Source organism: Bufo bufo, chromosome 1 (assembly GCF_905171765.1).
Source record: "Bufo bufo chromosome 1, aBufBuf1.1, whole genome shotgun sequence".
Taxonomy (NCBI): Eukaryota; Metazoa; Chordata; class Amphibia; order Anura; family Bufonidae; genus Bufo; species Bufo bufo.
The window spans coordinates 339,153,953-339,298,131 of NC_053389.1; the positions used below are offsets into that span (position 1 = coordinate 339,153,953).

General features: G+C 45.1%; 1 protein-coding gene across 4 annotated transcripts; it reads right to left on the reverse strand.

Annotated features, from left to right (window-relative positions):
• Positions 1-3,145: 3,145 nt before the first annotated feature.
• VDAC1 (voltage dependent anion channel 1) lies at positions 3,146-62,212 on the reverse strand. 4 transcript variants are annotated; one of them, XM_040442405.1, is made up of 10 exons: positions 62,091-62,156; positions 39,187-39,202; positions 37,413-37,498; positions 36,734-36,783; positions 35,048-35,200; positions 34,916-34,968; positions 30,886-31,113; positions 27,993-28,143; positions 11,147-11,204; positions 3,146-3,993 (listed from the first exon to the last, which is right to left on the reverse strand). In XM_040442405.1, the coding sequence occupies exons 3-10, from the start codon at positions 37,477-37,479 to the stop codon at positions 3,902-3,904; spliced, it is 852 nt and encodes a 283-aa protein (XP_040298339.1). In that variant the 5' UTR covers positions 37,480-37,498; positions 39,187-39,202; positions 62,091-62,156; the 3' UTR covers positions 3,146-3,901. The 4 variants fall into 4 exon arrangements, with proteins under 4 accessions (XP_040298339.1, XP_040298323.1, XP_040298331.1 ...); XM_040442389.1 differs by lacking the exon at positions 39,187-39,202 and having other exon boundaries at positions 37,413-37,482; positions 62,091-62,212; XM_040442397.1 differs by lacking the exon at positions 39,187-39,202 and having other exon boundaries at positions 37,413-37,485; positions 62,091-62,168.
• Between the last annotated feature and the right edge of the window lie 81,967 nt (positions 62,213-144,179).

Here is a 144,179-nt window from a genome sequence, read left to right on the forward strand (position 1 = left end):
TATTCTACAACCCCAGTTCCTAAAAAGTTTGGATGCTGTGAAAAATGGAAATAAATATAAATGTAAAATAAGTATTTGATCACCTACCAACCAGCAAGAATTCTGGCTCTCACAGACCTGTTAGTTTTTCTTTAAGAAGCCCTCCTACTCTGCACTCATTACCTGTATTAATTGCACCTGTTGGAACTTGTTACCTGTATAAAAGACACCTGTCTATACACTCAATAAATCACACTCCAACCTCTCCACCATGGCCAAGACCAAAGAGCTGTCTAAGGGACAAAACGGTAGACATGCACAAGGCTGGGATGGGCTACAGGACAGTAGGCAAGCAGCTTGGTGAGAAGGCAACAACTGTTGGCGCAATTATTAGAAAATGGAAGAAACACAAGAAGATTGTCAATCTTCCTCGGTCTGGGGCTCGATGCAAGATCTCGCCTCGCGGGATAAGGATGATTCTGAGAAAGGTCAGAAATCAGCCCAGAACTACACGGGAGGACCAGAAGAGAGCTTGGACCACAGTCTCAAAGATTACCGTTAGTAACACACTACACCATCATGGATTAAAATCCTGCAGGGCACACTAGGTCCCCCTGCTCACGCCAGCACATGTCCAGGCCAGTTAGGAGTTTGCCAGTGACCATCTGGATGATCCAGAGGAGGCTTGGGAGAAGGCCATGTGGTCAGATGAGACCAAAATATAACTTTTTGGTACCAACTAAACTTGCCGTGTTTGGAGGAAGAAGGATGAGTACAACCCCAAGAACACAGTCCCAACCGTGAAGTATGGGGGTGGAAACATCAAACTTTGGGGGTGCTTTTCTGCAAAGGGGACAGGGCAACTGCACCATATTGAAGGGAGGATGGATGGGGCCATGTATCGTGAGATTTTGGCTAACAACCTCTTTCCCTCAGTAAGAGCATTCCAGCATGACAAGGACCCAAAACACACAGCCAGGGCAACTAAGGTGTGGCTCCTTAAGAAGCATTTCAAGGTCCTGGGGTGGCCTAGACAGTCTCCAGACCTGAACCCAATCGAAAATCTTTGGAGGAAGCTAAAACTCAATGTAACCAACGACAGCGACAGTGGGCCAAAATCACTACTGCAGTTTGTGCAAACTTGGTCAAGAACTACAGGAAACATCTGACCTCTGTAATTGCAAACAAAGGATTCTGTACCAAGTATCAATTTCTGTTTTTCTATTGTATCAAATACTTATTTCATGCAATAAAATGCAAATGAATTATTTTAAAATCATACAATGTGATTCTCTGTATTTTTTTTTTAGATTCTGTCTGTTACAGTTGTAATGTACCTACAATACAAATTACAGACCTTTCCATTCTTTGTAGGTGGAAAAACTTGCAAAATCACCAGTGTATCAAATACTTATTTCCCCCACTGTATGTTGTGCATACATTACTGTTTCAAAATCTGAAGAAAAAAAATTGGTTTTGTGCCTCAGTTTGGCTTCAGATTTTGAAACATTAATTTACGCGCAGAACTGTAACATGATGTCACAGGCACGAGACTAAGCAAGTCTTGTGTTACTTGTGGCGAGAAGAACAAGCCATCAGCGGAGCCAATACATTTTATTGCAGTACGGAGCGCATATTCTAAACAAAGTTTTCAAATGAATCGGGTTCGAACACGATTCACTCAAGCCTACTGTTCAGCATTGAAAGTACCTTTCCAGATGTGTAAGCTGTCCACATCTTAGGCACTAATGGAACCACATACCATCAGAGATGTAGGCTTTTGAACTGTGCGCTGATAAGCTGGATGCTCCCTATCATCTTCTGCAGAATACGGCCTCTGTGGTTTCCAAAAAGAATTAAAAATTTTGATTCATCTGACCACAAAAGTTTTCCATTTTGCCTCAGTGCATATTAAATGAGCTTTGGCCTAGAGAAGACAGAAACTTCTCTGGATTCTGTTGACATATAGCTTTTTATTGGCGTGATACAGCTTTAACTTGCATTTGTGGATTGCACAGCAACCTGTGTTCATAATGATTTCTGGAAGTGTTCCTGAAACCATGCAATGATTACCAGTACAAAATTATGCTCGTTTTTAATGCATCCAATATTAACTGTTGGCCTTGTCCCTTCTACAGATTTTTCCAGATTCTGAATCTTTTGATATTACTGATATTACAATATAGTACTGATATTACTGTAGATGAAAAGATATTCAAAGTCATAGCAAATTTACATTGAGGAACATTTTTCTGAAATTATTCCATAATTTTTAGATGCAGATTTGGTGAACCTCTGCCCATCTTTGAAGAGAAATTACTGAAAATAATTGCACTCATATAATAGATACAAAAATCATACTAAAACCTCATTTTAAATATAATATAAGATTCTTGGCCAATATAGTTTGATAAAAACACATCTGTGCCAACCTACCACGGCAAGGTGATCTCAGTCAGGCAGGAACCTACTCTATTTGATACCTGTCTCTATGCCATTGGGCATCTACTACACAAGTGTGGTATTGGTGTAATCATACTTTCCTGGAGAATGAAGGTAACAGGTCACTTTTACTACATAGTGAAACGGCGTAAAAAAAACAAGAAAAAAAAGAAAAAAAAAACTCGTCTGAATTGCGTTTTTTCCCAATTCCGCCCCATTTGCTAATGTATTCCTGCTTCCAACTACATAGTATGCAACTGCAAATGGTGTCATTAGAAAGTACAACTTGTCCTGCAAAAAATAAGCCCTCATAAAATTGTGGGAACAAAAAAATAAAAAAAGTTAAGACTAGTTAAGTTAAGGAAAGCAGGGAGTGAAAAACTAAAACGCAAAAATTTTATAAAAATTATTATTTTTTTTTTTAATTGCAAGGTCCTCTAAGAGTTAATTTACTAAATGTTATGGTAGTTGCATATGCTAAAAAAGATAATACAGAGATAATTCATCTGTTTAGTTGTCACCTACCACAGTTTATCTCGAAACAGAAAGTTATAGGTAGAATGCCAAAACCATTAATTTACAAGATATTACTGGAGGCTAAATACATTTTTCTGTCAGTAACCCCAGTAATACACACTATTGTCAGCCTCTAGCCTAAAAGGGCTAATGCCAGAGGACTGAACAGACTGCATTTATCTGCACTATAAAAAAAAAATACACATCACAGAGTCATATTTGGGATTTATTGGAGTGGATGTTGCATACAGCATATAAGGGGCAGTCTAGTTTCACAAAATGGAAGACACCATGGATTGGCTGCTAAAAAACAAAAATGTAAAAATGGTGCAGGAAATAAAATCAGTCTTTTAGTGGTAACACATGACATCACTGTTAGAACTTGAGGAACAATGTCTCTTCCCTTGCATATGGCTCTATCAAGCTTTCCTGTAGTGTGTCAGGGAAGGGAATTACAAGGTGCAAAATTTTAAGACACAAAAATACCTTAAGATGGTCTATGGACAACATTTATAATGTCAGACAACTGTCATATAAGACTAGAACAGTTCATGAAATACGTGTTCCTCATTGTGTACTTAATATCCCTTTTTTCAGTGTAGGATCCTCACAATGCTATGCTGAATAATGTAAAATATAGAATTGTATTTCTCATTAGAATTTTAGAACTACTCTGGTAAAAAAGGCAAATAACACCTTCCAGTCTAACAAGCATGGTAGAAATAAGCAGCTGTGAAGTATTTCAAACTTATCCTGGAGTAGCAAAATCCCTAAACTGTATTTCTTTATCTGGCATTCCTCAGCAATAACACTTGAAAGCATAATGATTCTCGTTTTCCCATCGAAACACTTGTCATTGACATAGAAGGTTGTTTGCATCCAGGACACAGGACATTACAAAGGTACACTAGATTCTTAGGATATCTATGCTGCAGAACATCAGACAATTTGGTGCGGAGATCCATTATGCTTCAAATTCTAGTCCCATGCCTAGTTTGTGGCCTCCTGCATTGATGTTCTTGCCATCGAGTAATGTGGATAGTGTTAATTTGATACCTATAAAAAAAACAAAAAACAAACAATAAATGTGTTATTTCTTAGCTCCAAGATCTTTCTTGGGGTCCTTTTAAAAGGGCTGATATTCTACCTGGTAAAGAGTGCTAATCCAGGCTAAGAGCATGTTGACTGGCAGTTAAATTTGGAATCAGAATGTATGATTGGTAACACAATAGTTTGATCCCAATCAGTTTTTATTTGGTAGATGCACATCCCGTTTATAAAGGATGTTGTGTTGCGGACATGATTATTTTTGGTGCCGCATAGAAGATGTGAACACCCGACAAACCAGTGTTTGTTGGTTTGTCATGTAATCAACAAGTGTGTTTTATTCCCAATCATTCACCCATGTGGCCCCCTTGCTTTCTTTTCTTTCTTACTTCTCATTCTATTAAATACCCTGACATTACATTCAGGCCCAACAAAGTCATGAGAAAATAGGAATTAGACTTACCGGTAATTCGGTTTCCAGAGATTCCCTCATGACAGCACAACAGGAGGTTGTTCCCCTTTGACCTTCTTGGGACAGGAAACAGAGGTTGAAAGGTCCCCCTCCCACTTCTACCCACCAGTGTTTTTCCAGATTAATACACCAGGATGGATGCAGCCAATTTATTAAAAGCATCAGAATATCTTATATGCAATATTTACATAGTAGTTAGTAAGGGAGGGAATGTACGGGTGCTGTCATGAGGGAATCTCTGGAAACCGAATTACCGGTAAGTCTAATTCCTATTTTCCAGCTCATCGCTCATGATAGCACAATAGGAGACGTACCAAATTATAATTTAGGGGGGACCAAGTCTAAGGACAACTTATCTCAGATATTTGTCATTAGATAAAAATACCAATTCATAAAATCAGGAATAAACCTAAGACAGAAACTTTTTGACTCTGCCAGAAAACTAAATCTTGATGACAGAATTCATGAATCCAGTCGTAAATCTGAAATGTCACTTTATCTGCATCCTTGATCAACAGACCTACCTTTGTTTATATAGACTAAAATACTTAGAGGAAGAATGAATTGTCTTATTAGAGTCTATATGGTAAGTATCATTGCGTAAAAGCGACTCGCTCTAAAACCAGATAAAATATTGTAAAATCATATATAACCACTACACCGAGTAAAGGTTTACTGTAGACCCCCATTGCAGTTCATTTTCAAGAGCCTAATTGTTATAATCTGATAAACAACTAACTCCGCAATGTCTACAAGGTATATGTAAGAAACTGAGCCAAGCTAACAGCACTGGCACACGGCAGGCATGGACATCAACGATGAGGTAACCAAACTGTACCATTTACTTCATACCGGTCCAGGACAAGCTTGGGATCCCGTACAAGGATGTGTTGGCATGAACTCAAGGGAGAAGAAAGAAGAAAGAATCCTCCCGACGATACCAGGCCAACCGAGAACCCACCTGCCCGCATAGCTTCTAGGTCAGAGACAGCCTTAAGGGTTTCACAAGAGCTTTACATGGCCATAGTCAGGAGACACAGGGACTAAGGAGTGGCAAAAGGTTACAGGACCTGTGCAGCGTACATAGCTGCAGCTTATATGTGTGAGCATGGCTGTAAGCGTGAATGTGGACAGAGGAATGCATAGTCTCTATTGCCTTTTTGTAGCTCCCTGGGTTGGCGTGCAGTGAGGAGAGTCTCCTTCCCGGAGGCGACAGAGGTGCCCTTGAGGTGCAATGAAGGCAGGGTCCCTAATGTTTGTGAAATCAGCACCCTTAGGTGCAAATAGATAGAATAACAGAGAAGAGTTTAGTTGAGCATAAGTTGACATTTACTGAAAATCACTTGAGGTAGATATACCAATTTATTGCCATAGAAGGGATAGCTATAATCCATACAAGACAAATTCCCAGCCAGCATGGGGCTGCCTCCCATTATAACAGGTCTAGGTAGGATCTTTACTAAATTTCAGTGCTCTGGTCACACTAATGTTCCTTTAACTTCAGGCTGGCCCATACTATCTCCAGGTCTTGAGTATACTATACCCTATAAATCACATGGTCGGTACACATATATGTCTTGCACTCCTTGAATTACATACAATTAATACTGTCCACATTGTTCATGGAGGAATGTGGCTCCAAATACAGCTTTGCACTAAACTGTAGATCGTGACTAGGCACTGCCACTGCCCCGAGGTCAGCAGGCCATGCACAGACACAGAAGCAACAAGCCGGCCACAGAGGCCACGAGGCGCGCACGCCAGGCACAGAGGCCACGAGGCGCGCACGCCAGGCACAGAGGCCACGAGGCGCGCACGCCAGGCACAGAGGCCACGAGGCGCGCACGCCAGGCACAGAGGCCACGAGGCGCGCACGCCAGGCACAGAGGCCACGAGGCGCGCACGCCAGGCACAGAGGCCACGAGGCGCGCACGCCAGGCACAGAGGCCACGAGGCGCGCACGCAAGGCACAGAGGCCACGAGGCGCGCACGCAAGGCACAGAGGCCACGAGACGCGCACGCAAGGCACAGAGGCCATGAGGCAGCACGCCAGGCACAGTATAAATTTTTCCTAGATAAAGGAATCAAGTTAGACATAACTAAGCCAGGATTGTAGACCTGAAAGATTTAAGTCTGCGACCTTGTCAATTGAATGCAGCCTCAAATTTTTTAATCCACATTCAGTCCTCATTAAAGAAACAGGTGATGCTACTATCACCTGAGTTCCCATTTAGATCCACACACAGATTCTCAATTAAAGTAATTAGAACTGTTGAGGCAATCCAGCTGGCTAAACACATGCATGTTTTACTTACCTGACAAATAGTTTGCATGGTTTACTTACCAATCTTGGAGTATGTGCTGCCAAAGCAAGCACCAATAATGTCATGCAGCTTCTGCCAACACTTGCATACAAAGCGTTGGTAAGGAGAAAAGAAAAGGCCCTATTCCAGCTGCTGACTGTTTCCGGCGCACTGAGGTGCGATCCTGCTGAACTCAATTAAGGAACAGCGGATCTAAGCTCCATGAACCCATAGCCGTCCATAGTGAGGTAACCACCAGTTGCATTTCCCACTTCATCAGGGTTAGGAGCAAGCCAGGGGACCTCCACATAAGAGGTACTGGCACGGCCACTTGTAGGGTAGGAAGGATGAGAATGAACCCAACGATCGAACCCAGGCCATCAGAGAACCTACCTATAGGCTCGGACTCCGCCAGGTGGGTTCTGGGCTGCTAAGGGACCTCTAGCCAGAGAGGTGTTAGCAAAGCTATTCAAGACCTGGAAGAAGAGGCCGGACACCCCCCGATCCTAGTCCCAGGCTTAGGCCCTAAAGGTTCTTGTAGAATCTCTTCAACCCTAGAGCAGGGAACCTCTCTGCGTCTATCCTCTGTAGGGTTAGGAAGAACACTGGTGGGTGGAGGTGGGAGGGACCTTTTAACCTCTCTGTTTCCTGTCGCAAGAAGGTCAAAGGGGAACAACCTCCTGTTGTGCTGTCATGAGGGATGAGCTGGAAAAATACAATTTGACAACTAATCTAAAGTTTTTAACAACTAGCTGGATCTCTACCTAAAACATTAAAATGGCCATACACCAGTAAGGCTACTTTCACACTTGCGCTTTCCCTTTCCGCAATTGAGATTCCTTTATAGGATCTCAGTAGCGGGGGGAAAACGCTTCTGTTTTGTCCCTATTCATTGTCAATGGTGACAAAACTGAACTGAACGAAATGGAGTGCACCAAAATGCATTCAGTTCCATTTGGTTGCGTCCCCATCGCTGATAGAATAAAGCTGCAAGCAGAGTTTTTCTGTCCGCGATGTGGTGCGGAGCAAGACGGATCAGTCATGACTCACAATGTAAGTAAATGGGGACGGATCAGTTTTCGCTGACACAATAGAAAACGGATCCGTCCGCCATTGACTTTCAATGGTGTTCATGACTGATTCATCTTGGCAATGTTAAAGATAATACAACTGGATCCGTTCATAAGGGATGCAGGCGGGTGTATTATCAGAACAGAAGCGTTTTTCTGATCTATGATGGATACAGCAAACACACTGGTGTGAAAGTAGCCTAAGGCCTCATGCACACGGCTGTTGTTTTGGTCTGCATCCAAGCCGCCGTTTTGGTGGCTTGGTTGTGGACCCATTCACTTCAATGAAGCCGCAAAAGATGCCGACAGCACTCCGTGTGCTGTCCGCATCCGTTGCTCCGTTCCGTGGCCCCGCAAAAAAAAAATAACATGTCCTATTCTTGTCCACGCTTTGCAGACAAGAATAGGCAGTTATATGTAAATGCTGTCCGTGCCGTTCCGCAAATTGCGGAACGAGCACGGACGCCATCCGTGTTTTGCGGATCCGCGATTTGCAGACCACAAAACACACCACGGTCGTGTGCATGCGGCCTAAGCCAGAGGTTGGAGCACAATCCAAAGTTCAGTAATTATATTTTTTTGTTGCAGTGGTTACTACTTTTATGAAATTGACAACAGGAAGTAAAGACTCACCTTTCAATTTTATTCATCCATTATAGGATTATTTAAATATACTTTTATATGTATATAAAAATAAAACAAAGCCTACAGAAAAGTTAAAGGGGTTTTCCAGACTCCTGATATCGATGACCTTTTCTCAGGATAGTCTTCTAAAAGTGCCTGTGGAGGGCTTGCACAGCCAATATCTATAGGATAAAGGACCACAGCACTCAGTTGCTCAAACATGTTTAATGACGACATGAATATCCAGTGTGGTCCAGCGATCATATCTACAGTGATATAGTGATATCTACAGCCCCAGATCCACCGAGCTAAAAAAGGTCTATATATGACCGAAATGTCCAATTATAAGTGGCTGTTAATTTGCATGCATTATATAGCTGAACCACACTGGATATTCATCTTATAATTAGGCTCCATTCAGACGTCCGCACTTTGGGTCCGGATCCGTTTCGCAATTATGCGGAACAGGTGCAGACCCATTCATTTTCAATAGAGACAGAAAAGATGTGGACAGCTGTCCGCATACGCATTTCCAGTCCGCGTCTCCGCAAAAAAAATAGAACATGTCCTATTCTTGTCCGCAGCTGCGGACAAGAATAAACATTTCTATTGGGGTGCCGGCCTGGTGTTTTGCGTGAATGGACCCTAAAACACATTTGAATGAGCAAGAATTATATGAGTGCTGTGGTACTTTAGCCTATCCTCACAAAAGGTCATTAATATCTAGTCCGTGAGGGTCTGACATCCTGTAGCCCATTGATCAACTGTTCCCTGCAGTCTACGGCTCTGGAACTAGGGCTTAGAATGTAACACAGCGCCATTCAAACTATAGAGGTTGTGCTGGGTTACTGCAGCTCAGTTATCATTGAAGTGAATGAGAGCTGAGCTGCAGTAACCCAGCACAGCCACAACACTTTTAATGGAGCTGTGCTTCCTGTTCCATTCAAAGTGCTAGTTCCACTGCTGGAGGGGATACAGGGTGTCGGACAGTCACCGACAGGATATTAATTACCTACCCTGATAGGTCATCAATATCAGATGCCTGGAATACCGAAGTGAAATACCCATTTAGATAGAACACGTTATCCCCTATCCACTGGACAGGAGATAACTGTTAGACCGGTGGGAGTCAGACTGCTACAACCTCCACTGATCACGAGATAAGTATCCCCCTTTTAAATGGAGTGCTCACCTATTTCCAGCAATCTCAAAGACTCTAAATGGAGCACTGTGATCTGAATGAGTAGTGCATATGCTTCAACACTGATCCATTCAAACAGAGGACATGTTTACCCTGTTCTCATGGGCACCTTAAGCTTGTGATCAGAGGGAGTCCCAGCGGTCAGACCCCACTGATCTAATAGTTACCCCCTACCCTGTGTATAACAAACTCCCAATCGTAATCATATTTCCTACCTGTCCTCCCTAGTACCCAACTCCAAACAGTTACCCATACACAATTTTCTATAGTTCTAAGTCTATCTATTCCTGTGCAACTTGAGCCCCTTTACACTGCCCAATATTTGGGCAGATGATCGCTAATGAGTCCGTGCAGTCACCTAAATCTTAGTTTGCCGACAGCAGATTGTGCTGTCTAAGGCTCCATTCACACGTCCGCAACGTGTTTTGAGGATCCACGGAGCCGCAAAACACGGAAAGCGGCAATGTGCGTTCCACATTTTGCGGACCGCACATTGTCGGCACTAATATAATATGCCTGTTCTTGTCCGCAATTGCGGACAAGAATAGGACATGTTCTATTTTTTTGCGACACGGAAGTGCAGACCCGGAAGTGCGGACCCGCAATTCCGTGTCCGGGCAGCACATCGTGCTGCCCCATAGGAATGAATGGGTCCTCAATTCTGTTCCGCAAAATGCGGAACGAAATTACGGACGTGTGAATGGAAACTAAGGGCTGTTTCACACGAGCGGATGCCATGCGGGTAATCCGCTGTGTGAGAGCGGCAAGCCCAGCTCTAGACAGCAGAGACACGGAGCATTAACATAATTGATAATACTCCGTGCCTCTCTGTGATCTTTTTACTACAAAATCACGGTGACAACTTTATCTCACTGTGATTTTGTAGTAAAAAGATCAGAGATGCACGGAGCTTTATTAATCATGTTAATGCTGCGCGTCTCTGCTGTCCGGATTACCCGGACGGCATCTGCTCGTGTGAAAGAGCCCTAAAAAGCACGCTGCTGCAGACAAATAATGATTCTGTAGGGGCACGAGCAATGGTATTAGTGATCACTCCTCCCCTTACTGTGGAGGAGATCGCTGCATTTAATAGCAGTGGTCTCCTCCACTTATCGAGTAGGCGATTGTCAGGAAGGAATGCTTTCTTTTCGATAATCGCATGCTCAGGCTATGTAAAAGGGTCTTTACCGCATACCCCTATAGACCTATCCCAGATCTGTTACAAACTTTTTTCTAGAATCAATCTCCCTATGTTGTTGTCACTAATGGACTTGCTATTGTTTGTATTACCTTTTAGTTTACCATTGAGCTACAAACAGGCATTATAACCTCCATTGATCTCCTTACTCACTTTTGCTACCCTGTGGCCCTTTGAACATTGACTTTGCCTACTCAATATATATGCTGTTATACTGTTATAAAACTAATTTAAAAAAAAATGTAATAAAAAATTACAGGATAGTAAATGATACAGTAGTAGTGGAATCGTTACCTGGCTTAAGAGTCTGAGTATATCCTAATCCAATCAGACTTGAGTTATTCACTTTAGCCTGTAAGAAATCATTACTTAATTATTAATACTATCAATTCAAATGAAACACTTAGATTTCATGCAATAATGAGACAGATGTATAATGTACATATTAGATTCACACCGATAAAGGGACACTGTATTAGCATAGTGAGATATGAGCAACTATCTCCACTACTGATTTATACTGATGGTAAATCATAACCCTGGTACTGAAAAAGGAGATTTTTTGTGAAACTCACCTGTAAAATATTTTTCTCGTCTTTTCCATTGGGGGACACAGACCATGGGTATAGCCTAGGTCATTACTAGGAGGAGACACTATGCAAATAGAAAAAGAAAGCTCCTCCTCCCTGGGCTATACCCCCATGTTCCACCGGAAGGACCCCAGTGCGTGCAAAAGCAGTAAGAGAAGGAGACCAAAGCCATAGAGACCAGAACAACGGAATACCGCCATCGGACCGAAAACCTTCAGGACCCGAAGAACTAAACCAACCCTTCCTACAACAGGTAAGAATGGGAGGGAGCTGTGTCCCCCAATGGAAAAGACGAGAAAAAGATTTTACAGGTGAGTTTTACAAAAAAATCTCCTTTTCTCGCACATTCCATTGGGGGACACAGACCATGGGACGTCCTAGAGCAGTCCATGGGGTGGTAAAAACTGGCACCTCCAGGAGAAAACGCTCAGCGGTCAAACAGGAACTACCGCCTGCAATATCTTGCGCCCAAGGACAGCATCAGCCGATGCCAAAGAGTGCAACTGGTAAAACTTTGTAAAGGTATGCAAGGAAGACCAAGTGGCCGCCTTACAAAGTTGAGATGCCGAGGCACGATTACGCCTAGCCCAGGAGGCCCCCACCGCCCTGGTGGAGTGCGCGGTAACCCCGGCTGGGGGAACCCTGCCACGGGCACGATAAGCCGTGGCAATAGCCGACCGAATCCATCGGGCTACCGAGACCTTGGAAGCCGCCAGACCTTTACGAGGCCCTTCCGGAATCACGAAAAGGGAATCCGTATGGTGGAAAGAGGCAGTCACCGATAGGTACACACGCAGGGCCCGGACAACGTCCAGGGAATGGAGAGCGCGCTCCTTGCGGTTCGCCGGAGATGGACAAAAAGAGGGCAGGACTATATCTTCATTAAGGTGGAAGGCGGAGACCACCTTGGGCAAAAATGAAGGGATCGGGCGCAGCACCGCCTTATCCTGATGGAAGACCAAAAAGGGCTCCCTACAAGAAAGCGTGGCCAGCTCCGATACCCTCCTGATCGAAGTGATCGCCACCAAAAAGACCACCTTCCAGGTGAGAAGATTCAAAAAAACCTCCCTCAAAGGTTCAAAGGGAGCTGCCTGGAGGGAAGACAGAACCAAGTTCAAGTCCCAGGTGTGCAGGGGAGGAACATACGGAGGGACCGAATGCGCCACCCCTTGTAGGAAGGTCCTCACTGGACCGAGCAGAGCCAGGGATCGCTGAAAGAAAATGGCTAGAGCAGAGACCTGACCCTTCAGAGAGCTCAAGGACATTCCCATCTCAAGACCCGACTGGAGAAAGGAGAGGACCACCGGAACCGAGAAACGAAGGGGAAAAACACCCAGTTTCTCACAAAAGGCAAGAAAGGCCTTCCAGGTACGATAGTATATCCGGGATGAAACTGGTTTTCTGGCCTTGATCATGGTCTTCACCACAGAGTTCGAGAAGCCCCTCTTCTTCAGGATGGCGGTCTCAACAGCCACGCCGTTAAACGCAGTGACCGTAAATTCTGGTGGAAGAGCGGTCCTTGAGACAGTAGGTCCTCCCTGAGAGGAAGAGGCCACGGCATGTCTGCCAGCATCCGAGTGACGTCCGAGAACCAGGCGTGGCCAATCGGGGGCGATGAGAATGGTCGGAATCCCTTCCAACGTGATCTTGCGCAGGACCTTCGGTAGTAGAGGCAGAGGTGGAAAGACATAAAGGAGAGGGAAGCCTCGCCACGGAGACACCAGTGCGTCCACCCTGTACGCCTCCGGGTCGCGAGCACGGGCCAGAAACGTGGGAACCTTGTTGTTGAGCCTGGACGCCATCAGGTCAACATCCGGGCGGCCCCACCGGCGACAGATGTCCTTGAAAACTTCCGGATTAAAGGACCACTCTCCTGGATCCACCGTGTTGCGGCTGAGAAAGTCCGCCTTCCAATTGTCGATCCCCGGGATGTACACTGCCGACACTGAAACATGAGTCTCCGCCCACTGGAGGATCCTCTCCGCCTCCTGCATCACCGTCCGGCTGCGGGTCCCGCCCTGGTGGTTGACGTAAGCAACGGCAGTGGCATTGTCTGACTGGACCCTTACCGGGAGACCTGCCAGTAGATGAGTTCAGTGAGAAAGGGAGAGGAAAATTGCTCTGAGCTCCAGCACGTTGATCGGAAGGCGGGCCTCCGCCACCGACCAAAGCCCCTGCACCGTCCGAGTCTGTAGAACACCACCCCAACCTAGGAGGCTGGCGTCGGTGGTGACGACTGTCCAGGAGATCGGAAGAAAGGACCTCCCTGAAATCAAGTTTTGGGGGGAAAGCCACCACAAGAGGTCCGCCCAAACCCGAGGAGGCAGACGGACTCGAGAGGCCAGACCGTGCAACGTCCTGTCCCAAAAGGACAGAATCGCCCGCTGTAGAGGCAGAGTGTGAAACTGGGCATAGGGGACGGCCTCGAAGGAGGCCACCATCAGCTCCAGAACCCTCATGCACTCCCGGATGGAGAGTCGTCGAGAGCGCAGTAGAAGAGATACAGACTCCTGAATTCGAGAGGACCTGGAACTTGGCAGGAATATCCGAGCTGCCGTGGTGTCCAGAACCATCCCTAGGAAGGTCAACCTCTGTGAGGGGAGAAGAGATGACTTCTGGACATTCATCAGCCACCCGAACTGCTCCAGAGTCTGAACAGTGATCCGGACGCTGTCCATGGCCAGGGGAAGGGATGAAGCCTTTATCAGTATGTCGTCCAGGTAGGGCAACAGAGATATGCCCCTGGTACGGAGGAGCGCCAAGAGCGGCGCCAAGATCTTCGTGAATACCCGTGGGGCCGTAGCCAGCCCAAAGGGCAGGGCGACAAACTGGTAATGCTGCCCGCCGACAGCGAAGCGCAGAAACCTATGGTGAGATTCTGCTATAGGGACATGCAAATAGGCGTCTTGTATGTCCACCGACGCGAGGAATTCCCCTGGGAGAGGAGAAGCAATAACGGATCGGAGGGACTCTATCCGGAACCTCCGGACCCGCAGAGACCTGTTTAACAGCTTCAGATCTAGAACAGGCGGCACCGATCCCTCCTTCTTTGGCACCACGAATAGGTTGGAGTAGAAACCTGCGCCTTGCTCCTCCAAGGGGACTGGGATAATCACTCCCCTGTCCAAAAGGGAAGAGACCGCCTGCAAAAGAGCCGAAGCCCGGACCGGATCCCCCGGAACCCGAGAAGAGAAGAAATGCTCCGGAGGCCTGGAAGCTAATTCTATTTTGTAACCAGATGTTACAATTTCCAGGGCCCAGGCATCTGATCTCTCCAAACCGGTTGAAAGGAGAGCAATCGGCCCACCACCATAAGAGGTGGGGGCGCCCCTTCAGGCGGAAGACTGCCTCGGAGCAGCCGGGCGGGCTGACTGTGGCCGCGGGCGCCAGGAAGGCTGGGGCTTAAAAGGCAGATTTATTACGGGAGTCCTGAGAGCCACCCGGGAAGGGGGCCGCCGCAGATCTGGAAGAGGAGAAGCGACGAAAGGACTGGTTCCTATAACCGGAGGACCGACCTCCAAAAGGTGCGCTTAGATCTAGATTGGGGCAGGTTGGTACTCTTGCCCCCAGTCGCGTCCGAGATGATCTCGTCCAGCTTAGCACCAAAAAGCCTGGAACCCGAAAAGGGGATGTTAGTGAGGGAACGCTTAGAGGAAGCGTCAGCGTCCCAAACCTTCAACCAGACTTCTCCACGCTGTGTGACCGAAAGGGCCGAGATACGCGCAAAGAGAATGCTAACATCAAAGGAAGCTTCGCAGAGAAACTTCGTCGCCTGCGACATCTGGAGGACAAAATTCAAGGTGTCTGCAGAGGCATCCTGCTCCGCCAGGTCCTGATGGTGGCGCTGCAACCATACGGAAAGCGCTCTGGATACCCAGGCCGAGGCGAAAGCGGGCCGCAGGCCAGTGCCTGCCAGAGTGAAGATGGCTTTGGACAGAGAATCCAAATGCCTGTCCACTGCATCCCGTAGAGACGAATCGTCCAAGACAGGAATGGCCGTATTCTTAGCTAATCTGGCCACCGGCGGGTCAACCTTAGGAGGAGAAGACCACTGCTGCACATTTTCTGCAGTAAATGGATAAAGAGTATCCATACGTTTCGTAGCAGAAAAATGATGAATCGGGCGGTCCCAGGCCTTAGAGAGGACCTTGTCGAACTCGCCATGTATGGGGAATACAACCGTTTGAGGTTTCCTCGAGTGGAAAAGAGGGAATTCCTGGCTACCAGCGGAAGGAGATTCCCCCTGGATATCGAAAGTATCCTGGACCGCCGCCACCAAGTCTGCCACCATAGTGGACAGCTTGGGCGAGGGCTCCAGCTCTGTGTCCTCGTCAGAACTGGATCTCTCCCCTTCCGATCTATGATCTCTGCGAGGAGGGGAAGTGTCTGAACGGGCCTCTAGGCGAGGAGGAGAAGCAGAATCATCCGAGGAAGGATGCTGCTGTGTAAGCTGCCTCTTAGTGGTTGAGCGTCCTCTGTGGGAACCACTTGGAAGCGGTATGGTTGTAGCCGCAGGATCCGTAGACGCCATGCGTTCCATGAAGGCCATGGCGGCCCGAGAGACTTGGGCTAAGTCAGCGGCCGCCCTAGAAATGGCAGAGGCCCAAGCGGGTTCCGCGGGCTCTGACAGGGCGGAGGGAGGACTGGGCTGAGTGAGAGGGGGAGGAGAGGATGATCCTGTCCAGAGAGGCAAGGCAAGAGTCACAGGACTCAGAGACCGAAAGTGGCAAGCCGCAAACTTTACATAACCCCAGTGGGGTCGACTTGGATTTTTGTGAGGCCCCAGGTTTTGGCATGATGGCGGTAATCCTGCAATGGAAGGGGCGAGGGTCCCCTACCGTTCCTGCAGCACGCAACCGGGACAGAGTGGAGCCGGAAGCAGCCTAGAGCGCTGAGCCGGAAGTAGCAGAAGACAGAGCGCGAAGACAGGAGGCGCGAAACCCGCACGCGCGCAGGAAATATGAAAATAAGAAGATGCGGCTGCCGGAAGGGTAGGAGGGTCCGCCCCCTAGACACCACCGAGGGAAGCCGGGAAGTTGCCGCTTATGTAGCGATGCCCCAGACAGGTATCCTCTCCCCCTTCGAACCCCCCACCAAGCGGCCCTAGCGTCACACCGGGAGACAGGGGAGGCAGTGTACTTATCTGCATCCTGTAGTCTTCGCCCTCAAATCCACACCAGCGGAGGTCACCTCTCAGTCAGCTGGCACAAGGAGTGGCAGTGATCTGGAGGAGGGCAGGAAGGTGACCCCGAATCTGGTAGGCCGCCGGAGCTGCAGATCGAGCCCGGTTCCATTTAACTTCTGGGGGAGGCTGGGAGTTAGCTGGGGACGTCAATTCGACCTCAGCGCTTGCTCCACCAAGAGACCAGGGAAGCAGAATTGCGACCCTGCGTCCACTGCAGAAAAAAAAATAAACGGGAGTAGAGAGAATGCCATCCTCCTTATCCGACACTAAGCAAGAACTGGGGTCCTTCCGGTGGAACATGGGGGTATAGCCCAGGGAGGAGGAGCTTTATTTTTCGATTTGCATAGTGTCTCCTCCTAGTAATGACCTAGGCTATACCCATGGTCTGTGTCCCCCAATGGAATGTGCGAGAAAAATATTAATTAATTACTTTACTGGTCTTGGTACTGATCTTGGTCACCTCATATTGAATAGGATTTTGTCAAAGCCCATCCACACTTTCCAATAACAGTGAGTTTTTATCATAGCCCCTCATAAACCTTTAATCATATGGAACGCTATCAAACTCCTACGACACATCATTTTCACTCTGATACATACTGGCCACCAAGGCGAATGCTAACACCGCTTTGTAATTGTTACATATGTAAGTAAATGTTTTGGGCTACCAAATACACACTGTGCATCAGACAGTCTGAGAAGCATTGTGGCCATCTCATATGGCAGATGCAGAGCCGAGGAACGGACAGATCTGCAGCTAATAAAATGAAAATCACCATGTAAGTGTTCTGTTCGTTTCCCAGGCACAGTGTATATGGTACATATATGAAAGTATATATGATATGTGAATGTGCCATGTATACAAGAGTTTATATAGTATGTATGTTTCCTAAGTATCCATCTTGGAAACACATGGGGTTTCTACCATGTAACAGTGTATATGAGCGTATATATGATATACAATACATTTAGAAAGGCATCAGACCTTTTCACTTTTTTGACATGTTGTTATGTTGTGGCCTTGTGCTAAAAAAACAGAAGAAAAATCAAGTTTTTCCCATGGATCCGCAAAACACGGACACCTGCAATGTGCGATCCGCAATTTGCGGATCCGCACATCACAGACACTATAATAGAAAATGCCCTTTCTGGTCCGCAATTGCGGACAAGAATAGGACATGTTCTATTTTTTCCAGGAAATAAATTGTGGATCCCGAAAAAATGGATGCGGATCCCGAAAAAACGGATGCCGATCCAGGAAATGTGGATTTGCATCCGTTCCAGCCCCATTGAAAGTGAATGAGTCTGCAAATTGCGGAAAGAATGCGGACCCAAATTACGGACGTGTGAATGGACCCTTAGAAGTGTTTGCAAATGTATTAAAAAGGGAAAAACTAAAATTGTGTGTGGACATAAGAATTCAGATCCTTTGCTATGACACTTGAAATTCAGCCTCCCTTTTCTTTTGACCATATTTGAGATGTTTCTGCACCTTGGTTGAAGTCCACCTGTGGTAAATTCAGTTAACTGGACATGATTAGGAAAGACACCCCCGTATATATAAAGGTCTCACAGCTGACAATGCATATCAGAGCAAAAACCAAGCCATGAGGAGAAAGAACTACCTGTGGAGGTACATCTCTAGAAAAAGGTACAGAAACATTTTGCGCTGAAAGTTCCCAAGTGCACAGTAGGCTCCATAAATCTTAAATGGAAGAAGTTTGGAATAACCAGAACTCTTCCTAGAGCTGGCAGCTTCATTAAACTAAGTATTGGGATAGAAGAGCCTTGGTAAGAGAGGTGATCAAGAATGCAGTGGTCACTCCGGCTGAGCTCCAGCAATCCTATGTGCAGATGGGAGAAACTTCCAGAAAGTCATCCATCACTACAGAACTCCACCAATGGCAGGGTGGCCAGAAAGAAGCCTCTCCTCAGACACATGAGCAGACACATGACAGGACAGGATTCTCTGGTCTGTTAAAAGAAAGACTGAACCTTTTAGCTGCAATTCTAAGCATCATGTCTGCTCATTGCCTGCCCAATACCATCCCTACCGTGAGGTATGGTGGTGGCACAATCATGTTGTGGGGCGGTTTTTCAGTGGCTGGGACAGAGAAAGTGGTCAGGGTTGAGAGAAAGCTGACTGGTGCAAATGACAGATGAATGAAAACCTGATCCAGAGTGCTCTGGACTGCAGACTGGGCCAAAAGTTCACCTTCCAACAAGGCAATTACCCTAAGCACACAGCTAAGGCTACTTTCACACTAGCGTTCGGGGCTCCGCTTGTGAGTTCCGTTTGAAGGGGCTCACAAGCGGCCCCGAACGCATCCGTCCAGCCCTAATGCATTCTGAGTGGATGCGGATCCGCTGAGAATGCATCAGTCTGGCAGCGTTCAGCCTCCGCTCCGCTCAGCGAGCGGACACCTGAACGCTGCTTGCAGCATTCGGGTGTCCGCCTGGCCGTGCGGAGGCGAGCGGATCCGTCCAGACTTACAATGTAAGTCAATGGGGACGGATCCGCTTGAAGATGACACAATATGGCTCAATTTTCAAACGGATCCGTCCCCCATTGACTTTCAAATGTAAAGTCTGAACGGATCCGCTCAGGCTACTTTCACACTTAGAAATTTTTCTAAGTTATAATGCAGACGGATCCGTTCTGAACGGATACAAACGTCTGCATTATAGGAGCGGATCCGTCTGATAAAACATCAGACGGACCCGCTCTGAACGCTAGTGTGAAAGTAGCCTAAGACAACACAGGAGCGGCTTAGGGACAACTCTGTGAATGTCCTTGAGTGGCCCAGACAGAGCTCTCACTTGAACCCAATCACACATCTTTGGAGAGACCTGAAAATGGCTGTCCACTGACAGTAACCATCCAACTTGACATAGCTTGAGCGGACTTGCAGAAAATGATAGAAAATCCCCAAATCGGGTATGCAAACCTTGTGGCATCATACCCAAGAAGACTGGAGGATGTAACTGCTGCCAAAGGTGCTTCAACTAAGTCCTGAGTAAAGGGTCTGAATGCAAGTTATTAGTTTAAACTTTTCTGTAAATTAGTAAAGATTTCTAAAATTCTGTTTTCACTCTGTTATTTTGGGGTACTGAGTGCAGAAGGATGGGGAAAAACTTGAATTTCATTTTAGCACAAGGCTGTAACATAACAAAATGTGAGAAAAGTGAAAGGATCTGAAGGCTCTGTGTGTGTGTGTGTGTGTGTGTGCGCTGTGTATCTTAGGCCACTTTCACACTGGTGTTTTGGTTTCCATTTGTGAGATCCGTTCAGGGCTCTCACAAGCGGTCCAAAACGGATCAGTTTTCCCCTAATGCATTCTGAATGGAAAAGGATCCCCTCAGAATGCATCAGTTTGCCTCCGTTCCGTCTCCATTCTGCTTTGGAGGCGGACACTAGAACGCTGCTTGCATCGTTTTGGTGTCCATCTGACGAAACTGAGCAAAACGGATGCGTTCTGACACACAATGTAAGTCAATGGGGACGGATCCGTTTTCTATGACACAACCTGGCACAATAGAAAACGGATCCGTCCTCCATTGACTTTCAATGGTGATAAAGACGTTTCCATCTTGGCTATGTTACAGATAATACAAATGGATCCGTTCTGAACGGATGCAGACGGTTGTATTATCTGAACGGATCCGTCTGTGCAGATCCATGACGGATCCGCACCAAACGCGAGTGTGAAAGTAGCCTAACTGTAAATATTTTATGTGTCGCAACTGCATTTATAGTGGGGATTAGAGTGCAGAGAGGTGTCAGACTTCATTTTTGTTATGGCATATACTGTTTATAGTGGTCCCTCAAGTTACAATATTAATTGGTGCCAAAACCCCAAAATGTAAACTGAAGATAACAGAAATGAGAGATTAAAGAAAATACCCGTATATGCCGGCGTATAAGACGACCCCCAACTTTTCCAGTTAAAATATAGGGTTTGGGGTATACTCGCAGTATAAGACTACCCCTCCAACGCTATTTACTTTGGCATTAAGATCTGCAGGTAATTGTTGTGCAATTTTAGTCTTTTGCCTCAGTACCATATTATGCCTTTCCAAGAATCCAGTACACCAGGATCCAGTGGCCTTAAATTTGTTGCTGTGATCTGGGTTAGATTTGGCCACTGAAGTGCAAACAAACATTTTATTTCATGTCACTACATAACCGTTTTGACGATGCTCATTCAACATGTCTGCTACATGTTTTTCGAGTTCTGGCCAATGTGGGGTGCCTCTTCTTAATGCACACTTACCCCTTGGCATACTCTTTAATGCTTTTTCATTTGCTTTCCAGTCCCGAACCATCTTTTCTGTTACTCCATATTGTCTTGCAGCAGCGCAGTTATTATGTTCCCTGGTATAGTTTACAACTTTAAGTTTGAAACTGGCTTCATATTTCTTTCTTCTTGCTGGTAGAGCCATGATGGGGTCTTGACTGTTAGCCATTTGTATACTGTACTGTGTATACTGGTGCTGTACTGTATGAACCAGTAGAGATACGGGTGCTGTACTGTATGCACAGATACGGGTGCTGTACTGTATGCACAGATACGGGTGCTGTACTGTATGCACAGATACGGGTGCTGTACTGTATGCACAGATACGGGTGCTGTACTGTATGCACAGATACGGGTGCTGTACTGTATGCACAGATACGGGTGCTGTACTGTATGCACAGATACGGGTGCTGTACTGTATGCACAGATACGGGTGCTGTACTGTATGCACAGATACGGGTGCTGTACTGTATGCACAGATACGGGTGCTGTACTGTATGCACAGATACGGGTGCTGTACTGTATGCACAGATACGGGTGCTGTACTGTATGCACAGATACGGGTGCTGTACTGTATGCACAGATACGGGTGCTGTACTGTATGCACAGATACGGGTGCTGTACTGTATGCACAGATACGGGTGCTGTACTGTATGCACAGATACGGGTGCTGTACTGTATGCACAGATACGGGTGCTGTACTGTATGCACAGATACGGGTGCTGTACTGTATGCACAGATACGGGTGCTGTACTGTATGCACAGATACGGGTGCTGTACTGTATGCACAGATACGGGTGCTGTACTGTATGCACAGATACGGGTGCTGTACTGTATGCACAGATACGGGTGCTGTACTGTATGCACAGATACGGGTGCTGTACTGTATGCACAGATACGGGTGCTGTACTGTATGCACAGATACGGGTGCTGTACTGTATGCACAGATACTGGTGCTGTACTGTATGCACAGATACGGGTGCTGTACTGTATGCACAGATACGGGTGCTGTACTGTATGCACAGATACGGGTGCTGTACTGTATGCACAGATACGGGTGCTGTACTGTATGCACAGATACGGGTGCTGTACTGTATGCACAGATACGGGTGCTGTACTGTATGCACAGATACGGGTGCTGTACTGTATGCACAGATACGGGTGCTGTACTGTATGCACAGATACGGGTGCTGTACTGTATGCACAGATACTGGTGCTGTACTGTATGTACAGATACGGGTGCTGTACTGCCCAGCCCTCCCTGTCTTCAAGACGATCTGAGCGGTAGTGCGCAATGTGATACTGCTGGCACGAGAAAACCACTGAGAGCAGGGAGAGGGGGCTGCTTCAGGAGCGGCTGGCCGGGATGCAGCGCACGGTGGCTCAGCTAGAGGGTGCCTGTCCCTGAAGCTGGAGAAGGACAGCTTCTCCAGTCCGGCTAAGAAGTAAGTTTCAGCATGCCGTATACCGACATATAAGACAACACCCGGCGTATAAGACGACCCCCGACTTTTAAAGAGATTTTCATGTGTTAAAAAGTAGTCTTATACGCAGGAATATACAGTAAGAAGATTGCTAAAATAGATAACGCAAGTCCTTACATATAAGGAATGTCAGCTATAGATACATGTCAGGAATAGATGGTGGAAGCTGTAAATCCAGAGAAAAATAGAAAAGTGCAACAGCACAACAGTGGGATTATGTAGTGGTGGTGCCCGCGGAGTCAGGTAACTGTCCGTAAGTACCCCGTCACAGCAAATGAAGCTGTAAATCCCTTTTTATGATGAGGACAGGAGCCTCTTCAGGGCCTTGTATAGTTCATACATGTACCAGGAAAATAAAATGAAGCCACCGCTGACCTGGTGTCCAAAGGAGCAACTGATCCTGGCACAGACAGGGGGCAGTACAGAACATGTGGTACCGCACGGTCCTAGACAGACAGCCATTACAGGTGTATAGAATAGAAATGCCCATGTTGATTGGTTGGGTCCGAAGCACTGTATGTTGAGTACATATAGTTTCAACTTGGGCTGGGTGATCATTATTCTAAATCATTTACTACCGGGGGCGTGGCCTGACCGGGGATGTGAGAGGACGTGCAGAGCTGAGCTCCCGGCTGAACAGGGGGGCGTGGCCTGACCGGGGATGTGAGGACGTGCAGAGCTGAGCTCCCGGCTGAACAGGGGGGCGTGGCCTGACCGGGGATGTGAGGACGTGCAGAGCTGAGCTCCCGGCTGAACAGGGGGGCGTGGCCTGACCGGGGATGTGAGAGGACGTGCAGAGCTGAGCTCCCGGGTGAACATCCTGTAATCCATTCTTCTCCCCGTCCATCTGGGGCTGTAACGGCTCACCGATACAACAAAGTGCTTCCCCAGGGGTCCTGCTACCGTACCGCTCCGCCATGCGCCGTCAAAAAGCCAAAGAGAAGGAGGGAAAGGACGGTGAAAGAGCCACCCCAGCAAGGCAAGATGGCACCGGACAGTCAGTGAAGCTGCTGGATGTGGCAGCGCGACTGGAAAAGTTTGCTCACACCACTGAATCTGTTCATCATGCGCCGGTCCTGAACGCATACGCTGCCGCTGTTAAGAGGAATCCTCCAGTGCCTCCAACGCAAGATGACAACATTTCAGAAGACTCTGAGGTCAGTGATTGGCAGGATGGCCGCCTCAGCGCTTGAGCCTACTATCAAGGATGTCTTTTCAGCGGTGCTACAATGCAATAATGCAATCACTGCGCTTACTACCAATGTGGGTGGCCTGAAAGAGGATATAGGGCTACTAAGGCAAGACATGAGGCAAGTCAACCAAATGCCGCCAGTTAAAAGGGACATGCAGCGGGTGATTCACAATGTCACCATGCTCATCTCCAAAACTGACGACCTGGAAAACAGGCTGCAGCGAAATAATGTGCGCATGATTGGTGTGTCAGAACGTACCGAAGGAACAGATGCTGTTACATTTGTGGAAAAGTGGCTAACAGAAAAAATAGGAAAGGAAAAGCTGTCTCCTCTGTTTGCTGTGGAACGGGCACACAGGGTGCCGTTTCGCCCCCCACCACCAGGTGCACCACCGCGCCCTATATTGCTTAGAGTCCTCCATTTTCGTGACCGGGATGCCATTTTGAGAGGAGCAAGAGACTGCACTGATTTGTCTATTGATGGGAACCGGATCTCTTTGTTTCCTGACTTCTCACCTGACGTCCAAAAGAGGCGTGCACGTTTTATTGATGTTAAACGCAGACTGCGACTATTACAGCTTCCATATTTTATGCTATATCCTGCGAAACTGCGAGTCGTGGCGAAAGATAAAACGCACTTATTTGAGGATCCGGGTGCGGCATGTCAGTGGTTGGACTCCACTGAAAAGGATTTAAGGGAGGGCACTTAATCTGCTGATTGCCACAAGTTATTCTGCCATCACCTTCTACCTTTTGTCTATATGGACAGTTGATAAATGCGGGGTCATGTTGTTGGTTAGATGCCTGCACATAATGGTGTGGGGGGCAGACTGAGTGCTTGAGTCAATGACTTGCCCAGTACTGGAGACGGCCTTTATTAATGTTTGCACTATGTCCTTTTCATCATTATACTATAAGGGGGAGATCTGATATATGCTAGCATAGCCGGGAATGTATGCCACTTGCTAGTTTTTATTTAACGTTCCCCTTGTTTGCTATTGCATATTTGTTTGTATTCCCCAAGTTCAGGAAATTATTTTCCCCAGGGCTTCACGTGTATGTGAAATGTCTTTATTTGTTCTGTATGGGTTGGGAGGGGCTGTGAGACCTTATTGACTAGACACCAGTGGTTCTACGTGTATGACCGAGGTGAGGCTGCTTACGGTCCTGTACTGCGATGGTTTAAAAACATAAATGGGTACCCTTAGAATAGAAATCGACCAATATTGATTTTTTAGGGCCGATACCGATACTTTGTGAACTTTCAGGCCGATAGCCGATAATTTATGATAGTGTTGAATGGGAATACTTCTGGGCGGTTATGGCAAAACTAGGATTCGGCCCTGGATACATTAATTGGGTAAAATTGCTCTATAGTCAACCGAGAGCTAGGCTGCGAATAAATGGTAAGCTATCCCCAATGATGACACTGGAGAGAGGCACCAGGCAGGGGTGCCCTTTGTCACCTATCCTGTTTGCCATTGCTATTGAGCCCCTGGCTTGTATTTTGCGTTCTACGCCACTGATTCGAGGTCTGGAGAGGGGGACGGTGGAGGAAAGAGTCTCGCTATGTGCGGATGATATGTGGGTGATCTTACATCATCAATAGATCCCATTATATCGTTAATCTCAGACTTTGGCAAACGGTCTGGTTTATTAATCAATTGGAATAAGTCAGTTATTCTTCCGCTGTCCCCTCTTCCGGAATCTCTTTGCTTAGATCATGTTAACCTGAAAGTGGTCTCCTTTAAATATCTTGGAGTCACTATTTCAGTACAGCCCCGAGCTTATGTAGCGAATAACCTAGTACCACTAATGGACAGATTTAAACAGAAAGCGGCCACCTGGCATAAGCTTCCATTGTCAATGATAGGTAGAGGTAATCTTCTTAAGATGATATGGATGCAGCAATTGCTCTACATACTGCATAACTCACCAGTATGGATTCCCATGCATTATTATTATAAGTTACAGAGAATATTTAGATCCTTGTTATGGAAAAATAAAAATAGTAGAATCCGATATGAAACATTACAGCGTGGTAAAGAAGCGGGGGGACTGGCGTTACCTAACCCCTTTATATATTTCTTAGCAGCTCAGAATTGTCCAAACTGCAGGGATTTTCTGATTGGGAACGTAAAGGACTATGGAATTTAGGTCAACTATATTCACAAGGTATCCTAAAACAATTTGCACAACTTTGCACTGAATATGGCCTAGTGTCTACCCATTTCTATAAATACCTTCAGTTAAGGCACGCCATCAGTTCGCAGGATGAAGTGCGCCCCCTACAATTTGTATCACATCTCGTATAGAACCAGGTCCTGTAAAAGGAGCTATTTCGGATGCTTATAATACTTTGCTATATGAACAGCTGAAAAAATATCCGCTCAAAGTTAAGTTGAAGTGGGAGAGGGATGTGGGCCCCATCTCAGACAGCCAATGGGAAGAAGTCCTTGCACAGATTCCTACTCTAACCCCTAGCGAAGCGGCTAGACTGTCTCAACTCTATATGATACACAGGGTATATAGAACTCCAATCTTCTTATGGAAGGTGGGATATAGATCTGACTCCAAGTGTCCGAATGTGGGGAAGAAGGGGCCGGATTGCTCCATATGCTGTGGAATTGCAGTGCGCTACAGGGCTATAGGACGGATATAATCAATTTATTAAACAAAATTTATAGCGCTAATTATAAACTGGATCCTAGGTTTTGCTTGCTTGGTATGTTAGATTCGGATAACTTGCCACCAAATGTTCCAATTGGAATCAACAGAATCTTATATCAGGCACGCAAAACCCTAGCTGCTAAATGGATACAGCCTCTTCCCCCAAGCATATCGGAATTCATTACCAGAATGAATACAGTCATAAGATTGGAAAGAGGAGTATACATGAAGCGTAATAGCATGTCGAAATTTGATACCGTTTGGGGCCCCTGGATTGACAGATCTGGAGTTTGTAGTACATGGCTATCTAGTCTGAGGATCTTCTCGGGCTAGCCCGGGAGGGGAGAGATGGGGCTGATTGTGTTTGTTTAAGCCTAGTGTGCTGAAGCTTTATAGTGCATAGGTGACGTCATGGTCTGTTACTAAAACAAATAGGCATAAACATGTGTAAGACCTATCTACTCACAACAAGGTCTCACAGTGGGTGCGGGAGGGGAGTTTGGTTGTTGGATCTTTATGTTAAGGATCCTGTTTATTGACTATCCTGTTTTGTACAATGAGTATTTTTGCACTGTGTTGAACATAATATATGACACAAGAATTGTAAAATTATATTGTTTATTTTTACAAAATAATAAAAATTTATCTGATTTAAAAAAAAATCATTTACTACCGGCTGGTGTAGATTTCAGTCTGGCACACGTACTGCAGGCGGCACCATAAATTAACTGCCTCCTCCAGCGGTGCAGGGCCCCACTCCTGTCTTGATAAATCAAGGCTACTGTGCCTCTTGGGTAATTGAATGGAGGGATGAAAGAATACAGCCAAGTCCATGAGCAGAGCCCTCCCAGCCTCACTACACCACTGTATATACAGAAGCCCGGCAATCAAAGCTGTGCTACTTTTGTGCCATTCTGGCCGGTAGATGTATGTTTCTGTATCTGTAATATGTAGATGGGGGCCAACCAGCCAGTGTCAAGGACTGACTGAGATTTGTCAAATCACGCTTTTCCACCTATTTTTATATAAGGTTTAGAGTTTATTTTAACTAAATATCACCCTGTCCATTTTAAAGACATTATTTGAACAGTATATGAAAGCACACAGAAAGGCTTTGTGTAACCTAGGCTTAATTGACAACCGGGTGCTACCATTCCCTACACTGTCCCTACACAGCGTGATGCAGCCAGCTAGTATATAAGGACCCATGTAAGCCCAATATGTAAGGAAACACCGCTGTGAGAAGGGGAATGGTGACAGACAGTTGTCAATTTGTTCATACATTTCTAAGAGGAATACCAGAGGAACAGCACAATAATGAGTTCTAAGAAAATATGCTCCAGTGTTATTTCATGGGGAATGCATGCATTTACTAAAACAGACTTGCCAGGAGAGCGGACATGGTGTTAAGGTGTCCAAATACAGACGTGAGATATGTAAGCAATTCTGGCAAAAATTTTAGTAATATAGCTTAAAATGTGGTGGATGGCCCCAAGTTAGGAGAGGGGCCGAATAAATGAACTGCTCCATATCCTAGAAGCCCCCAATCTGGCAGTGCCTGCACGTCAAGTATTTTCGGACAGGCTGAAGCTCCTGCATCTGTTCTAATGAGACCTCAATCACAATGGCTGGGACTGCCACCAATCTTGGCAGTACGATGAGGCAGCTATACAGTGCACACATCAGCACTGCCCTCTATACACACTGCAATGCATACTTACAGAGAATGAAGCATCAGAGTCTATTTGATATTTGGCTGCTATTCCAAAGCGCGTGTTGCTGTTTCCTGCTGTCCATGCCAAGTTTATGGCAGTTTCCAATTTATCATTCACTTTCTGATATACCGAGCCTCCAAATTCAGTACCGTCGTTCCTGTTGGCAACATCTTCTATTAATCAATAGACATACATAGCTTGTGAGCAGCGAGGGGATCAGAACTACAACTTCAGTAAATTCCTATATATACAAAAGGTCCAATCTATAATGTGTGTGTCTGTACTTTGGCCATCCTCTTTTGTGAAAGATGTAATCTGGTTTTATCTTTCAATATAATCCCGCCTGAGATAAGTGTGCTCCACCATCAGCTGCTAATGCTGCAGCCTCGAGCAAGCTACAGTGCTGCGGGCCTCCTGAGATACGCAACCTGTCCGAGTTACATTCTAGGAGGAATTTCTAAGGCTACTTTCACACTAGCGGTTTTACTGGATCCGGCAGGGTTCAGAAAGAACACTTCTGTTACTGATAATACAAGCATCTGCATCTTTAACCTATCCAAGACGGATCAGTCATGAACTCCATTGAAAGTCAATGGGGGACAGATCCCCATTGACTTGCATTGTGGGTCATGACGGATCCATTTTGCTCCGCATCCCATGATGCAGTTTGCTCTCCGGTATGAGAACGGAACTAAATGCATTTTGAAGCATTCCGTTCTGTTCAGTTACGTTTTGTTCCCATTGTCAATAAATGGGGACAAAACGGAACTCAATACCGGAAAATATTAACGCTAGTGTGAAAGTAGCCTTACAGTGACCATAGACAGCATCATTAACCTAAAAAAAAAAAAAGCATATGGAGCTAATCAAAGATATTAGTGAATATATTTATATTGACATGGTTTTTATGTTTAGTTTTTTTTTTTTAGTTTTTTTTATGCAAGAGGCCCATTTCTCATTACAAAATGCTGTATGTCCAAAAATATAAATAACAAAATTACACATAATTGGTAACTTCACTATAAAACAAATGTATTATTTATCCAGTATAATGAACACCATAAAAAGAAAAAAACAATACCATAGTTACATTTTTCCCTGCTCATTCCATCAAAAAATAGAATAAATGATCGAAAATGTTATATGTGCCTCAAAATGGTACTCATCACCCCTACAGATCATAAAGTAAAAAAGGTTATGGCTCTTAGGGCTCATACACACAGCCGTTGCCAGGGCCATTCCCTGCATTGGGGACTGCAATTTACGGTCCCCAATGCACAGGAAACATCTGTATGGCTTCCGCAGACTGATCCAGGCCCATTCAATTTGAAAAGATCAGTGATCCATCTGCAAAAAATAAAATAAAATATAGAGCATGGACTTTATAGTGCTTCCGTTCTGAACCTTCCGGATTGTGTACCCAATGCCATGCAAAAACACCCGGGGCCCGTTCGTGTGCATGAGCCCTTGGAATATAGTAACATACAATGTTTTTTATTTTTTTTGTGTGCAAAAGTAATAAAGCATAAAAACTATATAAATTTGGCATTGCTGTAATTGTACCGCAAGAGGAACACCGTAAAAACAAAACCCAAAAAACAACAGCAGTTTTGTTTTTATTTTTTTTTAACCAATAGCAATATAAAAATAATGTTCTGACTGGATGTGAGGGGCAACAAGGACACTTTCTATCAGACAATTTTGATAAATGAGGTCCATACTGTAGGGATTGATGACATTTACGTCAAGTAGAGGTTTAGGGGCAGATTTATCAAAACTGTTAGGCCTCTTTCACACAGGCGAGGTGAACGCATTGCACCTGCACTGAATACTGACCCATTCATTTCTATGGGGCTGTGCACATGAGCGGTGATTTTCACGCATCACTTGTGTGTTGCGTGAAAATCGCAGCATGCTCTATATTGTGCGTTTTCCAAGCAACGCAGGCCCCATAGAAGTGAATGGGACTGCGTGAATATCGCAAGCATGTGCGGATGTGGTGCGATTTTCACGCGCGGTTGCTAGGAGACGATCGGGATGGAGACCCAATCATTATTATTTTCCCTTATAACATGGTTATAAGGGAAAATAATAGCATTCTTAATACAGAATGCATAGGGCTGGAGGGGTTAAAAAAAAAAAAAAAAAATTATTTAACTCACCTTAATCCACTTGTTTGCGCAGCCCGGATTCTCTTCTGTCTTCATCTTTGCTGTGCACAGGAAAAGGACCTGTGGTGACGTCACTACACTCATCACATGGTCCGTCACATGATCCATCACCATGGTAAAAGAATCATGTGATGGACCATGTGATGAGCGCAGTGATGTCATCAAAAGGTACTATTCCTCAAAGAAGAAGACAGAAGAGAAGCCAGGTTGCGCGAACAAGTGGATTAAGGTGAGTTAAAATTATTTTTTATTTATTTTTAACCCCTCCAGCCCTATTGTACTATGTATTCTGTATTAAGAATGCTATTATTTTCCCTTATAACCATGTTAGAAGGTAAAATAATCCAATCTACACAATACCTAACCAAAACCCAAACTTCTGTGGAGAAGTTTGGGTTTGGGTACCAAACATGCCGATTTTTCTCACGCGCATGCAAAACGCATTACAATGTTTTGCACTTGCGCAGAAAAATCCCGCATGTTCCCGCAACACACCCGCATCTTTTTCCGCAACGCCCGTGTGAAACCAGCCTTAGAGAAATCAACAGCAACCAATCCTGGGACAGCTTTCATTTCACTAGTGCAGTTAAAGAATTGAAAGCTGAGCTCTTGTTGGTTGTTTTAGTTGTCTTTTTAGACAGTTTTGATAAATGAGGCCCCTACAGTAGGGAATGCTGTTTCAATTAATTCACCTGAAGCTTTCCATAATAAACCTTAGAGCTACTTACACATTGGTGTGCAACTGGAATTCATCAGTTTTATATCCAACAGCAAAGTTGCTTTGTGAGACTCTAGACTTTGCAGATTCAAAAGTCATCTGGTAGCCAGCTAGCCAGCCCTCATAGCCAAACACCACAGCACCGCGTACAGATGGACCGGCGATATCAAAGTCCATATCACAGCCCGCGTTAATGTGCTCTCGCTTGTAGGCACTCTTAATCTTTGCATTCTTCTTTCTAAATAGTGATAGAAAACAAGACAGTCAAGTTGTTCTTTAGGAAGGCACGGGGAAAGCATAAGGTACAGTAAAATCACACATGCTGCCAACACACCTAGAAGAAATGGCCGAACTGGACCTTTTCCACCAACCATCGATTGAGAATAATATGCAAACAATTGTTCGTGATGGCAGACTATGGCAGACTATGGCAGGAGTCAGCGGCCTCCAACACTCCAGCTGCTGTTAAACTCCTAACATGCTACATTCACTTTTTGGGGAGTTTTGAGGACAGTCGAGCAAGTGTGCATTCTGGGAAACCCTGCCAGGTTGGGCGTTTCCATTCCATGTCCTGGCCGGTCAAGATATAATGTGCGCGGCCAAGTTTAGAATAGAATTTTCCATACCATACACATGATACTGATAATGGTGCAGGGAGCAGTCCGAAGAATACATGCTATATAGGAGTAGCGGATAATGTCTGAATAGATCATGGGACGGGCAGTCACAGTGTGCAGACCAGTGTGGCAAAGTCATCACTTGTGCTTCCATCACTCTCCGATTACCTGAACAGATTTTGGAATTAGTGCCCCTTTCCTTATATTTCAGGTATATCAATATACTGTATTATCTAATATCTAATATATAAATTATTAGAGAGAGGGAGAGAGAGATAATAGAGATATAATCGATAGAGAACAGACTAGAAAAAATATAATTGAGGATAGACTACACGTACCAAGATTAATTTTAGAAAAAAAGTAGAATTTAACGTGCTTACTAAAAACGATACCTAATAGAGATATAATAGATAGATAGATATACACACACCCCTCCCTAAGTGTTGTCCTGTTTCTAACAGAAATACTGCCACCATGTGGTTGGATGACTATGTGACACTCTAAGGGCATTGACTGCTTCTTAAAGATCAGGCAGAGCGCTCATGCAGAGCTCTGCTAGATCAATGAAAGAGTTGCCTCTGCACACTTCTTTCTCCCTGCCTGATCTGCGTGAAACACAGCTATATCCATGCTGAAAGATCCTAAGGTACAGTGAAAGGGGATAAGTATCATTTTGTGTTAAAAACGATGAGATGGGGAAGCCCCTAGAAGTTGAATAGTGTGTACTGGGCATAATTATAATGGAGCAATTTCCACACCTATTTACCAAGTAAGAAATCAATTGTTAGGACAAATTCAAAACACAAATATAGCAAGCTCAAGAAGCCATGATAACAGAACAAGCATGTAGCATTCAAAATCAATACATGCAATTTTATCACAGATTAAACGTGTAGACGGAAACAAACTGATGAAAGGTATGGTAATATAGGTATATAGGTTAGGGTCCTAGAGGTGAACCTGGGTATGGTGAGCCTGCTCTTCAATTTGCAAGTGCCAAACAGTTCATAGAATTCAACAGATGGCCATAAGTACGTGTGCCCCTCTTTACTAAAGTCTACGAGGGTTAGGTAAGGAGCGGAGCAAACAGTGCCACTCCCCATAAGAGGCGTAAGAGCCAATAATCACTGCTATTATGGGTAAAAAGACAAAAGAAATCTACTGGAAAAGTCACTGACCATACTGGATAAAGCCCAGACAAAACTACAGCTATAACACCATTAGAAGCTTGTGAAGGGACAAACTGCCATAGTTTCAATACAGACTAGCAGAAAATGTAGAGCTGACAATACATGTAAGACACCTAGCTGCCTTGTGATTGCTATTCTATTCTGCCCACTATTTCCATGGACGGGAAATTATGAGAGAGAAAGAAAGAGAGAGAGAGAGAGAGAGAGAGAGAGAGAGAGAGAGAGAGAAAGAGAGAGAGAGAGAGAGAAAAAGAAAAAGAGAAAGAGAGAGAGAGAGAGAGAGAAAAAAAAAAAGAAAAAGAAAAAAAAAAAAAAAAAAAAAAAAAAAAAAAAAAAAAAAAAAAAAAAAAAAGAGAGAGAGAGAGAGAGAGAGAGAGAGAGAGAGAGAGAGAGAGAGAGAAAGAGAAAAAGAGAAAGAGAAAAAGAGAAAGAGAAAAAGAGAAAGAGAAAAAGAGAAAGAGAAAAAGAGAAAGAGAAAGAGAAAAAGAGAAAAAGAGAAAGAGAAAGAGAAAAAGAGAAAGAGAAAAAGAGAAAAAGAGAAAGAGAAAAAGAGAAAGAGAAAAAGAGAAAGAGAAAGAGAAAAAGAGAAAGAGAAAGAGAAAAAGAGAAAGAGAGAGAAAAAGAGAAAGAGAAAGAGAAAAAGAGAAAGAGAAAAAGAGAAAAAGAGAAAGAGAAAAAGAGAAAGAGAAAAAGAGAAAGAGAAAGAGAAAAAGAGAAAGAGAAAAAGAGAAAGAGAAAAAGAGAAAGAGAAAAAGAGAAAGAGAAAAAGAGAAAGAGAAAGAGAAAGAGAAAAAGAGAAAGAGAAAAAGAGAAAGAGAAAAAGAGAAAGAGAAAAAGAGAAAGAGAAAGAGAAAGAGAAAAAGAGAAAGAGAAAGAGAAAGAGAAAAAGAGAAAGAGAAAAAGAGAAAGAGAAAAAGAGAAAGAGAAAGAGAAAAAGAGAAAGAGAAAAAGAGAAAGAGAAAAAGAGAAAGAGAAAGAGAAAGAGAGAGAGAGAAAGATTTATTGTAGTGAAAGGTCCTCTTTAAAACGCTTCAGTTTTGTCCCCATTCACTGTCAAAACTGAACTGGACGAAACAAGAAATACACATGCTGATTGGTAGAGAACAAAAGGCACCCAAAATGTGTGAATAAGAGCAAGGGGTCATAAAATGCTAAAATAACTGGTTGACCAAGATTCAGTTTCTGGGCAGGCCCACCGACTCTCATAACCGATATGGGGCGTTGGCAAGGATGGGGGTTGAGAGCTTTCAAGGAATAAAAGATCCATGCTTTGGGATATATGGGGGAAGGTGGAGAAAGAGAGGACTGGAGAGGGCAGAGGAGAGACAAGGATTGGAGGCACATGTGTGCTAACTATAAACTGTAAGGAATTTTAATGTTGAGTTAAAGTAGCATTATATTGTATCCTGGAAATTGCTAGTAATTATAATTGATGTTATGTGTGTATAAGTCTATGTAATATTTATTTCTTTTTGTTCCACTGTAACTCCATATATACTCATCAATAACTATAGTATCAATTTTCTACACTATACAATATATTTTTTTTTCTACGTTCACTCTTGTGTCTCATTTATTGCATCCAACTTTCGAATCAGACCCAGTAAGAGGGTGTAATATATATAGTATATATTTATATATAATAATTTCTTACACATTCATTGTCAATGGGGCCAAAACTGAACTGAACGGAGTGCACCAGAATGTATTCCGTTCCGTTTGGTTGCGTCCCCATCGCGGACAGAATAATGCTGCAAGCAGCGTTTTTCTATCCGTGATGTGGTGCGGAGCAAGACAGATCCGTCCTGACACACAATGTAAGTCAATGGGGACGGATCCGTTTTCTCTAAAACAATAATACAACCGGATCTGTTCATGACGGATGCATCCGTTTGTCATATTGTAATGGAAGCGTTTTTGTAGATCCATGACGGTTCTGCAAAAACCGCTAATGTGAAAGTTGCCTTAGAAAGAGATTGGTATGTCCTATATGATGTCTTCTTTTCATTTATTACATTAGTCATCAAGAAAACCCCTTTAAGGGGCAGATCGGCTGTTTGAAAATAATAAAGACTGCTGCAGGCACATCAAATGACAGCGTCACCAATATTGACCTTAGTATTCCGATTATGAAATATAGATACATTGCTCACCAGGATATCACGCACTACATCGATCAATAAAGATATTAGCAAGCAAGGAGCCTGGTGTAGACACAGTCACTTCTTACCCAGTATTAGGCGAGAACGATGAGTCAAAGGTCAACTTCAGTCCTTTAGTAAGCTGAACAGAAAAGAAATTAGCCAGTTGCATTTCTATTTGTCAGATACAGTAATGTGCACCTACTGTCAGGTCTCCTTACCTGATCTTCTACAGTGATCTCGGTGCCCAGCGTGTTATCAGTGTTCCACTTCTCTGTGAATGTCAGTCCATACTCTGACCACTTGTATTTGGTTTCCAGGCTGCCACTGACTTTGCTGGTTTCTGCATTTGCTGAACCCGAGCTTGTAAATTCCTGGATAAGCAAGAAATATGTTTACAGCAATCTAGGTATGCATCTCATAAATGTATTAACCTTGTCAGTACCTGTCTCACCTTGAGCGCTCAAATTCATTCAATTCTACAGCTCTTAAAGCTGGATTATACAGGACAATTACAGTCCTCACCAGTGCCAACAATGTATTACCTGGAGTCATTTTGCTTGGATGGGATCCGTATTTGTAGAAAGCTATTCCTGCTACCAAAATAAAAAAACTTAAAGGGGCTTTCCAAGACTTTATAACTGATGACCGATCCTATCCTGATTACTCCACCCATAGAGGACGATTGACAGTCTTCTGGATACATATGCAGGGAGAGCTGTCAATCATCCTGTGTGGGCAGGGTAATCGGGACTCTCACCATCTCTCCTAGGAGTCCTGGAAGGAGTTCTATTGCTTTCTACTACAAACTAAATAAACCTATATATCACAGAGTTCAGCCTCTCCTCCTCTACCACATCACATGACAGGTTCACTTTAAAACACCATGGTTTTAAGTAGATGCCCTGTTACACGACTAGATAATTGTAAAATCAAGTGAAGCAATTCATTATGTAGTATAAAAGCACTGAATGATCGAACAAGTGATAATTGTATAGTCTGTCATTCTTGTGGTAACCAGGTTCCTTTACAGCACAGGCTATTTCACAACTGATCTATTACCCGATGCTCTGCATATCTAAAGGGTTGCCGTTTGAACGTTAAAGGGCATCTGTCAGCAGATTTGTACTAATCAAACTGGCTGACCTGTTCCATGTGCGCTTGGCAGCTGAAGGCATCTGTGTTGGTCCCATCTTCATATGTGTCTGCATTTCTGGGAAAAATGAGCCTCTAGGAGCAATGGGGAAGAGAGCTGAGCCTCTAGGTGTAATGGCAACGCCCCCATTGCTCCTAGAGGACCATTTGCATGAATTAAAACATAATGTTTCTCAGGAATGCGGGCACATATGAACATGGGACCAACACAGATGCCTTCAGCTGCCAAGCGCCCATGTAATAGGTCAGCCAGTTTCATAGGTACAAATCTGCTGGCGGATGCCTTTTAACTAGTGATGAGTGAACCTGTGTTTCAAGTTCGGATGATCTAAACATTCAGTTATGGATTCCGCTACCACAGATCATAACATATGGTCCGTTGGTAGCAGAATCCCTAACTGAATTCTTAGATAATCCGAACCTTGTACGCCAAACTTGAAACACAAGTCCGCTCATCCCTACCTTTAACTACTTGAATAAGGACTCATTTGTTGCTTGATCAAATGAGTTATCTACTTGTGTAAAGAGGCCTTAAGAAATCATATATAGCGTTCCCTCGCGTTACAACTGTCAGGATACAATCTTTTCCACATACAAGGGTCTTTCCTGAGTCATCATGACTTGAAACCAGACTGAACATATAGGGGGTCATTTATCAAACTGGTGTGAAGTAGAACTGGCTTAGTTGCCCAGAGCAACCAATCAGCTATTTCTTTGACCAATTCCACATTAAGATGGTTATTTCAACTCACCAATCCATTTTCAGATTTTGTTTTCAAGTCAAGCCTTATGAAGCCAAACCCTAAAAGAGAATATATTAGGAAACAATTATATGACTTATGGATTAGAAAATCAATGTCAAGAAAGTAACGGCAACATTTTATATGGTAAGCCTTTTCTAAAGGACAGCACCCACTGCAGTCAGAAAAGAAAGGCCCTCATCCATGGCACCTCCCAAATACCTACAAAATGATTCCTTTACTCAGGCATTAATGGGTCGTGAGAGTTTTTTGTAAATGTTTTTCTAATTTTGCCCAATAAAAAAACATATTAACATCTTCATTTCTCCATTTATGAAGGTATATGAGGGCTTTTTTTTTTTTTTTCTTTTTAAGGACAACTTGTAGTTTTCATTTGATCACTTTTAACAAGACCGCCGCTTTCTGCAACCATTTTTAAAAAAATCACAAATACACGTGTTCCGGAATTTTTGGGTCAAACTGAATGATAAATCTCCGCTTGTTTGCACTCTTTGTGACGCACAATGAATAAAAAACAGCAATTTTGGCACTTCTTAGATTTTTTTGTCTCCTTTTTCTCAACCTTATGGCAGCTTTTTTTGGTTCCAGTAAGGGACTTCAACATGCAATATACTAGATAAGATAAGATGCCTTTATTGTCACTGTACAATACAATACTGTAACAACTTACCATATCCTTTGGTGAATATATCTCGGGCAGATTTACCCAAATCAGCATAGGACGGAGGTATGGCCATTTTCTACTGAAAAAAAAAAACAGGGAAAATATGAATATATTAATAGATAAGCCCGCCCAGGGAGCCGCCCAAGCTCCCCTGATGGCAGTAGGCCGGGTACATAACCATCTGATGCTCTCAGGAGCATCAGGTACTTCCACACAGGCCGCATGGTGGCACATATGTAATGATAGCGGATGCACACGCCACACGGTAGCAGAGCGCTGTAATGCGGAGCTTATTCACATTCATTCCACATCGGTTGGCATGCCATGTAAAGTATACAGTGTGTATATATTCTCCCATAGACACATTTAAGAAGTCACGTATAGCACTGCTGCAAATCAGCACAAACACTGAAAAAAATGGAGGAAATTAAGATGAAGCAAAGCTAAAGCTCCTCTGTCCAAGCAGAATGTCAGGAATGATTCATCACACATGCATGGCTTGCTCCTCCTAATGCCTTCTGGGTAATCTGCCCTTTTACAGTCTAGCAGGAAATCGAGCCAGATGTGCGTGGTACACCTGTCACACAGCCCTGTGCTCATGTGAATCTTCTGTATAATCCATACCAATTATACCGTTCTGACCACCTGGTGGACGTGCATGTCTGCATGGTTTTCAATCCATTATTAACCGATTGTTGACCGATGATGCTGGTTTGTCAATATACAGCAACAATGGATGTATCAACAGTCAACCTGACACCATGCATGTCCACACCCGCCTGAACTGCATCTCAGCCAACACCCTAAGGGTGCCGACACACGCTCAGGCTTTTTGATGCAGTTTTTGAAGCTACAATCAGGTGTGGATCATAACAGAAGAGAAAGTATTAGGGCAAATACTGCTTCTCCCCTTTTTTTAATGCACTGCATAAAAAAAAAACTCTGTGAAAGTACCCTTAAAGATAAAGTACAGGGAAGCAGCGGTGCACCTAGCCTTTCTGCTGCTTGAGGTGAAAACTGAAACGACACCTCCCCTTCAGCCCGACTGTTAACCCCTAAGTACATGTACGGCGCAGATGTCTGTGACTTAAGGACCAGCGCTGTACATGTATGGCGCGGTGATCGGGCGGGTGCAGGAGCTGCGCCCGCCTGATCTGCGGCAGGGGTCCAGCAATCACTGATAGCCAGACCCCTGCCGGCGCATTAACCCTTGATGTGCCGCGGTCCGCGCTGACCGCGGCACGTGCGATGTATGGGGAGGGAGCTGCCATCGGGTCCCCGTGCTGCTGTGACGGGGACCTGATGGCAGGGAAGGCGGCCCCATATTACATTCAGTAATACACTTACAGCCAATGCTTTACAATACAGAAGTATTGTAAAGCATTGTAAAGTGGATCAGACCCCCACAAGTTGGAAGTCCCAGAGTGGGACAAAAAATAAAAGTGAAAAAATAAAAGTGAAAAAACAGAAAAATTAAAAGTTTCAAGTAAAAAAAAAAAAGCATCCTTTTCCCAAAATAAAATACAATTTTTTTTGTAAAAAATAGAGAAAAAAAGAAAAGTAGACATATTAGGTATCGCCGTGTCCGTATCGACCGGCTCTATAAAAATATCACATGACCTAACCCCTCAGATGAACACCGTCAAAAAAATAAAAACTGTGCTAAAAAAAACTTTTTTGTCACCTTACATCACTAAAAGTGGAACACCAAGCGATCAAAAAGGCGTATGCCCCCCAAAATAGTACCAATCTAAATGAGCCCCTACCTAAGACAATCGCCCAAAAAATAAAAAAAATAACTATGGCTCTCAGAATATGGAGACACTTTTTTTTGTTTCAAAAATGCTGTTATTGTGTAAAACTTAAGTAAATAAAAAAAGTATACATATTAGCTATTGCCGCGTTCGTAACAACCTGTTCTATAAAAAATACCACATGACCTAACCCCTCAGGTGAACACCGTAAAAAAAAAAAATATAAAAATGGTGTTAAAAAAGCCCTTTTTTGTCACCTTACATCACAAAAAATTTAATAGCAAGCAATCAAAATGTGATATGCACCCCAAAATAGTGCCAATCAAACCGTCAACTCATCCCGCAAAAATGATACCCTACCTAAGACAATCGCCCAAAAACTGAAAAAACTATGGCTCTCAGAATATGGAGACACTCAAACATGATTTTCTTTTGTTTCAAAAATGATATTATGTAAAACTGAAACAAACAACCAAAAAAAGTAGTCATATTTGGTATTGTCGCATCCGTAACAACCTGCTCTATAAAAATACCACATGATCTAACCTGTCAGATGAACGTTGTAAATAAAAAATAAAGACGGTGCCAAAACAACTATTTCCATCTGATCCACCATGATGGCCACAATGAGATTGACCCTTGACCTCTGTAGGGGCAGGAACACACAGTAAAGGCTAACATAGCAGCAACATCCGTAGCTAGGGCCATGTATATCTGGTTGGGAGAACTGGATGAGCATCTTAAAAACAAAATCTCAAGAGAAGAGATCAAAGATTCTATCCCTTTACTTAGATCCACTACGGCCTTCTTAGCCGACCGTAGGGCCTTATGGATGAAAGCCTGGTGTGGTGACAAGGCTTCAAAGGCTAAGTTATGTTCAATCCCCTTCTCAGGAGAGTTTGTTTTTGGCGCTACACTAGACAAAATATTGGAAAGGGCTGCGGATAAGAAGAAAGGTTTTCCGGAGGATAGGGATCAAAAGAAGAAACCCTTTCAGCAGTTTCAACCCCCTCAGAGATCATATAGAGGAAAAGGTAAAGGGGGCCTATGGAGCTACCCCAAAGGGGGAAGAGGAAAGGATTTCATCCTTAACTCTCAAAACAGACAGTCTAGTAAACAGTGACGCCAAGGTGGGTGACAGACTGTTAGGTTTTCTATCTTCATGTAAGCAGATCACAACAAATCCCTGGGCACTAAACATTGTTGCTCAGGGGTACAGGATAGAATTCTCTTCAGTTCCCCCCAAAAGATTCCTAACCTCATCTCAAAGCAGGTCAGAATTAACCAATTTATGGAAGGGGGTTCAAGAACTTTTAAGCTCAGGTGTAATCCAAAGAGTCCCAAATCCAGAAAAAGGGGATGGTTTCCACTCAAACATTTTCCTAGTAAAAAAAAAAAAAAAAGCCAGACCAGTCCTTTCGTACCATTATAAATCTAAAACCGCTAAACAAATCCATTCTGTACAGATAATTCAAGATGGAATCCATCAGATCCACAATCCCGCTGTCACGGAAGGTGTACAGCAAACAAGAAGACACAAAAGGAAGATCCGACTGACTGGATCCAAAACTAAGGAACAAAAGGGGGAGCCCTGCAACAGACCTGACTCTCTCCCTAACTGCTCAGCCTTTGCAAAATTCTCAATGGTAGAAGATCGCATATCCTCGTACCTCGACTGTATAACACCCGAACACCCTATAATAGTGAGGGGACACGACCACCGGCTCCCTACACTTGATACGGAGGGAGTCAGGGTCACCTGAGATCCAGCAAACAGGAAAATACAAATGAATGAACAAAACTTATCTGTAGAAGACTCAGTAGAAGCATCCAGCATGCATACACTCCAGGAAGTTGTATAAACCGCAAAGTGAAGCAATATGGGAAGGGATTTAAAGGGATGCAATCAGTGCAACTACATGACAGCTGAGAGAGGCTAACGAGAGGAGAAAATGAAAGCAAAACAAAAGGCACCTCAAGGAGGAGGTTCTGAAGGACGTCTGTCAGAGCTTCTCAGATGTCTGGTGGTGACAGTACCCCTCCTTCTACGAGTGGACTCCGGACACTCAGAGCCCACCTGCTCAGGATGGGACCTATGGAAAGCCCTGATGAGACGAGTGGCCTTAATGTCAGTCACTGGGACCCACATCCTCTCCTCAGGACCATAACCCTCCCAATGAACGAGGTACTGGAGAGAACCGCGGACAACACGAGAATCCACAATCCTAGAGACCTGAAATTCAAGATTACCCTCAACCACAATCGGAGGAGGAGGCAAAGACGAGGGTACAATGGGTTGGACATAAGGTTTTAATAAGGACTTATGAAAAACATTATGGATCTTCCAAGTCTGAGGAAGATCAAGACGGTAGGCAACAGGATTGATGACGGACAAGATTTTGTAAGGCCCAATAAACTTAGGACCCAACTTCCAGGAGGGAACCTTCAATTTGATATTCTTAGTAGACAACCACACCAGATCACCAACATTCAGGTCCGGACCAGGCACACGTCTCTTATCCGCCACACGCTTATATCTCTCACTCATGCTCTTTAGATTATGCTGAATCTTTTGCCAAATCGATGACAAAGATGAGGAGAATCTGTCCTCATCAGGCAAACCAGAAGACCCCTCTCCAGAGAATGTCCCAAACTGCGGATGAAACCCATATGCACCAAAAAATGGTGACTTATCAGAGGACTCTTGACGACGGTTATTTAAAGCAAACTCAGCAAGGGACAAAAAAGAACACCAATCCTCCTGATTGTCCGCCACAAAAAAGCGCAGATATGTCTCCAGATTCTGATTGACGCGCTCTGTCTGACCATTCGAATGCGGGTGGAAAGCAGAAGAGAATGACGACCGAACCCCCAAGCGAGAACAGATAGCCTTCCAGAATCTGGAAACAAACTGTGTGCCCCTATCAGAGACTATGTCTGAAGGAATACCATGCAATTTGACAATGTGATCAATAAATGCCTGCGCCAGCGTCTTAGCATTGGGCAAGCCAGGAAAAGGAATGAAATGCACCATTTTCCTAAAACGGTCCACCACCACCAGAATCAGTCTTCCCCGAGGAACGAGGCAGGTCCGTAATGAAGTCCATGGACAGATGTGTCCAAGGACGGGAAGGAATGGGTAACGGAAGGAGAGGACCTGATGGCCGTGAATGAGGGACTCTGGCACGAGCGCAGGTCTCGCAGGCTGCCACAAAACCCTCAACCGACTTACGAAGCGCCGGCCACCAGAATCTCCGAGCGATGAGATCCACTGTGGCTCTTGCCCCCGGGTGCCCAGCAAGGACAGTATCGTGGTGCTCCTTAAAAATCTTGTGTCTTAAAGTGAGAGGCACAAACAACCCCCCAGGAGGACAAGGATCAGGAGCCTCTGACTGGGCTACCTGAACCTCTGCCTCCAATTCAGGATATAGAGCAGAGACCACCACACCTTCAGCCAAAATGGGACCCGGGTCTTCAAAATTCCCACCTCCCGGAAAACAACGTGACAGGGCATCCGCCTTCACATTCTTAACCCCAGGGAGGAAGGTGACAACAAAATTAAACCTTGAAAAGAACAAAGACCATCTGGCCTGTCTCGGGTTCAGACGCTTGGCTGACTCCAAGTAGGCCAGATTCTTATGGTCAGTAAACACGGTAATAGGGTGTCTGGCTCCCTCTAGCCAATGGCGCCATTCCTCAAAAGCTAACTTGATGGCCAACAACTCCCTATCTCCCACATCGTAATTTCTTGCTGCGGAGGAGAGTTTCTTCGAGAAAAAGGCACACGGTCGCCATTTGGCAGGAGAGGAACCCTGAGACAAGACCGCACCCACACCCACCTCAGAAGCATCAACCTCAACTATGAAGGGTAGAGAAATATCAGGTTGTACCAAGATGGGAGCGGAAGCAAAACTCTCCTTGATATTAGAAAAGGCCTTACGCGCCTCTACCGACCAGGAGGAAAAATCTACCCCCTTTCTAGTCATATCAGTGAGTGGTTTAACAACAGAGGAATATTTCAAAATAAACTTCCTGTAATAATTGGCAAAACCCAGAAAACGCATCAGCGCCTTCTGATTCTCAGGAAGCTCCCACTCAAGCACAGCGCGGACCTTCTCAGGGTCCATGCGAAAACCAGAAGCAGAGAGAAGAAACCCCAGAAATTGAATTTCTGGAACCGCAAACACACATTTTTCCAGTTTAGCGTATAATTTATTCTCCCGCAGGATGAGCAAGACCTGACGTAAATGTTCCTTATGAGTTTTGAAATCAGGAGAAAAAAAAATCAAAATGTCATCCAGATACACTAATACAAATTTCCCCATTAAATGATAAAAAAAATGCTGTTCACAAAATGCTGAAAGACGGCTGGAGCATTCATCAAACCAAAAGGCATAACCAAATTCTCAAAATGGGCCTCAGGGGTATTGAAGGCCGTCTTCCATTCGTCTCCTTCTCTGACCCTGACCAGGTTGTATGCCCCTCTTAGATCCAATTTGGAAAAAACTTTAGCCCCAACAATCTGGTTAAACAGGTCCGGGATCAGAGGAAGCGGATAAGGGTCACGAATTGTGATACTGTTCAGCTCCCTGAAATCCAGACATGGTCTTAAAGAACCATCTTTTTTCTTAACAAAGAAAAAACCAGCGGCAACAGGTGACTTCGAGGGTCGTATGTGTCCCTTTCTCAGACTCTCAGAGATATAAGCACGCATAGCGACCCTTTCAGGTTGGGAGAGATTGTATAAACAAGATTTAGGCAGCTTGGCACCTGGGGTGAGATTAATAGGGCAATCGTACTCCCTGTGAGGGGGCAATTCCTGAAAACCACTCTCAGAAAACACATCCGAAAATTCAGAGAGAAAAGATGGTACAGTCTTAGTAGAAACCTCTGAAACAGATGTCGTGAGGCAATTCTCTCTGCAAAAGTCACTCCAACCATTTATTTGCCTCGCTTGCCAATCAATGGTGGGGTTATGTTTAGTGAGCCAGGGTAGCCCCAACACTAGAGGAGTAGGCAACCCGTTTAGGACGAAACATGACACATCCTCAACATGAGTATCACTCACAATCAAACGGATATTGTGAACTATGCCCTTTAACGATTTCTGAGAAAGTGGAACGGAATCAATAGAAAAAACAGGTATATCCTTTCCCAAAGTGCATACCTGGAAACCATGAGTTATAGCAAATTGATTATCAATGAGATTGACAGCTGCTCCACTATCTACAAAAATCTCACAAAAAATATTCTTGCTCTCTAGCGCCACCCTGGCAGGTAGGACAAAACGGGAACTACAAGCAAACAGAAAACCTTCAATTTCCGCATCAACCTTGCCAATAGTAACAGATGGAACGTTTTTAGAGGACTTTTTTATTTTTGTTTCTTTATTACTCTCAAAAAACTGCCTGAATCTCCTAGAGGGACAAACATTTGCCAAATGATTTATACCTCCACAACAGAAACAAACCTTCCCATGAGAGCTGAATCCTCTATTGTCAGAGGCAAGCAAACCCAGCTGCATGGGCCCCTGCTCAGAAGGGATTGAGAGCGACTGAGACCCCTGTGCACAGAATGAGACCGCCGCACTGTCCTTGGACTGAGTATGACACGAAGGAGTGATCTCTCCTCTCTCTCTCTAAGACGCCTGTCAATACGAACGGCCTGAGACATGGCCGAGTCCAAGGAGGTAGGTCTCTCATGAAAGGCAAATGCATCTTTCAATCCCTCTGAAAGACCATGGCAAAATTGACTTCGGAGTGCAGCATCGTTCCAACCAGTATCAGCTGCCCATCTCCGAAATTCTGAGCAGTATATCTCTGCGGATTGTTTACCCTGGCATAAAAGACGTAGTCTAGACTCAGCCAGAGCAATACGATCCGGATCATCATATATCTGACCCAGGGCTAAAAAAAATTCATCCACTGATCGGAGGGGCCGTGCCCCCACCGGCAGCGAAAAAGCCCAAGACTGAGCGTTATCCCTGAGCAGCGAGATGATAATCCCCACCCTCCGCTCCTCATCACCAGAGGAATAGGGAAGTAAGCGAAAATGGAGTTTGCAAGCCTCTCTAAAACTAACAAAATTCTCACTACCCCCGGAGAATGTATCCGGAAGCGAGATCTTAGGCTCAGAACAAACTCCATGAACGCAAGCAGAAACGGTCACCTCAAACTGAGAGACAGTTTTCCGGAGATCTTCTACCTCCAGTGAAAGACCCTGCATGCGGTCAATCAAGGTTGAAACTGGATTCATGCTTAAGACGGTTTTGGCGGTTTATAATGTCACGGAAGGTGTACAGCAAACAAGAAGACACAAAAGGAAGATCCGACTGACTGGATCCAAAACAAAAGGAACCTCAAGGAGGAGGTTCTGAAGGACGTCTGTCAGAGCTTCTCAGATGTCTGGTGGTGACACCCGCTCATACCGAAAGAGGCATTCATGTCCTCAATAGACCTCAAAGACGCCTATTATCACATTCCCATTCACCAACTCTCACAGGAATTTCTTACAGAATGGACTAGAGCTAGGACTAAGACCCAGTACGCTTAAGGTGCAGATATCTGCTCTGAGCACCATCTTTGACACTAGCCTAACTGATCATAGGTGGGTAAGAAGATTCATTAAGGCAGCGGTTAGATTAAGGCCTACTCTAAGGTCCAGAGTTCCCATGTGGGATATGAACACGGTACTTGAGGGATTAACAATGCCCCCCTTTTTTTCTTCTATCCAACATATCGATAAAACATCTATCCCTAAAGACGGCCTTCTTAATAGCTATTACTTCGGCTAGACGTATTGGGGAGTTACAGGACCTCTCTTGCAGAGAGCCATATCTTCAGATTCTAGAGGACCATATTCATCTGAGATTAGATCCAGGTTTCTTGCCAAAAGTGTTCTCTTCCTTCCACAGAGACCAGGAGATTTTCTTGCCTTCCATTCCCAATCACCAGGATGGGGAGGTGGAAGACAAAATTAGACTCCTAGACGTTAGAGAGGCTGTTATTAAGTATCTGGAGGTCAGCAGAGAATTCAGGAGGGATGATAACTTGTTGGTCCAATTCTCAGGTAAGAATAAAGGGAAGAAACTTACTAGATCCTCCTTAGCCAGGTGGATTAGATCCACTATTGAATGCTGTTATTCCATCCAAAATAAGTCCTGCCCGGGGGTAGTTAGGGCTCATTCGACTAGAGCCACCGCCTCCTCTTGGGCAAAAAAAGGTGGAGTACCCCTAGATCAAATCTGTTGGGCCCAACTTGGTCAAGCATAAATACCTTCATTAGACACTATCGCCTTAGTCTGCCTGACTCTACGGAAATTCAGTTTGGCCGGACGGTTCTACAGGCGATATCCCACCCAGGTTAGTTATTTGTTAGTTCTCATTGTGGCCGTCATGGTTAATGAGGTGGAAAAACCGTAATTAGTCTTACCGGTAATTCCGTTTCCCTGAATCCACCATGATGGCCCATACTAACCCCATCACAAAAAAAATATATAATAATTTCCCCCCCCAAAAAAAATAAATTATATATATATATATATATATATATATATATATATATATATATATATATATATATGTGTAAAAAAAAAAAAAAGAAGAAGAAGAGGGAAGAAAGGAATGGAAGAACCCTTTCTTCAGGGGTATGAAGTAATATCCTATTTTTTCTGTTCACCTACCTTGGTAATTTGTTAAACACTGAGGGGGTGGAGGGGTGGGGGTAATTTAAACTCTCCGTGTGTGTTCCTGCCCCTACAGAGGTCAAGGGTCAATCTCATTGTGGTGGATTCAAGGAAGCAGAATTACCGGTAAGACTAAATTACGTTTTTTTGTTACCTTGCCTCATAAAAAGTGTAATATAGAGCAACCAAAAATCATATGTACCCTAAAATAGCAGCAACAAAACTGCCACCTTATCCCGTAGTTTCCAAAATGGGGTCACTTTTTTGGAGTTTCTACTCTAGGGGTTCATCAGGGGGCTTCAAATGGGACATTGTGTCAAAAAACCAGTCCGGCAAAATCTGCCTCTCAAAAACGTTCCTTTCCTTCTGCGCAATGCCGTGTGCCTGTACAGCAGTTTACAACCACATATGGGGTGTATTTGTAAACTACAGAATCAGGGCAATAAATATTGAGTTTTGTTTGGCTGTTAACCCTTGCTTTGTTAGTGGGGAAAAATGGATTCAAATGGAAAATCTGCCAAAAAAGTGAAATTCTGAAATTTCATCTCGATTTTCCATCAATTCTCGTGGAACACCTAAAGGGCTAACAAAGTTTGTAAAATCAGTTTTGTATACCTTGAGGGGTGTAGTTTCCAAAATAGGGTCATTTTTGGGCGGTTTCTATTATGTAAGCCTCACAAAGTGACTTCAGACCCGAACTGGTCCTTAAAAAGTGGGTTTTGGAAATTTTCTGAAAAATTTGCTTCTAAACTTCTAAGCCTTCTAACGTCTCCAAAAAATAAAATGCCATTGACAACATTTTTGGTAAATTTGGTATTTTTTTTATAAATAAAAATATTTTTTTTTTTTACTCAATTTTACCACGATCATGAAGTACAATATGGGACGAGAAAATCTCAGAATGGCCTGGATAAGTAAAAGCGTATTAAAGTTATCACCACATAAAGTGACACATGTCAGATTTGCAAAAAATGGCCTGGTCCTTAACCACCTCAGCCCCTATAGCAGGGGTGCACAACCTGCGGCCCGGGGGCCACATGCGGCCCTTGATACCATTCTGTGCGGCCCCCGACCATCTGGTAACAGACATGTATGCCTATGTCTTGTGGCTGCTTACATGTCATTTTCATGTATTTCTCCCATTAGATGGGAGTCCTGGAAGTATAACTAGACATTAATGGTATATAATGTGCCATAAGTACAAAATTTCAGTTGTTAATACACCTTTAAATTTTAATTTCGGCCCTCGTCATTGGTTCAGTCTGGCAATGTGGCCCCCAACCAGGAAACGTTGTGCACCCCTGCCCTATAGCTTAAACACCCTTAATGACCAGGCCACTTTTTACACTTTTGACCTACCCTACTTTCACCGTTTATTGCTCGGTCATGCAACTTACCACCCAAATGAATTTTACCTCCTTTTCTTCTCACTAATAGAGCTTTCATTTGGTGGTATTTCATTGCTGCTGACATTTTTACTTTTTTTGTTATTAATCGAAATGTAACGATTTTTTTGCAAAAAAATGACATTTTTCACTTTCAGATGTAAAATTTTGCAAAAAAAACGACATCCATATATAAATTTTTCTCTAAATTTATTGTTCTACATGTCTTTGATAAAAAAAAAAAATGTTTTGGGTAAAAGTTATAGAGTTTACAAACTATGGTACAGAAATGTGAATTTCCGCTTTTTGAAGCAGCTCTGACTTTCTGAGCACCTGTCATGTTGTTTCCTGAGGTTCTACAATGCCCAGACAGTACAAACACCCCACAAATGACCCCATTTCGGAAATTAGACACCCTAAGGTATTCGCTGATGGGCATAGTGAGTTCATAGAACTTTTTATTTTTTGTCACAAGTTAGTGGAAAATGATGATTTTTTTTTTTTTTCTTACAAAGTCTCATATTCCACTAACTTGTGACAAAAAATAAAAACTTCTATGAACTCACTATGCCCATCAGCTAATACCTTGGGGTGTCTTCTTTCCAAAATGGGGTCACTTGTGGGGTAGTTATACTGCCCTGGCATTCTAGGGGCCCAAATGTGTGGTAAGTAGTTTGAAATCAAAATGTGTAAAAAATGACCGGTGAAATCCGAAAGGTGCTCTTTGGAATGTGGGCCCCTTAGCCCACCTAGGCTGCAAAAAAGTGCCACACATGTGGTATCGCCGTACTCAGGAGAAGTTGGGGAATGTGTTTTGGGGTGTCATTTTACATATACCCATGCTGGGTAAGATAAATATCTTGGTCAAATGCCAACTTTGTATAAAAAAAGGGAAAAGTTGTCTTTTGCCAAGATATTTCTCTCACCCAGCATGGGTATATGTAAAATGACACCCCAAAACACATTCCCCAACTTCTCCTGAGTACGGAGATACCACATGTGTGACACTTTTTTGCAGCCTAGGTGGGCAAAGGGGCCCATATTCCAAAAAACACCTTTCGGATTTCACCGGCCATTTTTTACAGATTTTGATTTCAAACCACTTCTCACGCATTCGGCCCCTAAAATGCCAGGGCAGTATAACTACCCCACAAGTGACCCCATTTTGGAAAGAAGACACCCCAAGGTATTTCGTGATGGGCATAGTGAGTTCATGGAAGTTTTTATTTTTTGTCACAAGTTAGTGGAATATGAGACTTTGTAAGAAAAAAAAAAAAAATATCATCATTTTCCGCTAAATTGTGACAAAAAATATAAAATTCTAGGAACTCGCCATGCCCCTCACGGAATACCTTGGGGTGTCTTCTTTCCAAAATGGGGTCACTTGTGGGGTAGTTATACTGCCCTGGCATTTTCCAGGGGCCCTAATGTGTGGTAAGTAGGTAAATGACCTGTGAAATCCTAAAGGTGCTCTTTGGAATGTGGGCCCCTTTGCCCACCTAGGCTGCAAAAAAGTGTCACACATGTGGTATCGCCGTATTCAGGAGAAGTTGGGCAATGTGTTTTGGGGTGTCTATTTACATATACTCATGCTGGGTGAGAGAAATATCTCGGCAAAAGACAACTTTTCCTATTTTTTATACAAAGTTGGCATTTGACCAAGATATTTATCTCACCCAGCATGGGTATATGTAAAATGACACCCCAAAACACATTCCCCAACTTCTCCTGAGTACGGCGATACCAGATGTGTGACACTTTTTTGCAGCCTAGGTGGGCAAAGGGGCCCATATTCATTTTATGAGGTCATTTTTAGACATTTGGATCCCAGACTTCTTCTCACGCTTTAGGGCCCCTAGAATGCCAGGGCAGTATAAATACCCCACATGTGACCCCATTTTGGAAAGAAGACACCCCAAGGTATTCAATGAGGGGCATGGCGAGTTCATAGAATTTTTTATTTTTTTGGCACAAGTTAGCGGAAATTGATTTATTTATTTTTTTATCACAAAGTCTCCCTTTCCGCTAACTTGGGACAAAAATTTAAATCTTTCATGGACTCAATATGCCCCTCACGGAATACCTTGGGGTGTCGTCTTTCCGAAATGGGGTCACATGTGGGGTATTTATACTGCCCTGGCATTCTAGGGGCCCTAAAGCGTGAGAAGAAGTCTGGAATATAAATGTCAAAATTTTTTTACGCATTTGGATTCCGTGAGGGGTATGGTGAGTTCATGTGAGATTTTATTTTTTGACACAAGTTAGTGGAATATGAGACTTTGTAAGAAAAAAACTAATAATTTCCGCTAACTTGGGCCAAAAAAATGTCTGAATGGAGCCTTACAGGGGGGTGATCAATGACAGGGAGTCTATATGGGGTGATCACCCCCCTGTCATTGATCACCCCCCTATAAGGCTCCATTCAGATGTCCGTATGTGTTTTGCGGATCCGATCCATCTATCAGTGGATCCGTAAAAATCATACGGACGTCCGAATGGAGCCTTACAGGGGGTTATCAATGACAGGGGGGTGGATCAATGACAGGGGGGTGATCAGGGAGTCTATATGGGGTGATCTGGGGTGATCAGGGGTGAATAAGGGGTTAATAAGTGACGGGGGGGGGGGGGTGTAGTGTAGTGCTTGGTGCTACATATTACTGAGCTACCTGTGTCCTCTGGTGGTCGATCCAAACAAAGGGGACCACCAGAGGACCAGGTAGCAGGTATATTAGACGCTGTTATCATAACAGCGTCTAATATACCTGTTAGGGGTTAAAAAAATCACATCTCCAGCCTGCCAGCGAACGATCGCCGCTGGCAGGCTGGAGATCAACTCTCTTACCTTCCGTTACTGTGAACGCGCGCGCCTGTGTGCGCGCGTTCACAGGAAATCTCGGCTATCGCGAGAGGACGCGTATATGCGTCCACCCAGAGTAACAGGACCGCCGCAAAGACGCAATCCTGCGTACCGCGGTCCTGAGGAGGTTAAAGGGCTTCTGTCACCCCACTAAACAGTTTTTTTTTTTTTGTGTGTACTTATAATCCATACATAATGTGATTAATCATTTTGGTTCAGTAGATTCTGCTAAAAACGAGGGGGGCTACTTGCTGGTAGCAGCCGCATCCTCCTCTCATCATGACGCCTCCTCCGCATGTTGATTGACAGGGCCAGGGAACGGGATCTTTCTCTGCTGGCCCTGTTTGCATTCAAAATCTGGTGCCTGCGCCGTACCTGTCTTCAGTCGGCGCAGGCGCACTGAGAGGAGGACGCTCGCTCGGCCGCTCCATCCTCAATGTGCCTGCGCCGATGACGTCACATCTACACCCGGTGCAGGCGCATTGAGGATGGAGCGGCCGAGCGAGCGTCCTCCTCTCAGTGCGCCTGCGCCGACTGAAGACAGGTACGGCGCAGGCACCAGATTTTGAATGCAAACAGGGCCAGCAGAGAAAGATCCCGTTCCCTGGCCCTGTCAATCAACATGCGGAGGAGGCGTCATTATGAGAGGAGGATGCGGCTGCTAGCAGCAAGTAGCTGCCCTACTTGCTGGTAGCAAGGTAATTTACATATTATAAAAGTAAGTTTTTAGCAGAATCTGCTGAACCAAAATGATTAATCACATTATGTATGGGTAAATCGCAGTATAGAGATTATAAGTACACACAAAAAAAAAAAAAAACAGTTTAGTGGGGTGACAGAAGCCCTTTAAGGTGAAATATTAAAGGCATTCTGTGACACAGAGATGAGCGCTTCCACAATAGAAACCCTCATTTCACTCAGCCCTGCCACCGTCCCCACTTGTCTCTAAGCCTCGCCTCATTGGAGGTGCACCCCTGCAGGGAAGATATACTATATTGGCCTGTAGTATTCAGGATAAATTGCCGTGTTGGCACTTTGCAATAAATAAGTGGGTTTTAGGTTGCAGTTTCGGAACTTGGCCTCTAAAAGGTTCGCCATCACTGACCTATCCTATCAGATCGGCAGGGGGCTATTTTGTTGAGTTACATGGTGCTATCTTGGACACTGACATCCCATGTACGCCTGCTACAATTTTTTAATACTTCTAAGGTTAAGTTCACTTCCGCACTGTTGGTGCTCCCTGGGCAGATTCCATCAAACCAAAAGTTCTGCATGAAACACTTTTTTTTTTTTTTTTTTTGCTAAAAGACTGTACTCCCGAAAGGAAACCTGATGGATTCCATTATTGTGAATGGGGTCCTTGGCACCGTTTGATTCAGTTATGTGCCTTATCTTCATAGTTCTGCTCCTACAGTGGAGCACAGCATTAGAAACAGGTGCGCTGGATTATGAGATTTATAATAAAAATATATATTTTGTGTGAATTATTTCAGGGGTGTTGTAGGGGTTATATGTACACATGCTTATTCCAGGGTTTGTATTGGGAAATTCTGAGCAGTGGACGTGTTTGTTTGTTAAAATTATAGACCATTATCACATGGTGCCACACATCATTAATGCGTCTCTCCCCAATGTGCCATGTAAATCATTTTCATTATCATTTACTGCAATACAGCTACATTTGTCCCCAGGGTAAAGAGCTGGTTTTACAGAAGCCACAAGATGCAAGACCCCCGCTTTACTAGTCTAATCGTGCTACAGGGACATGGAACTGGCCCATGAGAAACATGTCCTGCTTCACTGCCAACAATCTTGGCATAGGAGGGTGAGAGTCTATTCATAATTCGGTGAACTCATCTTCCACAATACGATAGTGCTTGAAAGGCAGCATACTATAGCGCTTCCACAATACTATAGCGCTTCCACAATACTATAGCGCTTCCACAATACTATAGCGCTTCCACAATACTATAGCGCTTCCACAATACTATAGCGCTTGAAAGGCAGCATACTATAGCGCTTCCACAATACTATAGTGCTTGAAAGGCAGCATACTATAGCGCTTCCACAATACTATAGTGCTTGAAAGGCAGCATACTATAGCGCTTCCACAATACTATAGCGCTTCCACAATACTATAGTGCTTGAAAGGCAGCATACTATAGCGCTTCCACAATACTATAGCGCTTGAAAGGCAGCATACTATAGTGCTTCCACAATAATATAGTGCTTGAAAGGCAGCATACTATAGTGCTTCCACAATACTATAGCGCTTCCACAATAATATAGTGCTTGAAAGGCAGCATACTATAGCGCTTCCACAATACTATAGTGCTTGAAAGGCAGCATACTATAGCGCTTCCACAATACTATAGTGCTTGAAAGGCAGCATACTATAGCGCTTCCACAATACGATAGTGCTTGAAAGGCAGCATACTATAGCGCTTCCACAATACTATAGTGCTTGAAAGGCAGCATACTATAGTGCTTCCACAATACTATAGTGCTTGAAAGGCAGCATACTATAGTGCTTCCACAATACTATAGTGCTTGAAAGGCAGCATACTATAGTGCTTCCACAATACTATAGTGCTTGAAAGGCAGCATACTATAGTGCTTCCACAATACTATAGTGCTTGAAAGGCAGCATACTATAGTGCTTCCACAATACTATAGCGCTTCCACAATACTATAGTGCTTGAAAGGCAGCATATTATAGTGCTTCCACAATACTATAGTGCTTGAAAGGCAGCATACTATAGCGCTTCCACAATACTATAGTGTTTGAAAGGCAGCATACTATAGTGCTTCCACAATACTATAGTGCTTCCACAATACTATAGTGCTTGAAAGGCAGCATATTATAGCGCTTCCACAATACTATAGTGCTTGAAAGGCAGCATACTATAGTGCTTGAAAGGCAGCATACTATAGTGCTTGAAAGGCAGCATACTATAGTGCTTGAAAGGCAGCATACTATAGCGCTTCCACAATACTATAGTGCTTGAAAGGCAGCATATTATAGCGCTTCCACAATACTATAGTGTTTGAAAGGCAGCATACTATAGTGCTTGAAAGGCAGCATACTATAGCGCTTCCACAATACTATAGCGCTTCCACAATACTATAGCGCTTCCACAATACTATAGCGCTTGAAAGGCAGCATACTATAGCGCTTCCACAATACTATAGCACTTCCACAATACTATAGTGCTTGAAAGGCAGCATACTATAGTGCTTCCACAATACTATAGTGTTTGAAAGGCAGCATACTATAGTGCTTGAAAGGGAGCATACTATAGTGCTTCCACAATACTATAGCGCTTCCACAATAATATAGTGCTTGAAAGGCAGCATACTATAGCGCTTCCACAATACTATAGCGCTTCCACAATACTATAGCGCGTCCACAATACTATAGTGCTTGAAAGGCAGCATACTATAGCGCTTCCACAATACTATAGCGCTTCCACAATACTAGTATAGTGCTTGAAAGGCAGCATACTATAGCGCTTCCACAATACTATAGCGCTTCCACAATACTAGTATAGTGCTTGAAAGGCAGCATACTATAGTGCTTCCACAATACTATAGCGCTTCCACAATACTATAGTGCTTGAAAGGCAGCATACTATAGTGCTTCCACAATACTATAGTGTTTGAAAGGCAGCATACTATAGCGCTTCCACAATACAATACTATAGTGCTTGAAAGGCAGCATACTATAGTGCTTCCACAATACTATAGTGCTTGAAAGGCAGCATACTATAGTGCTTCCACAATACTATAGCGCTTCCACAATAATATAGTGCTTGAAAGGCAGCATACTATAGCGCTTCCACAATACTATAGCGCTTCCACAATACTATAGCGCTTCCACAATACTATAGCGCTTCCACAATACTATAGTGCTTGAAAGGCAGCATACTATAGCGCTTCCACAATACTATAGCGCTTCCACAATACTAGTATAGTGCTTGAAAGGCAGCATACTATATTGCTTCCACAATACTATAGCGCTTCCACAATACTATAGTGCTTGAAAGGCAGCATACTATATCGCTTCCACAATACTAGTATAGTGCTTGAAAGGCAGCATACTATAGTGCTTCCACAATACTATAGTGCTTGAAAGGCAGCATACTATAGTGCTTCCACAATACTATAGCGCTTCCACAATACTATAGTGCTTGAAAGGCAGCATACTATAGTGCTTCCACAATACTATAGTGCTTCCACAATACTATAGTGCTTGAAAGGCAGCATACTATAGCGCTTCCACAATACTATAGCGCTTCCACAATACTATAGCGCTTGAAAGGCAGCATACTATAGCGCTTCCACAATACTAGTATAGTGCTTGAAAGGCAGCATACTATAGCGCTTCCACAATACTATAGTGCTTGAAAGGCAGCATACAATAGCGCCTTCACAATACTATAGCGCTTCCACAATACTATATAGTGCTTGAAAGGCAGCATACTATAGCGCTTCCACAATACTATAGTGCTTGAAAGGCAGCATACTATAGCGCTTGCACAATACTAGTGCTTGAAAGGCAGCATACTATAGCGCTTCCACAATACTATAGCGCTTCCACAATACTATAGCGCTTGAAAGGCAGCATACTATAGCGCTTCCACAATACTATAGTGCTTGAAAGGCAGCATACTATAGCGCTTCCACAATACTATAGCGCTTCCACAATACTATAGTGCTTGAAAGGCAGCATACTATAGCGCTTCCACAATACTATAGCGCTTCTACAATACTATACCGCTTCCACAATACTATACCGCTTCCACAATACTATAGTGCTTGAAAGGCAGCATACTATAGCGCTTCCACAATACTATAGTGCTTGAAAGGCAGCATACTATAGCACTTCCACAATACTATAGCGCTTCCACAATACTATAGTGCTTGAAAGGCAGCATACTATAGCGCTTCCACAATACTATAGCGCTTCCACAATACTATAGTGCTTGAAAGGCAGCATACTATAGTGCTTCCACAATACTATAGTGCTTGAAAGGCAGCATACTATAGCGCTTCCACAATACTATAGTGCTTGAAAGGCAGCATACTATAGCGCTTCCACAATACTATAGCGCTTCCACAATACTATAGCGCTTGAAAGGCAGCATACTATAGCGCTTCCACAATACTATAGCGCTTCCACAATACTAGTATAGTGCTTGAAAGGCAGAATACTATAGCGCTTCCACAATACTATAGCACTTCCACAATACTATAGTGCTTGAAAGGCAGCATACTATAGCGCTTCCACAATACTATAGCGCTTCCACAATACTAGTATAGTGCTTGAAAGGCAGAATGGGAACAGTGAATATGTAAAGATGTAAAGGGGATCTGAATACACATGTCACTATGACGACACTAAATGACACGCTATCATGGGATGAATACTGCTGCAGCCAATCACTGGTCTCAGCAAACACATGCGGTATACTGCTGAGGCCAGAGATTGGCTGCACAGACATAGGGGGAGATTTAACAAGACGGGAACTTTCCGCTCTGGTCTTGATACCCCCTACTTTCTAATACCACTTTTCAAGGAGCGAGGGAGATGACAAATCTCCCCCATGGTGTATACCAGATGTCACTGCTGCAGCCAGGAAGATGACATTATTGCTGCAGCAGTCTTTACAACAGCTTCCCCATCAAAATGTATTTTTTTTTAAATCAGATATTTCTTTATTATCAGTTTTCAGTCATTTTTCATAACATTAACATGACATTTTTTGTAGATAATATATGCATTATAAAACATATATCCACAAAAGACATGGCATGAATCTAAGTCTAAGAATGTGATAGGTGAAAACACTTGGCATACAAGCATGGCTCCTTGCCCTTTCCACACCCTCTGCTTAGTCACTTTGGTCGGGACCTGAATGACCTGAGGCAGCTCATATAAACGGCCACAGTTGTCAGGCAGCTGGACCCTGCGAGGCCGAGAGCTTGGCTGGAGTCACCCCTTGCATTCACAGGCTCTCCATGATGGGAGAGGGACTGTGAGAGGACTGTTGCTGTTTGTGATGGGATAGGTGATAAGGTACTGTACTCTGCTGTCTCCAGCAGTCCCATAGACTTGGATGGGGCAGCACGACTACCACTCCATTCATAGCTTTCCTCACTGCAGTCCAGCAATAAAGAAGAACATGTGGGAACAAGATATTACTGTTGAATGCCCTACAAATCTTTACCAAATTCTACAATTATATATTATAGGATATTAGTTAACTGTTTAGGGCAGAAATGTCCTGGGTTTGTGAGGTCACCATAGCAACTTGCAGAACTATGAATGCAGCTCTAGGCTATAGCACATGATGAGCTAGATAAATAAAGCAAAGGGTACACAAATGTCTGTATTATATATAAACTGTATATGTAAAACATTATATCAATGCACCAGGATATAACAATATTCCATGTGGTCACTTGATGATTGTTTATGCTATAAAACATTTTCAACTTGATTACAATCACATTTCAGCAGGTGCTCTAGAAAAGGAAGAGTTCATGTTCTTTGCTTATTTTCCATCCTCTTAGCTTTAACCCTTAAAAGGTTCCTTAAAGGGGTTATACATGACCCCCTAATGCCCAGGCCCCTCAGACAGGTTATACTTACCCCAGCACCCGCGGCACTCCTGCTCCCCGCACGGCCGCTATGGAGGCTCGTCCCAGTCATGGCCTGCTATTGGCTGCCCCCCGGATGTTTTCATCCGCGTGTCTGGGAGATGCAGCGGCAGCCGTGCGGGGAGCAGAAGCGACGTGGGGAGCGGGTAGGTATAATCTGAGGGGTCCGGACATTAGGGGGGTCATTATAGGGGTTGTTCAGTGATTAACTAGCTGATCGGCAGGGTTCCAACACTCAGTGCCCCCACCTGTCAGCTGTTTGGATGTAGCTCCGTCAACCTTGTAGTGGAAGGCGTCCCATTGAGGTCAATGCGAAGAGTGCAAACAGTTCCCTCCATTACAAGGTTGAACATGCCATGTATTTCCAGCAACAGAGCCACATTGGAACAGACAATCCACAGTATAGGCCATCACTTGGGAAAGGCTGGACAACCTCTTTAAATATATACTTCCCCAGCAAAAAAACAAACAAATGAAGCTGCCGCCGCGAGCGTTGCATGCCGATCCAGCACCAATGCCGTCATCTTCCTGGCTGCAGCAGGGATATTTCATGCACACAGGTCATCACGCAGCCTATCACTGACCTCAAGTATATGGGACATCACTGCTGAGGCTGGTCACAGCATAGGACGCAGCGGGGGCGAAAGTGGTAAGGCCTCGTTCACACCTCCGTTTGTGGATCCGGCACAGAGTAGCCTGCCAGATCCTCTATTTCACAGCTGGACTCCCATTGACTGCAATAGGGGCCTACGGTGATCTGGCCGATTTCTGACAAAAATGTCGGGTTTTGGCTGTAACAAAACCATTGCATGCAGGGGGATCTGGCAGTGAAATAGAGGATCTGGCAGTGAAATAGAGGATCTGGCAGTGAAATAGAGGATCTGGCAGGCTGCTCTGTGCTGGATCCACAAACGGAGAAGTGAACGAGGCCTAAGTAGTGCTTCTTTTGTTTGTTTTTTAGGCCATTTACAATTGCTGGGATGTATATATTTAACTTGACCAATTGTCCCATGAAAAGAGCCTTAAAGGGGTTCTGCACTTTGTTTAAACTGATGATCTATCCTCTGGATAGATCAGTTTCTGATCGGCGGGGTTCCGACGCCCGGGACCCCCGCCGTGGCCTTCTCACTGTTTACCGCAGGCCCAGTGACGTCACGACTAGTATCAACTAGCGTGGGCGGGGCTAAGCTCCATTCAAGTGAACAGAGCTTAGCCCCGCCCACGCTAGTTGATATTAGTCGTGACGTCACTGGTCCTGCGGTAAACAGCGAGATGGCTGCGGCGCTACTGGAGCGCTGCTGCCTTTTCAAACAGCTGATCGGCAGGGGTCCCGGGTGTCGGACCTCCGCCGATCAGAAGCTGATGATCTATCCAGAGGATAGATCATCAGTTAAAACAAACTGTAAAACCCCTTTAACTTCAGCAGTTTTATACAGATAACTGAAACTGCAGCCCATATGAAACACCATGGGGGTCGAGTCTCCACCGATCAGATGCTCATCCTGTGGATACGTGATAAGTGGCTACGCACCATTTAGGGCTGTTTCACACGAGCGTGTCCAGTGCGGGAATCATTCTGCATGTGTAAGCGTGATCCTCTGTTCTGGAGTGTGCGGCATTATACTGACTTATAGTGCTGTGTCTCTCTACATGACCGTATTGCTACAGAATCATAGTAACAGCTTTAGAAGGAAGGTGATGCAGAGGCACAAATGAGCCTCTAGGAGCAACAGGGTTGTAACTGTTAAGGCTCATGCACACAAACGTATTTTCTTTCCGTGTCCGTTCCGTTTGCGGAACCATTCATTTCAATGGGTCCGTAAAAAAAATCAGAAGTTACTCCATGTGCATTCTGTTTCCATATGTCCGTTCGCAAAAGAATAGAACATGTCCTATTATTGTCCACATAACGGACAAGGATAGTACTGTTTATTAGAGGCCAGTTGTTCCATTCCGCAAAATACAAAATGCACACGGATGTCATCCGTATTTTTGTGGATCACAAAATACATATGGTCGTGTGTAAGAGCCCTTACACCTAGAGGGTCTGACCTCTCTGCAACTGCTGCGCCCTCTGCACTCTGATTGGCAGGGTCAGGCGTGATGACATTTGCACTGCCTGGTCCTGTCAATCAAAGTTCTTTTCAAAAGCAGATGCAGGGAAAGCAAAATGGGAGGCTGCTGGTGGTGAAAGCGGCAGAGTGATGGTGCACTGACTGGCATGGCACTGCTTACAGAAAAAAATATTAAAGGGGTTGTCCGTGTTCAGAGCTGAACCTGGACATACCCTCAATTTCACCCAGGCAGCCCCCCTGTTATGCTCAGATGCTCTCCTTTGCCCTGCGCTGAATTGCACAGGGCAAAGGCATTTTATGGAGTTCCGGTGACATAATAAGCCCTCCAAAAGGACTTCTAGGTGGAGGCTTCAGCCCAGCAGTTAGCCTTGTGACGTCACCGGCACTGATGGGTGGGTATTAGTGCTTCCCTAGCCTGTAAAATGGCTAGGGCAGTGCTAAAGGCCGCCCGTCAGAGCCGATGATATCACCGGGAACACCGGTAGTGTGTTATTATAAACAAGAAAGCCCTTGCCCTGCACAATCCAGCACAGGGCAAAGGAGCGCAGCGGAGCATGAAATCACAGGGGCCAGAGGGGTGAAACTGTGGGTATGTCCGGGTTCAGCTCTGAACCCGGACAACCCCTTAAATTTCTCATAATTACAGAAATGGATTTTATTTTTAAAAAAAGTGTGCTTATTGTACAGGGAACCAGGCCTACAAGGCATTAAGCTTACTTAGGAAGCGATTTTTGACCTGACAAGACTCCCTTTAGAGACCGGAATACCACTTTACGGTACGTTCAATTGCACCAGCAGCAAATCTGCATCAACATGGATATGTTTGGAAATCCACAGCATAATAAGGCCTCCACTGATCTATAATGCTATGTATCTCTCCATGAGCCTCCTTCTACAGGATCATAGGGACAGCATTATTTCACTATCCTTCTGTAGCAATAAGGTCATGCAGAGACACACAGCATTATAAATCAGCTTAATGCCGTGCGCTTCGGTCAAACTAGCAGTGTCCATAACGGGAAATCCAGCTCACTCTTCTTAAAGAGGCCTTAGGTAAAGCCACATGTGGAAGGTCCACTCCAGAAAATCCACAGATGGATTTTGTTGTGGAAATCCTAGTAGAAATGCCACGGGTTTGTCGCAGATTTCATCCTCCGCATTGCAGTCAAGTGAAATCTGCAACCACACGCTGCGGAATTCATGTGTACCGCACGGAAGGTTATGTGCGGAAAATATCTATAGCACGCAGATGATATCCTGTGGAATATCTGCAGCACATGTGGACATACCATCTGGTACCTCTCAGTTACACTGCCATGATCACAATCACTTGGTGCCAATGAAAAGTAGAAGGCCTGTCTGCCTCCGATATAGCACAACCATACTCCACAGCGCTGTACACGGACTGTATCTCAGACGCACACTGGGGTCAGTATGTATACAGCTGCTGGATATCACTGAGGAGTGTGGTCCATCAATGGTTAACAATCTGCGTTGCCTGTCAGAAGGGCACAATATGTCTGCCATCTGTTGGTTTTATACCCGTAATGTGTCCAGGCCTAGGCATGCTCCATGGCACATACCAGCCTCCCGGGAGGAAAACCTGCCACTACTCCGCTAATCCTCATACTAAATGGTAGTAGCGTTCACTTACTGCTAACCCAATGGCCATGTGTAGCCTACACGCCGCACGCCACACGTCATATGAGGAGTGCCCTTCATGCTCAGGGTCAAATGACATCTTATTTCAGGGACACAACAAATGGCTCTTGTCCTTGATTGACACCATCCCAGGGCATGGACAATGGGCAGATGAATGCCACTACACAGAATAGATTCTGGACATTATATATATGGTGGGCATCAGGCCCTGCCCCGTCCATGCTGCATTATCGGCCCTGGCATCATGCCCTGTATGACCTTGGGCACACACAGAGGTGAGTGGTCCATTACTGCTCTGCAGGGACAGCAGCTCACGTGTTCTCCCCCATTGTGCTGTCACCTGGGGGGGTGTAGTAGGAAGCGATAAGCCCAGAGCCTGCCCACCCTGATGAAGGATCTGAGACCACCAGCCTGGTACTGCGCCCACACTACATGACCTACCTCCCTGGAAGGAAGGAGACAGGGCTTCCCTGCGGAGATAAGGCCGCTCCTGTCACACCGTGATACAACGGTGCTTCCACAGCACCCCACACCCGGGCCTCAGGACAGCGCTGCTCTGTGGCCTGTGACTACACCCGCGTTACCGGCCCGTGCCGGCTCTTACCTTTGTGTCAGAGCCTGCGGTGCTGCGGCTTTACCGGGGACTGACAGCGAAGGAGCAGTAGGATGAGTGGGAGGGGGCGGGGCGCCAAGAAAACCCTAGGAGAGGAGTGGCGTGACGTCATCGGCACGCCCCCTGGAACGTGGTGCCGGCCGCTGAGTTACGCACGCTTGATGTGAATGGAGCTCCCCTGACTGCTGGCGGCGGCATTCACTGACTGGCCTGACAAGACTGAGGCAGGTGCTATCTGACTGGACATGATGTGAATGGAGCTCCCCTGACTGCTGGCGGCGGCATTCAATGACTGGCCTGACAAGACTGAGGCAGGTGCTATCTGACTGGACATGATGTGAATGGAGCTCCCTGGCCCTGACTGCTGGGGGCGGCATTCACTGACTGGCCTGACAAGACTGAGGCAGGTGCTATCTGACTGGACATGATGTGAATGGAGCTCCCTGGCCCTGACTGCTGGGGGCGGCATTCACTGACTGGCCTGACAAGACTGAGGCAGGTGCTATCTGACTGGACTTGGGAGAAATGCGTAGAGCGCCTCCATTGCTCTTGGCTTCTGATCATGTCCTATTGGCCTGGCTGATCTCTAGGACATTTGGAGAGCCTGGTGAGATGCTAGAGAAACAGGAGATTTAGTGGTACAGCCTGTGGTCTCAGAAACCACCAGCAAGCAGGGCCGGATAAGGTGCATGATGGGCCCGGGGCTGTCTACCCAACTCGGGCCCCTCCCTCCATTTTAGTTTAGGTTTTTTTTCAATATGAAGAAGCTGCGGTGCCTCATGAGCGTCACAGTCTCTTCCTAGGCCATATGACATCACATTCATCGTCACATGGCCTCGGTGCAGCTCAATCCCATCTGAGTGATTGGGGCTGAGCTGCAATACCAAGCACAGTGCTATCAAATGGACAGCGCTGGGCAAAGAGGCTGCGGCGCTCACTGGAACATCACCTATTGGCTAGGGGGCCAGGAGTCGGACCCCCACCAATCCTGAGGATAGGCCATCAATATATAAATCCCAGAGAACCCTTTTACCTATCTGTAGTGTTACATAGGACTGCAAAAATACCCAGGAGCCATGGCTCCTAAACTGAAAAATTTGGGAGCCAAATTAAATTTTTAGTTGCCAAATTTAAAATACCATATTTTTCGCTTTATAAGGCTACTTTCACACCTGCGTTCGGGTGTCCGCTCGTGAGCTCCGTTTGAAGGGGCTCACAAGCGGCCCCGAACGCATCCGTCCAGCCCTAATGCATTCTGAGTGGAAGCGGATCCGCTCAGAATGCATCAGTCTGCCAGCATTCAGCCTCCGCTCCGCTTGCAGCGTTCGGGTGTCCGCCTGAACGTGCGGAGGCAAGCGGATCCGTCCAGACTTACAATGTAAGTCAATGGGGACGGATCCTTTTGAAGATGACACTATATGGCTCAATCTTCAAACGGATCCGTTCCCCATTGACTTTCAATGTAAAGTCTGGACGGATCCGTCTGAAGCTACTTTCACACTTAGAAATTTTTCTAAGTTATAATGCAGACGGATCCGTTCTGAACGGATGCAAACGTCTGCACTATAGGAGCGGATCCGTCTGATAAAACATCAGACGGACCCGCTCCGAACGCTAGTGTGAAAGTAGCCTAAGACGTACCTGAATGTAAGACGCACCCCAGGTTTAGAGGAGGAAAATAATAAAATAAAAAAATTCAACCTAAAGGTGGGCTAGAACATGTGTAGTACATGGGTGCATACCTATGGATGAAGGGGGTTATAGTCCTATAATATAAACACTGTCCAGTGTACCGTAATTCATACCTATGGATGAAGGGGGTTATAGTCATATAATATAAACACTGTCCAGTGTACCGTAATTCACCTGTGTTATAACCCCCCTCATCCATAGGAGTACATGGGTGTGTTCCTATAGATGAGGGGGCTTATGGTCACATTTAATATACACAGGTCAATTATGGTACAATCCATAGACAGTGTTAATATTAAATATGACTATAACCCCCCCCCCCCCCTTCATTCATAGAAATTCACCCATGCACTGCTGCCCATGGTGTATTCCTATGAATGAGGGGGTTATAGTCACATTTAATGCAAACACTTAGGCCAATAATAGTACAGCTCCTGGACAGTGTTTATATTAAATGTGACTATAACCCCCCTCATCCCAAAGAGTGCACCCATGTACTGCAGTATAGATGAGGAGCGGTTATAGCCATATGTAATACGTATTTGTCCAGGTCGGCCCTTGAGCCCCCCTTCTTTATATCCAGGCTGTCACTCACCAAGTCTCGGGTAGAGACAGTCCCAGGGGAAAGCAGTGCTGACTCGGGGGGCCGGAGGTTCAGTAGTGGCGAGCGGTTGGGCAACTGACTAAACTGGTGGAGGTGGCAAAGCAGCAGTTCCCGCCGTGCTCAACATACAGGGCAGCAGTGCCAGAGCGCGGCACAGTAGGGGAGGGAGGTGTGGTTCGGAGGACAGCACAGCGTCAGTGCTGCTACGCTCGCACGTCCTATTAAACATGCGTCCTGGCAGCATTTAGCTTCAATGACCGCCGCCCGCCCCACACTCCCTACTAGAGGGCGCCGCCTCACATTATTAACACTGGTGGTGGGTCTCTAGATAACAGCCTGCAATGTGACGGCCATATTTCTGGGCACGTTTGCTTTATACGACTCATTGACCTCCCCACCCCCCCATTTTGGGTGGAAAAAGTGCATCTTATAAAGCGAAAAATATGGTAAATTATAATAAAAAAAAGACTTGGAGGAGAAGATGAGACGCAGCTCTACATATAATAGAATACAGCACCACATAACTCTTACTTCTACAGAGTTTGTTACACAGACACGTTAGATTTCTCATAATTGGGGTCATTTATCAAACTGGTGTAAAGTACAACTGGCTTAGGTGCTCATAGCAACTAATCAGATTCCACCTTTCATTTTCAAAAGGAACTGTCTAAAATTAAAAGTGGAATCTGGTTGCTCTGGGCAACTAACCCAGTTCTACTTTACACCAGTTTGATAAATGACCCCAAAGGTCCCTATAGTGTCTACAGCTATTATAATGTCCCCTAGAGTGCCCCCAGTAATAATAACACCCTATATTGTGCTCCAGGTAATAATGCCTGTATAGTGTCCCCAAAAATAATGTCCCCTAATATGTCCTTGTAATAGAAATGCCCCCATAGTTTCTACCCAATAGAAACATCCCCCACACTACCCCCATATAGTAGTTTGCCCCCACTGAACTGACATTCCAGAATACCAATATGAGATGTGTATTTCACCTGAGGAACGTCTCCTTGTCACCCTGAGGTTAGAAGAAAACTGCCCCTCTATGTAAGGCCTCATGCACACGACCGTTGTGTGCATCCGCGGCCGTTGTTCCGTTTTCCATTTTTTTTCGCGGACCCATTGACTTTCAATGGGTCCATGGAAAAATCGGAAAATGCACCGTTTGGCTTCCGCGTCCGTGATCCGTTTTTCCAGTCCGTGAAAAAAATAGGACAGGTCCTATTTTTTTCACGGACAACAGGTTCACGGACCGATTCAAGTCAATGGGTCCGTGAAAAATCACGGATGCACACAAGATAGTCATCCGCGTCCGTGATCAGTGTCCGTTTTTCCTATAATTTTCCATGCAAACTTGACTTATTTATTTATTTTTTTCACTTTTCATGTCCGTGGATCCTCCAAAAATCAAGGAAGACCCATTGAAGAAAAAACGGTCACGGAACAACGGAAATCCGTTTTGCGGACCGCAAAAAAAAACGGTTGTGTGCATGAGGCCTTAACTTAAAGAGGACCTTTCACCGATTCTTACCCTATGAACTAACTATACAGATATGTAGAGCGGCGCCCGGGGATCTCACTGCACTTACTATTATCCCCGGGCGCCGCTCCGTTCTCCCGTTATGCCCTCCGGTATCTCCGCTCACTAAGTTATAGTAGGCGGAGATACTAGTCCCTAAGTTATGGTAGGCGGAGTCTGCCCTAGCGCTGGCCAATCGCAGCGCAGAGCTCACAGCCTGGGAGGTTATTTTCTCCCAGGCTGTGAGCTCTGCAATGCGATTGGCCAGCGCTAGGGCAGACTCCGCCTACCATAACTTAGGGAACGGAGATACCGGAGGGCATAGCAGGAGAACGGAGCGGCGCCCGGGGATAATAGTAAGTGCAGAGAGATCCCCGGGCGCCGCTCTACATGTCTGTATAGTTAGTTCATAGGGTAAGAATCGGTGAAAGGTCCTCTTTAATAGAGACTCTTACTTACCACCGTTTCAGTTGGTAAAATAGGGGCATCTTAACCTTGCCCTTGAGAATGGTCAGACCCCACTAGGGACGGACTGGGAACTTAAAGTGGCCCTGTTGAAAAACTAAGTGGCCCCATGTTGTAGGTGGTTTCAACTTGACAGAAGGAGGGGCAACACGAGTAGGCAGGGTCAGCAGTACCATAGTGCCAAATACCGTCCCAGCAGAACCACATACCATACTAAAGCCCTATATATTTCCCCAAAAGCTGTCCCTTTGTGGTGGCCATCAATAGATAGAAGAGAATAATTACCGCAGCACTCTGTCTTCAGTCATATAATGTTTATTCACTAACCATGCAACGTTTCGACTTCACCATCAATAGATGCCATTTTCTGTCCTCCTCCATGTTGTCTTTGTTTAAGGGCTCATGCACGCAAGTTTTTTGTTTGTGGACCGTATGCGGAACCATTCATTTCAATGGGTCCACAAAAAAACTGAAGTTACTCCGTGTGCCTTCAGTTTCCGTATGACCATTCCGCAAAACTTTAGAACATGTCCTATTATTGTCCGCATTACGGACAAGGATAGTACTGTTCTATTAGGGGCCAGCTGTTTCACTCCGCAAAATACGGAATGCACACGGACGTCATCCGTGTTTTTTGGGGACTGCAAAATACATAAGGTCGTGTGCATGAGGCCTTAAAGGTACTTTCACACTTGCGTTGTTGGATTCCGGCAGGACAGAAAATGGCATCTATTGATGATGAATTCGAAACGTCGCACGGTTGGTGAATAAACCATCTATGCATGACACACTGCACCACATACATGACACACATCTATACATCACACACTGCACCACATATATCACACATCTATACTTAACACAATGTACCACATGCATGACACACATCTATACATCATACTACACAACACACTGCACCACATACATGACACATCTATACATCACACACTGCACTACATATATCACACATCTATACTTAACACAATGTACCACATGCATGACATACATCATACTACACAACACACTGCACTACATACATCACACACTGTACCACATACATCACACACATATATACATCATACTACACAACACACTGCACTACATACATCACACACTGCACTACATACATCACACATCTATACATCACACACTGCACTACATACATCACACACTGTACCACATACATCACACACATCTATACATCATACTACACAACACACTGCACTACATACATCACACATCTATACATCACACACTGCACTACATACATCTATACATCACACACTGAACCACATATATCACACATCTATACTTAACACACTGCACCACATATATCACACATCTATACTTAACACAATGTACCACATGCATGACATACATCATACTACACAACACACTGCACTACATACATCACACACTGTACCACATACATCACACACATATATACATCATACTACACAACACACTGCACTACATACATCACACACTGTACCACATACATCACACACATATATACATCATACTACACAACACACTGCACTACATACATCACACATCTATACATCACACACTGCACTACATACATCACACATCTATACATCACACACTGTACCACATACATCACACACTGTACCACATACATCACACACTGTACCACATACATCACACACATCTATACATCATACTACACAACACACTGCACTACATACATCACACATCTATACATCACACACTGCACTACATACATCTATACATCACACACTGCACCACATATATCACACATCTATACTTAACACACTGCACCACATACATGACACACATCTATACATCATACTACACAACACACTGCGCTACATACATCACACATCTATACATCACACACTGCACCACATATATCACACATCTATACATCACACACTGCACCACATATATCACACACATCTCTACATCACACACTGCACCACATATATCACACATCTATACTTAACACACTGTACCACATACATGACACACATCTATACATCATACTACACAACACACTGCACTACATACATCACACATCTATACATCACACACTGCACCACATATATCACACATCTATACTCAACACACTGCACCACATATATCACACATCTATACATAACACACTGTACTACATACATCACACACATCTATACATCACACACTGCACCACATATATCACACACATCTATACATCACCCTGTACTACATACATCACACACATCTATGCATAACACACTGTACTACATACATCACACACTGCGCTACATACATCACACACTGCGCTACATACATCACACACATCTATACATCACACACTGCACCACATATATCACACATCTATACTTAACACACTGTACCACATACATGACACACATCTATACATCATACTACACAACACACTGCACTACATACATCACACACTGCACCACATATATCACACATCTATACTTAACACACTGCACCACATACATGACACACATCTATACATCATACTACACAACACACTGCACTACATACATCACACACTGCACCACATATATCACACATCTATACTTAACACACTGCACCACATACATGACACACATCTATACATCATACTACACAACACACTGCACTACATACATCACACAACTATACATCACAAACTGCACCACATATATCACACATCTATACTTAACACACTGTACTACATATATCACACACATCTATACATAACACACTGTACTACATACATCACACATCTATACATCACACACTGCACCACATATATCACACATCTATACTTAACACACTGTACTACATACATCACACACATCTATGCATAACACACTGTACTACATACATCACACACATCTATACATAACACACTGTACTACATACATCACACACTGCACCACATACATCACACACATCTATACATAAAACACTGTACTAGATACATCACACACATCTATACTTCACACACTGTACTACATACATCACACATCTATACATCACACACTGTTCTACATACATCACACATCTATACATCACCCTGTACTACATACATCACACACTGTACTACATACATCACACACATCTATACATCACCCTGTACTACATACATCACACACTGTACTACATACATCACACATCTATACTTAACACACTGTACTACATACATCACACACATCTATACATAACACACTGTACTACATACATCACACACTGCACCACATACATCACACACATCTATACATAAAACACTGTACTAGATACATCACACACATCTATATTTCACACACTGTACTACATACATCACACATCTATACATCACACTGTACTACATACATCACACACATCTATACATCACCCTGTACTACATACATCACACACTGTACTACATACAGTACAGACCAAAAGTTTGGACACACCTTCTCATTCAAAGAGTTTTCTTTATTTTCATGACTATGAAAATTGTAGATTCACACTGAAGGCATCAAAACTATGAATTAACACATGTGGAATTATATACATAACAAACAAGTGTGAAACAACTGAAAATATGTCATATTCTAGGTTCTTCAAAGTAGCCACCTTTTGGTTTGATTACTGCTTTGCACACTCTTGGCATTCTCTTGATGAGCTTCAAGAGGTAGTCCCCTGAAATGGTTTTCATTTCACAGGTGTGCCCTGTCAAGTTTAATAAGTGGGATTTCCATTACGCCCCATGACAGCACCTGTGAGAGATCCTCCCCCTTCCAGACAGGAAACAGGAACTTCCCAGATCTTTAAAGGGATTCTGTCACCAGGTTTCACCCCCTCCAGATAAAAATATGGTTATGTTCATGTAGCTTTCACGATTGCTAATGTGGTCTTATAAATGTAATCTGAAGCCTCATTTTGCTCAAAAATCGCTATTACTGACCTGTCAATCAACAGAATAAGGTGCCCAAGGGGATGTAAATGGATCGAAGCTGCCGCCCGCACCCGCTGCCGTTCGTGCCCAGCTCCGCCTTTCCCGACCTCAGCGCCGCCTCATAATCTTCTGTGACGCCTGTTACAGCAGGAGGAGGGGGGAGGCGTCACAGCGATGTTAGAGCAGAAGGAGGGGGGAGGGAGGGAGAGCCGGAGGCGTCACAGAAGATTATGAGGCGGCGCTGAGGTCGGGAAAGGCGGAGCTGGGCACGAACGGCGGCGGGTGCGGGCGGCAGCTTCGATCCATTTACATCCCCTTAGGCACCTTATTCTGTTGATTGACAGGTCAGTAATAGCGATTTTTGAGCAAAATGAGCCTTCAGATTACATTTATAAGACCACATTAGCAATCGTGAAAGCTACATGAACATAACCATATTTTTATCTGGAGGGGGTGAAACCTGGTGACAGAATCCCTTTAAATTGGTCCCTTGCCTTCCACCGCTCAGTTCTTTCCTGTTTCCTGTCCAAGGACAGGAGGATTTCTTTCCAGGTCTATTTTTCAGCTGCAGGACCTCTAGGGTTAAAGGGAAACCTAGTGGAGGTACCTGTCGGCGTAAGTCTCCACTAGGAGCCGCTGAGAAGCCCGGCGTCTGCTGTTTTTCCCTTCTTCGGTAGCCATGGGGGGAATCCTGTAGCTGCCTTGTGACCCTGCCTGCCGGCGAAGTTGCGGCGTGAGGGGGGGAGGTACGTCTTCTCCTCTCATTGAGGCTGGCTGAGCTGGGCGTGCGCGTCGCACCGGAAGTGATGCGTGCGTTCCACCGGCCGGAAGGGGAGGGGCTTAAACATGGTGGGCGCTGCGCGGCCCATTTGAAAAAGGGAACGCCGGCCAGCCAGCGTGGAGGGAGCAGCAGCAGGCAGATACTGACCGGACGCCATGCGGCACCTACAGCCCTCCATTGGCCCCCCTTGAAGCAGCATTATCATGCAAGAAGAAGAGGAAGTACAACAGCGCACCGACAGACAGGAGCAGCTTTTGGAATCAAGCATGGTTCTCCTGGGGGTAAGAGGGGTTAACCCCCACCATCTCCCTTTGGGGAGTTATTATTATGGTCAGGTTTGACTGATTGGGCTGTTTTATTAAATGCAGGCTAAGGAAGCCCCAAGGAAAGCTTCCCACAAAAGAGCTAAAGAGTGTGGAATTTGCAAGCAGAAGTTGGATCCGTCTTACCCCAAAACATGTTGTCAACCATGTCTGGATAAGTTAGTGGAGGAGTCGCCATCTTTATTGCAAAGTATCCAAGATTTAGTTAAAAATGAAGTACGTTCTTCTGTGGAGGAGCTTAAAAAAATCCCTGCCTAGCTCATCCAGGCATAAGAGGGCCCAGGCGATAGTGGAGGATACTATGGACTCTGGGTCTGAGGAGGGCGCTATTGCAGACTCAGATTCCTCCTCTGAGGATTTGACAGGGAAGCCGTTATTTAGAGCAGAAAATACGGATCTACTATTGAAGGCGGTTAGATCCACGATGGAGCTTGAGGAAGAAAAGGAGTCCAGGTCTAGACCAGAGCTAATGTTTGAGAGCCTAAAGTCTAGGGTGTTCCCCATTCAGGACTGTATCAAGGACCTGATTAGACGTGAATGGGAGAAGCCCGATAAAAAATTCTTTATCCCTAGAGCGGTCAGGAGAAAGTACCCCTTTGACGATCAAGAAGTATCAGCTTGGCAGGAGGTACCGAAGGTAGACGCTACCGTAGCTAAGATAAATAAGAAGTCAGCTCTCCCGTTTGAGGATTTAGGGTCCCTTAAAGATCCCATGGACAAAAGAGCTGATGCATACTTAAGGAAGAATTGGGAAGCTTCCACTTCTGCCTTTAAACCAAATATAGCGACTACCTCGGTGGCAAGGTCATTAAAGCTCTGGTTGGAGTAATTAGAGTCTCATATAGAGAACAAGACTCCTAGGGATCAGCTGCTGGAGGCTATACCAACTATGTCCAGTGCAGTGGACTTCATCTCTGATGCCTCTGCTGACGCATTGAGGCTTTCCGCTAGGGCGGCTGCATTGTCCAATTCAGCCAGAAGGTCGTTATGGTTGAAGGGGTGGAAGGGCGATGTAGCTTCAAAATCTAAGCTTTGTGCCTTCCCTTGCCAAGGAGATTTTTTGTTTAGGTCAGCCTTAGATGATATTTTAGATAAGGCATCTGATAAGAAAAAAGGATTTCCAGCACCGTCCTTTCCTAAACAGGGGAAGGCATTTCGGATCAATGAAAGAAGGAAAGGTTTTGGGGATCAAAAGATAAGGAGGGAGTGGAGTTCTGATAAATCAAAAAGTGTGCTGTTTAAAGCCAGACCTCAAACATCAAGTTCCACTCAACAATGACGCCAGACCCCAAGTAGGCGGTCGTCTTTCCTTATTTTTTCCGGCCTGGCGAAATATTACCGCAAGCGCCTGGGTAAAGGATGTTATAAGGGAAAGCTATCGCCTAGACTTCAAGAGACTACCACCCAGAACATTCAAAATTACTTCATTAAACCAAAATTCTCCAAAACAGGTGGCACCTTCGGAGGAAATAAACAACCTCCTGGAAAAGGCAGTCCTTGTTTCAGTCCCAAAGGACGAACAAGGAGAGGGTCCCCAAGCCCAACCGGCTGATGATAAATCTGAAGGGCCTAGTCTATGCTTTCCCTCCCATCACCATATTGCCCAGAATGATCCAGAAGATCAGGAGGGAACAGGCTACAGTGATACTAATAGCACCATTCTGGCCAAAAAAAGTCTGGTTTGCTTGGTTGAGGAGACTATCAATAGCCGATCCCTGGGTGCTTCCAGAAAGACAGGACCTATTATATCAGGGCCCTCTACATCATCCGGAAGTCAAGAACCTCCACCTGACAGCTTGGATTTTGAGAGGACATTCTTCAGGTCTAGAGGCCTATCAGAACAAGTCATTAGGACTCTCCTAGCTAGTAGGAAAAAAAGTCACCTCCGAAATCTATCTGAGAGTATGGAAAACCTTCCTTCGGTTTGCAGGTCCAGGCTTAGACTTGAGCTCACCCAACATCCCGTTAATTTTAAACTTTTTACAGGAAGGCCTTAACAAAAAGCTTAAACCCAGCACTCTCAAGGTACAGGTCTCGGCACTGAGTGCAGGGCCGGATTAACGTAGGGGCTGATGGAGCTGCAGCTCCAGGCCCCTACCATAAAATAGGCCCATCTGCCAGCCAAAAGGCCGTCGGGAGGGTTAATATAGTCCTCTGTTGTACACAGCGCAGCGTCACATAGAGCACAGACAATGCAGAGACGCTCACCTCACTGGCAGCAGGAGCCTGAGGGAGGGACAGGGAGGAGCGTAATATGATCCTAGAGTGGAAGCTGCTTCTGCCAGCCCCTCCCCGCCCACCAACCAATCAGAGCTGAGGGGGCAAGGCAAGCACTAGCAGCTCTGAGTCGTCTGAGTAGTACAGGGAGTCTTCACAGGTCCTGTAAGAGAACTGCACAGTGTAAAGTGTAGTTCCCAGGTTAGAACAGTGCATCTGCCAGGACCTGCGATGACATCATCTTTAGCATCACAGGTCCTGCAGAATCTAGCAAAGGAACTGCACCAAAAATGGTGTAGTTCCTAGGTTTGAAAGGTACATCTGCCAGGACCTGTGATGACATCATCACAGGTCCTTCAACCCCTAACAGCAAGTATTAGAAGTTCACAATCAGCTCTGCATTGATCCATACAGACTGGAATGGAGTGGTAAGAGGAGGTCCTCCACTTCTTGTCATTTCCCCCCCCCCCCCCCCCCCTCCATGCCCTGTTTTTACTCATTGCTCACTCATGTATAATACTTCAGACAGTTACAGTGACCACTACCTCATGTACCTCACACACACAGTGACTATAATGCATAACTGACCACATATTTCTATAAACACTGCATCTACAGTATTATACCTTGTATGCCTCACATCTATATATATATATATATATAATTAGGGCTGCACGATATATCGCAAAAATAATCGAATTGCGATAATCGGCAAATGCGGTTTGGCGATTAGGCCGAGCCGAAAATGCCGCGATTATTATATATGAAGGGGCCCCTATTGATAAAAAAAAGTCCTCTGTCCTATTGATAACAGGTCCAGCCTCTGTACTTACTTTCACAATGTATGCACTGCAGCGACGAGCGGGAGCGAGCGAGGCAGCCGGCCGGCGCATGACTGACGTCACTTAGTCACGCTCCTGCTTCCTGAATTAAGTGGGAGGAGCGTGACAGTGACGTCAGTCACGCGCCGGTCGGCTCGCTCTCTGCCGCTCTCTGCAGTGTGAGTGCATTCATAGTGAAAGTACAGAGGCTGGCCATTTTATGAATAGGAGAGTTAACACATGAAGGGACACATGGGGCCATGAGGGGGACCAGCATAAGATGCTATATGTGTGTCTTATGCTGGCCCCCCTCGTGGCCCCATGTGTCATAGCACACATCCCCCATAACAGTGCCCTCCGCAGGTCCCCCATAACAGTGCCCTCCGCAGGTCCCCCATAACAGTGCCCTCCGCAGGTCCCCCATAACAGTGCCCTCCGCATATATTATACCACGTTCCTCATATATCAGTACACTGCTGTATACACTATACATCTGTACACACTGTATCTATTATACCTCTTTTGTGTGCCAGGCCTGTTTTGTAATCCCAATCCGGCCCTGATGGCATAAATTATAAAACAGCAGCGAACATAGTTAATGGAACAAAGAGAGAGGCCTGGAATGGGTAGTGGGAGGGGCTATAAAAGGGGAATGGGGGCCCAATTTAGATTCTTGCTATGGGGCCCAGTGATTTGTATGTACGCCTTTGACAGGAGCAGAGAGATAAGAGAAGTGACAGATGACACAGAGTTTAGATAACAGGTTGAATTAACCCTTTAGGATCAAATTGGCTTCTCAGGAGATAAATATGTTAAAGGCATCTCATTCAGTAGCTATATAACTAAGGGTGGGTTCACATCTCCTTTATGGATTCCGTTAAGTGGGGACTGTGGGGACTATTTTATTATCAGCCAGTGACTGTGTTACTGTAATACTGTTATCAGCACATAGTTTTCCCTGTGCGTGCATTCACATTTCACTTCACTTGGCTCGTTGTACTACTGTCAGTGTTAGACTGTTGTCACTGTGGGTAACAATGCACAACAGACAACAATGCACACCACAGTGACCGCTCCTGAGTCCTCCTGTCCGGCGTCAGCCTCAGCTTCCCTTCCCTTCACTATAATCCATCCCTCTTCCTGATCCTGACTCACTCATTAGAGAGCTGAAGAGCCGACTGAGTCAGCAGCAGCAAGTGAATCGAATGGATAGCATCTGCGCATGCGCACCGGCACCTAGAGTCTTCGGTTCACTTGCGAGTCAGCTCAGCAGTCAGTGACTCAGCAAGTGAACCGAAGATCCGATTCATGAACCGATTCATCTGAAAGATCCGAACTTCCTATCACTACTGAGGTCATATCCGGCGGGCCGCGGCATTACAGGAACAGCACCAGCTGCTCTGACGTCCTGCCGCCGGATATACGTCACAGGATATCCGGCGGCAGGACGTCAGAGTCGCTGGTGCGGTTCCTGTAATGCCGCGGCCCGCCGGATATGACCTCAGTGCGCCCGCGGTTATCCCTCCTGCACGCTGCGCTGTGTACAACCTACTCAGCAGTTTCGACCAGCACACGGCCCACAGCACTCAGCCACACCAGCCCGCGAGACAGCAGGAGCTTCTGGAGCAGGGCAGGTATCAGATAAACTCATCCAGTTAGAAGGACAATCATAGTGCTGTTATGATTTATGGACACAGCTCTCAGCATGCTTAGCCAGCCTTCTATCTGGCTGTTTCTGAGCCTGTGGACTGTGACTCTCAAGAAGCACAGCCAGATAGAAGGCTGGCTAAGCATGCTGAGAGCTGTGTCCATAAATCATAACAGCACTCTGAAAATTACTGACTGGCTAAGCATGCTGAGAGCTCAGTCTAAATAACATAACACATTAAATAAATTACTGTTTCTAGCTGCTAGTCCACAGCAGCTAGAAACAGTAATTTCTTTAAAGGGATTCTGTCACCAGGTTTGACCCCTGTCAGCTAAACATATGCTGATGTTCACGGCGTCTTCACGATTCCTAATGTGGGCTTATAAATGTCATATGTGGGCTTATTTAGCTAAAAAACAGCTATTACTAACCTGTCAGTCAAACAAATAAGGTGCCCAAGGGGATGTTAATGGTTGCAAGATGCCCGCCGCACCCACCGCCGTTCGTGCCCAGCGCCGCCTTTCCGGACTTCTGCACCGCCTCCTAATTCTCTGTGCCGCCTCTCGCTCTCCCTCCCTCCCCCCTCCTTCTGCTGTAAGATCTTGCGCACAGGGCTCTGCCTGATGCGCCCGTGCAGACTTCTCCATTTGGCTTCTTACAGCGAAGTGCACATGCGCTGGCATTTCGCTCAACCCCTGTATGTGCGAGATCTTACAGCAGTAGGAGGGGGGAGGGAGGGAGAGCGAGAGGCGGCACAGAGGATTAGGAGGCGGCGCAGAAGTCCGGAAAGGCGGCGCTGGGCACGAACGGCGGCGTGTGCGGCCGACACCTTGCATTCATTAACATCCCCTTGGGCACCTTATTTGTTTGACTGACAGGTTAGTAAAAGCTGTTTTTTAGCTAAATAAGCCCACAGATGACATTTATAAGCCCACATTAGGAATCGTGAAGACACCCTGAACATCAGCATATTTTTAGCTGACAGGGGTGAAACCTGGTGACAGAATACCTTTAATGTGTGATGTTATTTAGACACAGCTCTCAGCATGCTTAGCCAGCCTTCTATCTGACTGGCTAAGCATGCTGAGTTCTGTGTCCATAAATCATAACACAGCTCTATGAAAATTACTGTTTCTAGCTGCTGTTGTCCACAGACCACAGCAGCTAGAAAACAGTAATCTTCATAGTAATGTTAAATGATCACTATAGTGTCAGGAAAACAAAGCGGTTTTCCTGACACTATAGTGCCCTGAGGGTGCCCCACCCTCAGGGTCCCCCTCCCGTGGTCCCCCTCCATGTTGCCAAGATAGACGCCAAATGAAGGGGTAGTTGCAGGAACAAAATACTTTAATGGTATCGATAAAATATATATGTAATTAAGACACTGAGTGCAGTTCCATAAAAAGGCCCAGAAAAATCCTCAGCACCAGGCCCATGATGCTCTTAATCCGGCCCTGACTGAGTGTCCTGTTTGATTTTCGATTGGCTCCTCATCCTTGGGTCAAAAGGTTCATTAAGGGATCCTCTAGACTATGTCCTATAGTTAAATCTAAGTCAGCCCCATGGGACCTTAACCTGGTTCTTTCTGCTCTAACCAAGGCTCCGTTTGAACCTCTGGGGGACATCCCCTTAAAGATGCTGTCCTATAAGACCGTATTTTTAGTGGCCATTACATCTGCCAGACGAGTAGGAGAACTATCCGCTTTGTCCTCTTCCCCACCATATACTCAGATTCTGGAGGATAGAATTGTTTTCAAACCGGATCCTGCATTCCTGCCCAAAGTAGTGTCGGTATTCCATAAGTCTCAGGAAATAGTTCTCCCTTCCTTTTGTCAGGACCCAAAGAATGAAGGAGAAAGATCCTTTCATACTTTAGATGTTAGAAGGTGTGTCTGTGCATATTTAGAGTCTACGAAGGGCTTTAGAAAAAGCCTGCAACTCTTTGTTCAGTTTCAGGGTCAGAACAGGGGCTCGAAAGTTACAAGCCGTACCTTAGCCAGATGGATCAAGAGAGCGATAGGTCTGGCATATTCACTATCAGATTGTCAGGTTCCTTCAGATTTTTCAGCCCATTCCACCAGGGCAGTAGCCTCTTCCTGGGCATAAAAAGGGTGCGCTACCATCGAACAAATCTGTAGGGCTGCAACGTGGAGTTCCCCCTCTACGTTTTACAAGCACTATAGGTTTGACCTTTCATCTGTGCAGGATATGTCTTTTGGGAGAAAGGTGCTGCAGGCTGTAGTCCCTCCCTAATAGTTATCTAGTCTAGTCTCTCACAGGTGCTGTCATGGGGCGTAATGGAAATACTTCAATTACTCTTACCGGTAATTTGTTTTCCATGAGCCCATCACTATATATAGGTGCATTGCTGGTCCCAGGAATCTTGTCAAATACTGAGGGGTGGAAGGCAAGGGACCAATTTAAAGATCTGGGAAGTTCCTGTTTCCTGTCCGGAAGGGGGAGGATCTCTCACAGGTGCTGTCATGGGCTCATGGAAAACAAATTACCGGTAAGAGTAATTGAAGTATTTCTTGCCTTATAAATGGGGTTGGGACCATCAGTTGATAGTCCTACTGAATAGACTGTTAGAATTTGTATTATGGCAAGAAAAAAGCAGCTAAGTAAAGAAAAACGAGTGGCCATCATTACTTTAAGAAATGAAGGTCAGTCAGTCAGCCGAAAAATTGGGAAAACTTTGAAAGTAAGGGTTATTTGACCATGAAGGAGAGTGATGGGGTGCTGCGCCAGATGACCTGGCCTCCACAGTCACCGGACCTGAACCCAATCGAGATGGTTTGGGGTGAGCTGGACCGCAGAGTGAAGGCAAAAGGGCCAATAAGTGCTAAGCATCTCTGGGAACTCCTTCAAGACTGTTGGAAGACCATTTCAGGGGACTACCTCTTGAAGCTCATCAAGAGAATGCCAAGAGTGTGCAAAGCAGTAATCAAAGCAAAAGGTGGCTACTTTGAAGAACCTAGAATATGACATATTTTCAGTTGTTTCACACTTGCTTGTTATGTATATAATTCCACATGTGTTAATTCATAGTTTTGATACCTTCATAGTCATGAAAATAAAGAAAACTCTTTGAATGAGAAGGTGTGTCCAAACATTTGGTCTGTACTGTAAATCACACACATCTATACATAAAACATTGTACTAGATACATCACACACATCTATACTTCACACACTGTACTACATACATCACACATCTATACATCACACACTGTTCTACATACATCACACATCTATACATCACACACTGTACTACATACATCACATACCTATACATCACACACTGCACCACATATATCACACACATCTATACATCACCCTGTACTACATACACCACACACATCTATACATAACACACTGTACTACATACATCACCCACCTATACATAAAACACTGTACTACATACATCACACACATCTATACATCACACACTGTACTACATATATCACACACATCTATACATCACACACTGCACCACATATATCACACACATCTATACATAACACACTGTACTACATACATCACACACATCTATACATCACACACTGCACCACATATATCACACACATCTATACATAACACACTGTACTACATACATCACACACTGCACCACATATATCACACACATCTATACATAACACACTGTACTACATACATCACACACTGCACCACAGAATCTGCAACAGACGCCCGATTGGAGCCTCCAACGCAGATGTGAACAAGTGTAGGCCTATGGGTAAAAATACTCTTCAAAAATGGTAAGAGGAGTATTTTTACTCTTCTGGAAAAAACATAGTCCAACCTCTGGTACTAAGTATGGTCATGAAGGGGCTCATGGTGCGCTGCTGGTGATTCATGGCATGGGGGGCTTATCACTAATGGCATGAGGGGAGGGGTGGGGCTCATGGTGCACTGCTGCGGATTCATAGCATGGGGATCTCATCACTGATGGCATGGGGGAGGGGTGGGGCTCATGGTGCACTGCTGCGGATTCATAGCATGGGGGGCTCATCATTGATGGCATGGGGCTCATGGCATGAGGGAGGCTCATGGGCATGGCACTGTGGACTGATTGCATGGGGGGAATAATGGCAGGGGAGACTGGCATGAGTAATGGCATTGGGGACTGATTAGCGTTTTATAAAGCAAAAAATTATTTTAAGAAGGTTTTACTTATTGGAGTACTTGATTAATCGTTGGAATAATCGATAGAATACTTGATTACTTAAGTAATCGATAGCTGCAGCCCTAGCTGGTACTACAGTAAATACTCCATATATTCATTACCGCCATGTCACCCTGATACAGCTGGCACTACCATAAATTTAGCTCCTTTTACCTATTGCCATCATGTTTCCTTGATATGGTTGGCACTATTGTAAATATCCCCTTTACCCATTGCCTTCATGTGTCTTCAGTACAACTGGCATTACCATATATGCCCCCTTTTAGTATTTACCATCGTGTGGCATACTAAAGATGAGCAGGCACCAATCATCATATACATAAATTGTATCCAGGGTTGCTATACTCTGCTGGGAAGGGTGGATGGAGGCATTTATGGGGTTTCATTACAGTACTAACGTTTTTTATATTTCTACAGATTTCTAGCAATTGGCAAGTCTTTCACCTTCCTGCACTTAGAATTTCTCTTGGGGAGAGCGACAATAGCACAGATTGTCCGAGACACTTGTGACACCATATGGAATCAACTGAGGCAAACTGTGATGCCACTACCAACAAGCCAACAGTGGCTGGACATTGCCAATGGTTTTATGGAGACAGTGCAATTTCCCAACTTCATTGAGGCACTGGATGGTAAGCACATCAGTGTAAAGAAGCCGTTGTCCTCATGGTCCCGATACTACAGTTCTAACAAGCACTTTTCGGTAGTGTTGTCCTTGGCCGACAGTAATTACCGGTTTATAACTGTAGATATCGGGTCCTATGAAAGCACTGTTGATGCTCACATCTTCAGAGTTTCCAGAATGGGTCGGCGGCTTCTTACCAACCAGCTGTCCCTCCCTGAACAATGGATACTGCCCGGATCATCTGAAAAAAAATCGCGGAAGTGCTGGATCGGGCACATAAGGGTGGATTTTTGTCTTGAGTTCAACGTACACAAAAAACTTATACATTAACGGACGCCTCAGACAGATGACATACTGTGTCATCCATCACCATGGAGTTCCATTGTAAAAAAAAATAATGCTTTTTTTTGCAGAACTCTGCAGGATGGAAAAGTGTAGTGTACCATGTTTTTCCATCCTGCAAAGTCCAGCAAAAAAACATGTAGGCTAACATACACTTTTATTTTTATGGAATCCTATGGTGACGGCTCCAATCGTGATTGTGAGTTATGAGGGCTTTAGACTCTCTACACATGTCATGTGTCCTTTTCCCAGAAAAGACTTGGACGACAGGCAGGTTATTTTCGACTATAGGCTCAGCAGGACCTATAGGTTTGTGGAGTGTGCCTTTGAGATACTATATAGTATGCAGAGCATTTTCCTGAGGACTATACAGATGAGTCCGGATCACGTGAAATCTGTCATAAAAGCCTGTGTTCTGCTTCATAACTTCACCAGGATTTATGATGCCACAGTGGATGGAGGACAACACCTGCCAACAAGACCTGTCCATCCTATTCCCTGTTCCCAAGCCAGACCTGATACAGCAGGACTGCAAGTCAAAAACTCATAGCCCCTGAGGGCCTGAGTTCCATGGGGGCAGGACTCAGTGGGGGCAGATAGTTTCTAATGTCTTTGGACACTTTGTTTCTGCCTATACTGTAGTATCAGCTTTTTTTCTTTTCATTGTACTGTTGTGCATACATAACTACATCCTCAGGATGGCTGGCGGTAGAAGAGTGTGTCAACTATAATATACAGCTGGCACTGATGTCGTCCATTTAACCCCTTCCATGCCGCAGTCTGTAGAGACTGCTGTATGGAAGGGGGTTAACAGAGGGAGGGAGCTCCCTCCCTCTCCCGTCGGACTGCTGCACTGCAATGGCAGCATCCCAATGGTTACCATGGCAACCAGATGCCTTACACAGGCATCCTGTCATGCCATGGTTTCTAACGCTACTTTCACACTAGCTTTTTTGCGGTTCCGTCATGGATCTGCAAAAATGCTTCCGTTACAATAATACAACAGCATGCATCCGTCATGAATGGATCCGGTTGTATTATGTCTTCTACAGCCATGACGGATCAGTCTTGAACACCATTGAAAGTCAATGGGGGACGGATCCGTTTTTTATTGTGCCATATTGTGTCAGAGAAAACGGATCCGTCCCCATTGACTTACATTGTGTGCCATGTTTGTCAGGCAGAGAGCAAAACCCTGCAGGCAGCGTTTTGGTGTCCGCCTCCAGTGCGGAATGGTGACTGAACGGAGGCAAACTTATGCATTCTGAGCGGATCCTTTTCCCCTCACCCATGACAGCACCCATGTGACTAGGACCTCCCATCCAAGACAGGAAACCTGAAGAGATAAAATGGTTCACATCCCCACCACACCTCAGTTCAGGTTTCCTGTCCTCCGGATAGGAGGTACCTGAGGAGTTACCTTTTTCTTTTTAGGTTCTCACCTCGGAGGGCTGGGGGAGGTCCGAATCTACAACACCGTAACGGGACCTACCTCTGGCGGCGTAAGTCTCCGGTGGGAGCCGTCGCCTAAGCAAGCCTGTCCTGCTCTTGCCTCCTCCCAAAGCCTCATTGGGGAGCTGCTGCGGCCGTGTTCGCGCGGCTCCCGTCCATGGTAGTGTGGTAAAGAGTGCTCCCAATGCGCATGCGCACTGGGGTGGCTTCTACCGGGGCATTAAAACTCTACCGACGGTGCTAACAGGAAGGGGAGGGGCTTGGCGGCCTCATGGATTAGGCATTTCTGTTGGGCATACTGTTGAAAGGAGCCGAGGCGCGTTACAAGTCGGCAGCAGAAGGGGACAGCCAGCCGTGGTATGCACACAGTGCTGTGCAGGATCTGGAGTCTCCACTAAGGGTACTTTCACACTAGCGTTTTTCTTTTCCAGTATTGAGTTCCATCACAGGGGCTCAATGCCGGAAAAAAACTCATCAGTTTTACCCTAATGCATTGTGAATGGAGAGCATTCCGTTCAGTATGCATCAGTTTAGTCCCTCTTACATTTTTTGGCCAGAGAAAATACTGCAGCATGCTGCAGTTTTCTCTCTGGCCAAAAATCCTGAACACTTGCCAAAATACCGGATCCGGCATTAATTTCCATTGAAATGTATTAATGCCGGATCCGGTACTAAGTGTTCCAGAAAACTGGATCCAGTTTCCCGATCTGCGCATGCGCAGACCTTTAAAAATGAGAAAAAATGGAACTGCCTGCCGGAATTCTCTGCCACAAGTGTGAAAAGTACCCTAAGATGTCGGAACCAGGTGATGCTGGACACGCTGGCAAAACTAAACATAAGGATTGTGTAGGATGTAGAGTAGCGTTGTGAGCTGCATATGCTAAACCACTATGTCAAACTTGTATAGATAAGTTAGTCATGGAAGAATTCCATCGCTTATCTAAAACCATTAAGGCCTTAGTACGATCTGAAGGGAAGTCCTTCATTAATTCCTTCAGTCGGGGCCATCCGAAATCACCGGAAGGGCGTACCTATAACATGGACTCTGATTCTGTTTTTTCTGGTGGAGACAAAGACATAGAATCAGGTCAGGAGTTATCGTCTGATTTTACGTCTTCAGGTGAGGATTCAGCGGGAAAAGCGTTATGTATTTTTGGATCAGCAAATTAGAAAACCATATTAAAAACAGGACTTCTAGAGAGGAAATCCAAAATGATATTCCCCTTCTCAGGTCAGCCGCAAAGATGCGGCTCTCTCTAATTCATCAAGAATAGTATTGTGGATGAAGTCTTGGGAGGGGGGGGAGCTTTTTCTGGTGAGTATGTTTTCGGTCCGGTCTTATACTCTATTCTCGATAAAGCAGCTGACAAAAAGAAAGGGTTCCCTTAAGAGAGTAAAAAGAAGCCCTTTCGTGCCTTTAGCCCTCTCGATCCTTCAGGGGCAAGGGAAAATCGGGGAGGTGGAGCTATCAAAAAGGAGGGAAAGGCAGGGGTTTCCTCCTCAATCCCCAAAATAAACAATCCGATAAACAATGACGGCAAGGTTGGGGGAAGGTTGATACGTTTTTTTTTATCCCAGTGGGAATCCATGACCCGGAGCTCCTGGGCCTTGAACATCATTTAAAACAGATACATTTTTAACTCTTCCAAAGAGGTTCTGGATAACCTCCCACAGCCAGAGCGTGTTAGGAAAAATATGGCAGGGAGTCTTAGATTTAATAGACTCAGAAGTTATTATTCAAACCTTTTTTAGTCCAAAAACCAGATGGGTCTTCCCGTACCATTATAAATCTAAAATTGCTAAACAGAGCCATTACCTACAGAAAATTATAAATGGAGTCTATCTCTTCCATTATTCCTTTAATCAAAAACGGATCCTTCATGACGTCCATAGAGCTAAAGGACGCCTATTACCACGTCCCCATACACAAAAATTCTCAAAAATACCTCAGATTTGCATTAATAGACAATGCCGGTGTGGTAAATCATTTCCAGTTCACTGCTCTACCGTTCGGGATATCTTCCGCCCCAAGGGTGTTCTCAAAATTGGTGGTGGAAATGATCTCCCCCTGATCAGAGGGATTAAACATTTTTCCATACCTAGACAACTTACTTATTATAGGCAACTCAGAACTTAGAAACATCCAGTCAAACGGATTACCTGATTCACAAGTTCACAGATTTAGGCTGGTTAATAAATCGGAAAAAATCTTGTCTAGCACCATCTACTCAAATGAAATTTCTAGGGGTGATGCTAAATTCTATTACCCAGATGTCATCTATTACCTTCAAGGGAAAGATGGTTTCCAGTCCCAAAGTCGGTGTTCTATCAGGAGTGCCATGAGCCTTCTGAGAATGATGACCTTGTGAATCTCCGCAGTGGCATGATGCCAGGCCCATACCAGGATAACTCAATCCTGGATATTAGGGAAGTGGGACAGAAAACAGTCTTCTCTAGAGAAAAAGATAACCATCCCTCTTTGCGTAAAATCAGATTTAAACTGGTGGACGGAAAAGAAGAATCTGTTGAGGGGCGTAACCTGGTTGAGAAATCCAGAAGTCCAGATCATGACAGATGCAAGCAGTATGGGATGGGGAGCAAAGGTAGCCTCCTCAAACTACCAAGGCAGGTGGTCAAACGAAATAAAACAAAGATCATCAAACTAACGAGAGTTGAGAGCTGTCTGGGAGACTCTAAAAGTATCCCAAGAACTATTGTCAGGAAAACATTTAAAAATATTCTCTGACAATGTAACAGCTGTGGCCTACCTAAAACACCAGGGGGGCACAAGATCTCCAATCCTAAAGGGTCTGGCAGAAAGAATATTCTTTTGGGCAGAAAGGAATGTACTTTCAGTCAAAGCGATCCATCTAAAAGGTTCAGAAAACATAGAAGCCAACTGCCTCAGCAGAAAAACTTTTAGACCCAGGGGAGTGGTCCCTAAATCAAGAAATTTTTCAAAGAATTTCCAAAAAATGGGGAATCCCTCAAATAGACCTATTTGCGTAAAAAAACAACGCAAAAGTGGGGCGTTTTTGTTCTTTAAACCCCAGAGAACAGCCATGGGCAGTCAACGCCTTTTCAGTCAGGTGGACCTGGAACCTCGCTTATGCTTTTCTTCCCTAGGCCCTAATCCCTGGAGTACTGCAGAAAATAATAACCAATCCTGTAACAGTAATACTGGTGGTTCCCTATTGGCCGAAGAGAAATTGGTTCCCCGTCCTAAAGGAATTTGCTCTGGAAGAGCCATGGAAAATACCTCTCCAGAAGGACATTCTCTCACAGGGTCCCATCCTTCACCAAGATCCCAGCCTGTTCAAATTATCAGCATGGATCCTTAACGCGAGATCTTAGAGAGTAAAGGTCTTTCAGAAAAGGTTATTAATACACTAAAATCCAGCAGGAAAAGAGTTACTTCAGCAATCTGTCTCAAAATCTGGAGAAAATACTGCAGTTGGCTGGCACAAGATTCACCAATAAATTCTACCCTAAGTATCGAGAAGATTTTAGATTTTCTCCAGAGGAGGCTGGATATGGGCCTCAGACCCAGTACACTAAAGGTACAGATATCCGCTTTGGGGCATGCAGATCTAGCCAGCCATAGGTGGATAAGAAGATTTGTAAGAGCTGCTTCTAGATTAAGGCCATCTATAACCCCAAGGATTCCCCAGTGGGATTTAAACCTGGTCTTGAAGGGTCTAATGAAATCTCCATTTACTCCCTTACAGGACATTTCAATTAAACAGCTTACTTTCAAAGCTGCGTTTTTAATAGCTATAACATCAGCTAGACGCCTGGGAGAGATTCAGGCTCTCTCCTGCCGAGAGTCCTATCTCTCTATCTTTCCGGACAGGATCGTTTTGAAACTGGATCCGGGTTTTCTTCCGAAAGTCGTCACAGATTTTCATAGAGACCAAGAAATCGTTCTCCCTTTTCCTGAAGATGTAAAGAATTAATCTGAGGAACAACTCCAACTCCTGGATGTCAGGGAGACTATTATACCATACCTGGCGACAACAATTTTTTTTAGAAGGGATGACAATCTCATTATTCAGTTTGCTGGTCAAAACAAGGGTAGAAAAGCATCCAAAGCTTCTATAGGTCGTTGGATTAAGTCAACTATATCATGCAGTTACCAAATGTTAGGCCTTACTAGTCCCACAAATATAAGAGCCCATTCCACAAGAGCAATGGCTTCTTCATGGGCTGAAAAAGCGTGCATTTCCCTAAGCAAAATCTGTAGGGCTGCCACCTGGTCTAATGTAAATATGTTTATAAGACATTATCGTATTGATGTGTCTGCTTCTGCTGATTTGACCTTTTGGACAGAAGGTCCTGCAAGCAGTCTCCCTCCCTACTAAGTAATCTGATAGTTCTCATAGTTAAGCCATCATGGTGGACGAAATGGAAAAACCATAATTAGACTTACCGGTAATTCTGTTTCCTTGAGTCCACCATGACTGCTCGTAAATCCCACCCCCCCCCCCCCCACCCGAGTTTATAAGAGGGGCTAGAGTATTAAGTAATACAAAAAAAAAAAAAGAGTGGCCTTTTAAACTCTGCGTTCCTGCCCCTACAGAGGTCTAGGGTTCAATCTCATGGTTAAGCCGTCATGGTGGACTCAAGGAAACAGAATTACCGGTAAGTCTAATTACGTTTTTTATCCATAAAAATATTGAGGCCATGATTAACAGGGAATGGAAACATCCGGATAAATGCAGTTTCATCCCCGGGTCAGTATAGAGAAAATATTGCTTGGAAGAAGGTGATTGTTCTTTATGCGATAAATCCCCTAAAATCGATGTCTCCATAGCCAAAGTCTCTTGGAGATCCTCACTGCCTTTTGATGATCTCGTTCAACTCAAGGAGGCGATGGATAGGAAGGCAGATCGTTTTTTAAGAACTTGGGAGTCCATTGGGGCGGCATTTAAGCCTAATATCACTTCTACTTGTACGGCGAGAGCACAAATTTTGTGGATTAAACAACTGGAGGCTCAGTAAAGGGATAAAAACCTCAGAGACAAATTATTAGAATCCCTTACGGCCATCTCTAAAGCACCAGATTTTTGGGCTGATGCATCGGTTGATGCAGTTAGACTATCTGCTAGGGCCTCATCTATGACTAATTCTGCTCGACGAGCATTATGGCTGAAAAACTGGTCGGGGAATGTGGCCTCTAAAAGTTGCCTTTGTAGCATCCCGTGTGAGGGTAAATACCTTTTTGGCTCAACTTTAAACGACATCCTAGAGCAGGGGTGCACAACTTGCGGGCCGCATGCGGCCCCCGGAGCCAAGGTTTGCGACCCCCGTCCTGCTGGACAGAAACACAGCTGATCATGTGATCTGCTGTGTTTCTTCCTGGAGCATCACACAGGGAAGGATGACAGCTCCTGCCCCTGTACTATAGCAGGACGGGTCCCTGGCTATTGGTGAGAGTGGGGGAGCCGAGAAGAAGGCAGGCGCAGTTTATCAGCGCTCCTGCCTTCTTCTCAAGGAGCGCTCTGCAGCAGTGGCGTACTAAGGGAGAGGGCAGTCCACCCCGGGTGCCGCTCTCAGGTGGGTGCCAGAAGCAATGAGCGCTTCCATTAATACAGATGGAAGCGCTCATTGTTGGAGCGCAGGGAGCTGCTGTTCTGTCACTCAGCTCCCCGCGCTCCTCCCCTCCTTCAGGCCAGCGGCGCTCTGAATGGTGGAGTAGGAAGACTTCTCCCCGCTCCACCATTCAGCCTGCAGACACGGATAGCGCTGCCAACATGTGTGGGCGGAGCCTGCAGCCCGGGATTCTGCATAAGCTCCTCCCACACAGTGCTGCAGGGCGATCTGTGCCGGCAGAGTAGAGAGGTATGTGAGCTTCCGGAACGGGACAAGGTGAGTAGGTACTGTGTTTTGTTTGTTTTTGTTCTTTTTTTTGTATAGGGGGCACAATGGTCATTGCTAATGTGAAGGGGGCACAATGGGCATTTCTACTCTGGAGGGTGGACAATGGGCATTGCTAATGTGAAGGGGGCACAATGGTCATTGCTAATATGAAGGGGGCACAATGGGCATTTCCACTCTGGAGGGGGCACAATGGGCATTTATTGTATGGAGGGGGCACAATGGGCTTTGCTAATGTGAAGGGGGCACAATGAGCATTTCTACTCTGGAGGGGGCACAATGGGCATTGCTAATGTGAAGGGGGCACAATGGGAATTCTTTCTCTGGAGGGGTCACAATTGAAATGTCTTCTCTGGAGGGGGTACAATGGTCATTGCTAATGTGAAGGGGGCACGATGGGCATTTCTACTCCGGAGGGGGCACAATGGGCATTTCTTCTCCGGAGGGGGCACAATGGTCATTGCTAATGTGAAGGTGGCACAATGGGCATTTCTACTATGGAGGAGGCACAGAGGGCATTGCTAATGTGAAGGGGACACAATGGGCATTTCTACTATGGAGGGGGCACAGTGCACAGAGGGCATTACTACTATGAACGGGGCACAGAGGGCATTATTACTGTGAAGGGGCACAATGGGCATTACTAACACAGAGGGCATTACTACTATTAAGGGGGCACAATGGGGATTTCTACTATGGAGGGGACACAGAGGGCATTATTACCGTGAAGGAGGCACATTGGGCATTATTACTGTGAAAGGGGACAATGTGCATTACTACTGTGAAGGAGGCACAGATAGGGTATTACTACTGTGAAGGGGCACAGATAGGGTATTACTACTGTGAAGGGGCACAGATAGGGTATTACTACTGTGAAGGGGCACAGATAGGGTATTACTACTGTGAAAGGGGCACAGAGAGGGCATAACTACTGTGAGAGGGGCACAATGAGGGTATAACTACTATGAAGGGGGCACAATGTTTGCATAACATCTGTACAAAACAATGAGGGCAATACTACTGTGAGGGGTTATGATTTTCTTAAAGTATTGGGGGGGGTGCCAGAGAAAGGACCCGCCCCGGGAGCCAAACAGCCTAGGCACGCCACTGCCGCTGATCAGCTCGTTTGTTGGCTGATTTGCATGTTTTATCAGGATGAAAGACGTACAATTATTGTCAGCATATCTCACCGTGTAATCAGGAATTTGCTGCCAATAATCAACAGAACTGAATGAGGGAGCAGTGACTGTGGTAGTGATTATTCCTCCCCATTTACTTTGCATCAGCCTGTGTAATAGGCTAATGAAAACAAGTGCTGATTAACTCTTTTTTTTGCGGCCCCTTGAAATAGAGCAATGTGACAATGCGGCCCCGAGACCAAAAAAGGTTGTGCACCCCTGTCCTAGAGAATGCGGGAGATAGAAAAAAGGGTTTTCCATCTTCCTTTCCTTTCGTAGACAGAATTTTTCCTTTTCAAAGGGGCAGTCGGTTTAAGGATAAGGATAAAAGCCCGGGGAAAAAAAAGATGAGTGGAAATTTTCCAGAGCTAGGGGGTTTTTGTTCAGGAATCGGCCCTCAGATCCTGCCAGAAAAGAAAATCCACAATGACGCCAGGGTGGGAGGAAGATAAAAAATCCTCCGAGCCTGGACAAAAATAACAAACAGCGCCTGGATCCTTCGATCGTTAAAAGAGGGATTCAGAATAGATTTAAAGTGTTCCCCTCCAGAAAAGTTCAGAGTAACCCAAGTAGGATGCTCAGTTCAGGCCTCCTTAGAGAAAGAGGTTTTAAGTCTTCTTCAGAAGAGAGCGCTTATTCCATGTCCAGAAAGAGAGGAATATACTATTCCACTTTCTTTTTAGTCAAAAAAGCAAGTGGAGACTACAAAATGATTCTAAACCTAAAGTCTCTAAACTGATAGCTACAGTACAGATGGTTCAAGATGGAGACAATAAAATCAGTAGTGGAGCTCCTCTACAAGGACTGCTTAATGGCGGTATTGGACATCAAAGATGCCTATTATCATCTTCCAATTTTTCCAGAACACCAGAAATACTTCTGAGTGGCACTGAGATTTCAGGGGAGATTGAGACATTTTCAATTCCAGGTATTACCCTTTGGGATTTCAATGGCCCCGAGACCGAGAATATTTACGAAACTGGTCTCAGAGATGACAGCCCAAATAAGGGAGAAGGACATCCTGTTTGTACCATATTTGGACGACTTCCTGATTGTAGCCCCATCAAGTCAAAAATGTTTATATCATGTTTAGCGGGTGACGCAGATCATGTCGACCCTCGGTTGGATCCTAAACGTCTAGGCTAGTTCCAGAGAGGAAGCAACTATTCCTGGGGATAATGCTAAACTCAGTGGTTCAGAGAGCCTTTTTATCTCCAGAAAAAAAAACCAGAAGGTAAGGTCAGTGGTTCACTCCCTGATAGACAACCCTCGAGTTTCTATAAGGAAAGGGATGTCAGTGTTGGGAACCCTGACCGCCTGTATCCTGGCTGTGCAATGGGCCAGGTACATTGCAGACCTCTTCAGTGGGAGATCTTAGGGGTTTGGTCAGACAAGGCAAGAGACCTAGAGAAGAAAGTTTTAGTCTCAACTCAGACATGTCAGACCCTAGATTGGTTGCTTTCTCTGGACAATCTAACCCAGGGCGTTCCTTGGAGAATTGTAAACCCCCTGTGATAACCACAGATGCGGGGATGGGGGGCGCATGTGGGGGAAACCTTACTCCAGTGATTATGGGATTGCCTGATTTCGCACAATTCTTCAAATCTGAAAGAGCTCATGGCCGTCCCTACAGGGAGTTCTTCCCCTAATCAAAGACCGACATATGAAGATACTATCCGACAATGGTTCAGTTGTCGCATATCTGAACTATCAAGGCCGAACGCGGTCTGAGTCTCTGGGAGCTCTGGCGGTTCCGATTTTTTCCCTAGTAGAGGGGAGAGCCTTGTCCTTGTCAGCCCTTCACATCAGAGGGGTGGACAATTGGAAGGCGGATTATTTGAGTCGTCGGTCACTGGATCAAAGTGAATGGTCCCTCAATCAATCCATTTTTTCCAGGATAGTCAGACTCTGGGGATTACCACAAATATATTTGTTTTCCACCAGAGAAAACAGGAAGAAGTTTTTCTCCCCGTCACCAACAGACCTTTCGAACGCAGTGGACACCTTGCTTCAGCCGTGGAGCCAGGGTCTGTTATAAAGTCAGGTCCAAAAATATTGGGACATTGACACAATTCTAGCATTTTTGGCTCTATAGACCACCACAATGAGTTTGAAATGAAACGAGCAAGATGTGCTTTAACTGCAGACTGTCAACTGCAGAATCCATTGTGGTGGTGTATAGAGCCAAAAATGATGTCGATGTCCCAATATTTATGGACCTGGCTGTATGCGTTTTCCCCTATTCAGATTATCCCCAGGGTTTTGAAGAAGGTCAGAGAGGACAAGGCAAAGATAATACTCATAGCCCCTTTCTGGCCCCGGCGAGCATGGTTTTCCTGGCTGAGGATCATGTCTATAGCTGATCCCTGGGTCCTGCCGGAGATCCCAGATCTTCTTATGCAAGGCCCAATTGTTCATTCCCCAGTGAAGGGACTCCATTTGACGGCGTGGCTTTTGAACATCGGTTGTTGTTAGACAAAGGGTTATCAGAGTCTGTTGTTTCTACCATGTTGCTAAGTAGAAAACTGGTAACCATAAATCACTGAGAAAGGTGCACCACAATGATATGCAACTGACAACACTGGCTAATCCCTCAAGCTGATGTTAAGAACTAAGACTTTAGCCAATGTATTCCTGTCAGGAACACATCGGAGCCCTTTTGCACCACCGTCAAGGTATCTCAATGTGGAATGAGTTCCTACCACTAGACTACCTACGGTGTGTGAACACGTTCTGAGAGGTGCTAAGATACAACTTACAGCCAAGCTCCCACAAACCTCCAGGGCTGCCATCAGAAATTTTGGGCCCCCTTACACAGCTCAAGGCCTGGGCCCCCCAACCCCCTCAGGCGAAAGCAAATTTTGCTGCCCCCCTTGACTCAGCCCATTGACCACACCCTTTGACCTGCCCCTTTTTGTCAGCCACCTTTTTAATGATTGTTTCATACAACATTTTACTTGAACAGCTAATTTTTGATATTCTAGATATTCTTGGTGGTCATCTGTGCCATTTTGGCTTCAAAACATTACATGGCCCCCTACACTACATTACATTATTGACAATTGTAAGTTTTTACCTTGACTGGTGGTGGCCTAGGTGTGTTTATCAGCAAGTCTGCTCCAGTCACTGTTATGGGGGGTATCTGTGGATGGCACTGTTATGGGGGATCTGTGGATGGCACTGTTATGGGGGATCTGTGGATGGCACTGTTATGGGGAATCTGTGGATGACACACTGTTATGGGGGGATCTGTGGATGACACACTGTTATGGGGGATCTGTGGATGACACACTTATGGGGGATCTGTGGATGACACACTTATGGGGGATCTGTGGATGACACACTTATGGGGGATCTGTGGATGACACACTTATGGGGGATCTGTGGATGACACACTTATGGGGGATCTGTGGATGACACACTTATGGGGGATCTGTGCATGACACTGTTATGGGGGATCTGTGGATGGCACTGTTATGGAGGGGGATCTGTGGATGGCACTGTTATAGAGGGGGATCTGTGGATGGCACTGTTATGGAGGGGGATCTGTGGATGGCACTGTTATGGAGGGGGATCTGTGGATGGCACTGTTATGGAGGGGGATCTGTGGATGGCACTGTTATGGAGGGGGATCTGTGGATGACACTGTTATGGAGGGGGATCTGTGGATGGCACTGTTATGGAGGGGGATCTGTGGATGACACTGTTATGGGGGATCTGTGGATGACACTGTTATGGGGGATCTGTGGATGACACTTATGGGGGGGATCTGTGGATGACACATACTGCATATAGTCATCTGTGGATGACACATACCGCATGGATGACACATATATGCTATATGTGTCATCCATGACAATCCCACTCCATAACAGTGTTCTGTGGATGACACTATTATGGGGGATCTGTTATGGAGGGGGATCTGTGGATGACACTGTTATGGGGGATCTGTGGATGACACTGTTATGGGAGATCATTGGATGACACTGTTATGGGGGATCTGTGGATGACACTTATGGGGGAAATCTGTGGATGACACATACTGCATATAGTCATCTGTGGATGACACATACCGCATGGATGACACATACATGCTATATGTGTCATCCATGACAATCCCCCTCCATAACAGTGTTCTGTGGATGACACTATTATGGGGGATCTGTGGATGGCACTGTTATGGGGGGGATCTCTGGATGACACTTATGGGGGGATCTGTGGATGACACATACCGTATATAGCATCTTATGCTATGTGTCATCCACAGATCCCCCTCCATAACAGTGTTCTGTGGATGACACTATTATGGGGGATCTGTGGATGACACTGTTATGGGGGATCTGTGGATGGCACTGTTATGGGGAGATCCGTGGATGACACTTATGGGGGGCATCTGTGGATGACACTGTTATGGAGTGGGATCTGTGGATGACACTGTTATGGAGGGGGTTCTGTGGATGACACATACCGCATATACCATCTTATGCTATATGTGTCATCCACAGATCCACCCCATGACAATGCCATCCACAGATCCCTCTCCATAACAGTGTTCTGTGGATGACACTATTATGGGGGATCTGTGGATGACACTTATGGGGGATCTGTGGATGGCACTGTTATGGGGGGGGGATCTGTGGATGACACATACCGTATATAGCATCCTATGCTATGTGTCATCCACAGATCCACCTCATGACAGTGTCATCCACAGATCCCCCTCCATAACAGTGTCATCCACAGATCCCCCCATAACAGTGTCATCCACAGATCCCCCCATAACAGTGTCATCCACAGACCCCCCCCATAACAGTGTCATCAACAGATCCCCCATAACAGTGTCATCCATGGATCCCCCTCCCTATAACAGTACCGCCATCCATAGATCCCCCTCCCCGCATCTCACAGGAGTATACATTTATAAACTGTAATCCGTATCCTGCAGACAGTAACTTTAACTTTAAATCAGCGCTCATCTCTTTACTACCTTACATTCAGTTCCCTCCAGTAACAGGCAGTGCGGGCGGCAGCGCTCACTCACTGACGTCATGCGCCTGCGCCGCCTAGTGGGAGGAGCAGGCACGTGACATCAGTGAGTGAGCGCCCCCTGCACTGCCTGTTACCGGAGCTGAGTCAGTATAAGATAGTAAAGAGATGAGCGCTTATTTAAAGTTACTGCAGCAGGATACGGATTACCTGTAGCCTATCACTCACTGTCTGACACAAAAAAAAAGGCTCGGGACTGGCCGGGCCCCCCGGGGTCCGGGCCCCTTACTGGGGTATCGGCTTTACCCCCCTGATGGCGGCCCTGCATACCTCCATAGTGAAATCTCTCAGGTAGTGGGAGAGATAAGGCTCTAAGCCCCACCTATAACTGGCAATGTGACACAGGCTACCAGGTGCAACAGAATGCTACCAGCAGTATGCAATGGCATATTCTAAACATATCGAGAAAAATAACAGAAATAAAGTGGCCTAAATGGGAGGAAATGCTCAAAAACCCCAAACACTGTGGCGTGTTTATAACCGGGGGAGCAATTGATCCGCCTGTGATCCGTTGCTAACGGCAATCCCCAGCAAAAATGCATACAATGAAGGATGTTGGCAGTGGACAACATGCACCACAAAAACATCCTAACACAAGTATGTATGTGTGGATGCGAATATAAAAATACATAAATCACTGCGAAAGGTGCATCACAATGATATGCAACTGACAACACTGGCTAATCCCTCAAGCGATCATCCCGCCCGCCCCCTCTTATTTCCAGGATAGCCAAGCGGTTAGCAAGCAGAGTGTCAGCACATTGCTGACACTGCTAGAAACTGCTGACATCTGTGCTTTGATGTCAGCCGTTTAACCCCTTCCATGCTGCGGTCCGTAGGGATCGTTGTATGGAAGAGGTTAACAGGGAGGGAGCTCCCTCTCCCATTGGGGGCTTCTGCTGTGCCTTTTCAGCCCCCGATTCTTGACGGGATCACAGAAGGAGGGGCAGTGGGTAATGGGTACCATGGCAACCGGACACCTTCACAGGCTTCCGGCTTTCCATGGTGCTGATCAGACTTCTGCTAAAGGCAGAAGTCTGATTAGACTAAGTGTAAATACAGTACAGTACACTATATACTGTACTGTATTATACAGACATCAGACCCACTGGATCTTCAAGACCCAAGTGGGTCTGGGTGAAAAAAAAAGTAAAACTAAAAAAACTGATCATTGAAAATTAAAAACATAAAATGCACTGCACATATTAGGTATTGCCGCATCCGTAACAACCTGCTCTATACAAATATCACATGACCTAACCACTCAGGTGAATACCATAAAAATAATAAAAAGAAATGTGTAAAAAAAGCAATTTTTTGTCACCTTACATCACAAAAAGTATAATAGCAAGCGATCAAAAAGTCACACACACCCCAAAATAGTGCCAATCAAACCATCATCTCATCCCGCAAAAATCATACCCTATCTAAGACAATCGCCCACAAACTAAAAAAAATATGGCTCTCAGAATATGGAGACACTCAAACATGATTTTTTATTTTTTTTAAAAATAAAAGAATTGTGTAAAACTTACATAAATAAATAAAAAGTTGACATATTCGGTATCGCCGCGTCCGTAATAACCTGCTCTATAAAAAAAAACACATGATCTACCCTGTCAGATGAATGTAAATAACAAAAAATAAAAATGGTGCCAAAACAGCTATTTCTTGTTACTTTGCCTCACAAAAAGTGTAATATAGAGCAACCAAAAATCAAATGTACCCTAAAATAGTACCAACAAAACTGCCACCCTATCCCGTAGTTTCCAAAATTGGGTCACTTTTTTGGAGTTTCTACTCTAGGGGTGCATCAGGGGGGGCTTCAAATGGGACATGGTGTCAAAAAAAACAGTCCAGAAAATTTGCCTTCCAAAGACCTTATGGCATTCCTTTCCTTCTGCTCCCTGCCGTGTGCTCGTACAGTAGTTTGCGACCACATATGGGGTGTTTCTGTAAACTACAGAATCAGTGCCATAAATATTGAGTTTTGTTTGGCTGTTAACCCTTGCTTTGTAACTGAAAAAAATTTCTTCAAATGGGAAATCTGCCAAAAAAGTGAAATTTTTAAATTGTATCTCTATTTTCCATTAATTCTTGTGGAACACCTAAAGGGTTAACAAAGTTTGTAAAATCAGTTTTGAGTACCTTGAGGGGTGTAGTTTGTAAAATGGAGTCATTTTTGGGTGGTTTCTATTATGTAAGTCTCACAAAGTGACTTCAGACCTGAACTGGTCCTGAAAAAGTGGGTTTTCGAAATTTGCTGAAAAATTTCAACATTTGCTTCTAAACTTTTAAGCCTTGTAATGTCCCCAAAAAATAAAATGGCATTCCCAAAATGATCCAACCATAAAGTAGTCATATGGGGAATATAAATTAATAACTATTTTTGGAGGTATTACTATGTATTATAGAAGTAGAGAAATTGAAACTTGGAAATTTGCAAATTTTACCAAATTTTTGGTACATTTGGAATTTTTTTATAAATAAAAAAGATATTTTTTTACTCCATTTTACCAGTGTCATGAAGTACAATATGTGAAGAAAAAACATTCTCAGAATGGCCTAGATAAGTAAAAGCATTTTAAAGTTATTCACACATAAAGTGACACAGGTGAGATTTGCAAAAAAAATGGCCTGGTCCTTAAAGGGCTTCTGTCACCCCACTAAACTCTTTTTTTTTTTTTTTTTTTTGTGTACTTATAATCCCTATCCTGCCATATTGCCATACATTATGTTATTAATAATTTTCGTTCAGTAGATTTAGCAAAATATGTACTTTTATGATATGCTAATTACCTTTCTACCAGCAAGTAGGGCGTCTACTTGCTGGTAGCAGCCGCAGAAAACCGCCCCCTCCTTCTGTTGATTGACAGGGCCAGCCGCGATCTCCTCCTCCGGCCAGCCCTGTCAGCATTTCAAAAATCGCGCGCCTGTGTTGATTCGGCGCAGGCGCTCTGAGATAAGGAGGCTCGCCTCCTCAGCACTCCCTCAGTGCGCCTGCGCCGATGACGTCACCGAAAGAGAAGACGTCATCGGCGCAGGCGCACTGAGGGAGTGCTGAGGAGGCGAGCCTCCTTATCTCAGAGCGCCTGCGCCGAATGAACACAGGCGCGCGATTTTTAAATGCTGACAGGGCCGGCCGGAGGAGGAGATCGCGGCTGGCCCTGTCAATCAACAGGAGGAGGGGGCGGTTTTCTGCGGCTGCTACCAGCAAGTAGACGCCCTACTTGCTGGTAGAAAGGTATCTAGCATATCATAAAAGTATGTTTTTTGCTAAATCTACTGAACGGAAATTATTAATAACATAATGTATGGTAATATGGCAGGATAGGGATTATAAGTACACAAAAAAAAAAAAAGAGTTTAGTGGGGTGACAGAAGCCCTTTAACCACCTCAGCCCCCATAGCTTAAACACCCTGAAAGACCAGGCCACTTTTTACACTTCTGACCTACACTATTTCACCGTTTATTGCTCGGTCATGCAACTTACCACCCAAATGAATTTTACCTCCTTTTCTTCTCACTAATAGAGCTTTCATTTGGTGGTATTTCATTGCTGCTGACATTTTTACTTTTTTTGTTATTAATCGAAATTTAACAATTTTTTTATCAAAAAAATGACATTTTTCACTTTCAGTTGTAAAATTTTGCAAAAAAAACGACATCCATATATCAATTTTGCTCTAAATTTATTGTTCTACATGTCTTTGATAAAAAAAAAATGTTTGGGTAAAAAAAAAATGGTTTGGGTAAAAGTTATAGCGTTTGCAAACTGTGGTACAAAAATGTGAATTTCCGCTTTTTGAAGCAGCTCTGACTTTCTGAGCACCTGTCATGTTTCCTGAGGTTCTACAATGGCCAGACAGTACAAACACCCCACAAATGACCCCATTTTGGAAAGTAGACACCCTAAGGTATTCGCTGATGGGCATAGTGAGTTCATAGAACTTTTTATTTTTTGTCACAAGTTAGCGGAAAATGATGATTTTTTTTTTTTCTTACAAAGTCTCATATTCCACTAACTTGTGACAAAAAATAAAAACTTCCATGAACTCACTATGCCCATCAGCGAATACCTTGGGGTGTCTTCTTTCCAAAATGGGGTCACTTGTGGGGTAGTTATACTGCCCTGGCATTCTAGGGGCCCAAATGTGTGGTAAGGAGTTTGAAATCAAATTCTGTAAAAAATGGCTGGTGAAATCCGAAAGGTGCTCTTTGGAATGTGGGCCCCTTTGCCCACCTAGGCTGCAAAAAAGTGTCACACATGTGGTATCTCCGTATTCAGGAGAAGTTGGGGAATGTGTTTTGGGGTGTCATTTTACATATACCCATGCTGGGTGAGAGAAATATCTTGGCAAAAGACAACTTTGTATAAAAAAATGGGAAAAGTTGTCTTTTGCCAAGATATTTCTCTCACCCAGCATGAGTATATGTAAAATGACACCCCAAAACACATTCCCCAACTTCTCCTGAATACGGAGATACCACATGTGTGGCACTTTTTTGCAGCCTAGGTGGGCAAAGGGGCCCACATTCCAAAGAGCACCTTTCGGATTTCACCGGCCATTTTTTACAGAATTTGATTTCAAACTCCTTACTACACATTTGGGCCCGTAGAATGCCAGGGCAGTATAACTACCCCACAAGTGTCCCCATTTTGGAAAGAAGACACCCCAAGGTATTCGCTGATGGGCATAGTGAGTTCATGGAAGTTTTTATTTTTTGTCACAAGTTAGTGGAATATGAGACTTTGTAAGAAAAAAAAAAATCATAATTTTCCACTAACTTGTGACAAAAAATAAAAGATTCTAGGAACTCGCCATGCCCCTCACGGAATACCTTAGGGTGTCTTCTTTCCAAAATGGGGTCACTTGTGGGGTAGTTATACTGCCCTGGCATTTTCCAGGGGCCCTAATGTGTGGTAAGTAGGTAAATGACCTGTGAAATCCTAAAGGTGCTCTTTGGAATGTGGGCCCCTTTGCCCACCTAGGCTGCAAAAAAGTGTCACACATGTGGTATCTCCGTATTCAGGAGAAGTTGGGGAATGTGTTTTGGGGTGTCATTTTACATATACCCATGCTGGGTGAGAGAAATATCTTGGCAAAAGACAACTTTTCCCATTTTTTTATACAAAGTTGGCATTTGACCAAGATATTTCTCTCACCCAGCATGGGTATATGTAAAATGACACCCCAAAACACATTCCCCAACTTCTCCTGAGTACGGCGATACCAGATGTGTGACACTTTTTTGCAGCCTAGATGCGCAAAGGTGCCCAAATTCCTTTTAGGAGGGCATTTTTAGACATTTGGATACCAGACTTCTTCTCACGCTTTGGGGCCCCTAAAATGCTAGGGCAGTATAAATACCCCACATGTGACCCCATTTTGGAAAGAAGACACCCCAAGGTATTCAATGAGGGGCATGGCGAGTTCATAGAAATTTTTTTTTTTGGCACAAGTTAGCGGAAATTGATATTTTTTATTTTTTTCTCACAAAGTCTCCCTTTCCACTAACTTGGGACAAAAATTTCAATCTTTCATGGACTCAATATGCCCCTCACGGAATACCTTGGGGTGTCTTCTTTCCGAAATGGGGTCACATGTGGGGTATTTATACTGCCCTGGCATTCTAGGGGCCCTAAAGCGTGAGAAGAAGTCTGGAATATAAATGTCTAAAAAATTTTACACATTTGGATTCCGTGAGGGGTATGGTGAGTTCATGTGAGATTTTATTTTTTGACACAAGTTAGTGGAATATGAGACTTTGTAAGAAAAAAAATAATAATTTCCGCTAACTTGGGCCAAAAAAATGTCTGAATGGAGCCTGACAGGGGGGTGATCAGGGAGTCTATATGGGGTGATCACCCCTCTGTCATTGATCACCCCCCTGTCATTGATCACCCCCCTATAAGGCTCCATTCAGATGTCCGTGTTTTGCGGATCCGATCCATGTATCAGTGGATCCGTAAAAATCATACGGACATCTGAATGCAGCCTGACAGGGGGGTGATCAATGACAGGGGGGTGATCAAGTAGTCTATATGGGGTGATCACCCCCCTGTCATTGATCACCCCATATAAGGCTCCATTCAGATGTCCGTATGTGTTTTGCGGATCCGATCCATGTATCAGTGGATCCGTAAAAATCATACGGACATCTGAATGCAGCCTGACAGGGGGGTGATCAGGGAGTCTATATGGGGTGATCACCCCCCTGTCATTGATCACCCCCCTATAAGGCTCCATTCAGATGTCCGTATGTGTTTTGCGGATCCGATCCATGTATCAGTGGATCCGTAAAAATCATACGGACATCTGAATGCAGCCTGACAGGGGGGTGATCAATGACAGGGGGGTGATCAATGACAGGGGGGTGATCAGGGAGTCTATATGGGGTGATCACCCCCCTGTCATTGATCACCCCCCTATAAGGCTCCATTCAGATGTCCGTATGTGTTTTGCGGATCCGATCCATGTATCAGTGGATCCGTAAAAATCATACGGACATCTGAATGCAGCCTGACAGGGGGGTGATCAATGACAGGGGGGTGATCAATGACAGGGGGATGATCAGGGAGTCTATATGGGGTGATCACCCCCCTGTAAGGCTCCATTCAGATGTCCGTATGTGTTTTGCGGATCCGATCCATGTATCAGTGGATCCGTAAAAATCATACGGACATCTGAATGCAGCCTTACAGGGGGGTGATCAGGGAGTCTATATGGGGTGATCACCTCCGTCATTGATCACTCCTCTGTAAGGCTCCATTCAGACGTCCGTATGTGTTTTGCGGATCCGATCCATCTATCAGTGGATCCGTAAAATTCATACGGACGTCTGAATGCAGCCTTACAGGGGGGTGATCTTGACAGGGGGCTGATCAATGACAGGGGGGTGATTAGGGAGTCTATATGGGGTGATCCCCACAGTCATTGATCACTCCCCTGTAAGGCTCCATTCAGACGTCCGTATGTGTTTTGCGGATCCGATCCATCTATCAGTGGATCCGTAAAATTCATACGGACCTCTGAATGGAGCCTTACAGGGGGTTATCAATGACAGGGGGGTGATCAGGGAGTCTATATGGGGTGATCAGGGGTGAATAAGGGGTTAATAAGTGACGGGGGGGTGTAGTGTAGTGTAGTGGTGGTTGGTGCTACTTTACTGAGCTACCTGTGTCCTCTGGTGGTCGATCCAAACAAAGGGGACCACCAGACGACCAGGTAGCAGGTATATTAGACGCTGTTATCATAACAGCGTCTAATATACCTGTTAGGGGTTAAAAAAATCACATCTCCAGCCTGCCAGCGAACGATCGCCGCTGGCAGGCTGGAGATCCACTCTCTTACCTTCCGTTCCTGTGAGCGCGCGAGATGACGCACGGATGCGTCCAGGAGGAATGAATCAACCACCTTCCGGACGCATCCGTGCGTTAGGCGGTCGGGAGGTGGTTAAGGTGAAAATGAGCCCGGTCCATAAGGGGTTAATTTATACCTATGGATTTCCTGTCCTGGGAGGCGGATCCTCTCTCCTGGTGCTGTCGTGGACTTCGGAAAATCGAATTACCGGTAAGTAATTATCATTTCCCTCTTAGACAAGGGAGTAGTTTGTTCAGTTCCAAAGACAGAGAGGGGCAAAGGGTTCTATTCCCAGTTATTTTTGGTGAAGAAACCAAATGGTACGTTCAGGGTTATTTTAAATCTGAAGAAACTGAACAAATTTCTGGTCTACAAGAAATTTCGAATGGAGACGATGAAAACAACTGTGAGCCTCTTCTTGCAGGATTGCTGGATGGCAAGCCTGGATCTGGAGGATGCGTATTACTACGTCCCAATCCATTCCTCCTCCCAAAAGTTTTTAAGAACAGCAGTTTGGGTTCAGGGGAAGTTGATACATCTCCAGTACAGGGCGCTTCCCTTTGGTGTAGCACAGGCTCCAAGAGTCTTCACCAAAGTGGTATCAGAACTAGCGGCCTTTTTAAGACAGTCAGGAATTACTCTGGTGCCCTATTTGGACGATTTTTTTGATTAAAAAAATATGAAATTCCTCTGATCCACTTTAGAAAACCTAGGATGGATAATCAATTGGAAAAAATCTAATCTGATTCCTTCTCAAGTTTGTGTGTTTTTGGGAATTCAGTTGGACTCTTGTTTACAAAAAAGTTTCCTTCCACTTCAAAGGAGAGAGGCGATTATGGAGCAAATATGGTCAGTCTTCCTGTCCTACCACTGTACTTTCAGGGAAGCGATGGCAGTTCTAGGGCATATGATATCAGCAATACCAGCAGTACTTTATACACAGATCCACTCTAGAGATCTTCAAGCGGACATCATAAGATCCTGGGACGGCTCCCCGAATTCTTTGGATCAAAAATTCCACCTTTCCTCAAAGGCAAAACGCTACCTGTTGTGGTGGATGATGCAAAAAAAAATCTATCAGCAGGAGTGCCATGGATGTTTCCAGACCACACCATAATTACCACAGACGCCAGCCCATGGGGTTGGGGAGCCCACTCCCAAAACAGATACTGGCAAGAGAGGTGGGATCTGAATACAAGGAAATCATCCTTCAATTTCAAGGAGTTGAAAGCAGTTTGAGAGGGCACTGACTGTGGCGTTTCCGAAAATAATAAACAGAATAATTGTGTTCTATTCGGACAATTCAACAGTGGTGGCCTACGTAAACCGTCAAGGAGGAACGAGAGTCTCTTCCCTCCTACATCTATGCAAGGAAATCTTTTGTATAGCAAAGAGAAGAATGTTTTCCTTGCAGTGGTTCATCTCAAGGGGAAGAAAAATGTTATAGCGGACTTCCTCAGTCGAGTTTCCATAAGACAGGGCGAATGGTGTTTAACCACCTCCCGACCACCTAAGGCCTCTTTCACACTTGCGTTGTTGGGATCCGGCATGCACTTCCGTTGCCGGAGGTGCCCGCCGTATCCGGAAAAACGCAAGTGTACTGAAAGCATTTGAAGACGGAACCGTCTTCCAAATGCTTTCAGTGTTACTATGGCACCCAGGACGCTATTAAAGTCCTGGCTGCCATAGTAGGAGCGGTATACTTACAGTCCGTGCGGCTCCCGGGGCGCTCCAGAATGACGTCAGAGCGCCCCATGCGCATGAATGACGCTTGGGGCGCCCTGACGTCACTCTGAAGCGCCCGGGGAGCCGCACGGACGGTAAGTATGCTGCTCCCCCGCTTCTACTATGGCAGCCAGGACTTTAATAGCGTCCTGGGTGCCATAGTAACACTGAAAGCATTTGGAAGACAAAGAATTTTTTTTTACAGATAGTCCAGAGGTACGGTCTTCCTACAGTGGACCTTTTCGCTTTAAGAGCCGACAGGAAGGTAGAGAAATTTTTCTCCTTCAATCAGCAGTGGATGGGTTAGCTCAGGACTGGAGCCAAGAATTAGGGTACGCCTTCCCTCCAATTTGCCTCATCCCACAAGTATTGAAGAAAATAGAGAGAATACCTCGGTTATCCTGATTGCTTCCAAGAGGTCCTGGTATTCGAATCTTCTGAGGTTGGCAGTACAGCCTCCGTGGACCCTACCATTGAGAGAAGACCTTCTTTACCAGGATCTGCTAAGTCATCCCAGCCTAGTTCTTCAGCTTTTGGCATGGATTTTGAAAGGGAGGTCTGGTCAGGAAGGGGATTGTCAGACAAGGTGGTTTCCACCTTGCTAAAAAGTAGAATATATGAAAATTTGGGGAAAAAAAATCTACATTCCTAGGTCACAGCCCAAATCCCTTTAAATCTCCACAAATACCAAGAATCCTAGATTTTTTGCAAGCAGGGCTAGATAGGAATCTTAAAGCTTCCACACTAAAGGTTCAGGTAGCTGCCCTGTTATTATTTTGATTATAGGGTATCCATGGATTAAAAGATACTTGTCAGCAGCCTCTAGGTTCCATCCTTCCTTAAGACCATTGTCTCCTCCCTGGGATTTGAATACGGTTCTTTCGGCCCTATCTCAGAAGCAGTTTGAACCATTAAATTAGATTTCTATTAAAATGCTGTCCTTTAACCACCTCAGCTCCCCTAGCTTAAACCCCCCTAATGACCAGACCACTTTTTACAATTCTGCACTACACTACTTTCACGGTTTATTGCTCGGTCATACAATTTACCACCCAAATGAATTTTACCTCCTTTTCTTCTCACTAATAGAGCTTTCATTTGGTGGTATTTCATTGCTGCTGACATTTTTACTTTTTTTTGTTATTAATCGAAATTGACCGAATTTTTTGCAAAAAAATGACATTTTTCACTTCCAGTTGTAAAATCTTTTAAATAAAACTAAATTTCTATATAAATTTTTCTCTAAATTTATTGTTCTACATGTCTTCGATAAAAAAAATGCAATAAGTGTATATTTATTGGTTTGCGCAAAAGTTATAGCGTTTACAAACTATCGTACAAAAATGTGAATTTCCGCATTTTGAAGCAGCTCTGACTTTCTGAGCACCTTTCATGTTTCCTGAGGTTCTACAATGCCCAGACAGTAGAAACACCCCACAAATGACCCCATTTCGGAAAGTAGACAACCTAAGGTATTCGCTGATGGGCATAGTGAGTTCATAGAAGCTTTTATTTTTTGTCACAAGTTAGCGGAAAATGATGATTTTTTTTTTCTTACAAAGTCTCATATTCCACTAACTTGTGACAAAAAATAAAAACTTCCATGAACTCACTATGCCCATCGCGAAATACCTTTGGGTGTCTTCTTTCCAAAATGCACCTTTAGGATTTCACAGGGCATTTTTTACGCATTTGGATTCCAAATTACTTCTCACGCTTTAGGTCCCCTAAAATGCCAGGGCAGTATAAATACCCCACAAGTGACCCCATTTTGGAAACAAGACACCCAAAGGTATTCCGTGAGGGGCATGGCGAGTTCCTAGAAGATTTTTTTTTTTTTGCACAAGTTAGCGGAAAATTATTATTATTTTTTTTTACAAAGTCTCATATTCCACTAACTTGTGACAAAAAATAAAATTTTACATGAACTCACCATACCCCTCGCGGAATACCTTGGGGTGTCTACTTTCCAAAATGGGGTCACTTGTGGGGCATTTATACTGCCCTGACATTTTAGGGGCCCTAAAGCGTGAGAAGAAGTCTGGAATCCAAATGCGTAAAAAATACCCTGTGAAATCGTAAAGATACTCTTTGGAATTTGGGCCCCTTTGCGCACCTAGGCTGCAAAAAAGTGTCACACATGTGGTATTGCCGTACTCAGGAGAAGTAGGGCAATGTGTTTTGGGGTGTATTTTTACATATACCCATGCTGGCTGAGATAAATATCTCTGTAAAAGACAACTTTTCCCATTTTTTTATACAAAGTTGTCATTTTACAGAGATATTTCTCTCACCCAGCATGGGTATATGTAAAAAGACACCCCAAAACACATTGCCCTACTTCTCCTGAGTACGGCGATACCACATGTGTGACACTTTTTTGCAGCCTAGGTCTGCAAAGGGGCCCAAATTCCAATGAGAATCTTTTAGGAGGGCATTTGGATTCCAGACTTCTTCTCACGCTTTAGGGTCCCTAAAATGCCAGGGCAATATAAATCCCCCACATGTGACCCCATTTTGGAAAGAAGACACCCCAAGGTTTTCCGTGAGGGGCATAGCGAGTTCATAGAATATATTTATTTTTTGGCACAAGTTAGCAGAAATTGATTTTTATATTTTTTTTCTCACAAAGTCTCCCTTTCCGCTAATTTGTGACAAAAAGTTCAATCTTTAATGATCTCAATATACCCCTCAGCGAATACCTTGGGGTGTCTACTTTCCGAAATGGGGTCGTTTGTGGGGTGTGTTTACTGTTCTGGCATTTTGGGCGGGGCTAAATTGTGAGCGACCCTGTAAAGCCTAAAGGTACTCGTTAGACTTTCGGCCCCTTTGCGCACCTAGGCTGCAAAAAAGTGTCACACATGTGGTATCGCCGTACTCAGGAGAAGTAGAGCAATGTGTTTTGGGGTGTATTTTTACATATACCCATGCTGGGTGAGAGAAATATCTCTGTAAAATGCCAACTTTGTATAAAAAAATTGGAAAAGTTGTCTTTTACAGAGATATTTATCTCACACAGTATGGGTATATGTAAAAATACACCCCAAAACACATTGCCCTACTTCTCCTGAGTACGGCGATACCACATGAGTGTGACACTTTTTTGCTGCCTAGGTGCGCAAAGGGGCCCAAATTCCAATGAGAATCTTTACGATTTCACAGGGCATTTTAACACATTTGGATTCCAAACTTCTTCTCACGCTTTAGGGCCCCTAAAATACCAGGGCAGTATAAATACCCCACAAGTGACCCCATTTTGGAAAGAAGATACCCCAAGGTATTCCGTGAGGGGCATGGCGAGTTCCTAGAATATTTTTTTTTTTGGCACAAGTTAGCGGAAAATGATTTATTTAATTTTTTTTTCTCTTACAAAGTCTCATATTCCACTAACTTGTGACAAAAAATAAAATTTTACATGAACTCGCCATGCCCCTCACGAAATACCTTGGGGTGTCTTCTTTCCAAAATGGGGTCACATGTGGGGTATTTATACTGCCCTGGCATTTTAGGGGCCCTAAAGCGTGAGAAGAAGTCTGGAATATAAATTTTATGCATTTGGATTCCATGAGGGGTATGGTGAGTTCATGTGAGATTTTATTTTTTGTCACAAGTTAGTGAAATATGAGACTTTGTAAGAAAAAACAAAAATCTATTTCCGCTAACTTGTGACAAAAAAAAAAATCTTCTATGAACTCGCCATGCCCCTCAAAAGTGATCTTTTTATAGCGCCGCAGCGATTTTACGGTGTTTTTGCAGTGATCATAAAAAACAAAATTCTGCCACTGCGGTGGGGCGGACTGAACGCAAGTGTGCGCAAAAGATTAGGCGAACACTGCGTTTTTTGTAGAGCCTATAGAACATGTCCTATTCTTATCCGCAATTGCGGACAAGAAAAGGCATTTTCTATATAAATCTGGCAATGTGCGGATCCGCAAAATGCGGAAAGCACATTGCCGGTGTCCGTGTTTTGCGGATCCGCGGTGTCTGTGTTTTGCGGATCCGCGGTGTCCGTGTTTTGCGGATCCGCGGTGTCCGTGTTTTGCGGATCCGCGGTGTCCGTGGTTTGCGGATCCGCGGTGTCCGTGGTTTGCGGATCCGCGGTGTCCGTGGTTTGCGGATTCGCGGTGTCCGTGTTTTGCGGATCCGCAAAACACATACGGACGTCTGATCGGAGCCTTACAGGGGGGTGATCAATGACGGGGTGATTAGGGAGTCTATATGGGGTGATCACCCCCCTGTATGGCTCCATTCAGGCATCCGTATGTGTTTTGTGGATCCGCAAAACACATACGGACGTCTGAATGGAGCCTTACAGGGGGGAGATCAATGACAGGGGGGTGATCAGGGAGTCTATATGGGGTGATCACCCCCCTGTCATTGATCACCCCCCTGTAAGGCTCCATTCAGACGTCCGTATGTGTTTTGCGGATCCGCAAAACACATACGGACGTCTGAATGGAGCCTTACAGGGGGGTGATCAATGACAGGAGGTGATCAGGGGTTAATAAGTGACGGGGGGTGTAGTGTAGTGGTGTTTGGTGCTACTTACAGAGCTGCCTGTGTCCTCTGGTGGTCGATCCAAGCAAAAGGGACCACCAGAGGACCAGGTAGCAGTTATATTAGACGCAGTTAACAAAACAGCATCTAATATACTCAAGAAAATAATATAATAAACCGCGCTGGCTTTTCAGTGTAAATCTACAGGTTGTGTACTTAAAACAGGGTGAGTGTACTATTAACTTGCCTTACTATCGATGGTTTATGAGGATTCCTTACGGAGCTTCCTGGTGATTATCTTCAGAGGTAGTGGTGACGGCTGTGTCTTCAGGTTTCCTCTTTCAAAGGAGAGGTCTTTTGGTCTAAGAGAGTATCCGTACTCAGTGTGACGTCACACGGAAGCAGCGTCCTCCCTGATCACCAGCCTGGGTTTCCCTCACGCGCACGAGTCACCGGCCGGGACCGTGATCGTGAAAACTCAGATCCGACAGTATATTCTAACACAGAGGCGTTCCCATGGTGATGGGGATGCTTCAAGTTAGAATATACTAAAAGAACTGTGTACATGACTGCCCCCTGCTGCCTGGCAGGTGCTGCCAGGCAGCAGGGGGCAAACCCCCCCTCCCTCCCCTCCCTGTATTTAACTCATTGGTGGCCAGTGCGGCCGCCCCACCCTGTTTTTAACTCATTGGTGGCCAGTGCGGCCGGACCCCCCTCCCTCCCCCCCTGTTTTTAACTCATTGGTGGCCAGTGCGGCCGGCCCCCCTCCCTCCCCCCCTGTTTTTAACTCATTGGTGGCCAGTGCGGCCGGCCCCCCCTCCCTCCCCCCCTGTTTTTAACTCATTGGTTAGCACCCCCTCCCCACCTAATTAAAATGACCGACCCCCCATCATTGGTGGCAGCAGAGAGTTCCGATCGGAGTCCCAGTTTAATCGCTGGGACTCCGTTCGGTAACCATGGCAACCAGGACGCTACTGCATTCCTGGCTGCCATGGTTACTTAGAATTTTAGAAGCATTATACTTACCTGCGATGTCTGTGACTGGCCGGGCGCTCTTCCTACTGGTAAGTGAAAGGTCTGTGCTATAAGCAATGCGCCGCACAGACCTTTCACTTACCAGTAGGAAGAGCGCCCGGCAGGTCACAGACATCGCAGGTAAGTATAATGCTTCTAAAATTGCTAAGTAACCATGGCAGCCAGGACTGCAGTAGCGTCTTGGCTGCCATGGCAACCGATCGGAGCCCCAGCGATTAAACTGGGACTCCGATCGGAACTCTCTGCTGCCACCAATGATGGGGGGTCGGTCATTTTAATTAGGGGGGGGAGGGGGCCGGCCGCACTGGCCACCAATGAGTTAAAAACAGGGGGGGCCGGCCGCACTGGCCACCAATGAGTTAAATATAGGGGAGGGGGGGCCGGCCGCACTGGCCACCAATGAGTTAAATATAGGGGAGAGAGGGAGGGGGGCAGGCCGCACTGGCCACCAATGAGTTAAATACAGGCGAGGGAGGGGGGCCGCACTGGCCACCAATGAGTTAAATAGAGGGAGGGGGGTTTGCCCCCTTTTTCCTGGCAGCACCTGCCAGGCAGCAGGGGGCAGTCATGTACACAGTTCTTTTAGTATATTCTAACTTGAAGCGTCCCCATCACCATGGGAACGCCTCTGTGTTAGAATATACTGTCGGATCTGAGTTTCACGATCTAACTCAAATCCGATGGTATATTCTAACATAGAGGCGTTCCCATGGTGATGGGGACGCTTCAAGTTAAAATATACCATCGGATTGGAGAAAACTCCGATCTGATGATCACTGCTCAAAAAAATAAAGGGAACACTTAAACAACACAATGTAACTCCAAGTCATTCCCACTTCTGTGAAATCAAACTGTCCACTTAGGAAGCAACACTGAGTGACAATCAATTTCACATGCTGTTGTGCAAATGGGATAGACAACAGGTGGAAATTATAGGCAATTAGCAAGACACCCCCAATAAAGGAGTGGTTCTGCAGGTGGTGACCACAGGCCACTTCTCAGTTCCTATGCTTCCTGGCTAATATTGTGGTCACTTTTGAATGCTGGCGGTGCTTTCACCCTAGTGGTAGCATGAGACGGAGTCTACAACCCACACAAGTGGCTCAGGTAGTGAAGCTTATCCAGGATGGCACATCAAAGCGAGCTGTGGCAAGAAGGTTTGCTGTGTCTGTCAGCGTAGTGTCCAGAGCATGGAGGCGCTACCAGGAGACAGGCCAGTACATCAGGAGACGTGGAGGAGGGCAACAACCCAGCAGCAGGACCGCTACCTCCGCCTTTGTGCAAGGAGGAACAGGAGGAGCACTGCCAGAGCCCTGCAAAATGACCTCCAGCAGGCCACAAATGTGCATGTGTCTGATCAAACGGTCAGAAACAGACTCCATGAGGGCCTGACGTCCACAGGTGGGGGTTGTGCTTACAGCCCAACACCGTGCAGGACGTTTGGCATTTGCCAGAGAACACCAAGATTGGCAAATTCGCCACTGGCGCCCTGTGCTCTTCACAGATGAAAGCAGGTTCACACTGAGCACATGTGACAGACGTGACAGAGTCTGGAGACACCGTGGAGAACGTTCTGCTGCCTGCAACATCCTCCAGCATGACCGGTTTGGCATTGGGTCAGTAATGGTGTGGGGTGGCATTTCTTTGGAGGGCCGCACAGCCCTCCATGTGCTCGCCAGAGGTAGCCTGACTGCCATTAGGTACCGAGATGAGATCCTCAGACCCCTTGTGAGACCATATGCTGGTGCGGTTGGCCCTGGGTTCCTCCTAATGCAAGACAATGCTAGACCTCATGTGGCTGGAGTGTGTCAGCAGTTCCTGCAAGACGAAGGCATTGATGCTATGGACCGGCCCGCCCGTTCCCCAGACCTGAATCCAATTGAGCACATCTGGGACATCATGTTTCACTCTATCCACCAACGTCACGTTGCACCACAGACTGTCCAGGAGTTGGCAGATTCTTTAGTCCAGGTCTGGGAGGAGATCCCTCAGGAGACCGTCCGCCACCTCATCAGGAGCATGCACAGGCATTGTAGGGAGGTCATACAGGCACGTGGAGGCCACACACACTACTGAGCCTCATTTTGACTTGTTTTAAGGACATTACATCAAAGTTGGATCAGCCTGTAGTGTGTTTTTCCACTTTAATTTTGAGTGTGACTCCAAATCCAGACCTCCATGGGTTGAAAATTTGATTTCCATTTTTTTTTTTTTGGTGTGATTTTGTTGTCAGCACATTCAACTATGTAAAGAACAAAGTATTTCAGAAGAATATTTCATTAAGGGCTCATTCAGACGGCCGTATGCTGTCCGCAAAAATACTGAATGCTATCCGTTTTTTTGCGGATCCGCAAAAAAACGGATCTGAAAAAAAACGGATAGCATTCAGTATTTTTGCGGACCCATAGACTTCAATGGGGCCATGTCCTGATTTTCACGGACAAGTATAGGACATGTTTCATTTTTTTTGCGGATCCGCAAAAAAACGGATAGCATTCAGTATTTTTGCGGACAGCATACGGCCGTCTGAATGAGCCCTAATTCAGATCTAGGATGTGTTATTTTTGTGTTCCCTTTATTTTTTTGAGCAGTGTATATTAATAGGGACTCCTGACTTTACATAGAAAGTCAATGGGGGAAGGATCCGTCCCCATTGACTTGCATTGTAAGTCTGGACGGATCCGTTTGGCTCCGCACGGCCAGGAGGACACGAAAACGCTGCAAGCTGCGTTCGGGTGTCCGCCTGCTGAGCCAAACGGAGCCAAACTGATGCATTCTGAGTGGATCCGCATCCACTCAGAATGCATTGGTGCTGTACGGATCCGTTCGGGGCCGCTTGTGAGAGCCTTCAAACGGAGCTCACAAGCGGAACCCCTAACACACGTGTGAAAGTAGCCTCCGTCAGAAGAAAAATTTCATTGCCTAGATGTTAGGAGGTGTCTGCTTTTTTACCTAGATTCCACTTCTCCTTGGAGAATAGATTAAAATCTCTTAATCCAGTTTCAGGGAAAGTGTAGGGGTTGCAAGGTTTCCACTAGCGTTATTGCTAGATAGGTAAAGAATGCTATTTCTCTTGCTTATTCTTCCCTTAGTCTGCCCCCTCCAAAGGGGTTTGGGGCTCATTCTACCAGGGCCATTGCGACCTCTTGGGCAGAAAGGGCAGATGCTTCCCTGGCCCAGATATGTAGAGTCGCTACTTGGAGCTTTCCCCATACTTTTTTCCGACATTACAGGCTGCATCTTGACTCAGATGCGACCTTTGGGAGGAAAGTGCTACAAGCTGTAGTTCCCCTTTAATTTTTGTCTGGTTTATATTTTAGTCTTGCATGTATGCCGTCCTAGGTGAGGGGAAAACAATAATTACTCTTATCGGTAATTGTTTTTCTTGAAACCCATGACGGCACCCCAAAAATTTCCCTCCCTAATAATTTTTATTTTTTATTTAAAGTTAATATATTTAGATAGAGCCTCTTTTCCTTGGAAATTTGTGGGAACTATCGGATGGATTCTCTTCTTTCCACTATTCATGTTGTGTTCTGTCCTTTAATCCTTCTTGCTTGGTGGTTGGCACGCCTCCGGAGTTTGATTTATTATAATCACTGAGGTGTGGTGGGGGTGTGAACCATTTTATCTCTTCAGGTTTCCTGTCCCGGATGGGAGGTCCTAGTCACATGGGTGCAGTAATGGGTTTCAAGAAAAACAATTAACGGTAACAGCAATTATTGTTTTCCATTCAGAATTCATTAGGGCAAAACTGATCCGTTTTGGATCGCTTTTGAGAGCCCTGAACGGATCTCACAAACGGAAAGCCAAAACGCTAGTGTGAAAGTAGCCTAAGTTTGATCAGACTTGATGTCACTGAGAATACACTGCAATACACTATTGCAGTGTATTGTAGAGCCATCAGACCCACTAGATCTTTAAGAACCAAGTGGGTCTGGGTACCAAAAGTCTAAAAAGTTAAAAACTTTTGTTTTGATACCATAAAAAAGTATTACGATACTCAATACCATTCGATACCACGGAAAAAAAAAAAACGCCAAGAAAAGCTGCGTGCATTCCTCATTTTATGGAATGTACAGCCCATAATCGAACAGTCCTATCCTATATTTTGGGGGGACAAGGTGAAAAAAAAAAAAAAGGCAAATCGTGTGGTTTTTATTTTACTGCTATTTTATTTTACTTACTATTTTAATTTTAATAGTTTGGACTTTTCAGACATGGTGATATGTAATATGTTTATTTATTGTTTATATATTTGTGTTTTTTAACTTTTTTTTTTTTTTTAAACTTTGTTATTTTGTTACTCTTTTTTTAATGACTATTTCCCCCCTTAGGGGCTAGAACCTGGGATCTTTTAATCCCTTGTCCTATTCACCCTAATAGATCTCTATTAGGGTGAATATGACTTTACACTCTCCCTGCTGCCCTGTGCATAGTACAGACAGCAGCAGGGAGCTGACTATGGCAGCCAGGGCTTCAGTAGCGTCCTGGCTGCCATGGTAACCGATTACACTGCTGGGACTCCAATCAGAAGCTGCTACTGCATCCAATGACAGGAGGTGAGGGGACTCTGTGGTCACTGCCACCAATGATTTTAATACTGGGGGGTGGGGGCGCACTGCACCACCAATGATAATTAACGTTTAACCCTTTCACTACTAGCGCCATACATGTACGGCGCTGGTAGCGTTGTGCAAGCATGACGCCCGCTTGCACGTGCAGCGGGCGTCATCGCCGGCAAGTCTCTGCTGTTTCAAACAGCAGTGACCTGCAGCTAATTACCGCAACCGGCAATAATGCCGGTCGCAGTAATGAAATGCTTTAGATAACGTGATCAAGTGAGATCACGGCACCTGAATGCGCAAAAACCCAGAAGCGCTTAGTACTGAAGCCCCTTGCGGCCAATTGGGACTTCAGTACATGCGCTGAGTCTCTATGAAGAAATTCAGAGCATTAATGCTGCAATTCTTATTTTAGCCACCAGATGGCAGGCCAACATCAGAAATGAGCAAAACGCAAAGAATATGTCATTTTTTTAATCCCTTATAGTTATAGCTCAAAATGAAAAATGTAAAAACATAATTTATAAGGTCATTTATGAGCCTTAAAATGATGATAATTTTTTACAAAAAGTAAAAAAATATATAATATGTTAAAAATATATAAAAGTATATATCACCGCCCTTTCCGTATAATAATAAAAAATAAAAAAAATAACAATAAATATAAACATCCTGGGTATCACCGCGACCTAAAAACACCCATAATATTAAAATAAAAATACAAAAATCCAATACTGCGAATGGCGTAACGGAAAAAAGGGTCAAAATGTCAGATTTGCCTTTTTTTTATTGCTTCTCTTACCCCAAAAAAATAAATAAAATGTGATACAAAGTCATGCACACTCCAAAATGGTATCAATAAAAACTATGAATTGTCCTGCAAAAAATGAGCCCCTAAACAGCTCAGTAGATAGAAGTATAAAAAAGTTATGGGGGTCAGAATATAGTGATGTAAAAAAAAAAATCTCAAAGTTTACATTTATTTTTACAGACATAGAGGAGCTGGAGAGGGTTCAGAGGAGCGCAACTAAAGTAATAACTGGAATGGATGGATTACAGTACCCTGAAAGAATATCAAAATTGGGGTTATTTACTTTAGAAAAAAGACGACTGAGGAGAGATGTAATTACTATGTATAAATATATCAGGGGTCAGTACAAAGATCTCTCCCATCATCTATTTATCCCCAGGAATGTGACTGTGATGAGGGGACATCCTCTGCGTCTGGAGGAAAGAAGGTTTGTACACAAACATAGAAAAGGATTCTTTACGGTAAGAGCAGTTAGACTATGGAACTCTGCCTGAGGAGGTGGTGATGGTGAGTTCACTAAAAGAGTTCAAGAGGGGCCTGGATTTATTTCTGGAGTGTTATAATATTATAGGTTATAGTTACTAGAGATGGGTCGTTGATCCAGGGAGTTATTCTGATTGCCTGATTGAAGTCAGGAAGGAATTTTTTTCCCCTAAAGTGGGGAAAATTGGCTTCTACCTCAGTTTTTTTTTTTTTTCCTTCTTCTGGATTACCTTCTTCTGGATCAACTGGCGTAACGGAAAAAAAGGTAAAAATGTCAGATTTGCAATTTTTTTCATTGCTTCTCTTACCCCAAAAAAATGAAATAAAATGTGATACAAAAGTCATGCACACTCCAGAATGGTATCAATAAAAACTATGAATTGTCCTGCAAAAAAATGAGCCCCTAAACAGCTCAGTAGATAGAAGTATAAAAAAGTTATGGGGGTCAGAATATAGTGATGTAAAAAAAAAAATCTCAAAGTTTACATTTATTTTTACAGACATAGAGGAGCTGGAGAGGGTTCAGAGGAGCGCAACTAAAGTAATAACTGGAATGGATGGACTACAGTACCCTAAAAGATGATCAAAATTGGGGTTATTCACTTTAGAAAAAAGACGACTGAGGAGAGATGTAATTACTATGTATAAATATATCAGGGGTCAGTACAGAGATCTCTCCCATTATCTGTCACCGCCAGTTCTGTGAGAAGATCTGGCAAACGTTTTTCTCTACCTCTTGTATGATGTTCTTTGTTTGAGTTTCACTTTCTCATCTCCTTTCCTTCTGCCAGGTGTCACTTATTTCGACTAATTGTCTTCCTTTATAATCCCTCCCATACTGCCTCACTTTGCGGTTTATACTACTTCCTGGATGAGGTGTTCACTGTTGGAGGCTGCTTCTGCTGTTTGTACAGATAAGTCTTTCACTTTATTGTGTTTCCTTGCTGGCTTGATTCTAGGTGACCCTGACTCCGTCCGTATTAAGTGCAGGGAGCCGGTGGTCGTGTCCCGTCACCATTATAGGGTTTTCAGGTGTCACACAGTATTAGGTACGCGGGCATGCAATCGTCTACCATACAGACCCTTGCATGTGCATAGCAGTCAGGGAAAGCTCTTAGGGTTTTATAGGGCTCACCTATAAGCTCCTTAGTTTGGGATCAAGCCAGTCGCTCATTTATTTATATGTTCCAGCTATCTGCTAACTTCATCCGTGACATTATAAACCGCCATAACCGACTTAAGCATGGATCCGGTTTCAGCCTTGATTGACCGCATGCAAAGTCTTTCGCTGGAGGTAGCAGATCTCCGTAAAACTGTGTCTCAGTTTCAGCTGACCGGTTCTGCTGGCGTTCATGGAGTTTGTTCCGAGCCTAAGATCTCGCTCCGGGGGTAGTGAGAATTTATTTTGCTTTAGAGAGGCTTGCAAACTCCATTTTTGCCTACTTCCCCATTCCTCTGGTGATGAGGAGCAGAGGGTGGGAATCATCATCTCGCTGCTCAGGGATAACGCTCAGTCTTGGGCCTTTTCGATGCCGGTGGAGGCACGGCCCCTCCAATCGGTGGATGAATTTTTTGTAGCCCTGGGGCAGATATATGATGACCCGGATCGTATTGCTCTGGCTGAATCTAAACTGCGTCTTTTATGCCAGGGTAAACAGTCCGCAGAGATATATTGTTCTAAATTTCGGAGATGGGCAACTGATACTGGTTGGAATGATGCTGCACTCCGAAGTCAATTTTGCCATTGTCTTTCGGAAAGATTGAAAAATGTGTTCGCTTTTCATGAGAGACCAGCATCGTTAGAGTCAGCCATGTCTCTAGCTGTTCGTATTGACAGGCGTCTTAAAGAGAGAGAGGAGACTACTCTTCCCTGTCATATTCAGCCTCAGTCTGCAATTTATATACGGTCTGTGGGACCAACAATCCCTTTAGGGGTCCCTAACTAATAATAATAAAATCTTATCTTTATTTAGTTCATTTAAAACATACACACAAGAAAACCCATTGTTAAAATTGTCAGAGTGCAGTGGAGTATGGAATGGGCTATTTTTTCTTATTCCTGGTTGCTGATGGCAACCTTATATTTGTTTATTAATGCCTGTAAGGTGCATTAGGCCTCTTTCACACTTGCGTTGTCCGGATCCGTCGTGTACTGCATTTGCCGGAGGTGCCCGCCGGATCCGTAACACCGCAAATGAACTAAAAGCATTTGAAGACGGATCCGTCTTCAAAATGCGTTCAGTGTTACTATGGCAGCCAGGACGCTATTAAAGTCCTGGTTGCCGTAGTAGTAGTGGGGAGCGGGGGAGCAGTATACTTACCGTCCGTGCGGCTCCTGGGGCGCTCCAGAATGACGTCAGAGCGCCCCATGCGCATGGATGACGTGATCCATGCTATCACGTCATCCTTGCGGGTGGAGCGCCCTGACGTCACTCTGAAGCGCCCCGGGAGCCGCACGGACGGTAAGTATACTGCTCCACCGCTCCTCACTACACTTTACCATGGCAAACAGGACTTTAGCGTCCTGGCAGCCATGGTAACCATTCAGAAAAAGCTAAACGTCGGATCCGGTAATGCGCCGAAACAACGTTTAGCTTAAGGCCGGATCCGGATTAATGCCTTTCAATGGGCATTAATTCCGGATCCGGCCTTGCGGCAAGTGTTCAGGATTTTTGGCCGGAGCAAAAAGCGCAGCATGCTGCGGTATTTTCTCCGGCCCAAAAACTTTCCGGTCCGGAACTGAAGACATCCTGATGCATCCTGAACGAATTTCTCTTCATTCAGAATGCATGGGGATAATCCTGATCAGGATTCTTCTGGCATAGAGCCCCGACGACGGAACTCTATGCAGGAACAAAACAACGCAAGTGTGAAAGAGCCCTTACTTTTTGTCACTCTATAGGGCCACCTTGATCGATTAGTATAATCGTCCTTTATTCATAGATGTGTATATTGTTGTTTTCATTTTCTCTTACTATCTATCTGCCGTGGAGCCCTAACACTGAAGTACGCCCACCATATATATCAGCCTGTCCGAACATACACTGTGTCTATTTGTATCAGAACCTGGGAGGAGGTTCCAGGATTGGCAACAATTCGCTAACTCCTCAGGTTTGTGCTAATGCCCTACAGGCTGATAGATAACCCAGGGGCGTGCGTGCAGCAGTCTCCTACTGGTAACTGCTGGTGTTTTCTCAATGGAAATTGATATATAGTCAATATGGAATAAACAGGGCACTTTGTCCTTTACTACATGCTAACTGTGGCTACCTATGCCGCTCGTAATGCTCCTGGATCAACTCACTGACTCTGTCTAAAATAGCGCTACACTAATACACCCCTCCCAACATGTTTCGCCACATACGTGGCTTCGTCAGGGGAAGTGGGGTATAGGCGTGCGCGCACTCACAATGACCTCTTTTTGTATGACGGGAAGTCACACCCATCCCTCCGCTGCAGCCACTGAATGTTCCGCTGCCTCTAACTGGCATGTTACAGGACCTATCAGAGAGGAGCGCGTCATCTTGCGTGTATACTATGCGCTCCTTACTCTGTGGGGCCATCGCAGGTCCTATCGGACCGGGGCGCGTCATCTTTACATGTATATTGTGCGCTCCTTGTTCTGTAGGTCCGTCGCAGATGGATCCAATGTTGTGGTTACCTCCCCTTTGGATGACGTACCTCCTCCTTCCTCCATGCCCATTAACTCGTTCCTGCCGGTCACTCAGAGTCACTGATGAGGGTATATGAAATAGTTCTGTATCCACCTCCATGTATAGTTCTGGATCTACCTCCTTACTTTTCTGCTTTTTGCATATAGGATAGATGATGTATCCATCTTCCACCAGAAACTATTTATTAAACGCAGCACAAGTTGCTTTAAGTCCAGTTATTCTCTAGGTTACCACATATCTATTTCAAAAGCCCATCTACTTCAATGACAGTTGTTCATGGCATTCTATAGTCGGTCTGTGGAGGATGTATTATTATTAGCCAGTTCGATTTTATGATTGAATAATTCTATTCAGAGGTAACTCATCATTACTCAATTTCTCCTACCTATATATTATTATTTTTTTATATATATATTTTTATATTTATAGGGGCCATTTTTACTAGGACGGACAGTCATTCTGTATTGTACAGTGTCTGCAGACACTCCACAGTACACAAGAGTTGTAACCTGTATTTCTGCATTATTGTTATTCTTATGATAAGCTGGATGGAATGTGCTAACTTCGCTTATGAAAAAGGGTGTAGTTACGTTTTCTCTTGTCTACTTCTGTGACATTCTTATATTTATATGCTATTTTATCTCTGCACAACTATGTCTGTTAAATGAAAGCCGTAAAGGAAAAGCCTTCATTTAGGCCTCTTGGACTCAAGGTCTGTAGTTTGTGTATCCACGGATGTACTGACCAAAATCAGGGAAATCTCACTATCTCCGTCCACATATCTGGCTAGCTTGGACATGGAGGCTTTGTACAGTAACATCGAACATGAGCTAGGAATAAAAGCCACTAAATACTTTCTGGACACCAAGAGCACTAGTTTTCACGAACACAATGATTTTGTCATCCTTTTGTTAAGATTCATCCTCACTCACAATTATTTCCTATGCAACGGTACCTTTTACCAACAGATGAAAGGTACCGCGATGGGGACTCCTTGTGCACCGACTTTTGCACAGGAATTAAGACGGAGGATATCATGGCATATCAGCGCCATAAATACAGGCAAAGACAATCTTGAAGTCTTAAAATTCTGGGGACTGACCAAGATGACTCTGGGACCAAGGAGTGGCAACCTAGATCAGAAACTTTTACAGGAAGAAGCTAAATGGATACACAAACTACAGACCTTGAGTCCAAGAGGCCTAAATGAAGGCTTTTCCTTTACGGCTTTCATTTAACATAGACATAGTTGTGCATAGATAAAATAGCATATAAATATAAGAATGTCACAGAAGTAGACAAGAGAAAACGTAACTAGACCATTTTTCATAAGCAAAGTTAGCACATTCCATCCAGCTTATCATAAGAATAACAATAATGCAGAAATACAGGTTACAACTCCTGTGTACTGTGGAGTGTCTGCAGACACTGTAGATTACAGAATGACTGTCCGTCCTAGTAAAAATGGCCCCTATAAATATAAAAAATATATATATACAGTACAGACCAAAAGATTGGACACACCTTCTCATTCAAAGAGTTTTCTTTATTTTCATGACTATGAAGGCATCAAAACTATGAATTAACACATGTGGAATTATATACATAACAAACAAGTGTGAAACAACTGAAAATATGTCATATTCTAGGTTCTTCAAAGTAGCCGCCTTTTGCTTTGATTACTGCTTTGCACACTCTTGGCATTTTCTTGATGGTTTTGCAACAGTCTTGAAGGAGTTCCCAGAGATGCTTAGCACTTGTTGGCCCTTTTGCCTTCACTCTGCGGTCCAGCTCACCCCAAACTATCTCGATTGGGTTCAGGTCCGGTGACTGTGGAGGCCAGGTCATCTGGCGCAGCACCCCATCACTCTCCTTCATGGTCAAATAGCCCTTACTTTCAAAGTTTTCCCAATTTTTCGGCTGACTGACTGACCTTCATTTCTTAAAGTAATGATAGCCACTCGTTTTTCTTTACTTAGCTGCTTTTTTCTTGCCATAATACAAATTCTAACAGTCTATTCAGTAAGACTATCAGCTGTGTATCCACCTGACTTCTCCTCAATGCAACTGATGGTCCCAACCCCATTTATAAGGCAAGAAATCCCACTTATTAAACCTGACAGGGCACACCTGTGAAGTGAAAACCATTTCAGGGGACTACCTCTTGCAGCTCATCAAGAGAATGCCAAGAGTGTGCAAAGCAGTAATCAAAGCAAAAGGTGGCTACTTTGAAGAACCTAGAATATGACATATTTTCAGTTGTTTCACACTTGTTTGTTATGTATATAATTCCACATGTGTTAATTCATAGTTTTGATGCCTTTAGTGTGAATCTACAATTTTCATGGTCATGAAAATAAAGAAAACTCTTTGAATGAGAAGGTGTGTCCAAACTTTTGGTCTATACTGTATATAGGTAGGAGAAATTGAGTAATGATGAGTTACCTCTGAATAGAATTATTCAATCATAAAATCGAACTGGCTAATAATAATACATCCTCCACAGACCGACTATAGAACGCCATGAACAAGTGTCACTATAGAATGCCATGAACAACTGTCATTGAAGTAGATGGGCTTTTGAAATAGATATGTGGTAACCTAGAGAATAATTGGACTTATAGCAACTTGTGCTGCGTTTAATAAATAGTTTCTAGTGGAAGATGGATACATCATCTATCCTATATGCAAAAAGCAGAAAAGTAAGGAGGTAGATACAGAACTATACATGGAGGTGGATACAGAACTATTTCATATACCCTCATCAGTGACTCTGAGTGACCGGCAGGAACGAGTTAATGGGCATGGAGGAAGGAGGAGGTACGTCATCCAAAGGGGAGGTAACCACAACATTGGATCCATCTGCGACGGACCTACAGAACAAGGAGCGCACAATATACATGTAAAGATGACGCGACCCGGTCCGATAGGACCTGCGATGGTCCCACAGAGTAAGGAGCGCATAGTATACACGCAAGATGACGCGCTCCTCTTTGATAGGTCTTGTAACATGCCAGTTAGAGGCAGCGGAACATTCAGTGGCTGCAGCAGAGGGATGGGTGTGACTTCCCGTCATACAAAAAGAGGTCATTGTGAGTGCGCGCACGCCTATACGCCACTTCCCCTGACGAAGCCACGTATGTGGCGAAACATGTCGGGAGGGGTGTATTAGTGTAGCGCTATTTTAGACAGAGTCAGTGAGTTGATCCAGGAGCATTACGAGCGGCATAGGTAGCCACAGTTAGCATGTAGTAAAGGACAAAGTGCCCTGTTTATTCCATATTGACTATATATCAATTTCCATTGAGAAAACACCAGCAGTTACCAGTGGGAGACTGATACACGCCCCTGGGTTATCGATCAGCCTGTAGGGCATTAGCACAAACCTGAGGAGTTAGCGAATTGTTGCCAATCCTGGAACCTCCTCCCAGGTTCTGATACAAATAGACACAGTGTATGCTCGGACAGGCTGATATATATGGTGGGTGTACTTCAGTGTTAGGGCTCCACGGCAGATAGATAGTAATAGAGAAAAGGAAAACAACAATATACAGTCGTGGCCAAAAGTTTTGAGAATTAGATAAATATTGGAAATTGGAGAAGTTGCTGCTTAAGTTTTTATAATAGCAATTTGCATATACTCCAGAATGTTATGAAGAGTGATCAGATGAATTGCATAGTCCTTCTTTGCCATGAAAAATTAACTCAAAAAACCTTTCCACTGCATTTCATTGCTGTCATTAAAGGACCTGCTGAGATCATTTCAGTAATCGTCTTGTTAACTCAGGTGAGAATGTTGACGAGCACAAGGCAGGAGATCATTATGTCAGGCTGATTGGGTTAAAATGGCAGACTTGACATGTTAAAAGAAGGGTGATGCTTGAAATCATTGTTCTTCCATTGTTAACCATTGGGACCTGCAAAGAAATGCGTGGAGCCATCATTGCGTTGCATAAAAATGGCTTCACAGGCAAGGATATTGTGGCTACTAAGATTGCACCTCAATCAACAATTTATAGGATCATCAAGAACTTCAAGGAAAGAGGTTCAATTCTTGTTAAGAAGGCTTCAGGCGTCTAAGAAAGTGCAGTAAGCGCCAGGATCGTCTCCTAAAGAGGATTCAGCTGCGGGATCGGAGTGCCACCAGTGCAGAGCTTGCTCAGGAATGGCAGCAGGCAGGTGTGAGCGCATCTGCACGCACAGTGAGGTGAAGACTTTTGGAAGATGGCCTGGTGTCAAGAAGGCCAGCAAAGAAGCCACTTCTCTCCAAGAAAAAAAACACCAGGGACAGATTGATCTTCTGCAGAAAGTATGGTGAATGGACTGCTGAGGACTGGGGCAAAGTCATATTCTCAGATGAAGCCTCTTTCCGATTGTTTGGGGCATCTGGAAAAAGTATTGTCCGGAGAAGAAAAGGTGAGCGCTACCATCAGTCCTGTGTCATGCCAACAGTAAAGCATCCTGAGACCATTCATGTGTGGGGTTGCTTCTCATCCAAGGGAGTGGGCTCACTCACAATTTTGCCCAAAAACACAGCCATGAATAAAGAATGGTACCAAAACACCCTCCAACAGCAACTTCTTCCAACAATCCAGAACAATGCATTTTCCAGCACGATGGAGCAACGTGCCATAAGGCAAAAGTGATAACTAAGTGGCTCGGGGACCAAAACGTTGACATTTTGGGTCCATGGCCTGGAAACTCCCCAGATTTTAATCCCATTGAGAACTTGTGGTTAATCCTCAAGAGGCGGGTGGACAAACAAAAACCCACTAATTCTGACAAACTCCAAGAAATGATTATAAAAGAATGGGTTGCTATCAGTCAGGAATTGGCCCAGAAGTTGATTGAGAGCATGCCCAGTCGAATTGCAGAGGTCCTTTGCATAAATGTCATGTAATTGTCGATAAAAGCCTTTGAAACGTATGAAGTGCGTTGTAAAGGGGGGATATTAATCACCAATATTTATGCAAATATCGATAATTAATATTCATAAATGGGAGGAGCCGTCTAGTGATAACTCCGCCTATTTATGCCTTTATATAACAACAATACCTTCGCTATGCTTTACACTAGTCACTTATGCTAACTGCATGCGCCTTACTAACTAACTATCGCCAATAACTACACGTTACACAGATAGTTACAAATATAACGGTATTTATTAACAATACACTACGCAAAACACTAACAATACAGCACTAAATATACAGTCCTAAACTACACTACACATTCCCATATTCCACCCATAAACTAACTAGACAATTCACACATACAAGTAATTAACAATAACCCACCCGTCTGTACTCACTGTCCCTACGGGGTTACAAGAGGGTTAATTACAACACAGGGTAAAAGGTGTGTTTGCAGAGCAGAGGCATGCTCTACAGAGACACCCAAGGCAGGGAACCAGGGTAACCACCAGGGGTTAATCAGGGCCACCAGGGTAACAGAAAGGGGTTAATGATCAGGGAAGGAGTTTTGGGCAGGACAGGGGAACAGGGCACGGACATCAGGGGTACAAAGTGTCCGGGGGTGACCAGGGGAGAGATACCAGGGGTAATAGGGTTCCAGGGGTAATATCATCAGGGGAGGGATAAAGGGTTAATAAGGGGATCGTTGGTGGGATAGGGGTTTGGGATATAAGGGGGTGATATTTATGAACATCCAGGGGTCTGCTCCGGTAGGGCTATTCCAGAGCGCAGGACGCACTCTCCTGGGTCCGGTCCTTCAGGAGGGGGCGGCCAGGCACTACTGTCGAGCGCCGATCGCGCTCTCCTCTTAAATAGATATCGGGGTCCCGATCCTCTTCAGCGCCGCTTCTTCTGAAGGGGGGGTAAGGGCTGCAGGGGTCGGGTCCGGTCGGGCTCTTCTTCCGGAGCGCAGGACGCGCTCCTCTATAAAGGTGGGGGGCCCAGACCCTAACACTTCTGGAGCGCAGGACGCGCTCCTCTTTCAGGCGGGGGGGTCCGATCCTAGCCCAGAGTGTTGGGGCCGCCGGATATTTATCCACCGGCGGCCCGCACTCCCGCGCCACGCCGCCCACCAGGGGGCGCGCGCGCGCGCCCCTCATCCACGTGGGCCGGCGCAGTGATATGACGTCACTGCGCCGGCCCGCACATCGGGGACGCGCTGCACACCAGGCGGGAGAAGCCTTTGATCTCCCGCCTGTGGCACTCTGCATTCCGTCCAGCGAGATGTTAATTTCGCTGCTGGAATGCGCATAATAGAAGGAGGGGAGGCTTCTCCCCTTCTCCTATCATGTATAATTGTCTCCAGCGGCGCTAGCGACAATTATATCAAAGGGCTCAGATTCTGTTGAATCTGAGCTCTTTGCATCCATCAGGATGACCGGTCATTCTGATGCAATTAGCCAGATTGCATCGGCGTGAATGCTTGGGGGACATTCACACCGATGCATCTGGTTTCAGGTGTAGGAGGGGGGGGGGGGGGGAATATATATAATATACATGTGTATTGATGCTTGGGGCACATCCATACACATGTATACATTAATCATACATTCTAAGGGGGATTATAACTCACATAAGGGGCCACATTCATGTATATAAGGGGGCACCAGCCCCTACAATATAAGGGGGCACCAGCCCCTACATTATCAGGGGGCACCAGCCCCTACATTATCAGGGGGCACAAGCCCCTACATTATCAGGGGGCACAAGCCCCTACATTATCAGGGGACACATTTCCCACAGGGGCCAGCATGAGCCCCTGGGGATCACCATGGGCAGACGTGCGCAGATGCTGGGCACATCTGCGCACATCGTCCCATGATGCTATGTCTAATGTATGCACATATATACCATACATGCCCGCACGTGTTTGCAGGCATGCATGGATATATATGCATACATCTCAACCGTTCCTCAACATGCGTGTAATTATATTTCACTACATCACAGAAACGACTGAAACAAAGATCTAAAAGCAGTTTTTCAGCAAACTTTGTGAAAACTGATATTTGTGTCATTCTCAAAACTTTTGGCCACGACTGTACACATCTATGAATAAAGGACGATTATACTAATCGATCAAGGAGGCCCTATAGAGCAGGGATCAGCAACCTTCGGCACTCCAGCTGTTGTGAAACTACAATTCCCAGCATGCTCCATTCATTTCTATGAGAGTTCTGAGAAGAGCAGAGCAAGTATGCATGCTGGGAGTTGTAGTTTCACAACACCTGGAGTGCCGGAGGTTGCCTACCCCTGCTATAGAGTGACAAAAGTAATGCACCTTACAGGCATTAATAAACAAATATAAGGTTGCCATCAGCAACCAGGAATAAGAAAAAATAGCCCATTCCATACTCCACTGCACTCTGACAATTTTAACAATGGGTTTTCTTGTTGTGTGTATGTTTTAAATGAACTAAATAAAGATAAGATTTTATTATTATTAGTTAGACACCCCTAAAGGTATTGTTGGTCCCACAGACCGTATATAAATTGAAAATTATATCCCGAGGGTCTATAAAAGGGACTTAGATTATCTTCTTGGGTCTCAGTCTGTCTCAATCCCCTCTGAGGAGGAGGCCATGCAGCTGGGTTTGCTTGCCTCTGATAGTAGAGGATTCAGCTCTCAGAGGAGGGTTTGTTTCTGTTGTGGGGGTATAAATCATTTGGCTAAGGTTTGCCCCTCTAGGAGATTCATGGCGTTTTCTGAAGGTAATAAAAACCAAAACAAAAAAAACCCTCTAAAACCTTTCCATTTGCTACTATTGGCAAGGTTGATGCGGAAATTGAAGGTTTGCCGTTTGCTTGTAGTTCCCGTTTTTCTCCTACCTGCCAGGGTGGCGCTAGACAGCAAGAACATTGTTTGTGAGATTTTTGCAGATAGTGGAGCAGCTGTTAATCTCATTGATAATCAATTTGCTATAACGCATGGTTTCCAGGTGTGCACTTTGGAAAAGGATATACCTGTTTTTGCTATCGATTCCGCTCCACTTTCTCAAAGATCGTTAAAGGGCATAGTTCACGATATCCGTTTGACTGTAGGTGACGCTCATGTTGAGGATATGTCATGTTTCGTCTTAAGCGGATTACCTACTCCTCTAGTGTTGGGCCTACCCTGGCTCACTAAACATAACCCCACCATTGATTGGAAAGCAAGGCAAATAAATGGTTGGAGTGAGTTTTGCAGAGAGAATTGCCTCACGGCGTCTCTTTCAGAGGTTTCTACCAAGACTGTGCCATCTTTTCTCTCAGAATTTTCGAATGTGTTTTCCGAGAGTGGTGTCCAGGGGTTGCCCCCTCATCGGGAGTACGACTGCCCTATTAATATCATCCCAGGCGCCAAGCTGCCAAAATCGCGACTATACAATCTCTCCCAACCTGAAAGAGTCGCTATGCGTACTTATATCTCTGAGAGCCTGAGAAAGGGACACATCCGACCCTCGAAGTCACCTGTTGCCGCTGTTTTTTTTTTGTTAAGAAAAAAGATGCTTCTTTAAGACCTTGTCTGGATTTCAGGGAGCTGAACCGTATCACGATTCGTGACCCATATCCGCTTCCTTTGATCCCGGACCTGTTTAACCAGATTGTTGGGGCTAAAGTTTTTTCTAAGTTGGATTTAAGAGGGGCATACAACCTAGTCAGGGTCAGGGAAGGGCACGAATGGAAGACGGCCTTCAATACCCCTGAGGGTCATTTCGAGAATTTGGTTATGCCCTTTGGTTTGATGAATGCTTCGGCCGTCTTCCAACATTTTGTGAACAGCATTTTTTATCATTTAATGGGGAAATTTGTACTGATGTATCTAGATGATATTTTGATTTTTTTCTCCTGATTTCAAGACTCATCGGGACCACCTATGTCAAGTCTTGCTGATTCTGCGGGAGAATAAATTATACGCTAAACTGGAAAAATGTGTGTTTGCGCTTCCGGAGATTCAATTTTTTGGTTTTCTTCTCTCCGCTTCTGGTTTTCGGATGGACCCTGAGAAGGTCCGCGCTGTGCTTGATTGGGAGCTTTCTGAGAATCAGAAGGCGCTGATGCGGTATTTGGGTTTTGCCAATTATTACAGAAAGTTCATTTTGAATTATTCCTCTGTTGTTAAGCCACTCACTGATATGACTAAAAAGGGGGTGGATTTTTCCTTGTGGTTGTTAGAAAAGGCTTTAAGCCTTTTCTAGTACTAAAGAGAGTTTTGCTTCCGCTCCCATTTTGGTACAACCTGATGTCTCTCTACCTTTTATTGTTGAGGTGGATGCTTCTGAGGTGGGTGTGGGTGCGGTCTTACCTCAGGGTCCCTCTCCTGCCAAATGGCGACCGTGTGCCTTTTTCTCAAGGAAACTATCCTCTGCAGAGAGAAATTACGATGTGGGAGATAGGGAGTTGTTGGCCATCAAATTAGCTTTTGAGGAATGGCACCATTGGTTAGAGGGAGCCAGACACCCTATTACCGTGTTTACCGACCATAAGAATCTGGTCTACTTGGAATCGGCCAAGCGTCTGAACCCGAGGCCAGATGGCCAGATGGCCTTTGTTCTTTTCTAGGTTTAATTTTGTTGTTACGTTACGCCCTGGGGTTAAAAATGTGAAGGCGGATGCCCTGTCACGTTGTTTTCCGGGAGGGGGGAACTTTGAACACCCGGGTCCCATTTTGGCTGAAGGGGTGGTCGTTTCTGCTCTTTATCCTGATTTGGAGGCAGAGGTTCAGGCAGCCCAGGCAGAGGCTCCTGATCTTTGTCCTCCTGGGAGGTTGTTTGTGCCTCTCGCTTTACGCCACAAGGTTTTTAAGGAGCACCACGATACTGTCCTTGCTGGGCACCCGGGGAGTAGAGCCACAGTGGATCTCATTGCTCAGAGATTCTGGTGGCCGGCTCTTCGTAAGACGGTTGAGGGTTTTGTGGCAGCCTGCGAGACCTGCGCTTGTGCCAAGGTCCCTCATTCACGGCCATCGGGTTCTCTCTTCCGTTACCCATTCCTTCCCGTCCTTGGACGCATCTGTCCATGGACTTCATTACGGACCTGCCTCGTTCCTCGGGGAAGACTGTGATTCTGGTGGTAGAAGACCGTTTTAGCAAAATGGCACATTTCATTCCCTTTCCTGGGTTACCCAATGCTAAGACGCTGGCACAAGCGTTTGTTGATCATATTGTTAAATTGCATGGCATTCCTTCAGACATCGTTTCTGATAGGGGCACGCAATTTGTTTCCAGGTTCTGGAAGGCCTTCTGTTCTCGCTTGGGGTTTCGGTTGTCGTTCTCTTCTGCTTTTCACCCGCAGTCGAATGGTCAGACCGAACGCGTCAATCAGAATCTGGAGACATATCTGCGCTGTTTTGTGGCGGAGAATCAGGAGGATTGGTATTCTTTTTTTGTCCCTTGCTGAGTTTGCTTTAACCCCTTAAGGACTTGGCCATTTTTTGCAAATCTGACCAGTGTCACTTTAAGTGCTGATAACTATAAAACGCTTTGACTTACCCAGGCCGTTCTGAGATTGTCTTTTCGTCACATATTGTACTTCATGACACTGCTAAAATTGGGTCAAAAAAGTTAATTTTTTTGCATAAAAAAATACCATATTTACCAAAAATTTTGAAAAATTTGCAAATTTCAAAGTTTCAGTTTCTCTACTTCTGTAATACATAGTAATACTCCCAAAAATTGTGATGACTTTACATTCCCCATATGTCTACTTCATGTTTGTAGCATTTTGGGAATGATATTAAATTTTTTGGGGATGTTACAAGTAGGGATCGACCGATTATCGGTTTGGCCGATATTATCGGCCGATATTGAGGATTTTGAACGTTATCGGTATCGGCATCTATTTTGCCGATATACCGATAAAGTATGGGGAACACAGATCGCGCTGCTCTCAGCGCTCTCTGTGTTCCCTCCGCAGCACAGGGGAGAAGGAAGCAGTGTCTCCTCCCCCTGTGCTGCTGCTGCCGCTGCCGCCAATGAGGGGATAGAACATAAGAGGAGGGGAGGGGCTGTGGCCGCTGCGCCACCAATGAAGATAAGCCTTTCATTCATTCATATACAGGAGGCGGGAGCTGGCTGCAGAATCACATAGCCGGCTCCCGACCTCTATGAGCAATAGCTGCGGTCCGCGGTAGTTAACTCCTCAGGTGCCGCGGATCGCAGCTACTGCTGATAGAGGTCGGGAGCCGGCTATGTGATTCTGCAGCCAGCTCCCGCCTCCTGTATATGAATGATCGAGAGACTTATCTTCATTGGTGGCGCAGTGCGCCCCCCCAAGTCCCCCAGTATTAATCATTGGTGGCGCAGTGCGCCCCCCACCCCCATCCCAATCCCGGCCAATAGTAAAAACATTGGTGGCGCAGTGCGCCCCCCCCCCACCCAGTATTAATCATTGGTGGCAGTGGCCACAGGATCCCCTCTCCCCTGCTCCTCCGATCGGAGCCCCAGCTGTGTAAGCCTGGGGCTCCGATCGGTTACCATGGCAGCCAGGACGCTATTGAAGCCCTGGCTGCCATAGTCAGTAACCTTGCTGCTGTGTGCACAAAGCACAGAGCAGCAGGGACAGTGTGAGATCCTATTCACCCTGATAGAGATCTATCAGGGGGAATAGGACAAGGGTTCTAGTCCCTAAGGGGGCTAAAAGTTAGTAAAAAAAAAAACACAAAAATATTAAGTATAAATGAAAAAGATTTATAAAAAAAAAAAATACACATTAACAATAAACAAAAAAAATACACATTAACAATAAACATATTAATTTTCAGCAGATTTGTGTAGGAATTTTTTTTCTTCTCAAAAATGAAAATTCCCAGAATATCGGTATAAATTATCGGCTATCGGCCTGAAAGTTCACAAATTATCGGTATCGGTATCGGCCCTAAAAAATCAGTATCGGTCGATCCCTAGTTACAAGGCTTAGAAGTTTAGAAGCAAATTTTGAAATTTTTCAGAAATCTTTAAAATCCCACTTTTTATGGACCAGTTCAGGTTTGAAGTCACTTTGTGAGGCTTACATAATAGAAACCACCCAAAAATGACCCCATTCTAGAAACTACACCCCTCAGGGTTTTCAAAACTGTTTTTACAAACTTTGTTAACCCTTTAGGTCTTCCACAAGACTTCATGGCAAATGAACATAAATTTTAAGAATTTAGATTTTTTGAAATTTTTTCCAATATGATCAATTTTCTCCTGGAAAAAAACAAGGGTTAACTGCCAAATAAAACTCAAAATGGGTTGCCCTGACTTTTCCCTTCTGTCCCTGCCTAAAGGTGCCTCTCCCTCACTGACCCTAACCTACCTGGAGGGCGATGGGTGCAGGAGGGTGATGGATGCCGATTAGGGGGGACTCAGGAGCTGGTGCTGGACGGTGCTGCAGTGTGCTCATGCAGAACCGGAAGAGGAGGGGAGAGAGGAGCGCAGGAAGTTTGAATCTCACGCCTCTCTCCCCTGCACCAATCAGCACCCTGGACAGCAGCGTTCCGCACCAGGGTCAGCACCGCCTCTCCAAATCTTCGGACTGTGATTGGTGGTGTATAATCACACCACCGATCGCAGTCTTTTTCCAGTTCATCGGGTCACCGGAGACCCGAATGGACCAAAAACGCCGATACGGGGGGGTCAAATGCCCCCCCCCCCCAGCGTTGTTACAGGATGCCGGCTGAATGATTTTAGCCGGCATCCCGTTCCAATTAACCCCCACGGCGCCGGAATCACGATTTAAAGTTAGGACGTACCGGTACGCCCTGAGTCCTTAAGGACTCGGGAAATAGGGCGTACCGGTACGCCCTGCGTCCTTAAGGGGTTAAATAACCATCGCCAGGAGTCCTCTGATAAGTCACCATTTTTTGGTGCATATGGGTTTCATCCGCAGTTTGGGACATTCTCTGGAGAGGGGTCTTCTGGTTTACCTGATGAGGAGAGATTTTCCTCGTCTTTGTCATTTATTTGGCAAAAGATTCAGGGTAATCTGAAGAGGATGAGTGAGAGATATAAGCGTGTGGCGGATAAGAGACGTGTGCCTGGTCCGGACCTAAATGTTGGTGATCTGGTGTGGTTGTCTACAAAGAATATCAAACTGAAGGTTCCCTCCTGGAAGTTGGGTCCTAAGTTTATTGGGCCTTACAAGATCTTGTCCCTCATCAATCCCGTTGCCTTCCGTCTTGATCTTCCTCAGACTTGGAAGATCCATAATGTTTTTCACAAGTCCCTATTAAAACCTTATGTTCAACCCACTGTACCCTCCTCTTTGCCGCCTCCTTCGATTATTGTTGATGATAATCTTGAATTTCAGGTCTCTAGGATTGTGGATTCTCGCATTATCCGTGGTTCTCTTCAGTACCTCGTTCATTGGGAGGGTTATGGTCCTGAGGAGAGGATGTGGGTCCCAGTGGCGAACATTGAGGCCAATAGTCTCATCAGGGCTTTCCATAGGTCTCATCCTGAGAAGGTGGGCTCTGATTGTCCGGAGTCCACCTGTAGAGGGAGGGGTACTGTCACCACCAGTTCTGTGAGAAGATCTGGCAGATGTTTTTCTCTACCTCTTGTATGATGATCTTTGTTTTGGTTTCACTTTCTCATCTCCTTTCCTTCTGCCAGGTGTCACTTATTTCGACTAATCGTCTTCCTTTATAATCCCCCCATGCTGCCTCACTTTGCGGTTTATACTACTTCCTGGATGAGGTGTTCACTGCTGGAGGCTGCTTCTGCTGTTTGTACAGATAATTCTTTCACTTTATTGTGTTTCCTTTCTGGCTTGATTCTAGGTGACCCTGACACCATCTGTATTAAGTGCAGAGAGCCGGTGGTCGTGTCCTCTCACTATTATAGGGTTTTCAGGTGTCGCACAGTATTAGGTACGCGGGCATGCAATCTTCTACCATACAGACCCTTGTATGTGCATAGCAGTCAGGGAGAGCTCTTAGGGTTTTATAGGGCTCACCTATAAGCTCCTTAGTTTGGGATCAAGCCAGTCGCTCATTTATTTATATGTTCCAGCTATCTGCTAACTTCATTCGTGACATCATCTATTTATCCCCAGGAATGTCACTGTGATGAGGAGACATCCTCTGCGTCTGGAGGAAAGAAGGTTTCTACACAAACATAGAAAAGGATTCTTTACGGTAAGAGAAGTCAGACTATGGAACTCTCTGCCTGAGGAGGTGGTGATGGCGAGTTCACTAAAAGAGTTCAAGAGGGGCCTGGATGTATTTCTGGAGTGTAATAATATTATAGGTTATATTTACTAGAGATGGGTCGTTGATCCAGGGAGTTATTCAGATTGCCTGATTGGAGTCGGGAAGGTATTTTTTTCCCCTTCTGGATCAGCTTGCAGGAAAACAGGCTGAACTGGATGGACAGATGTCAGTTTTCGGTCTTATAAACTATGTTACTATGTTATAAGGGATAACAGCAAAAAAAAAAAAAACATCGCAATTTGAACACGGCAACACCCCATATGTAATCGTAAATTGCTGTTTGGGCACATGGCAGGGATCAGAAGAGAAGATACGCCATGTGGTTTTTGGAGGGAATATTTTGGTGGAATGGTTTATAGGCGCCATTTTGCAATTGATCAGCCTCTGGAGATCAGTACAGCCATTTTCTGACAACCATACATTTTATTTTTCTCTCAACAGAGCTTTATCATTGTTTCTATTTTAGGTTACATATAACATTATTTTTGATTACCTTCTATTTAGCTTTTTGGGAAGCAGGATAAAGAAAAGGTGACAACTCTGCCATTGCTTTTTGGGTTTTCTTACTGCGGTGAACAGCCCCAGAGCTGCTCGTACTAGTGTGGGCCACAGGGTCCCTGTCATGGGGGTCCCCTTGCTCCGCCTGGCGGCGTCTCCGCTGACTTGGGGGCTCATCATCATCACTAGATGATGAGGAGGACGTGGATGACAAGAGGAAAGTGGGGTCATGCTCGTCCTCACTGGGGCTCTCTGAGTCGGAGGCAAGCAGGGCGTATGCCTCCTCGGCCATGAACGTCTGGCGGGCCATAGGGGAGTGTGTGTGCGCGCTTGTGTGGAAAACTTTATTTAGCAGTGGGGTGGGCGATGCGCTAACAGTGGCCGGACTCTAATGACTCATTCACACATCAGTGTTTTGGTCAGTGATTTCCATCGGTGATTGTGAGTCAAAACCAGGATTGGATCCTCCAAAGACATAAGGTATAAGGGAAAAATCTGCACCTGTTCTGTGTTTACAGCTATACCTGGTTTTAGCTCACAATCACTGATGGAAATCACTGACCAAAACACTGACGTGTGAATAAGGCATAAGAGTGCCGGCCACAGTCAGCGTACGCACAAAAAAAACCAAAAAAACGCTTGTGCCCCAAAAAATGTGTGTGGGGGGGGGGGCAAGCTGCAGCACCCCTGGGGTGTTTAGGGTCACATAGCTGAGTGTGCTGTGGACCCCAGACACCCAATTAGTGTGATGTTGAAAAAAATAGCCTTTTTTTCCCCCTAAACACTCCCCTCCTAATCTAAGCTGTGGTGGCTCAGATGGGGGGTGCTGGGCACAGATCCACGAGGCTCCTCTCTCCATGGCTCCAGGACGCAGTGTGGAGGAGGAGGAGAGCAGAGCTGGGGGAAGTTTAACCCCTCCCAGGATCTAAGGATGGTGATTGGTGGTGTATTATCACACCACCGATCACCATCCTAGTCCGGGTTATCGGGTCACCGGAGACCCGAATAACCCAGAAACGCAGCAAACCGCAGGTCTGAATTGACCTGCGGTTTGCTGCGATGGCCGATACGGGGCGGTCACAGGACCCCCCCTCAGCATTGTCACAGAGTTATCTGCAGAATGATTTCAGCAGGCACTCTGTTCCGATCACTGCCCGTCGTGCGGCGGTGATCGGAAATACACAGGGCGTACAGGTACGCCCTGTGTCCTTATGTACTGGGACATCAGGGCGTACCTGTATGCCCTATGTCCCTAAGAGGTTAAATAACGGTGACATCCACAGCGCTTCCATAACAGTGACATCAACAGCGCCCCCATAACAGTGACATCCAAAGCGCCCCCATAACAGTGACATCCACAGCGCCCCCATAACAGTGACATCCACAGCGCCCCCATAACAATGACATCCACAGCTCCCCCATAACAGTGACATCCACAGCGCCCCCATAACAGTGACATCCACAGCACCCCCATAACAGTATCACTGTTATGGGGTCACTCTAGTTATTATCTACAGTGCCCCCATGTGCTATCCACAGTGCCCCCATGTGTCATCCAAAGTGTCCCCCATGTGCCATGCACAGCTCCCCAAATGACGCCCACAGCATAGCGATCAGCAACGCTTCAGGAGCGGTCACGTGACAGTGAAGAGTATAATAGGAAGGGCTGCGCTGTGGAGGCTAAGTATTGGTGTAATAACCTTCCCTCCACAGGTTATAAAGATGGACAATTTTCAAGTAGAGGCCGGAGAACCCCTTTAAGGCCTCTTTCACACTTGCGTTGTCCGGATCCGGCGTGTACTCCACTTGCCGGAATTACACGCCGGATCCGGAAAAACGCAAGTGTACTGAAAGCATTTGAAGACGGAACCGTCTTCCAAATGCGTTCAGTGTTACTATGGCACCCAGGACGCTATTAAAGTCCTGGTTGCCATAGTAGGAGCGGGGAGCGGGGGAGCAGTATACTTACAGTCCGTGCGGCTCCCGGGGCGCTCCAGAGTGACGTCAGAGCGCCCCATGCGCATGGATGACGTGATCCATGTGATCACATGATCCATGCGCTTGGGGCGCCCTGACGTCACTCTGGAGCGCCCGGGGAGCCGCACGGACGGTAAGTATACTGCTCCCCCGCTCCCCGCTACACTTTACCATGGCTGCCAGGACTTTAGCGTCCCGGGAGCCATGGTAACCATTCAGAAAAAGCTAAATGTCGGGTCCGGCAATGCGCCGAAACGACGTTTAGCTTAAGGCCGGATCCGGATCAATGCCTTTCAATGGGCATTAATTCCGGATCCGGCCTTGCGGCAAGTGTTCCGGATTTTTTGCCGGAGCAAAAAGCGCAGCATGCTGCGGTATTTTCTCCGGCCAAAAAACGTTCCGTTCCGGAACTGAAGACATCCTGATGCATCCTGATGCATCCTGAACGGATTTCTCTCCATTCAGAATGCATTAGGATAATCCTGATCAGGATTCTTCCGGCATAGAGCCCCGACGACGGAACTCTATGCCGGAAGACAAGAACGCAAGTGTGAAAGAGCCCTAACATTCGTAAAAAAATGTTTTAAAAATCTTCATTAAAAAAAACTACTATATTAGTGCCACCAGACAGATAATATAGGCACATCTAAATGTTTCTGTGACTTGGAGGAAGATAGTAACATAATCTGGACACAGTGCAATGAATGAATCTGATTGTAAAATGTCAAACTTTACTGCACCTGATTGTAACCGTCACCATCACAAAGAAAGCATGTGATTGCTGGAACTGGCTAGGCTTTGCAATTATTGCTTGCAGTTGTTCCACCATCTAATAATAACACGATAAGAACAGCACAAAAAACTGTACAGTTCATAATATTACAGTGAATGAAATCAGACCAAAGCCTTTCCTTGTTGCTGAAGTTGAGGTGTAGTCCATGATAATCATATGAATGTTGACCACATAACATTCATATGATTAAAGATGAAAGTCAGCATAAAAAGTTGAGGACAATTACTTAATTTACAGTTTGTTCTAGTAGTACAACATAAATAAATTATAAAAATTTGGTATTGCCACTACTGTTGAGCGAAGCATCCAAAGTGGAATTCAATCTGTAGTTTAGGAAAAATTGGATTTGCAACGAATCAGTATTTCCTTGCACTTTGTGGTAACAAATAGTTTTTTTCCTAAAATGGTGGCAAGTGAAAGTAAGAAGCCCTGGAATGCAAGATCCCCCGTAATGCTGTGCAGACAGCCAACCTGAAGCTAGCCAGCCTTTATGATGTCACAGCCCTTTAAAAGCCTTATCCAGCACGGTCTCTGCCATTTCACTGTGAGCATAGGGCGAGACAAGACAAGTGCTAGGAACCATGTTCAAGAAAGCTTTTAATTGTACAATATTGGATAGGGAGAGTGCAGGAAAAGTGTAGGGAGACCATAGGGAGAGTTTTCAGACACTGTAGGGAGAGCATGAGAGTATAGGGAGACTGCAGGGATCCATAGGAGACAGAGCATCAATCCTTATGGAGGGCACAGAGCTATCTAATTGAACAGTGTCCACCTTGTTTAATAGATAAGCAATTTAATTAAGCATTGATTATCAAATTGGGGTGAATAACCTGTCTTGTTCTACCATTATTGGGGTGTCCACCCCCCTCTTTAATAGATAAAGAATTCTATTATACCTTGATTCTCAAATTGGGGTGAATGACCTGTATAATTCTGCTGTTATTGGGGTGTCTACATTGTTTTAATAGATAAACAGTATTATTAGGCCTTGATTCTTAAATTGGGGTGAATAATCTGTCTTGTTCTACTGCTATTGGGGTGTCCATCTTGTTTAATACATAAGCAATTCTAGTAGGCCTTGATCTTCAAATTGGAATGAATAACCTGTCTTGTTCTATTGTTATTGGTAGAGGTGGGACGAATCCAATTTTCTCTGAATCCGAAAAGGTTCTCAAATCTATTGAATCTCGAATCCTATGAATCCTGTACATAAGAATTGTGTGAACGGTGTAAGAAACAAAATGATCCAAACACTTATGTGGGGGATCTGGGGATGGCACTGTTATAGGGGGGATCTGTGGATGGCACTGTTATGGGGGGGATCTGTGGATTGCACTGTTATGGGGGATCTCTGGATGGCACTGTGATGGGGAGGTCTGTGGTTGACACATATATAGCATCTTATGCTATGTGCCATCCACAGATTCCCCCCCCCCCCCATAACAGTGTCCCTGCAGTGTGAATGACACCCAATACAGGGGCTGGGGGCCGGCATCTGTATTAGGAATGACAGCGGGGACCGGTGCAGTCCCTGTATGCAAATGCACTGTCCCCGCTCACTGTAGTATAATCTTATGATCTAACCTGATTGTTAAGATCTAATAATCCATCTGTATTACTTACATTCGAACATTAAGTACCGTAGCAGAGAGGAGGGAGGAGGCAGGACAGGCGACCGGCGCGTCACTTACTGCGTCATGCCCCCGTGCCGCCTGCTTCATTCATAAAGTGGGCGGCACAGGCACGTGACGTAGTGAGTGACTCGCCGCCCGCCCGTCCTCCCGGCCTGCCTCCTCCCTCCTCTCTGCTACGGAACTTAATGTAATACAGATGGATTATTATATCTTAACAATGCAGGTTAGATCATAAGATTATACTACAGTGAGCGGAGTAGGTGCATTAGAATACAGGGACTGCACCGGTCCCCGCTGTCATGGATTCGTCGGATTCGAATTTAGTAAATGAGGTCCGGATTCGAGTCCACGAATCCCTCGAATCCAACAAGATTCGTGGATTTGACGGATTCATTGTCCCACCTCTAGTTATTGGGGTGTCCATTTTGACATTAAATAACCTATTTTACATATATAGTTAGAGTTACTGTACAGTATGTCCAACAGACAGTTACCAGGGCCCTTCAAAGGAACAGGCAATGGCAAAAATGTTGCCGTAGCCGGCAGAAGAAGGAGGGGGGTATCAGCAGCCTCAGGAACAGGCCAGAGCTGCCAGTGTCATCCAGCAGTCGAGTTAACGACCAATCCTGTTGTCCTTGAATGGTTGACTCGGTCTTCAACATCATCTCAACTGACATCAGACACACACAGCCAGGAGTCGATGGGTTCCTCTGCCACCACACTTAGTTGGTATGGCCAAGAATAAGTTCTGTGTATTCACCTGTCCTGAACCGGTCTCTTTCCTTTGCTGTTTCTTCTGCCAGGCAAGTAATATATACCGCCGGTTTTCTCTGCTCTGCTTTTCAGCGAGGACGAGCTTATTGAGGACAGTCAGCAGCTACTGGCCAGCCCAGATTTGGAGGAGAGGTCCACTGCTTACTCCTGTAAGCATACAAGTAGCAACAATGACAATCAAATGGGAGAAGGTGGATGATGAACTAGACGATCACAAGTGGGAGCCGGGTGAAATCATCAGTGGGTGAGGGTTGCAGCGTGGCCCTGAGCCAGCAGGGTGGCAGCAGTGTGAGATCTGGACCCAAATATGCCTGGAGTAGATCGTCTGCTACTCAGGAGCCTACCTGTCCGGAAACAACTAGTGGTGCATGGCTTCATAGAGGCAGCAGCAGGCAGTCTTCATGGAGTGGTGGGGGTAAAGTGTTATACTCGTCGGTGTGAGAATTTTTCATCAAGGACGTCAGTGTGGCGATATGTAGGATCTGTAAGCAGAAGGTGACAGGGCGCCAATGTTGGAACTACGTAGGGTTGCCACCCGTATGGGAATCACCCGGACAGTCCGGGTTTGTAATCCTGTGCCCGGGTACAAGCCTTTCTCAGACCCGGGCACAGCAATCTCTTTACTCTCCCGACTTCTGTAGCAGGTAGCCAATGAGCAGCAGTGCTGGTGGTGACGTCTAATCATGCTGCCAGCCCTGCGGTCCGGCACACAGCAGCCTGAAGACATCATAAGAAGACTCCTCCTCCCAGCCTGCTCCTGATCAGAGGAGCCGACATTGCAGTAAGAACCGCTGGTCACTGCCCCCCTTCCCCATGGCTAGCTGGTGCCCTGTTAACCCTTACCCTCTTATTTACACAGCTGCTGGTGTTTAAACAGCCAGAGCTGGTGTAAATGATGCAGCTATGTAGTCTGGACCGAGGTCGGAGGGGGAGGGTTGTCAGGAGAGGCAGTGTAACTAGCTGCAGGACTGCCCTTCCACTGCATGATGGAGCCCCAGGAATTCTGCATAAAAGTGAGTGCACATGTGATGTGTACTATGTGTCTGTATGTAATAACATGTGTGATGTGTAGTATGTGCCTGTATGTAATAACATGTGTGATGTGTACTATGTGCCTGTATGTAATAACATGTGTGATGTGTACTATGTGCCTGTATGTAATAACATGTGTGATGTGTACTATGTGTCTGTATGTAATAACATGTGTGATGTGTACTATGTGTCTGTATGTAATAACATGTGTGATGTGTAGTATGTGCCTGTATGTAATAACATGTGTGATGTGTACTATGTGCCTGTATGTAATAACATGTGTGATGTGTACTATGTGCCTGTATGTAATAACATGTGTGATGTGTACTATGTGCCTGTATGTAATAACATGTGTGATGTGTACTATGTGCCTGTATGTAATAACATGTGTGATGTGTACTATGTGTCTGTATGTAATAACATGTGTGATGTGTACTATGTGCCTGTATGTAATAACATGTGTGATGTGTACTATGTGCCTGTATGTAATAACATGTGTGATGTGTACTATGTGCCTGTATGTAATAACATGTGTGATGTGTACTATGTGCCTGTATGTAATAACATGTGTGATGTGTACTATGTGTCTGTATGTAATAACATGTGTGATGTGCAGTATGTGCATGTGTAACATCCTGAAGTATGTCACTAAACTTCTGTTTCACCGCTACAATAATGTCAGGTGTATATGTGTATTGTCACCTTGTGTAATCTAACACTGCATTACCATTATATGTATTTCCAGGCCTGTATTATGTATTTGCTGTAATTTCCTTGTACACCAGCAGGTGGCAGCAATATGTTTAGCAGTCCATAGCCAGTTTAGTATCCCTAGGCTGGAATAGTTCATTCCAGGCTAGCTCCCCCCTTTCTGAGGAGGAGTGGAATGTTCCCACATCCTGCCTCATGGGGAGGAAAAAAAGTTCTAGTTAGTGTGTACCAGCCCCCTGCTTGGGGAAGGCTGTGTTGGTAGGAGCCCCCAGAAACAGGGATCCCAACCTAGGATTCAGCCTCGGCTGAGGCCAAGGATCATTCTTCCCAGCCTGAGTCATCTACCTCAGCTGGTGACAAGCAAGCAGCACCTCCAAGACTACAGATCTCCAGGAAGAAGCCATCATACCCTGCGAGCAGTCCTGTGAGTACAGATCCAAAGACCAGGAGAAGCTAAATACCTCCTCAGCTAGTCAGGCCCATACCAAGCAGACTACAGACAGAGCAGAAGATAGATACCTGCCAGATTCACTAGGCATATGACAAGAAGCAGAATATATATAGATTCCTGCCACATATTGCCAATACCTGCTGGGACCCAAGACTATTGCTGTAACTTGTATGGATTCAAGCTGCCATTCAGTAAAGACGAGTTGGATTATATTTCCTGTCTGGATTGCATTCATTCCTCCATTACTCCTACTGACCACACTCAATTTTATTGCAAGTGAGCCAGGATCCAGGAGTCCAGCCGTACCAAGGTAGGAGACACCGTTGACACCACAATACCTACTATACAGAGACATTATCCCCCTCTGGCATTCCTCACCTGGTAAGTGAGTTATAACATCTTAAAGGGCCCTGCTACAGTACCTGCACAAGCTGCAATTGGCGTCACAAACTACTACACATATATCCTGACCCACTGCATAGCTGACCCACTGTACCAGTGTCCTGCTCATTGCACATGTAAGTATTTTCTTTTTTTTTTATTCCTGGAGAACCCCTATTAAACACCATGCTGGCTTCAGGATGAATGTTCCTAGTTTTATTTTAGTTGCAGCCTATGGAGAGCAGGGCCGGATTAAGAGCATCATGGGCCTGGTGCTGAAGATTTTAATGGGCCTTTTTATAGAAAATGAAAACGCAACGCAGAGCAATTTTTTATAACACAAATAAAGTGCATCTGTCATATGTTTTATGCATATGAAATCACCAGCATAGCTGAATAGATATATGTATTAGGTACTGCGCGACATATACCCCTTTAAGTCTCCTTGCCTGTTCGCCACTTTGAAGATCCGCAGTAAATAATACAGAAACTCATAGATTTTTTTGGAATACCTTATCCTAGATGTTCATCTGCGAGAGCTGTTCTCCTGCGTCTTTCTGGTTTTTTCTTTTTTCTTTTCTTTTAAGTGCCGTTCAGGATGAGGAAAGGTGTAGGGGGCTGGACCCTAGTAGTTGTTTGTGATTTTTTATAAAATACAGAGCTTGCCCCAGCCGGTGGCACAGCTTGTGGTTTAAAAGGAGCCGCTTGTTCGCGCTCGCACGGAGCGCTGCGTGACGTCACGGCAGTAGCTACGGTGGACCAGGAAGACCAAAGTTACTCCAACGCGTTTCGATTAGTTCGCTAATCTTCGTCAGTTGGAGTAACTTTGGTCCTCCTGGTTCACCGTAGCTACTGCCGTGACGTCACGCAGCGCTCCGTGCGAGCGCGAACAAGCGGCTCCTTTTAAACCACGAGCTGTGCCACTGGCCGGGGCAAGCTCTGTATTTTATAAAAAATCACAAACTACTAGGGTCCAGCCCCCTACACCTTTCCTCATCCTGAACGGCACTTAAAAGAAAAGAAAAAACCAGAAAGACGCAGGAGAACAGCTCTCGCAGATGAACATCTAGGATAAGGTATTCCAAAAAAATCTGTGAGTTTCTGTATTATTTACTGTGGACCTTCAAAGTGGCGAACAGGCAAGGAGACTTAAAGGGGTATATGTCGCGCAGTACCTAATACATATATTACATACATAATTTACTTGATTTTCAACGGTGGCGATACCGTTGCGGTACCGCTGCGTCAGTCTATTTCAGTGCAAGCACCGGTGTATCACTAGTGTTTTATCTTCATAGCTGAATAGATGTTGATGTATTGATACCTTGCATACCTTTTTAAGTAAAACACTTATGGGGGCCCAGAGTGTCAAAAGAGGTGTGGTAGGGGGTCCTCTGTGTCCTCCAGACCGTAATACCTCTCCCGTGTGAAGTCATGCCCGCTCCTTTGGTTGACACCAACGGCTCACTTGACAGCGACGTGTTGAGATCCTGCGCATGTGCCATGAATGGGGATTGCGGTACACAAATGTGGAGTCTGTAGGAACCTGAGACTGTGAATGCACCGCAATCCCCATTCACAGCGCATACGGGATGTGTGTGTGTCAAAGAAGATGCAGGCATGAACTCACAGGGCAAAAACAATGGTGCTTATAGAACAGACTACACAGTGTAGCGGTATACTGTATATTGTGTGGCACAGTGTAGAGGTATACTGTACATTGTGTGGCACAGTGGATGCTATATGTGTATAACAAACATATTTCACATGAAAACTTACAATTACTTGGCTTGGCCCTTGGGGATCTCGGACGCCACTTCCACACTTTGGCCAGGGGCTCGGCGGAGCTGATGTTGTGTTTTATCCTAATGAGAAAGATTTCATAATAAGGATTTGGTGAAGGGACAGAGGGATAACAGAGCAGGGAGAGGCTGGTGCTGCTACTAGGGGGTCATACCATGGGGGAGTGATAAAGCCCACCATAATGCCCCCCCCCCCAAATAGTAATAATTCTCCTTATAATAGACAGTGCAAAAAATACCCCCTTGTAATGCCCCCAGTTGAGCTAATGTCCCCATAGTGCCCCCATAATGTGACAGTATAAAATACCCCTTCTTAGTGCCCCCGTAGATGACCCCATGGTACTACTCTCCCCAACAGTACCCACCATAATGTGCCCCAGTATAAAATGCTACTGTACAGAGCCCCCCATAAAAAATACCCCTTCTTTGTGGCCTCAGTAGATGCCCCTATAGTGCCCACCAAAATGTGCCAATAAAAAGTGACCCCAGTAATGTGCCAGTGAAAAGTGCCCCAATAATGTGCCAGTAATAAGTGCCCCCATAGATGCCCCCCAATAATGTGCCAGTAAAATGTGCCCCCATAGATGCCCCCATCATGTGCCAGTAACAAGAGTGCCCCCCATCCATCATGTGCCAGTAACAAGAGCCCCCCCTATGCCCCATCATGTGCCAGTAACAAGAGACCCCCCCATGCTCCATCATGTGCCAGTAACAAGAGGCCCCCCATGCCCCATCATGTGCCAGTAACAGGAGGGCCCCCCATCATGTGCCAGTAACAGGAGGGCCCCCCCATCATGTGCCAGTAACAAGAGGGCCCCCCTATACCCCATCATGTGCCAGTAACAAGAGCCCCCCCCCATGCCCCATCATGTTCCAGTAACAGGAGGCCCCCCCCCCATCATGTGCCAGTATAACAAGAGGGCCCCCCATGCCCCCATCATGTGCCAGTAACAGGAGGGCCCCCCCATCATGTGCCAGTATAACAAGAGAGCCCCCCCATGCCCCC

Excerpts from the sequence above, each read along its gene's own strand:
- VDAC1 (XM_040442389.1), bottom strand. The coding sequence starts at position 37,479 with ATGGCCATACCTCCGTCCTATGCTGATTTGGGTAAATCTGCCCGAGAT. Across the intron at positions 35,201-36,733 it reads CAAAATCTGAAAATGGATTG|GAATTTACAAGCTCGGGTTC; the intron begins GTGAGTTGAAAT and ends TTGCTTATCCAG. Across the intron at positions 31,114-34,915 it reads TCGTTCTCGCCTAATACTGG|AAAGAAGAATGCAAAGATTA; the intron begins GTAAGAAGTGAC and ends ATCACTATTTAG.